Here is a 144,179-nt window from a genome sequence, read left to right as displayed (position 1 = left end):
ACCCCTACCCTCTTGGTGTTAGCCAGTGCAGTCAGGAACACTGTCTTCATTGACAGGATTTTAAGCTCAGTTGACTGCAGGGGTTTAAAGGGGGCTCTCTGCAATGCGGTAAGCACCAATGAGAGATCCCAAGAGGGAACGGGGTTAGCACCCCTCAGGAACTTAACAATCAGGTCGTGCTTCCCCACGGATTTACCGACTACTGCATCATGATATGCGGCAATAGCGGCAACATACACTTTCAGGGTGGAGAGAGACAGCCTTCGCTCCAACCCTTCTTGCAGGAAGGACAGCATAGCTCTTATCTGTAATGCTGCCTGAATCATAATCATACACTGTTCACTCGCTGGCCAGAGGAGAACTGACCCCGACTGAGCCTGGGTTCTCCCAAGGTTTTTTTCTCCATTCTGTCACTGATGGAGTTTTGGTTCCTTGCCACTGTTGACTGGGCTTTTGGCTTGCTTAGTTGGGGACATTTAATATTCAACAATATTATTGATCTGTCTTAAGGTGGACGATGATGCAATTTTCTTCTAGAAACAAAGTTTGTTGTATTATTTTCATGTTATCACTGTGAAGCTGCTTTGATACAATCTGTATTGTAAGAAACGTTATATAAATAAAGGTTACTTGACTTGACTTATCGGGGGTCTTCTGGGGTCTTCCCGGTGAGAAGAACAGCACTCAGTGCCATGTTATATCAATGAAACATTCAAATAAATCAATTTGTGTCAATGCATATTAAAACATTAAAAAAAAAGTTATTTGTGTGAATGGATATTGCACATTATTGCCTTTCATTCACTCAGTTAATGTTAATGGTATTTGTGGTCACAGTTTCATTCGCGGATCCTTTATGTCGGATATGACTGACCACCAATATTGAGTAGTTTACATCTTGAATAAGATTCCTAAAATGTTTGCACCTACAGCACACATTACAGATATACATTAACTCAGATATGTTCTACATGTCTAAAGTATATATAGCCTAGAATGAATAAACCAGTCTTTTAAACTCCTTGATTTTGCTTAACAACTCAAAATATAATCTGAATATAGTAAAATGTATTTACATCTCTCAACAGAAAGGTTTTTGCAGGTTTTAATAAAATGTTATTTAATAACAATAGCCATAATAAGCATATTTCCAGTATGTTCCTCAGGATTGCATAGTATAGGCTAGTCACTCACTCATCAGACTCCTCGGTAATCCTCTGCAAACTTCGACAGTTGGTTGAACCGGCTCATTCGAACATCACTAATAAAGTTGCCTCAATTGTGTATTTATTTTTATGTTTTTTTTGTTTTGTACATTATGTAGACTGCACCTTTTGAAATGCAGCTTGTAAAATAAATCATATCTGGCATTCGGAAAACTTCTCCATTATACTTCCTTCCTAACGCTTCTCTGTATTTGCATAATAATTAGCAAGCTGTTTAGTTTACAATAAATATCAGTTATAGACTTGAACACTTGTCTTTATTCAGATGCTGCAGTTATTACAATATCAACCAAAAATCACAATATTTCACAAGTTCAGTGTTCACAGCTGGAGAGGAGAGAGAAAAAGGCTTTAGAAATTTCCTTACAAAATAACATGTAGAAACTCTGGAAAGTTTGAAAATTCAGTATATTATGTAGAATTTCACTTTATAACATTAAATCATATTATGTAATATGTCATAGTAGATTTAAAAAGCAAAGTAAAAATTAAAGTTAAAAGCAAACAAATCTTTCTGTTAATTAGAAAATATAGACTTGTGGTAAATTGGCCATTCAAATGTAACCGTTGTTATTTGGTAAAACTTTAGTTTAGGGTCCAATTCTCACTATTATAGTTTCTTATTACCGGGATATTGGCTGTGTATTATATAAAGCACATATTAATGCCTTAATAAACAGTAATTAGGAGTTTATTGAGGCAAAAATTCTTAATAGTAAGAATTGAACCTTAATCTAACGTGTGAACATATTTTTTTCACACAACATAACTCACAAATATTTAAGGACCTGCAAATAGTTTTTTTTTTTTTTTTTTTTGCACTTGTACATATTTTGTCTATCACATTTTCATTTACATAATCTAAAAACAGCAATCTTTTCTGTTTTTTTTGTTTTTTTTGTTTTTTTTGTTTTTTAACTGACAGGAGTGATGATCAGTGGGTTTGAGTTTTTACATTTATCATTATCACATGGGCTGAAAATTGGATAGAGTTTGTCAGTGAAAGTCTGACCAGTGAAAGAGTAGATATGAGATCTGGACTCCACGTCATAAAAAGAGACCAGACCCTCCTCATAATCCACAAACACACCAACCTTCTCAGGTGTCAGAGGGAACAAAACAGATGGATTATCAAGAACTACATTTTGATCCTCAATAATCTGCATCATAATCCAGTATCCATCCTCAGGTCTCGGGAAACTGTCAGTCTCCTCCTTCCTGTTAATGGATTCTCTGGCGACTCCTAAAATCCACCCAATATTTCCCTTCACCTGCACCTCATAGTAAAATCTCCCTGAACTGAATCCCTGCTTTGCCAGAACAAAACTGTTTTCAAATCTCTTTGGGTTTTCTGGGATGTTCTGCTCAATGTCTCCATCACTGACTTGTTTTCCATCATCAGACAGGATGAAATATGGATTCGCTGTATCAGGATCCAGAGTCACATCCACTGAGAGAGATCAGACATTATCAATCAACTTGAACAGTATATAATATAGATTAACACAGTATTGTGAGTGTATTTAAGAAAATGGTGTCAGTCACACTGTACCTGCAAACTTCTGCACAAACTTCAACCCTGTGGACACAGATGAAAATATAATGATGAATTAATCATAGGACTAATTTCAGTGAGTTTCTCTCCACTGGCAGCATCAGTGGCATGTAAGTGTTGTTTGTAAAACAATGCAGAATGTGTTTGCAGTAAATATACTTACAATGGAGGTCTATGGGACAAATGTAACGAGGATTTAACCCTCATACTGTGTTTGTCTCCTGTTTCCTGTCTTGGTGTTTGGGGGTCAATATGGCAAACATTTATAATGATTGTATAAAAACAAAAAATTACAGGCCTATTTAATTTGTATTATTAAAATGTTTGTTTACTTCTCATCTATACATATATGCTTTGTTTTTGGGGAATTTTTTTTTTATGAATTCAAAATTAAATACTCGTCATTACTAGTCGTACTAGTCGTTTCTTGTTATTGATCTAGGTGTTAGAGGCAGAATTCTGCTTTCTGCTGGTTAGAGAAAATATGCAGTGAATATAGTTTTAGAAAAAAGTGTAATGACCATATACATCCAGCAGAGGCCCATAGAGATCTATTCATTTTCTGGAGGTGGCTAACTGCTCTTATTACAGCTTTTGTGGTGTATATTTTGTGAATATATATATTTACAAAAGTTTAAAATACATTAACCCAGTATATTTTTTTTATTATCAAAGTTGAGATTTTTTGTTGCTGTTGTTGTTTGAGGTCTGTTGTTGTGTTTTTGCAATGCCACATACATTTGCAATAATGCCACAAAAGTTGCCACTAAAAGTCAAGACTTGATTGTAATCACATATTATTTATTTCAATAATCCAAATGTATACAAATAATTAACTTTAGAACAAGAAATTAATCAGCATAAGCTGATATGAAAAGGAGTGAAGAGTGAACACTGTGTGTGTGTGTGTGTGTGTGTGTGTGTGTGTGTGTATGAGATCATGTGTGTTCGACATTGCATTTGTGCTCTAGTACTAGGCCTTCATTTTTATGTGTGAACATTTTCAGATTTATGCTTGATAACTGAAGTTTGATAAATTAACTAATTTGTGTGTTTTTGAATAAGATTTTTTATTTTTCCATTAATGTTATATTTTTGGGTTAGGATTATTATGTTTTTGCAAGTTTGAATAAATATTCATTTCTATTTTAAACTTTTTTGTATTCACTCTGCCTGTTTAATTCAGCCACACATTTTTTTGTGCCCATTACTGGGTTTCCATTAAACATGTACACAGATAGTTACATCCTTCCCGTCGTTAAAGTAAAACTTCTTTAACACGAGTTTACACGTAAAGAACTTTACAGGGTTAGTTGTTTTATTACATTTTTGAAACAGTGCGGTCCTTTACAAACTGAATTTAAATTGGATTTAACCCATAATATTCCTTCAAAACATTATTTTCTTAGTTAATGAAAAAAAATCTACTGTATTTGATATTCACATACCAGTCTGACTGAGTTTTTCATTTACTGTCTCCTGAGTGTTCTTCAGTTCAGTCAGAGCACTTTTCAGAGAGTTCACATTCACATCAGAGTCAATCCTGATCTCAGTCCAGTTCTTGGTGTGTGGACCACTGTTCAGGGATGAGCTCATCTACAGCAGGAGAGAGAGAAGACTGTTAAATATGTTAATTTTTATGTTTATAGTTGGGTTCGTACAGATTCTATAAAGTGAAATCCCCTCCTTGAACTGCCACCTTACCGTGGTGGAGGGGTTTGAGTACCCGAATGACCCTAGGAGCTATGTTGTCTGGGGCTTTATGCCCCTGGTAGGGTCTCCCAAGGCAAACAGGTCCTAGGTGACGGGTCAGACTAAGAGCGGTTAAAAAACCCTTATGACGACTATAAATTCGAGGACCGTGACGTCGCCCGGCATGGCGCAGCCGGGGCCCCACCCTGGAGCCAGGCCCGGGGTTGGGGCTCGTATGCGAGCGCCTGGTGGTCGGGCCTCCCCCCATGGGGTCCGGCCGGGCTCAGCCCGAAGGAGCGACATGGGGCCACCCTCCCGTGGAGCCACCACCTGCAGGAGGGACCGGTGCTAAGTGGATCGGGCGGCAGTCGAAGGCGGGGGCCTAGACAACCCGATCCCTGGACGCGGAATCTAGCTCTAGGGACATGGAACGTCACCTCTCTGGCGGGGAAGGAGCCTGAGGTTGTGCGTGAGGTTCAGAGATTCCGACTAGAGATAGTTGGGATCACCTCTACGCACGGCTTGGGCTCTGGAACCACACTCCTCGAGAGAGGATGGACTCTTCACCACTCTGGAGTTGCCCATGGTGAGAGGCGGCGGGCTGGTGTGGGTTTGCTTATAGCCCCCCAGCTCAGCCGCCATGTGTTGGAGTTCGCCCCGGTGAACGAGAGGGTCGCTTCCCTGCGCCTTCGGGTCGGGGATAGGTCTCTCACTGTCGTTTGTGCCTACGGGCCGAATGGCAGTGCAGAGTACCCGGCCTTCTTGGAGTCTCTGGGAGGGGTGCTGGAAAGTGCTCCGACTGGGGACTCCATCGTTCTACTGGGGGACTTCAATGCCCACGTGGGCAGCGACAGTGACACCTGGAGGGGCGTGATTGGGAGGAACGGCCCCCCTGATCTGAACCCGAGCGGTGTTCTGTTATTGGACTTCTGTGCTAGTTACAGCTTGTCCATAACGAACACCATGTTCAAGCATAAGGGTGTCCATCAGTGCACATGGCACCAGGACACCCTAGGCTGGAGGTCAATGATCGACTTTGTGGTCGTTTCATCCGACCTCCGACCGTATGTCTTGGACACTCGGGTGAAGAGAGGGGCGGAGCTGTCAACTGATCACCACCTGGTGGTGAGTTGGATCCGATGGCAGGGGAGGAAGCTGGACAGACTTGGCAGACCCAAACGTACTGTGAGGGTCTGTTGGGAACGTTTGGCCGAATCTCCTGTCAGAGAGATCTTCAACTCCCACCTCCGGCAGAGCTTCGACCAGATCCCGAGGGAGTCTGGAGATATTGAGTCCGAGTGGACCATGTTCTCCACCTCCATTGTCAACGCGGCCACTCGGAGCTGCGGCTGTAAGGTCTCCGGTGCCTGTCGAGGCGGCAATCCCCGATCCCGGTGGTGGACACCGGAAGTAAGGGATGCCGTCAAGCTGAAGAAGGAGTCCTATCGGGCTTGGCTGGCTTGTGGGACTCCTGAGGCAGCTGATGGGTACCAATGGGCCAAGCGGACTGCAGCCCGGGTGGTTGTGGAGGCAAAAACTCTGGCCTGGGAGGAGTTCGGTGAGGCCATGGAGAAGGACTATCGGTCGGCCTCGAAGAGATTCTAGCAAACCGTCCGGCGCCTCAGGAGGGGGAAGCAGTGCCCTACCAACGCTGTTTACAGTGGAGGTGGGCAGCTGTTGACCTCGACTGGGGATATCACCGGACGGTGGAAGGAATACTTCGAGGATCTCCTCAATCCCGCCGTCACGTCTTCCATTGAGGAAGCAGAGGCTGAGGGCTCAGAGGCGGACTCGTCCATCACCCAAGCTGAAGTCACCGAGGTAGTCAAGAAACTCCTCGGTGGCAAGGCACCGGGGGTGGATGAGATCCGCCCTGAGTACCTCAAGTCTCTGGATGTTGTGGGGCTGTCTTGGCTGACACGCCTCTGCAGCATCGCGTGGCAGTTGGGGACAGTGCCTTTGGACTGGCAGACCGGGGTGGTGGTCCCTCTTTTCAAGAAGGGGGACCGGAGGGTGTGCTCCAACTATAGGGGGATCACACTTCTCAGCCTCCCTGGGAAAGTCTATGTCAGGGTACTGGAGAGGAGAATCCGGCCGATAGTAGAACCTTGGATTCAGGAGGAACAGTGTGGTTTTCGTCCCGGTCGTGGAACACTGGACCAGCTCTATACCCTCTACAGGGTGCTGGAGGGCTCATGGGAGTTTGCCCAACCAATCCACATGTGTTTTGTGGATTTGGAGAAGGCATTCGACTGTGTCCCTCGTGGCATCTTGTGGAGGGTGCTCTGGGAGTATGGGGTTCGGGGTCCTTTGCTAAGGGCTATCTGGTCCCTGTACGACCGGAGCAGGAGCTTGGTTCGCATTGCCGGCAGTAAGTCAGACTTGTTCCCGGTGCATGTTGGACTCCGGCAGGGCTGCCCTTTGTCGCCGGTTCTGTTCATAATTTTTATGGACAGAATTTCTAGGCGCAGCCAGGGGCCGGAGGGGGTCAGGTTTGGGGACCACACGATTTCATCTCTGCTCTTTGCGTATGATGTTGTCGTGCTGGCCTCATCAAACCAGGACCTCCAGCATGCACTGGGACGGTTTGCAGCCGAGTGTGAAGCGGCTGGGATGAGAATCAGCACCTCCAAATCCGAGGCCATGGTTCTCAGTCGGAAAAGGGTGGTTTGCCCGCTTCAGGTTGGTGGAGAGCTCCTGCCTCAAGTGGAGGAGTTCAAGTATCTTGGGGTCTTGTTCACGAGTGAGGGAAGGATGGAACGGGAGATTGACAGGCGGATCGGTGCAGCTTCTGCAGTAATGCGGTCCCTGTACCGGTCTGTCGTGGTGAAGAAGGAGCTGAGCCGCAAGGCGAAGCTCTCGATTTACTGGTCAATCTACGTTCCTACTCTCACCTATGGTCATGAGCTGTGGGTCATGACCGAAAGGACAAGATCCCGGATACAAGCGGCCGAAATGAGCTTTCTCCGCAGGGTGGCTGGGCGATCCCTTAGAGATAGGGTGAGAAGCTCGGTCACTCGGGAGGAGCTCAGAGTAGAGCCGCTGCTCCTCCACATCGAGAGGGGTCAGTTGAGGTGGCTCGGGCATCTTTTCCGGATGCCTCCTGGACGCCTTCCCGGGAAGGTGTTCCGGGCATGTCCCACCGGGAGGAGACCCCGGGGAAGACCTAGGACACGCTGGAGAGACTATGTCTCCCGGCTGGCCTGGGAACGCCTCGGTGTCCCCCCGGAAGAGCTGGAGGAAGTGTCTAGGGAGAGGGAAGTCTGGGCATCCCTGTTTAGACTGCTGCCCCCGCGACCCGGTCCCGGATAAGCGGTAGAAGATGGATGGATGGATGGATGGATGGAGGACTTCAATCAGCACTTATCAAACAATATCTTTATTATTTTTTATAAATTACATATAATTTATAAAAGGCAGCGCGTGGATTAAAGGTCTGCATTGCAATACAGAATCTATAGTGGCTCGGATCTCGTGTTTGCCGAGGCAGCACGTAGATTACGAGTCTACTCTGCAATAAAGATTCTGTGTGGGTGCGAGGCATGCACAGTCAGCTCCTGAGGGTGCTGTCTGTGTTCATTGAGAAATATCTCGACGCACACAGCCGTGCGTTTTCGGGTGTTTCAGCCTCGCGCCCGTTGACTTTTTTCTCGAGAGATGAAAGCCAAATATATTGTGAACGACTCGAATCTCGCGTTTGCCGAGGCAGCGCGTAGATTACGAGTCTGCAATAATAGGGACACACGCGATCTGTGAACTAATACTGTTTGGGTGCGAGGCATTCACAGTCAGCTCCTGAGGGTGCTGGCAGTGTTCATTGAGAAATATCTCGGCGCGCGTGCAAGAAATCCGTGCGCTGTCGGATGTTTCAACCTCGCACCTGTTGACTTTCTTCTCGAGGGATGAAAGCCAAATATATTGTGACGGCTCGAATCTCGCGTTTGCCGAGGCAGCGTGTAGATTACGAGACCGTATAAATAAATATTAAAACAGTATTGTCTGGTGATTATGGCTGCATTTAATTCTATGGAATTAAAATGATGGAATATTATCTGACTTTGAGAAGTTAGATATTTTAATTCAGCCAAACATTTAATTCTGAGGAATTAAAATGATGAGCAGCAAACGTCGAAAATCGTTTTTGATTTTTCCCTGCCGGTCCTCCGCTTCAGGGTATCAAAAATGAGATGAAAATGGCTGTCCCCCCCATGGAGGGACAAGCGAGAATTGCTCCTCCATGGAGCCCTCAGGAAATGCACGCTGTAGTGCCCGCCCAAAAAGCTTGCGGCCAGGCAGTGTTCGCCTAGCGGAAACTGTTTTTGATTATTCCCTGCCGGTCCTCCGCTTCAGGGTGTCGAGAACGAAACCGAAAGAGCCTCCCCTCTGGGGAGCCCTGAGAAAATAGATGTCTGGTTCCCGCCGTAAAATGCGCTTCGGGACACATCGGTTTCCAGCGAATGCACGCTGCTTTATCTGCCCCATAGGCTTGCGGCCAGGCAGCGCTCGCGTCCGCACATCGGAAACTGTTTTCGATTATTTCCTGCTGGTCCTCCGCTTCAGGGTGTTGAGAACGAAACCGAAAGAGCCTCCCCTCTGGGGAGCCCTCAGGAAATCGATGTTTGTATCCCGCCGTAAAGTGCGCTTCGGGACACATCGGTTTCCAACGAATGCACGCTGCTCTGTCTGCCCCACAGGCTTGCGGCCAGGCAGCACTCGCGTCCGCACATCGAGAATCGTTTCGACCAAACCCTGCCAGAGAGCTGCTTCAGGGGATCGAGAACAAATCTCGAATGATACACGAAGCCAGTGTAATGGAAAAATTTGATTTCCATTGATCTTCAACATATATTGCAACATAATGTGTCACATGTCTATATTGCGGAATGTGAACAGGATACATGTATGTTTGTGCACCTGGCGTAAGCAAGACACACACAGTAAGACAAATGGTTAAGAACCTTTAACTCTTTGGGTATGGAAGATAATTTAGCTAAGGGGGGTTAACCCTCTGGGGTCTGAGCTGTTTTCTGGGCCCTGGAGGTGTTCTGACATGCTCTGACATTTGTGCTTATTTCTGTTACTTGTGACATTTTCATGGCTAAAGTCTGATTACACTGTATTCAGCACAAACTCTGCTACAATAATATATCAGCAGCAAGTATATAAAAGTTTGTAGTTTTGAGATAATAACATTTATGCGTGGTTTGTGAAAATACAAAAAAAAATTCTCACTGAAATAAGGTCATGAAACCCATACTGATTATTTCTTCACAAGACTTTTGAAAATTGTATGACGTAGCCTAGAATATTTGCTCCAAAACTATGTGAAAATCACCCTGACTGCTCATTCAGATAAGACAATATATTGATTTAAAAATTTTACGACGTGTTTTGTGTGAAAAAGCCTTATGCGGGAGCTCATTAATATGTAAGCTTTTCTCACCTGAGAAAGAAACCGATATGGGAGAGGTTTGGCCCAGTGGAAGTGGATCGTTTGCGTCACGAGGGACGTCCCACTGTCCACTGTGGTTTTCTCTCACCCATCCAGCCCTATTGGGTTTGGATGCCATGGGACAGACGTGGCCGAGGCTACGCCTGTACGCTTTTTCCCCCGATTGCTCTGCTCCCGGGAGTTGTGGAGAGGGTCCATCGAGACGGGATCAGCTTACTTCTAGTTGCCCCGTACTGGCCGGCCCGGGTTTGGTTTTCATCACAGCACTCCTGGCAGGCCAGCCTTGGCAGATCCCTCTGAGGAGGGACCTGCTTCCACAGGCCGGGGGCTCAATATTCACCCTCGACCAGACCTATGGAAACTTTGGGCCTGGCCCCTGAGGGGGCTCAGTACCTAGAGGTTGGCCTATTGGCTGGAGTGGTTTAAACCATACTCAGTTCCAGAGCTCCTTCCATGAGGAGATTGTACGGCCTAAAGTGGAATGTGTTTCCACTTGGTGTAGAGAGCGTGAGGTGGACCCAGTTAACTGCCCGGTTGGCTTCAGTGCTGGAGCTCCTCCAAGATCCCCTCTTGGCTCGTCTTACCCCGTCTACACTCAAGGTGTACGTGGCTGACATTGCGGCTTTCCACTCTCCTCTGGGTGATAGGCCTCTGGGGAGACATCAGCTGGTCGTACGTTTCCTCCGTGGGGCTCGGAGGATGAGACCTGCGGCTCGTACCGGAGTTCCCACATGGGACCTGGCAGTGATTCTCGAAGGGCTGGTCGAGGCCCTCTTTGAACCTCTGGAGTCGGCTGAGGCCAAGAACCTTCCCTCAAGGTAGCTTTTTTATTAGCCTTTACTTCTCTAAGGAGAGTAGGAGATCTTCAGGTGCTTTATATCTCATGGGTGCCTGGAGTTTTCTCCAGGCGACATTAAGGCTATCTTGCATCCCAGGCCGGGCAATGTGCCTAAGTGCCATTTAATGTCAAGTCAAGTGAAGTCAAGTATATTTGTATAGCGCTTTTCACAATACAGATTGTATCAAAGCAGCTTCACAGTATTAAATTAAAATAATACAACAAGGTTTGTTTCTAGTGGAATTTATTGATTGATAAAAATTAAATATCCCCAAAATATCCCCAACTGAGCAAGCCAAAGGCAACAGTGGCAAGGAACCGAAAAACTCCATCAAGTGACCTAATGGTCACCTGAAACTCCATCAGGTGACCTAATGGAGAAAAAAAAAAAAAACCTTGGGAGAACCCAGGCTCAGTCGGGGGCCAGTTCTCCTCTGGCGTTTATGAACTAGAGACCAGATTTAACTGTAAGATTAAAAATATTATATGAATGCCTGGCTGAAGAGATGCGTCTTTAATCTAGATTTAAACTGGGAGAGCGAGTCTGAGCAACGAACAGTATCAGGAAGGCTATTCCAGAGTTTTGGAGCTAAATGTGAAAATGCTCTCCCTCCTTTGGTGGACCTGGATATTCTAGGTATGACCAAAAGCCTCGAATTTAGTGATCTTAAAGAGCGCGATGGATTAAAGGGCGATAGAAGATCCGTTAAATAGACTGGAGCTAAGCCGTTTAGGGCTTTATAAGTCAGTAGCAATACCTTGTAGTTAATACGGGACTTTATAGGTAACCAATGTAGTGATGTTAAAATCGGTGTTATATGATCATATTTTCTTGATCTAGTAAGAACTCTAGCGGCTGCATTTCGGACTAACTGTAGCTTGTTTATTGAGGATGCAGGACAACCAGCTAATAAATCATTACAGTAATCTAGTTCGAGGTCATGAATGCATGAACTAACTTTTCTGCATCAGAAACTGATAGCATATTACGTAGCTTAGCAATGTTTCTAAGGTGGAAAAAGGCTGTTTTTGTAACATATGAAATATGATTTTCAAAAGACAGGTTGAAATCTAGTATAACACCCAGGTCTTTTACTGTAGAGGATAAAGTAACAGGACATCCTACTATGTTAAAGTTGTGATGTGCCGATTGTGGCGTTTTTTTGAACCGATAAGTAGTACCTCTGTCTTGTCTGGATTTAATAAAAGAAAATTACGCGTCATCCAGTCTTTTATATCTTTAACACACTCTGTCAATTTGGATAATTTAGCGTTTTCATCCGGCCGTGATGAAATATATATTTGAGTGTCATCAGCATAACAATGGAAACTAATTCCATGTTTCCTTATAATATGTCCAAGTGGCAGCATATATATTGAGAATAATAGAGGGCCTAACATAGATCCTTGCGGCACTCCATAGTTTACTGGAGTTATGATTGATTTTTCTCCATTTAAATAGACAAAATGGTAGCGGTCAGATAAGTATGATCTGAACCAGCTTAATGCTTGTCCTTGAACACCAGTATAATTTTGTAGTCGATCTAAGAGTATTGTGTGATCTATAGTATCTAACGCAGCACTAAGATCAAGTAAAACTAATATTGAGATACAGCCTTGGTCAGAAGCTAAAAGTAAATCATTTGTGATTTTAACGAGCGCAGTTTCAGTGCTATGGTGCGGTCTGAATCCTGACTGAAACTTTTCATAGATGTCATTTTCTTGCAAGAAAGAGCCCAGTTGAGCGGACACAACTTTTTCTAATATTTTAGACATAAATGGAAGATTTGAAATGGGTCTATAATTTGCTAGGTTATTATGATCTAATTGTGGTTTCTTAATGAGTGGTTTTATAACTGCCAGTTTAAATGTTCTTGGAACATGACCTAAAGATAAAGATGAGTTAATAATGTTGAGGAGAGGCTCTTCCACTATAGGTAACACTTCTTTCAGTAGTTTAGTTGGTATAGGATCTAATAAACATGTTGTTGTTTTAGATGAAGTGATAAGTTTATTTAACTCTTTTTGTTCTATAGTTGTAAAGCACTGTAATTGTTCTTGCGGGGTGATAATTGAGGCTGAATTATAAGGCGCGATTGAAGATTGAACGTTTACAATTGTGGTTCTGATGCTTTCTATTTTCTCAGTGACGAAGTTCATGAAATCATTACTACTAAACTGTAACGGGATATTTTGTTCAGGTGACGCTTGTTTATTTGTTAGTCTAGCCACGGTGTTAAATAAAGACCTTGGATTGTTTTGGTTGTTTTCTATTAGTTTGCGGAGGTGCTCAGCCCTGGCCGCTTTTAGGGCCTTTTTATAACGTGACATACTGTCTTTCCATGCGATTCTAAAGACCTCTAAATTAGTTTGTTTCCATTTACACTCTAAATTACGGGTTTCTCTCTTTAGAACATGCGTAGTATTGTTGTACCATGGTGCTTTAATTTTGACCTTTTTTAATTTAATGGGTGCAACAATATCCAATGTTCTGGAGAGAATGGTGCTCATAGTGCTAGTTAGTTCTTCTAGTTCATCTGTTTGTTTGGGTTCAGGCAGCAGCTGAGACAGATGAGATAAGCAATTTGAGAAATTATCTATGGTGGATGGAAGGATTGTTCTGCCTGGTCGAAAACGCAGCGCAGCATGACATATTGCAGCAGTACGTAATATGCAAGTTACCATGTAATGGTCAGTAACATCATCACTTTGTGGAATGATATCTATATCGGTTGGATCGGTTCCATATGATATAATTAAATCGAGTGTATGATTAAGACGATGAGTGGGACCAGTGACGTTTTGCTTGACCCCAAAGGAGTTTAATAAATCTGTAAACGCAGCCCCTAACGCATCATTTGAATTATCTACGTGTATGTTAAAATCTCCAACAATTAATGCTTTATCGACGTTGACCAATAGATCTGAGAGAAAATCTGCAAACTCTTTTAGAAAATGTGGCAAGGCTTACAGTTCTGCAGGTTTTTCATCCTCCGCCTCACGTGACGGCGGATGAAGAAAGACTTCATTTACTCTGCCCTGTCAGAGCTCAAGATTTATTTCCAGAGGTCTTCTTCATGATGGAAGTCAGACCAGTTGCTGGTGTGCTTCGGGTTGCCCAAGAAGGGGCTTCCCGCATCCAAACAGACCATCAGTAACTGGGTCGTTCAGGCTATCTCTATGGCCTATCAAGTGCGCAGCTTGCCTTCACCTTTGGCTGTGAGGGTTCATTCAACCAGAGGCATGGCGTCCTCTAATATTTTGAAACCAATCAAATGAAAAAAGTTTGCCACTAAGCAAACCTGCAAGCTATGAGCCCAGCTGTCAGTACTATTGGAGGAGGCCTAAACGTCTCGTAGATGAGACTGCCTGGGTTATTTTGTTTCGATATTAGCAAGCCTATATCTTAAAAAAGCCAGTCATTGGAGCCTACCACTCGTGGAGTAGACATTTAAAAGAGAGGCAGATTATGGAGTGATATGACTCAGAAATTACATCGGGCAATGTTCAGATGTCATTCAATGAGATGTTCAGAAGAACGCAAGAGCTAAACTTCTACAAGCTCAATAACATCCACATAAAAAAAAAAGGTAAGGTAAGAAAAAAAGTCGGAAAACTTTGCCCATTAATTAGATGTGCAAGGCAAGCAGGCAAGTTTTCGGGTTGTTATGGACAATCAAAAATGTGAATATTCACGTTGCACTAGCGGTGGACTTTCAGCGAGTTTATTTAAACATTTATTTTGTAAAGAGCCATTTGTGAGTCAAAAGAGCCGGCTCTTTTCAGTGAGCTGAGTCAAACGAGCTGGCTCATGAAAAAAAGCTGAAATGCCCATCGCTAGTTGGCCAGTGTTTCACTTTCCCTCCAATATTATTATGTTGCGGCAACATATGCGTGCTTACTGGGAACATAATAAAGACACCTGGACTCGGTCGAGACCAAAAGCCATATTTGGCAAGATCAGGCAGTGGCTGAGACCGAGACAAGTCCGAATACCAGCGAGTCCGAGATCATAGAAAAACGGTCTCGAGTCCGGATTCGAGTCCAAGACCGGACTCGAGTACTACAGCCCTGACCGATACTGTAACCGATCCCTGAATTTTCACTGCATTTGTAATTTTTGAAGGTGTTTTTTAAACAAAATGCGTTTAAAGACTCCATTTGTCCATTATTTATTTCTAAAGAAACACGAAAATGTATTAAATGCTCCATTACCTTGTATCTTACGTTACGGCCCCGTAGAAGCAATTTTTGTAAAAATAGGCTAACGATTGCGTCATAACCACGCGACTCTCTGTCGCACAGTAGAGAGATTACCGTATGGACAGGAGGAGAAGCTCGCCGGCAATTGGGGGGACGTGGAGGCAAAATGACAAAATGATTAATCAGAATACTTAGCAAAAGTTTCTCCTGCTCCTAGCTCATGGACACCTCCTACTCACGATCTCCGTCTCTGCAAGTTTCGGAAGGGAATGATTCAGATTTCTCTTGGCACAGCTACTAGAAGACAGACGGGTTGCTCACGTCACATCTACGTCGTCAAGCTCAGTGTGAGTCTGCACAGTCGCTAGGCCATCAGGAAGTGAGTGCTTCTAATTGACTTCACTTGTCTCCGTTGAATCCAGTGGGGTCGCTGTGTCCAGTTTATATACTGTCTATGGTGAGCTCACCCGTTCTATTGAATCAATAGGAAATTTTATGATTTGACTGAAAAACATTGCCTAACGAGACACAGTTTTTAAATCTAAAGTCTCCCTGAACATTCTCACAACGCAAACATCCTAAGCATTTAAATGGGTATTTGTTTAAAGTCGGAAATTTTTCCTGCTTATTAAAAAATGCCAATTTCTTTGCAAAAGGAATAAAAAGCTGTAGCCTACGAGAACACTAGTCGGCCCTCACTGAAGAGCTATCTTCACAGGTAAGAAAAACAGTTTGATACTATTAATTAAATAGTGAATGCTAAAAACCTTTTTGTGAATTGGTTAATATTCAGGTGAATATTGTTTCATGGCCACGAATTAATAATACCTCAGCACGTTATACTAATTTGTTCCCTCGTTTTACTATATTGTGGCCACGTTGTAATTCGTTAAATCAAAATGAGGGAGGGAATTAGTTCAACGTGTCCACGATTTAATAAAACGAGGGAACAAATAAGTCGTCGTAACAACAAATTATTTAGATCAGTGGACAGGGCGCATAAGAACAAGCAGAGAGAGAGAGAGAGAGAGAGAGAGAGAGAGAGAGAGAGAGAGAGAGAGAGAGAGAGAGAGAGCCCCAGCCCTGCGCGCGTGCACTCTCACCGCCTTCAAACAACACAAGCCCTGTATTGCTCTCTCTCCCTCACTCATATCAACATCAAATCAACACAATAGTAAAAGGTCGGAAGACCGATTGTGTTTTATAGATTAGTAGTTTGTTCATATAAAGTGTTTGATTAGCAAGTATGTTCAGGAAATGCATAATACAAATTGTATGGGTTAAGGTAACGGTAAACGGACTCTGCACGAAGCTCTTTTGAAGCTGTCAAATGGTGTCGCTATTGGACACTTAATTGTGATTATTGCTGCTCTGAGGTTTCTTATAGGCTACTGTTGACTGTTTTATCGTTGTTTTTTGAAGCAGCAGCAGAATTACTCTTGCCTCGGAGAAAACAACACGGGCATAGCGACAATTTTGCATATAAATTACTACTTATAGGGCTTGAATTACAACCTGTGGGCAGTTTTTCTACATCCTTTTGTGAACGTCGTTTTACACTTGTATGCTGCACAGCGTGCCATCTTAAAAGTGGCGTCGGAGCTACCAATCTCTGTATAATGGGCGTTGGAGCCCTCTGCTGGTAGGGAATCGTAAGATGGCCACTCGAACACTTCCGGTGGCTTCACTGCCTTCTGGCAGTTTAGAACGTCTTGAGCTATACAGTCATTATATAGATCAGTGTATGTGTTACTATATTGCATTTAATATTCCACTAATAAGATACATTTACTTCATAGACAACCTTCTTTTTTATCCCCATTATACTCTCTGTCATGAGTTTTTCTTTTGTCTGGACACACACACTGTACACACACTGCCTGGTAGGCCTATTTGGTTGTTGGTATCGGATCATTTTTACGAGTACATGAGCTCAGTATCGGTGCATCCCTAATTTTTATAATTCAAGCACTTTAAGTACCTCTTCAAAAATATGGCTGTTTTCAAGGGTTTTCCAGGACTTAAATTTCAAAAAGTCAAATTCAAGTACTTCAAGCACTTTAAGCATCTTGTACGAACCCTATGTTTTACACAGTAGCTACCTTTCACACACATTTAACTCATTTTTCAAATTTGACTTTATTACCTTTTGTACAATTTCTAACAGACTGTTACAAATAAAATGTTCAAGCAGCTAATCATGTTTGTGAACAGAGGGTTTGTCCTGAATTATTGTACATGATGACTTGATGGGACAGATGTTGACAGACCTGTATGAGATGGAGATGATCGTCAGTGTGTGAGAGCTGCTCCAGCTCAGTGTTTCTCCTCTTCAGCTCAGTGATTTCCTGATGCAGCTCTTTAATGAGATCTTCAGCCTGTTTCTCTGCTGCTTTCTGCTGTTCCTCCATCATCTTAAGCAGATCAGACTGACATCTCTCAATGGAGCGGATCAGATCAGTGAAGATCTCAGCACTGGTGGATCTCTCTTCCTCTGTGTTTCTCTGATAAATCAGATCAAATAGAAGATCTGTCTATTACGTTTTATCTGTTTAATTAAGAACCTTTATTAAGCAGATTGAAATATTATAATGCATTATAAATTTTACAATGTTTTAACTTCCACTCACCTTTCTCAGATCTACTGAATGCTGGATCTCTTTAATCTTCTTTATTCTGTTCTGGATCATCTGCTGCACATCAGTTTGTCTTTTTGCCAGATGATTCTACATACAGAGAAAAACAGATCCTCTGAAAAAAATAACTTATTAAAAGTGGCTGGAAATGTCTTTGAGGATAACATTCTTAAAATGTTGAAAAATCAGCTTTATAGCAGATTTATAATTAAAAAAGACTATTGGCAGTTTAAAGATAGGGTAGGAAATTTCAAGAGGGGGTAAAATCTCTGCGTGGCAGGGGGAGCTGCCACTCGACCTGTCACTCAAGCCGTCACTGCTAGGGGCAGGCGCATTTAACGGTGACAGGTCGGTGTCATTTAACGGTCACCGTTAAATGCGCCTGCCTCGGGACCAGTCACGGATATATGCGCCTACCTCGGGACCCGTCATGGATATGCGCCTGCCTCGGGACCTTACACAATATATAAGGTGTTTTTTAAACAAAATGCACAGCGCGGATCCCCTGTAGCCAGCGGGAGCCAGAACGGTACGCACAGCACAATAGGTCAATATTCACCCAATATTCAACATTAACTAAACGGTTTTCACCTGCCTTACAGCTATAACAGGCACTCCGACTGATGCATATGATCAAATAGACAGTTAGACATGCATCCCGCGTTTACTTCTACTTTTATTTAGCCTACCCATTTGCCACCTTACTTTATATTTTTTCTGCCGTTTAATCCGGCGTTTAATCCTGTCGCGCCTGCCTCAAGATCTCTCACTTTTTAAATCTACCAGATCTCAATTTGATGCACATGTGCAAACAGACAGTGCAATCCTGCTCTTATATGCCATCTTGTCTTACATTGTATTTGCTCTTTTTGTTCATAATGGAGCGCGCATGTCAGCTCCAAGCGTCTCGCCTGCCTCAAGACCTCTCACTGTTTATGTACCAGAGACACTCCGATTTATGCACATGTGCAAACAGACAGTGCAATCTTGTTCTTATTTATCTATTTGTCATTTTATCTTATATTGTATTTGGTATTTTTGTCCATAATGGAGCGCGCGTCACGTCATCTATCAGCGTCGCGCCAGCCACAACTTAGCGTTGCGCCTGCCTCAAGATCTCTCGCTGTTTACATGTACCAGACACTCCGATTGATGCACATGTGCAAACAGACAGTGCAATCCTGTTCTTTATCTATTTGTCATCTTATCTTATATTTTATTCCCTCTTTTTGTCCATAATGGAGCGCGCGTCACGTCACCTATAGCGTCGCGCCTGCCTCAAGATCTCTCACTGTTTAAATCTACCAGACACTATGATTGATGCATGTGTGCAAACAGACAGTAAAATACTGTTCCAACTTATCTTATATTTTATTCGCTCTTTTTGTCCATAATGGAGCGCGCGTCACATCACTTTAGTGTCGCGCCTGCCTCAAGATCTCTCACGTACTAGACACTCTTAATGCACATGTATAAACACACAGCAAAATACTGCTCATTTGCAATCTTATCTTATATTTATTCCTCTTTTTGTTCATTAAAAAACGTCGCGCCAGCCACAACTTAGCGTCGCTCAAAATCTGTCACTTTTACTGCCTGATACTTTACTTTTATGAAGGGAAAAGCATACGAAGATTCCTCACTACATCAGTTAGTTTTATAGCTCAGGCCTATCTATTTGAATTTATTTTATTTTATTTACTTTTTTTTGTGCAAATTATTGTTTTTAGTGTAGATCACAATTATTAGGCTACTTGTGATCGATATTCTGATAAAGGTCTATGTAGAAATTACGGTTGTATCAACCAAGTAATTAATGTCCTAGCTCCCACCTTTCGCATTAGATGTTTGTGTGAAAAACTGTCAAAATAACAACTGGCTTGTGCAAAATATTGCCGTGTCCTCTCTTTTATTTTAATATTTTAGATTAATCAATAAAATGCTGTCAATTTCACACTCTAAATTCACTATAGGCATATGAGTCCATTTGTGTTGGATTTGCCATACCGGTGTTGATTTTTTAACATCACCGATTGGAAAAAACCCATGCATGCACTAATTTCTATTTATTTTAATTATTAAAATAAAATTTTGTTCTTTGTCTGATCAAGTGTTTTTGTTTGTTTTGCAGTTCTCACTGATGCAAATTCAAAGACCTCATCCTTAAATGTTGATATTCTGCAATATTCAGAAAATAAAATGAAATAAAATAGCCTATAAAACAAACAATTCGATCTAGTGAAAACTCTTCGTCTTCTTTTCGCTTCAGCATGTCAATCGGAGTATCAGGCAGTAACAGTGGGAGATCTTGAGGCTGGCGCGACGCTTATAGGAGCCAACAAGCACGCTCAATTATTAATAAAAAGAGCGAATAAAATGGCAAATAAGATCAGTATTTTAATGTCTGTTTGCACATGTGCATCAATCGGAGTGTCTGGTAGACTTAAACAGAGAGAGATCTTGAGGCAGGCGCGACGCTAAGTTGTGGCTGGCGCGACGCTGATAGGTGACGTGCGCTCCATTATGGACAAAAAGGGCGAATAAACTATATAAGATGACAAAAAGGTAAATAAGAGCAGGATTGGACTGTCTGTGTGCTCTCGTGTCGGAGTATCTGGTAGATGAAAACAGTGAGAGATCTTGTGGCAGGTGCGACGCTTGTGGCTGGCGCGGCGCTTAGGAAGAGCCACGAGACGCGCTCATAAAATATAAGAAGATGACAAATAGGTAAATAACAGCAGCAGGATTGCACTGTCTGTGTGCTCTCGTGCATCAATCGGAGTGTCTGGTAGATGAAAACAGTGAGAGATCTTGTGGCAGGTGCGACGCTATAGGGCTTGCTAATGTGTCGTCATCATGACGTATTCCCAGTGGTGAACGCAAAGCATTTTGGGAATCCGCGGCACAAACATAAGGCGCCAGGCTGCGTTCCAGTCCACTTTTAGACACGCACTTGCGAACTTCTCTAAGCACTTCCCCTCGGGGGAATCCCCGCCGCCATTTTGAAGTGAATGAGGGAAGTTTATATGGACAGACCCTCGTTCCCTCGATTTTGACCGAGGGAGCGAGTCTACTTCAAATGTACACTTCAGGCACCTATATGTCCCACAATGCAGTACGTGTGACATCACCACATATCTCGTCTAATCACCACCACAACAGACAACTCTATGATATATTAATTATATATTTTTTAATTTAAAACAACCCAAACACACCTATAAACATTTGGATGCTGCATTAAACAAATTCTTAAAGGACTCTTTAGCTGATTCGAAGTGATCAAGGGCTTAGGACGTTCCAGTTCAGCCCATTGCAGTTTCCGCCAGTAGTGGGCACTCGTGCAACGTAAGCATTGACGTACATCCGAATGAACGAGACGGAGGGAAGTTAGCGAGTGAAGGGCATGACAATTTTGGACTGGAACGCAGCACCAGACGTCATTGCATGGAGGGAAGAACGTATGTGTTCAAAATGCCGTCTACCTGCTGTGTTATAAACTGCAATAGTCGTTCTCACGATAGAAATGGCATAAAGCTTAAGAACGGAATATCCTTTTATCGTTAGAGAGAGAGAGAGATTTTGGTTTGGTTGGGTGACAGTTGTAGGTTACATTTTGACAAGAGTTTATAGTTTGACAAAAGCACAATGTTGTGTTTTATTGCGAGTGTACACAAATATAAGTAAACACTTTGCAGTTTGAATGATGTCCTGTATGAGCAAAATGACGGAGTACATTTTTATGTTTCCACTGTTCGATCGCGCCCGCGCCTCTCTCTCACACGCACGCACGCACGCACGCACACACACACGTTGGTTTGTTGAATTCTGACTGCATGCAGATAGATGAGAGAGAGTGAGGAGTGTGGACGACAGTTCTCTGCCCCACTTTTACAATCTCCAGCTCCATTATTTTCATGCCAGAACACTAGCCTACTATGCCAGCCCATGGAAATGGGCCAAACATACCCATAATTCTATGCGTTCTGATGACGTTGCCGCCCAGTTGGTCACATGTCTTAGCGATCTCTATAGTGGCTGGCGCGACGCTTAGCTAGAGTCATGAGAGACGCGCTCAATTACGAGCAAAACAAGCGAATAAAATATAAGAAAAGATGGGAAAAAGGTAAATAAGAGCAGGATTGCACTGTCTGTTTGCTCTCGTGTATCAATCGGAGTGTCTGGTAGATGAAAACAGTGAGAGATCTTGTGGCTGGCATGACTCTTGTTGAAGAATTTCCCTTGTCTCATGTGATAGTCTGAATGCTGAAATGCCCAGCAGAAAATAGGTCACAAGGATAAGGAATGGAAAAGTACCCAAAAAGTCTGTAAATACAGGTGCTGGGATGCAGTGGCAGAAAAACATGTTTTTCGAGATGTTCCACCAATAGAAGAAGGTTTAGGGAGAGATGTATCTAATGGTGGCAAGGCCACAAGGGTGACAAAGAAGAAGAGATAGATATGAGGGTGCCCATTGGGCACCTAGCGATAAGAAAAAGTATAAGACATGAACACTGGCCATTGTAACCTCAGATGTCCAGATGGCCAGCTGGCTTCTCACTTTGTTGCTTGTCAATAAAGTTAATTCTTCTGACCTGGAACCTCGACTCTGAGAAACTTCTTTGTGACCTGAACTAAGGACTTCGAATTTGCTATAACTTAATAACTACTTTGAGACCTGAACCAAAAAGAATTTGCCACAACACTCTTAGGTGCCGAGACTGGTTATATCCGTGACTGGTCGAGTGTATACATAGCATATACAGTATATATATGTATACATTGCATAGTCTTGTTTTGTGTTACACTGCTATTCTGAGTGCCTGTATCCTGGTTTATCTTCTCTTGTCTTGGTCTTGTTCTTCTGCCCATTGTCCTCGATATACTTATTTGCCTGTGTTTTTGGACTATCATTTGGATTGTTTGCTCTATGGTTTTGACCCTATGCCTGTTATATGGATTACGATTCAGGATTGTCCCAATAAAGCTGCATTTGGATCTTCAACCCAAGTCTCTGAGTAGTTTGTGACACACCATGGCGTGAACGCAGCATAGCTAATTGTTTTGGGTAAAGAGGAACTGTAAAAGACGGCTGCTGTTTGTTTGCGGTGCTCAGTGACTGTGTCCGAAATCGCCCCCTTTACCCTTAAATAGGGTAATATTTGATGGGATAGCCATTCGTAGTGCTGTCCGAAACGATAGTGGACGTTATTGAGTGCACTCATTCAATCCCACAATGCACCGCAATAATGAGTGTACAACCGTTGTACGCTCAATGGCTAGAGAATACCCATAATGCACTGATTGATCATATAATTTTTTTACAGTGTGCTTCAGGGAATTTCATTTTGTAACACCAGCCAATGTGTCATCCTTATAAGTTTATAAAGCTTATAAAGGTTTAAGTGTTTTGTTTGTGACTCTTTACCTTCTTCTCTCGACTCTCCTCCTCTAAAGGAACAGTGTTGTGAGTCCTGTGTTCTCCTTCAGTGCAGGACAGACAAACACACGTCTGGTCATCTCTGCAGAACAGCTCCAGAGGTCTCTCGTGTTTCTGGCATATATAATCCTCCAGATTTTCCACAGCATTGATGAGTTTGTGTTTCTTTAGACGTGGGACTCTGCTATGAGGCTCCAGATGAGTCTCACAGTAAGAGCTTGGACACGTCAGGCAGGTCTTCACTGCTTTCTGCTTTCTTTCATCACAGAAGTCACAGAACACCTCAGATTCTCCTAGATTGAGCTTCTCCTTAAAGTGTTGCACAACCTCTCTGAGTGTTGTATTAATCTTGAGATCAGGTCTTTTGCTGAATTTTTCTTTACAGAGTGGACAGAAGCAGGTCTGTGTGTTCGTCCAGCACTTGATCAGGCAGGTTCTGCAGAAGTTGTGTCCACATGGAGTGGTGACTGGATCAGTGAACGCTCCCAGACAGATGGAGCACTGGAGCTTCTCATTTAGTGCTAGACCACTGGAGGATGCCATGACTGAAAAGATAAGTAATGATGACAATATATCATCTGCATTGCTGAAGAGAGCAACTTTCATAATACAAGTAATGTTCACTGAGTAAATTAGTTTGTGCAAAATTGTATGTTACATGGTTAAAAATTATTATAACTAAAAATCTGTACTATGAACCACTGTCAAGCAGTCAAAGCAGCCATACGTGCCATAAACTGGCATATGAGTCAGCAGTTTCTGACAGGAAGTTCCTCCACCACTAACTCTAACCTCATTGAGCCTATAAGCTCCGCCTCTGACTGCCAGTCTGAGACTGCTGGCCTTATACTTAAGATGGCTGTAGTTAGATCTATTTATTGTAATTTTTCAAACAAATAACCCACTAAGCAAACATCTGTACACACCAGGTGTCAGTTGTTTTAATGGACTTTTACTAGAAAAATCGGTAACACTTTATAATAACGGCATGCTATTAATCATTAGTTAAGCATTACTAAACAGTTAATTCATCATTTATAAAGCATTAATAGATATTAAGCGGTTTATAAATACAGCTATAAATGGTTTATTCTTGATTTATAAGCATATCTATAATGTGTTTAATAATTGTATTTTCATACTTTACTAATGATCAATTTATAATTTCTAAATGAAGTATAGCATTATTTACAAACCAGTTACATTATTTACCATTATTTACAAACTAGGTGTTGTCATTGATTAATAAGATCACTTAGAAAGTGTAAATAAACGTAGTAGATTCAGGCAGTTATAAAGCATTTAGTAGTGGTCAGTTAACTATTTTGTGAGCTCATCTAAAGTGAGGACTATTTATGCCTTGTAAAGCATTTACAAAGGAGATTTAAAGGCTCATTGATCTTCTAAACAGAAAAAGGAAACAAACACAACACAGTGATACAGAACATAAAAATATTTAACAGCCTTTAAATCTCCTTTATTACTGCTTTACAAGGCATAACTAGTCCTCACTTTAGATGAGCTCACAGACATAGTTAACTGACCACTACTAAATACTTTATAACTACCAGAATTAACCATGAATTACAGTAGAAATACATGTTAATAAAGCATTTATTAACACACTAAGTAACTATTAATATATGTCTGAATAATAATATGTATTTAAACAGTTTATTAATCATTTACTTACACTTTCTAAGTGATCTTATGAACCACTGACAACTCCTAAATAACCGGTTTGTAAATAATGCTATACTTCATTTAGAAATGATAAATTGATCATTAATAAAGTATGAAAATACAATTATTAAACATATTATAGATATGCATTAAACTCAAGAACAAAGCATTTATAACTGTATTTATAAACTGCTTAATGTCTATTAATGCTTTATAAATGACAAATTAACTGTTTACTAATGCTTAATTAATGATTAATAGTGTGCAGTTATTATAAAGTGTTACCGAAAAATCATTTAGATTTTTCATTCGTTCATTCTGTCACTAGTTCAAGTACTTCCTGTTTCTAAAGTCTCTAAAGTGTTACGTGACCACAAATAATCAAACTTTGATTTATAGTCACACAAAAAAAAAAAAAAAAAAAAGAGACAATTTTTACCAACAATCTGATGCTGCTTCATGCTACCAAACTACAGAACTAGCTCTAACATTTCCATCGCTTACCTGTGAGTGAATATGAGATCTGGTCATTAATTTCAGAGTTTCTGAAATGAAATGCTGTTGTTTGATGAAGCCTCCAGTTCATCTGTTTAGTTTCACTTCCACGGAAATCTTTTACATACTTGCAGTGATGCTATAGCTCCGCCCATAATCATAAATATGGAACAGTTCATAATTCATCTCTGCTGAGTGTGTAAACAGTGTAAGAAACTTTTATCAAGTTATCAGTTATCACAATTGCAGCTTGATAGAAACGACACACGCTAAACATGTTTCACAGTGAATGAAAGCATGTTAAAAAAGTCCAGACTCCTGCCCGTAGAAACGCAAGGCCCTACAAAGGGCTGAAGGTTTGGTGACAGGCCGTGGTGATTGTCCCCCAGTTAGTGCTGCGTTGCCACGCCTATCTCGGGACTCGGCCGTGAATCCAGTGCTTAAGCGGCCTCATATGAAGCAAACCAAGCGGCGTTACTGCGGCTGTGGATGCCATATACCCCAAGAGGTTTTGAAAATGTTTCAGTGGGGCCGCTGTCCTGTGCTTGAGTGAATTCAAGCAATTCAACACCGACTGAGCATGTTGCTCTGTGAGTCGTGCTGTTAGGTTGACCGAGTCCATCTCCATACCGAGAAAAGAGATCCTCTGCACGGGGGAGAGTTTGCTCTTTTCCCAGTTGACCCAAAGCCCTAAAGCTGACTGAGGTGAACAGCACCCTGTGTTCACACAACTGCTCTCGCAACTGGGCCAGTTGTCAAGGTAGTTGAGGATGCAAACGCTGTGTTCTCTCATAGGAACATGACCTCCGTGAAGACAAGAGGCTTCAGGGACAGCCCGAAGGGGAGGACTTTGTATTGAAATGACTGACCCTCGAACGCAAAGCAAAGGAACCGTCTGTGTTGATGGAGAATAAAGACATGAAAGTATGAATCCTTCAGGCCGATCGCTGCAAAAGCAGTGGGGGAGCGAGGTGGAGCGCAGGGACCCGACTCGGAAGGCGATAGGAGAGGGGTATGAGACTGTCATCCGCACCCTCCTGTGACCCCGAGATAAAGGAAGCTGCTCTTCAATTGATAAGCAATAGACAAAAATATGAAAATACAGAGAATTTTTTTTTGTACAATCTACATATTAGCCACGATGCAGCAAAAAGTACACAACAATGAAGGGGTGACACACTAGTAGATATCAAGAATGCAAAATAGACACAATTTTGCATTTTGGTTGCATCTGTAAAGTGCCATAATAGCATAACTATCTTAGATCTCAAATCTCAAGATCACATTCCAGAACCTGCTGTCAAGAACGTTTTGTTCCATATAGAGGGATTGAGAATAGTGTAAGAAAGATCTAATAAGGGTAAGACTTTCAGTGTTTAACTGCAGTTTAATTTCAGCTGTGACGTGTTCATGCATTTTAGATATGCTTAAAAACATAAATTGTACTTCATTAAATATGATATTAAAAGTGTAAAAAGATTCCAGAGAGTTGATATTGTCTTTGTGTCTGTCAGTGATGTGGAGAAGCTTGCGACGGTTACACTGATGGAGAAGTTTGTTCCCACCGTCTCCGGCTCTCAGAAGCTCCTGGCATCGATGGACTGCCGTCTGCTCACTCAGGTGCACGGATTCACTGATATTGTGCTCAAACCAAAGTCAAAAACACTGTCATTGTGAAGTCTTCTAATGCTCTCGCTTATCTTGAAGAATATGTACTGGATATAAGGATCATCTGCATTGAATAATAATTCTGTATTTTTATTCACAACTGATCCTCCATGTTTTATTCATATCCTGTCTGTCTGCTGTAAAATTCATCTAGATATTCATGTGTATTTGCATAACAATTAGAAAGCTGTATAGATTGTACTCAATATCAGTAATAGAATTGAACGTTTGTCTTTATTCAGATGCTGCAGTTATTACAACATAAACCAAAAATCACAATATTTCACAAGTAATTCAATGTTTACAGCTGGAGAGGAGAGAGAGAAAATGGCTTCAGAGATTTCCTTACAAAATAACATGTACCATGTTTGTAAATTTAGTTCATTATGTAGATTTTCACAATATAATATTAAATCGTATTATGTAAAATGTTATAAGGTTGAAAATAATCAAAGATATTTGAAAATGAACAAAGACATTTGCTTTTACTGTTTCAATCCCCCTCTTTCTTCCTCAAGGACCGTTTGTAATTCCTAAAGGCACAGAGGTGCATATAGTGATCAAGGCCTGTAGGCCAAAATATATGAACAACCAGTGTCCTCTGATTGTCACACCTTTAGTACGATGGGAGAAGTTGTAATTATCTGATTGGACAGTTTGAATGTCTCACTTTTGGGTTACAGTCACATGGTCAAGGAAGGGATAAAAGAAGATTGTAACAGTTGCTCTGGCTTTTTTTCTCTTCTCTTTTCTAAAGCCTCTCTCTCTCTCTCTCTCTCTCTCTCTCTCTCTCCCCCCATCTATCTATCCCTCAGGTAACATTTTACATATATGCTGGGTATGATTAATGGTATAAGTTATCATCATCTAATACATACATTTTGTTACTGTTTTAAGTGTAACCATAACCATATTGTCATTAAACCTTTTCAATTACAACTAATGTGTAAACTTGATTTGGTATTGACTTTGAAGTGCTACCTATTGCAATACAATATCATTACCCTCTAGCAACGCTCTCCCACATATTAAGCTATTGTAACTGTGCTTATTTCTGTCATTGGTATAAGTAGCAGTGGATGGTAATAGACAAAAAATGTACCGTTTTTTACCATCTTGCTGATTATGTTTCTTTAGTCATTCGGCAGTCCTGCAGCCTAAACCCCTGTAGGAAAACCACCCTTACAATTTCATAGATTTGAAAAGCAAAAGCAAACAAATAATTGAGTTGATTCGAAAATATAGACTCCTTATAAGCTGACCATTTAAATGTAGCTTAAAAAAATAAAATAAAATAATCACAAAAAATAACTCACAAATATAATATTTCATAGAAGTGGACGTTTCGTCAGTGACTGATTTTAAGGGCCTGAATATAGTTTTATTTTTTTGCACTTGTACACATTTTGCCTATTATATATTGTAAGTAAGAACTTCTTGATTGTGGTTTATGCAAATTATTTTTTTATATAAAAACTGCAATCTCTTCAGATTTGTTTTTTTGTTTTTCATTTTAACGGTGTGATAATCAGTGGTCTTGAGTTTTTACCTTTATCATTACGGCCTGGGTTAAACACTGGATAGAGTTTGTCAGTGAAAGTCTGACCAGTGAAAGAGTAGATATGAGATCTGGACTTCACGTCATAAAAAGAGACCAGACCCTCCTCATAATCCACAAACACACCAACCTTCTCAGGTCTCACTCTCAGAGGGAACATAACCGATGGATTATCAAGAACTGAATATTGATTCTCATCAGTCAGAACCAGAATCCAGACTCCATCTTCAGGTCTCAGTGCGATCCTCCCCTTCCTGTTAATGGATTCTCTGGCGACTCCTAAATCCCACTGAGTCTTTCCCTTCACCTGCACCTCATAGTAAAATCTCCCTGAACTGAATCCCTCCTTTGCCAGAACACGAAAACCCACATTAAATCTCTTTGGGTTTTCTGGGACGTCCCGCTTAACGTCTCCACGACTGACTTGTTTTCCATCATCAGACAGGATGAGAGATGGATTCGCTGTATCAGGATCCAGAGTCAAATCCACTGAGAGAGATCAGACATTATCAATCAACTTCAGAACAAACATTTTCAGATGTACAGTATATAATACAGATTAACACAGTATTTTCAGTGTATTGAAGAAAATGGTGTCAATCACACTGTACCTGCAAACTTCTGCACAAACTTCAACCCTGTGGACACATGTAATGACAAATTATTTATAGCAATAATTTCAGGTTAACAGTGAGTTTCTCTCTACTGGCAGCATCTATAGCATGTAAATGATGCTCGTCCCATAGTTTGTAAAATAAAATGCAGAATGTGGTTACAGTAAATATACTTTAATGGAAGTCTAAAAACATTGAGGATTTAAAGTGCCCGTATTATGCTATTTTTAAGTCTCCTAATAATGTTTTGGAGTCTCCTACAACAGGTTTACATGCATCAAAGGTCAAAAAAGGGTTTCATTTTCTCATAGGGCGTAATGCCGAGTCAACTGATATCCAATTTTTCCATTTTGGAAATTTTGAATTTTGTACTAAAATACTGTATTTAATGAACGCATGAACGTATCTTTACAAAACTTGGTATGGGTCATGCTCTTTGAAAGAGTCTGAGAAGTTTCGAACCAGCGCCACCTAGTGGTGAAAAAAATGATTTACATGCCTATAACTTTGGATTTAGTTGACTTATTTTCATGGGAGTCATCTCCTATAATCCTGAATCCTTGCCGAGTGTAACGATACCAAACATTCTAGGTTTTGCCTTATGGTTAGAGCAAAGTTGTAAATTTGCGCTTAAAAAACATTTGCCAATATCTACGAAGCCTTTAGACTGGTCGAGACGAAACCACCATAGGAAGTTTGGAAACATAGGTCGTTGACTGTACGCTGATGCCCAAATGTCAAAATTTTTATAGTAATTGGCAAAAAAATATAATCATAGTCACCCATGGGTCATTTCTTATACTCTCGTACATATAAATGTCTATTACTCCAAAACAAAATGAGATATTTTCACCAAATTTCAGACACAAATGTATGGGCTCACTCTGAGAACACATAAAAAAAGAGGTGGAACTGTGCCTTGGTGGCGCTATAATAGAACAAAACAAGGACATTGCCATTAATTACAATATAATATCATGATATTAAATGCAACGCTTTACGAATGCATTGGTGTACCGTTACAAAACTCGATTTGTCTCTTGATAATCCATTAAATCATATCTTTAGTTACTGTATATGATTTTTCAGCCATTTTGCCTAAAATCATCTTTAAATGTCTTTAATTTCTCATTGTTGCAGTTGGTCTGACACTCCCAGCCATGTTGGCATGTCTCATTGTCTTCTTTGTGCTTGGCCCCGATAATTGCTGCTTGCAGCTATATTTTATATTTATTGTTTTGTGTGTGTGACTCAGGGAGGGAAGCGCCCTAGTGACCTTTATTGACCAGCCGCCACTTAACTAATAATATTCCATGAAAAAAAAATTCTTACTTAAAATAACCTACTAATATTATATAACTAACTAATATTTTCTTACTAAAACTGTACTGTATTTGATATTCACATACCAGTTTGATTGAGTTTTTCATATAATTTCTGATTAGTTTTCTTCAGTTCAGCCAGAGGTCTATACAGAGAATTCACATTCACATCAGAGTCAATCCTGATCTCAGTCCAGTTCTGAGTGTGTGGACGACTGTCCAGGGATGAGCACTTCTACAGCAGGAGAGAGAAGACTGTTAAATATGTTATTAATTTATATTTAAAGTTAGTATATTTTACACAGTACCTTTCTAGGTAACACTTTAGTATACTGTTTCTTACTTACTGCATAACTAATAAGGAATTGCTGAAGAACTAATAGGTAATTCTTCATCAACTACTTCTTCACTACTGTAACTGTTAACTACTAAGGAAGATGTGTTAACTAATAAGTATGTAATATAATTTTATGATTGTGTTAAGTAACAGTTAGTTAATCAATAACTAATGAATTCTGTCATACCTCCTGCAGAACTACTATTAATTATCTGATAATTAAGGTTCAAGAAAAATAACTTGGAAGTAACTACTGAACAGTCATTTAAAACTACATTGGGTTGTGGCCCTTTCTTATTTACTAATGTTATTAATAGTAGTAGTATTATGAAAATACAATTTTAAAGGAACACTCCACCGTTTTTTGCAATAGGGCTTGTTCACCGTCTTTCCTACATTTAGGTGGGCAAATGCATTTTTGTCTCAGTGCATGCATTGTTTTAGTTTGGCAGCACCACAGATAGCTTAGCTTAATGAATGGAATCCTTTGTTGCCAGCTAGCATGTCGTGAGTAAAAGTGAAAAGTAATAAGTGATAGAGTGACATTTACTCATGTCGTGAGTAAAAGTGATTATATATACACACACACACACACACACACACATATATATATATATATATATATTTCACAAACACTGAACAAAATTATAAATGCAACTCTTTTGTTTTTGCTAAACTCAAAGATCTAAGACTTTTTCTATGTAGATAAAAAGGCCTATTCCTCTCAAATATTGTTCACAAATCTGTCTAAATCTGTGTTAGTGAGCACTTCTCCTTTGCCGAGATAATCCATCCACCTCACAGGTGTGGCATATCAAGATGCTGATTAGACAGCATGATTATTGCACAGGTGTCCCTTAGGCTGGCCAACATAAAAGGCCACTCTAAAATGTGCAGTTTTACTGTACTGATGGTAAACCAGTCAGTATCTGGGGACAGATTTTTAACAAACTATCGGCAGATATCATTCTGAATAATCGGCTATTGGTATCGGCTGCGAAATTTCATATCCGTGCTTCTCTAATATATTTGGGGGTTTTAACTTTTCTTCTCATTTATTACATAAAGCTCACTTGAAGTTCTTCAATACATTAAAAACTACTAGTCTAACTGATCTTTTTTTTTAGGAATACTCAGCGCCGCCGCTCCCACCACGCGCATCACGCACTATGCGTAGGGCACCAAGTGCTGAGGGGGCACCAAAAATAGCCAGATGAAAAAACGAATGGATGGTCCGTGCCGGTTGTTCGCGCGGGCGCATATACTTTCGCCTGGCTCCGCATCGCGAGTCTCCGCAGACTGCGCGCGCACCTCCCCAAACGGACGAGGCGTTTATACCTATACTGTCTATGGTTTATACTTGATGCACTCGCCACGTTGTACTATTCTTTGAAACGACAGGGGGCGACTCGAGTAATTGTCCTCTAAACCATCAGGAATCAGTGGTGAGAAGAAGAAAGCTAAGCTATACACACGCCGTGACAATGTTTATTTTAGTACACCACCACCAATACGACACTACAAAAAGAATCGTGTAAAACCCAGTAAACCCTGAGATTAATACTCGTGACAATAAAACAAAATATATGGATATGAGAATGAGAATGTGTATACAATATAACTAAATTAACGATCTCTTACATATTTTCTAATTTCACTAAACATTCCATTAAGTTTCGTGAACATTTTATTAAACATGGACCTTTATGTTCATTAAAAATACTTTTCATGCTATTGTACGCTCATTTTTTTAATGTAAGCAACTAATTTAGATGTGCAACTGGGCGCCGGTGTGGTGAGAAGTTCGAGCTCGGCCAGATTTGGCTCGAAGTCGTTCATCTTCGGATGCGGAGCCACGTGCGCTGTTACAAAATCTGCCATGCACACCGCCAAGCGAAATGGGCCCTTGCGCACCTTCGCGCTCGTGCGGACGCGTCGAGTATACTAGCTACGAACGTTTTTTTTTTTCTCGGGGTCGGGGTGGGGGGGCATCATAAAGGAGTTATGCTTAGGGCACCAAAATGGCTAGCAGCGGCACTGGGAATACTAAATAACAAATTTACAAAGTCTAACAGTAGTATTCAGGTACAGAAATTAATAATTAAGCCTAAATGTAAAATAACAGTATTAGTTCACTGTAGAAATTAAATATAGTTTTATCTTTGCTAAAGCTGTATATGTGTGACACAGAGACAACATAGGAATATTAGGTGTCTGCAAGACCAAATGCACGGATTGAAAAAACTGACAAACATCCGGTTTCTTTCTCAACTGTTCACTTATGGCAAACGAAAACTAGAAAAATACTTGCCAAGATGGGAGTTTTGACATAATTTTGTATTTATCTGTCCGTTCAAGGGCAAGGAAGAGGGGCCTGGTCCGTACGGATCACGGATCAATTGCGATCTGTTCCACCCCTAATACAATGTGATTTATGATACAACATATAATTTTCTAAGTAACCCTGAAGACTTTAGTTAGACTTTTCAGGTGTGTTTGATCAGGGTAGGAGCTAAACTCTGCAGAGCTAAATCCCTCCAGGAGCAGGATTGGACACCCCTGTTCTACCATAAAATGAGCTGTGTCAAACTCTGCAAGAAAATATCTAGTTACAAATACAAAGCTGTAGTCAACAATGTAATAATATCAGTTTTACATGTGAATTGAATATTACCCATTTCCACAATTTTTTAACTCAAAATAAATAGATTGAGAAGGGGGGCTGTGTACAGGGGGATATATAAGGATCGTCTCTAAGGGCCCCAGCCCTGGAACGAGATTTCTACTGGCCCCCCCACAACCCACCCTTTACCCCGGAATCCACAATAATGCAGTGACCAGTACAGGGGGACCAGTTTACCGTAGCCCCTTTCACACAGAGATTCCGGAAAATACACGAATAAAGTGACCTGGATTTGACCCGGGTTTGTTTGATTTTGGTTCATTCACACTGCCAGTGATTTTCCGGAATCAGCGAGTGCGTTCACACACAACCCATAAAAATCCTGTAAAGACACGTGACATCGATGTGACTTGTAATGTCTCAGCAGCGTCTTAAGTTTGCTCGAGAAACCACGCTTGTGCATTTTTTTCTCTGATTCGATCATAAACTAGCGCATTACGTAGGCTACCTTCGTGCATTACGTGCATTTCACTAGCTGGCGAACGATCCCGGCTTCAGCGTCATCACTACGGCACGGCATTATTACGGCTTTTGTTCACACAGCGCATGTTCTGGGACTGAACATGGCAATGTTACTAGGTCCCCAACCCAGCATCGATGCCGGCATCAATCCCAGGTCGTGTTTGCGTTCACACAGAAGGCGTTCTGGCAATTTGCCGGGATCATTGCGCTGTGTGAAAGGGGCTCTAACAGCATGATCAACATGTCTACAAGCTTTCTACAAGCCAGCCATACTTTCTACAAGCCAACATGTCCAACACTATGGGTGGACATGTTGGCTCTAGGTCAAACTGACAAAACGAGCACAGAAAATTTTAACCAAGTCATGTGACCCACATACTCCAAAGAGACTCAACTATGATATTGACACCAGGACTGGATGAAAAATTGTTTCTTATGCCTCCTACAAGAGACTAAAGAATATGTTTCCTGTGGTGCACATTGTCCGTTAAAGGGTTAAAGGGGTCATATAATGCCATTTTTGTACAAGCTAATATGATTCTTTAGGGTCTAAATTAAAAGTTTGTAATATACTTTAATTAAAAATTCTCATTAGTATTGTAAGAAAACACTCATTTTACCTGGTCAAAATCAGCTCTGTTTTCAGCACGCCGTTTAAGTGCATGTGTCTTTAAATGATAATGAGCTTTGCTCACCCCGCCCCTCTGTTCTGTGTGTACACCGTTGGTAACACAATAACACAATAACCATAACGTGTTGTTCATTATAAACGTGGGATTAGGAATTATATTGAGAACGTCGTACATAGAAAACATGCCGTAATGTACCCTGAGTGTAAAAATAGTTGCATTCATCGTGAAGCGTGCAAGCGATTTGCAAAGATTAATATAAAGATTAATATAAAGGTCAATAAAACGTTACACTCACTTCAGTTATTCTGGAGGTGCAGCAGGAACACGAAGTTGGTACAAATCCTTTTTTCAGGAACAGCTTTTAGCAAAACCAGCTTTATACTGACCTCGTTGGTAAAGCAGTCTGGTGAAATGATTCGCGCAAACATGAAAGCATTGACGTTGATCGTGGGGAATATTCCCTTTGAAAACAAACTTAGCCACTGCGTCTTCAGCGGTTCGGATTTAGGAACATCAATATGACTGCTGTGTTCCTTATAACACCCAAGAACAGAACACCACAATCGCTTAGACGCCATTCTGCTCATAGACAGTGCTCCAACGTATCAACAATGACACGCCGGTCTGCGCGGGCTATGATTGACAGCTCGCTCACGAAGGAGGGCGGGGCTGTGTTGAAACGCTACTGTCAATCAACAATTGTGGGAGGGGCGTCGATTTTGTGACTTCACAAAATCGAACAGCTTGATTTGAGTTGGGGGGAAACATAAAAGAAGATTTAAAAAAAATCACTGGATGAATTTTTATCATTTTATGATGGTTGTGTACAGGCACTGCCAACACACATTTCAGTACAATCAACTTGTAAAAGTGCATATATGACCCCTTTAACTAATTTTTCAAATTGAACTTTATTACTGTGGTAACTTGGTATAAAAAAAAAACACAAGAGAGAGGAATGCAGGAGGGTCGGTTTACTAATAACTGTGCTTATTTTACAGGATTACACCAGCATGACCTTACTATCCAACAGGACTGAACATTCTACTGTAACAGGTAATTCCCAAACAACACAAGCATATACACCCCCTAGCAGTAACAACTGGAACGGCCAGAACTGTTCTCAGTCTACTACAATTACTGTTTCAGTTTCTTTTGTACAATTTCTAAAAGACTGGTACAAATAAAATGGTCAAGCAGCTTAGCAGGTATGTAAACAGATAGTTTGTCCTATATTATTGTACATAATGAGTGAGAGATGTTGACAGACCTGTATGATATGGAGATGATCTTCAGTGTGTGAGAGCTGCTTCAGCTCAGTGATTTCCTGCTGCTGGTCTTTAATGAGATCTTCAGCCCGTTTCGCTGCTGCTTTCTGCTGTTCCTCCATCATCTTCAGCTGCTCAGACCGAGATCTCTCAATGGAGCTGATCAGATCAGTGAAGATTTCAACATTGGAGGATTCATCTTTCTCTATGTTTTTCTAATAAATGAGAACGATTAGAAGGTTTATCTATTAATGTTTTATCCATTTAATTGAGAACCTTATGAAATTACAAATTACCCAGTGTCAAAGTTAAAAAACACTCACCTTTCTCAGCTCTACTGAGTGCTGGATGTCTTGAATCTTCTTTATTCTGTCCTGGATCATCTGACGAACGTCAGTCTACATACAGCGAAACAGATAACTTCATCCTCTGAAAAGATTCGTATTAAAAGACCAAATGAATTCTGTGGCTTTTAGTAAATGTCTTAGAGTTAGGGCTGGGAATCGATTAAAAAATTAACTAATTAATTGCACAATTTGGTGTAATTAATTGCAATTAATTGCATTTCCCCCAAGCTTGTAAGCATCAATACTTATATTTATAATTTATAATTAAATTAAACAACACAGGGAAAAAAAAGGAACAGAAAATAGCCCTATATTAAAATAATATTGAACATCAATATATCAATATATTATTATTATTTTATTTGACCGGACTTTGCTTTTCCTGTGCGTGATCGGTACATGATTGGAGCGTTTGGGCCGTTAAGGACAGAGCAGAACGCGCAGTGCAAACACGGAGCGGAAGAGCGCAGCAGCGCGCCGATACACACACATGGAACGGAGAACGCGACGCACACACGGAGCAGAAAAGACCCGCTCATGAAAGCTGCGCGAGAATGAAACCTGATCGCCGAACACGAAGGGGCGGGACAGCATATTTTCAACCTTTTCAATAGCAGCCGCAACAGGAAATCATTAAAACAAGGCAAAAAAAAAAAAAAAAAAAAAAAAAAAAAAAGTGATGCGTTAATTGCGTTATTTTTTTTAACCGTTAAACATCTCAAATTAATCTCAAAGATTAACGCGTTAATTCCCCCAGCCCTACTTAGAGTCTAATATTTTTATTCTTAAAAGTCATTTTTTTTTTTTTGGGCAATTTAAAGGGGTCATATAATGTCCTTTTTGTACAAGCTAATATGATTCTTATATGACCCCTTTAAAGGTAGGGTTGGCCATTTCAGAGAGGCTAGCAATAACAAGATAGCTTTGAAAGCATGAGATCGCACTATCCCTTCAGAGTGTCTCCAAGGCATCAGAACAGACAGTGCGTTAAATTACACAATGTCTTAAAACAGATAACATTACAATATTAATGAACAAACAACTAACAGAGCTCTTTTTTGTACTACCTGACTGCCAAAGATTAATTTCAGCATTGATACTGTTGACATAGAAACGCATAACTCCGAGTCAGAGGACATGAACAGCTCCCGGTAGAACGTCATGGCTTGCCATCTCTTAATTACGCGTTATGACTGTCACATCCGCCAGCTGGAGTGCCCTTAAAGGGTTAGTTCACCCAAAAATGAAAATTCTGTCAGTAATTACTCACCCTCATGTTGCTCCAACCCCGTAAGACTTTCGTTCATCTTCGGAACACAAATTAAGATATTTTTGATTAAATCTGAGAGTTGTCTCACTCCTCCATAGGCTTCTAAGGGACCGAAACTTGCTGGCCCAGAAAAGTTATTAAAGACATCGTTAATATAGTCCAAGTGACTCCAGTGGCTCAATCTTAAGTTTATCAAGCGACGAGAATACTTTTTGTGCGCAAAAATAAACAAAAATAACGACTTTATTCCACTATTAATTTCCTTCTCTCTGGGCCTCCAGTGAGTTCGCGTAGTGTTTTAGCGCAGCGCGTCTGTGTTGTGCGTCACACGCATCACACACATGATCAGCGTCGGCCAATAGTGAGCCTACGTGGTGACGTGCAACACAGACACGCTGCGCTAAAACACTACGCGAACTTACTGGAGGCCCAGAGAGAAGGAAATGAATAGTGGAATAAAGTCGTTATTTTTGTTTATTTTTGCGCACAAAAAGTATTCTCATCGCTTGATAAACTTAAGATTGAGCCACTGTAGTCACTTGGACTATATTAACGATCTCTTTAATAACTTTTCTGGGCCAGCAAGTTTCGGTCCCTTAGAAGCCTATGGAGGAGTGATCAAGCTAGTGATGATCACACAAGTGATTAAGCCCTGTGTTTTCATTCTCACTTTGCATAGTCTTGTTTTGTGTTACACTGCTATTTTGAGCGCCTGTATATGAGGCGCCACGTAGGATTTAAATCAAACTTCGCTTATCAATAGATACATAACACATGTGCATATACACCTATAAATTATAACACATGTGCATATACACCTATAAATTACTATAGGTGTATAGGATGTTCAAAATACATATATGAAATACACGTGCACACTAATATGAAATCCATGCCAATACATATTATGTTAGTCATGAATGCATATACACTTGTAAATAACTTGCATATACATATAAACTTGACGCACGCATACACCTATAAATACTCGCATATACATATAAACTTTCATGCATATACACCTATAAACACTCGCACATACATATAAACCTCCATGCATATACACCTATAAACACTCGCACATACATAGCCTATAAACTTCCATGCATATACACCTATAAACACTCGCACATACATATAAACTTCCATGCATATACACCTATAAACACTCGCACATACACATAAACTCGATGCGCGCATACACATCCATAAAACACTCGCGCATACATACAAAATAAAATGAGGATGCATGCTTTAGTTGTGTATATGTATATGCGAGTGATTAGTTGTGTATATGTATATGCAAGTGATTTCTTATGTGGATGTGCGTGAACTTTTCAGTGCAAACGGAAGGCATTTCAGTGTAAAAGGAAGGCATTTCAGTGTAAAAGGAAGTCATTTGTGCGTACACGGAATTAACCTGCCTTTTTGATAGTTTGTTTTCCAATTTGAAATGAAATAAGCATAAACGAGAAAATGGCCCCTTATTCGTTTTTTCAAAAAAACCCCGAAAAAAATAGATTTCGGCTTGATTTTTCGTTTTTTAGTTCACAGGCAAAAAACGAATAAATGACTTCAAAATTCGTTTTCCACATGTGGGCGGCCTGACACTCCCCCTTCCGCCGATTGGTCAATCAAGTCTGAGCATGTGACGTCATCAGTTGTCGCTCGAGTTTGATCAACAAAATAATAGTCCTCTATGGCTACAGATTCTTAAACTGTACAGGGCAGGTCCTATTGGGCTTTCTTCTGTGCAACTTTACGCGTTTCACAGAAATCTTTACATCAGAAATATTAATTATTAGTCTGCCATCAGTCTGTTTTATTTAGCTGTGCGGAGTTAAATCTGTGTGGTGAAGCTGCGCTTGACAGCGCCGAGCGGGAGAGGCTCACTGACCAACAGTCAGCAGTCAGAACTTTTCTTTTAGACGCTCCGTTTTGACACGGGATGGTGATTGCAAATACTGTAATGCCAATCGGCTGAGGGTGGGTACCGATGATGGTGAAATACAGTTTTACTGAAACTGTAATCATAGCCGCGACCCGCGAGAATGAGACAGATGATTGACAGGACTATAGCAAAGGCAATTAAAGGCGCAAGATAACTTCTGTTAACAAAAAAATAAATAAAAAAGTGTTTAATATAAGTGACTTTGTCTTTGTTTTATTGTTTTTGTTGTTTTTAATCAAATAATTGTGAACCACAAACTGAGCCTTCGTTTTAAAGGGCAATTTCCAAATATATTTTATTTATTTGTTATAATATGGGTATTTTATAATACAGCATAAATAAAAACAAACACACGTAATATGTATGCCTATAGGCTAAACACCACAGTTTTTTGGTTTTGTTTGTGTGAACTTTTATCCCCAACCATATTTCTTCATGGGCTCCACCTCCAGGGGTCACGCTCAGCACCCCTATACTTCCCATGGTACTAACTGTAATTAACAGTACGCTGACCCAGTTTATATGTAAAATCTTTGGTATATGTAATCTATATGTAGGCTAATATCTAAAAACACTTTACAGTGTGATGGAAATAAACTTTTCTTAAAGCGTGTTGTATATCACCACAGATTTATTGGCACCCTTCTATCTGCGTTGTATACTGTAATAGACAATTGTCCTGCAAAATGATGAAGTTTTTTGTAAGAAAGACATTGCGAGCAAATGTCGAATTCTTGTTTGAAATATAAATCAACAACGTAAGAGGCTTTAAGGCCTTTGCACACCGAGTCCGAAATTATCGCATGCGTTTTTTCTAGAGGTGGGCATAGATTAATTTTTTTAATCTAGATTAATCTAGATTAATTTTGAAATTAATCTAGATTAATCTAGATTAAAATGGCTCATTTGAATTCTGCCGAAGGCATTCAGAGTATGTGTGCTACCCAAATAATGACTATAAAAGTAAGTCTTTGAGAACGGGTTTCTCAAGCCAGGTGGCGCATTAGACCAGGGGCTCATCTCCTGTTTCCAAAATGCATCACAAACTGCTTGAGAAAGCTGTTCTACTCATAGACTGTAAAAGGTTACTACTGTACTGTTACCGTCCGTAGGCAACATTAGGTAGGCCTATGTTATTATCAACTACTATAGGCTATCAATTAGGGATGGGCGATATGGCCTAAAATCCATATTGTGATATACATTGCAGCCTCTTGCGATAACGATATTATAATAAAACCATTTCAGAACAGGTTACACAGACCCTGCTAAACAACTGCTAAATGTTTTTTTTTTTTTTTTTTTTTTTTGAAAGGGTGTATGTAGTTTTGAGAACATATATTGTGCAAAACTGTAAGTATACAACATAATTTTGCAGATAAATAAAATTTAAGTACACTAGCTGCAGAGACTTAAGTAGGTCTAATGTTTATTATGGCTTGGAGCTTATGAAACCCCACATTTAAAATTAGAATATTGTCTAACTGATGTCTTTTCAGTTAAAAAGAAACACAACAACGATTCTTAAAATCGGGCGCTTTTAATAAAAAGAGATTAAGTGCTACACCACTCACTAAGATATATTGGGAATAATACGCGCGCGCTGGTATTCAGTGATATGTTTCGTTTTGAATTTGAGGTGGTAGAACGGATTAGTCGTGTGTTAACTTACCGAACTGTTACACCACACAGTCTACGTCGGACGGCTTAAATACAAACCAAGTCCAAATAATGGATGTTGCACGGATCTTTTACACCAGCTTTCACTTTCAGCCGTGTTTACTTAAGATGACGACGAATATGATGCGTTGCAGCCGGGTGTTCCTCGCGGCCGCGGGTAGATTGCGTCATCATAGCTTGTGTAGCTTGAGCCAGCTCCCAACGCTCCCAACCCAACTTGGAGAATAGATTAACGGCGATATTTTTTTTATCGCGCGATAAGAGTCTCGCGTTAACGCAGCGCGTTAACGCCGATAACGGCCCACCACTAGTTTTTTCGCATTCGTGATTCGGTGGCTCTGAATTGTCAAAACACCATTCAAAATGCTTGCTACGGATGCGAAAAACGCAGAAAATCGAACCTGATTCGATTTTTTTTTGACGGACGAAAGTTTCGGAGGGAGTGTGCAAGCGTGACTGACATAACGTGAGGTCGTATTTATTTTTTAACGTGCGAAAATTTCGGACGCGAATTTCGGACTCAGTGTGCAAGGGCCTTAAATTGTCAAAACACCATTCAAAATGCTTGCTACGGATGCGAAAAACGCAGAAAATCGAACCTGATCCAAATTTTTTTTTGACGGACGAAAGTTTCGGAGGCAGTGTGCAAGCGTGATTGACATAACGTGGGGTCGTATTTATTTTTTAACGTGCGAAAATTTCGGATGCGAATTTCGGACTCAGTGTGCAAGGGCCTTTAGGCTTTTTTTTTTAAACGAAAAAACGAATAAAGGGGCCATTTTCTCGTTTATGCTTATTTCATTTCAAATTGGAAAACAAACTATCAAAAAGGCAGGTTAATTCCGTGTACGCACAAATGACTTCCTTTTACACTGAAATGCCTTCCGTTTGCACTGAAAAGTTCACGCACATCCACATATGAAATCACTCGCATATACATATATACACAAAGCATGCATCCACGTTTTATTTTGTATGTATACGCGAGTGTTTTATGGATGTGTATGCGCGCATCGAGTTTATATGTATGTGCGAGTGTTTATAGGTGTATATGCATGGAAGTTTATATGTATGTGCGAGGGTTTATAGGTGTATATGCATGGAAGTTTATATGTATATGCGAGCGTTTATGTGTATATGCATGGAAGTTTATATGTATATGCGAGTGTTTATAGGTGTATGCGTGCGTCAAGTTTATATGTATATGCAAGTTATTCACAAGTGTATATGCATTCATGACTAACATAATATGTATTGGTATGGATTTCATATTAGTGTGCACGTGTATTTCATATATGTATTTTGAACATCCAATAGTATACATGTATATGCGAGTAATTTATACTGTAGGTGTATATGCACATGTGTTATGTATGTATTGATAAGCGAAGTTTGATTTAAATCCTACGTGGCGCCTCATACCTGTAACCTGATTTCACTTGTCTTGGTCTTGTTTTTCTGCCCATTGTCCTGGATATCCTTGTCTGCCTGTGTTTTTGGACTCTATCGTACAAATTTAGATTGTTTGCTCTGTGGTTTTAACCCCATGCCTGTTATATGGATTATGATTTTGGATTGTCCCAATAAAGCTGAATTTGGTTCTTCAACCCAAGTCTCAGAGCAGTTTGTGACAGAAGACTACGTCACTAAATGGATCCAGCAGTGAGAATTATGCATCTCCGACACAGAGAGCGCAGGGCTATGTACTGGACTTTGAGTTGGCTCACTTAATCAACAAGGACAAGATTCCACTAATGATCTTTTTGGGGGGTGGGTTTAATTGGCCCCTCAGTTTAATTATGCCGCTACATGACCCAGACTGGACTTTGGCACATTATATTTGGACCTACCGTTGATGTCGATGCGAGCAGCTGGCATTCTCAGTGGTCCTGACATCATCTTTGTGTCCAGTGCATCCGAATCCGGTGGTATCGAGTCGAATCCGGTGGTATCGAGTCTGGAGGTCTCAGAGGTTCTCCTACCGCTGATTGCACTCCCAGTTACGGCGATGGTCATTCTATATGTCTGGGCCATGTACGTTTCTTCCGTTTCTCCAGAGGCTGTGACACCTGACCTAGTTTTATCTGAGGCAGACTACTGTTCTTGGTATGCCCTGCTATTGTCAAGGAGATCACTGATGAAGTCTGTGCTTCACCATCTGTTTGTGAACTGTCTGCCTGTGCTGTTATGACCACAGGGGTCGCCTGTGAACACCCTGTCTGCCTAGAAACAACAACCACGGAGATCATCTCTGAACTCCCTGCTTGGCTGGATACAACCACCGTGGCTGTCTCTTAGCTCTCTGTCTGTCCTTTCCAGACCATGGAGGTCGCCTATGAACTCCCTTGCCTGTCTCGTCTTGGCCAAGGAGGCCACATTCAAAGTCTCTGCTTGCTTTATCACAGACATTACTCCTGAATGTCCTGTCTGTTATGGCCACGGAGGCAATTACTTACAATAACTTTCTGCCTGTTTTGACATGCCCCCAGAGGCCAACCCTAACCAACGTTCTGACTGATCCACTGTGGGGATCATCAGACCAGTCTGATCTGCCCTGGTGGTCTTCTGCTCCGCCGTTGTGGTCACCAGCTCTGCCAGCTCTACCGTGGTGGTCCGCAGCTATGACTTGGTGCTAATCTGTTCCGCTGTGGTAGTCTCCAGCTCCAAAGAGATTGTCTTTTGTCCCAACAGCTCCGCCCTGGCCACCTGCTCTGCACTGACTCTCCGATCCGTCAGTCTCCAGTCCTGCTTCCACTTCACGAACGAACCTCCATCCCTCCCTTGGCTCCGCCTACACACCACCTCCCTCCTGGATTTATGTATCTGTTTGAGGATCTGGAATCCACTCCTTAAGGGGCGAGGCTATGTCTCATCCGCCAGCTGGAGTGCCCTTAATCTCCACCAGAGGGCACTTCTCCTGACTCCTGGGCTTTTCCATTATGAACTTAATCTTCTAGTATCCATTGTCTGTTCTCATGATTGTGTGATTTTGTTCAGCTGTGTGTGATTAAGTTTGCCTATTTAAGCCCTGTGTTTTCATTTGCATTCTTTGCATAGTCTTGTTTTGTTTTGCACTTCTATTTTGAGCGCCTGTATCCATGTTCTTCTGCCCATTGTCCTTGATATCCTTGTTTGCCTGTGTTTTTGGACTCTATTGTATGTTTGCTCTATGGTTTGACCCTAAGCCTATTAAATGGATTACGATTCCGGATTGTACCAATAAATCTGCATCAACCCAAGTCTAGGAGCAGTTAGTGACAATGACATGGCGTTAACGCAGTATAGCTCATTGTTTTGGTTCAGGAGGAACTGAAAAAAGCGACTGCTGTTTGTTTGCAGTGCTCGGTGGCTGTGTCCGAAATCGCCCCCTATACCCATAAATTGGGCGCTATTTGAGGGGACACCCATTTGTAGTGGTGTCCGAAACCATAGTGGACGTTATCAAGTGCATTCATTCAATCCCAAAATGCACCGCAATAATGAGTGTACGAGCGATGTACGCTCAACGGCTAGAGAATACCCATTATGCACTGTGACTATTGCGTTGAATGAATTCCTGTGTATCTCTTCAGAAGATGGCGCCCACAGCTGAAACATCCATCCATTTTCCAAACCGCTGGTCCAATGTGGCTACTGCATAATATTAAACAGGTATACATTCCTTTTTAGTTGATTAATAAACTGTTTAATTAAGGTTTATACATGCTAGTGTCCATGACAGAGTTCAAGATAAATCTTTTCATCTTACTGGAGCTGCCAGTTTGCGAAGTTTTAAATTATTATCAAACAGCAAGCTCAAACTATGCAAAAGCACAGCCCTTCACTCTACTAATAATAGTTCCCTTCAGCTCTGTGTCCAAATTCACTCACTTGTTTTGATTCACTCCTTCAAGTGGACTTTATGAAAGGACCAAAGTAGGAAATAGTGAATGAGGGTATTGGGGGGCGATTTCGAACACAGACTGAGTGTGGAGACAACTCTGGAAAGTCTTACAGAATGTGCTGACGAAGTGTGATGTCTGCATGAGCAGGGTGTGGGGAGGTATGGAAATACATATGTCGAAAGGCAGGTAGGACATCGTATTAGACCGAATGCAATGATTAGAAAAACATTTTTTGGTCCAGAGACTTTCACAGAAGATATTTGTCGGTTTGACAAATAATAGTTAGATAAAGACCAAAACGATTCAAACCGCTGTATAAGTCACTTCAAATTAAATTATATTAAACTGACTTAAAAAAATCAAGTTGAATCGTATTACTTAAAAAAAGTTGAGATTGCTAAATTTTTTAATGAGTTAATGTTATGTAAAAAACAGAACTAAGTGTTTCGTTTTTAACTCTTTACCTTCTTCTTTCGACTCTCCTCCTCTAAAGGAACAGTGTTGTGAGTCCTGTGTTCTCCTTCAGTGCAGAACAGACAAACACACGTCTGGTCATTTCTGCAGAACCACTCCAGAGGTCTCTCGTGTTTCTGGCATATATAATCCTCCAGATTTTCCACAGCATTGATGAGTTTGTGTTTCTCTAGACGTGGGACTCTGTGATGAGGCTCCAGATGAGTCTCACAGTAAGAGCTTTGACACGTCAGGCAGGTCTTCACAGCTTTCTCCTTTCTTTCATCACAGATGTCACAGAACACTGGATGATCACTCGAGGACGCCATGGCTAACAAAACAATGACAATATAACATATACATTGCTGAATAGAACAACTTTCATAATAATAGTTCCCTTTCGATATGGTTCACTCTCATTGCTTCAGTTTCTGATGTATATGGAGAAACTCCGTTTTCTCAGAATATTGAAGCCTGATTGGTTCACGTCTGTGCTTTGCACAGACAAATGGCTTTTCAGCCCACCGAAAGAGGTTGGCCAACTGCATTTAAAGGGATAGTTCACTTTAAAATGAAAATTCTGTCATCATTTACTCACCCTCAAGTTGTTTCAAACCTGTATGAATTTCTTTCTTCTGCTGAACACAAAGGAAGATATTTTGTAGAATGTCAGTAACCAAACAGTTAACTGGAACCAGTGACTTCCATAGTAGGATAAAAAAATACTATGGAAGTCAATGGTTCCAGTTAACTGTTTGGTTACTGACATTCTTCAAAATATCTTCCTTTGTGTTCAGCAGAAGAAATTTGTGGGGCGGCAGTGGCTCAGTGGTTCATGTAGATTGTCTACAAACCGGAAGGTTGGTGGTTCAATCCCCGGTTCCACCTGACCAAGTGTCGAGGTGTCCTTGAGCAAGACACCTAACCCCAGCTGCTCCCGACGAGCTGGATCGCCTTGCATGGCTGACACCGCCGTCGGTGTATGAATGAGTGAGTGAATGGGTGAATGTGAGGCAATATTGTAAAGCGCTTTGGTGGCCATTGGGTCTGTGAAAGCGCTATATAAATGCAGTCCATTTTACCAAACTGGACACAGCGACCCCATAGGTTTCAACGGAGAAAAGTAAAGCAAATTAGAAGCACTCACTTCCTGATGGCTGAGCGTACTGCGCAGACTCAAACTAAGCTTGACGACATGGATGTGACGTGAGCAGCCTGTCTGACAGTTGTAAGTCTTCTAGTAGCTGTGCCAAGCGAAATCTGAATCATTCCCTTCCGAATCTTGCAGAGACGGAGAGTGTGAGTAGGAGCTGTCCATGAGCTAGGAGCAGGAGCAACTTTATGACTCTCTATGGGCTTCTCCCTTGACTTTATCGGACTTTATGCCTCCACGTCCTCCCGATTGACTACGAGCTATACGGTATACGGTAATTTCTATACGGTAATTTCCAGAGAGTCGCGTGGTTATGACGCAGTCGTTAGCCTACTTTTACAAAAACTGCTTCTACGGGGCCATAACGTAAGATAAAAGGTAATGGAGCCTTTTATACATTGTCATCTTTCTTTTGAAATAAACAATGGACAAATGTAGTCTTTAAACGCCTCAGATGTAAAGTTATTCGCTGTCAAAGTGACGCCAAAATGAATGGGAGTCAATGGAAAGCTAACAGCAGGTGGTGGCTTGTTAGCCAATGGCGGCCCCCGGGGGTGGTACGCTATTCGAGAGCTTGGTTTTACCCCCCTGGGCCCAACGACAGCAAAGTTGTCCTTAAACCCAAACGAGGCTATGTGCCTAAAGGCAGGCATACACTGTGCAATTTCAGCAAGGTTATCAACTAACACTGTATGAGTAGATTGCATGCAATGGACACAAAGCTCAAGATTTATGTGCTCACACTATGTGGTCTGATCGTTGAGCAGCTACTTGACTGCTCAAACTATATGTGAACGACGCTACTGCTACTTAGTCAAGAAATTCTGACTGAAATGGCTTTTTAGCGCGACTTAAATAGGCAGTTGATCCCGCCTATTTCGCCGGGCTGAAAAGCCATGTCTGCGCCAAGCATAACAATCAGGCTTCAGTATTTAGAGAAAACGGAGTTTTGCCATACATGTCAGAAACATTCCCGTTATCTCAGGGAACCAAGGTTACATTAGTAACCAGAACGTTATGTGCACTACATAATTTACATTTAGTTATTTAACAGATGCCTTTATCCAAAGTTTGTGTTCTAAAATGGATGTTGCATGGTTAAAGTATTAGCCTATAACTGAAAACTATTATAACAACTTGTGAACCACTGTCAAGTAGTCAAATCAGCCTTACATGCCTTAAGCAGGCATACTTGACAGGAATTTCTGAGAGGAAGTTCCTCCATCACTAAACCTAACCTCACTGAGCCTTTAAGTTATAAGCTGTTGCTTACAATGTCTGCCTGGCATGTTTTTACCCTTCTACGGTTTTTAATTGTAACAGTACTAGCAAACCTACAAGAGTGGTCAGGTGTTAGTTTGCACTTTAATATTAAAAGTCTTACGCCCGTTTCACACATACTCTATTTGCAGTGCGTATGCGCTTTCACATATGTTGCGGCTGTATACTACAAAATTTGGTATTTTTTTCCATTTCAAATCCACAAGTTGTTACTAAAAAGTTGTCAGAATTGTGATTCTCTTTGTACACAGTAGTTTTACAACCTTTCACAGACTTGTTCAAATTTAAACATTCAATTTAAATGTTTTATTCAAAGCTTCACTTCTATATAGATTTATATATTAAGTTGCTAAGGCAAGTGGCAAAATATTTAAATATGTACTTTTTTATATTAAAATCACAAACATTAAAACGTGCAATTGACAAAAACAGATGACTCTCATACCTTTTCTTAAGCATTTAAATCTTTATATAAAAAGTCCTGCATGTCGTACAGAAATGTATGTTTTTATATTTTACCAATTAACCAAGTGTCCTCCATTGTGCAGCCTTGTCCAGTAGTTCTCGGACCAGTAAGATAATTATTTAACTTTGACCGCGTTTATTAGTTATTTTTGCTACTCATTGTAAGTGTTTTGCTTTTCTTTGCTTTGCTTTACCCCAGACTTAAAGTAAAAAGATGACTTATAGTAAGATGAATACATTTTAATGTCAATCTGTTAATTCAGCGCGTGCAGCAGCACAGCAAAAATAGACTCATGCAGAAGCGATCGCTGCACTGCTGCAGACGCACCACTCCCGGAACACACGGCCGGATTGGCGAGGGCACCCACCTTTGTCTGCCCGACTCCCGCGTCGCAGCAGCAGACTCCATCCAAACAGAGCAGAGGAGCCGGTCGCAGACAGGGCGCCCCGTCCATCCAGCCACCCGCCAAACTTCGTGGCAAGTGTAAGGGTAAGAGGCCCTAGGAAAGGCGACCGAGTGATGGAGGAAATTGCTATTTTGGAGATGGTAAATTGCACCACTCCCTCCCCTGGATGAGGGCCGGTTGGAGATTCTTGTTTCATTCTGTTTTTGTTCCGCCGCTGGCCTCACAGTCAGTGGCACCCAAATTTTCAGTAATTTCTTCTCACGCACCTCGAGGAACTAGGTAAGTGTTGCACAGCATACTCAGGAGGAGCGAGTGGAGAGCGCAGGGCTGCCCCACTATTGGTATGCCTGTGGGCCCTTTGGCCCTGCTTGCGCGCTCTCTGACAGCCTGACTAGCGCTCCTCAGTCCGTCTCACTGGTTAATTCGGACCATCAGGCTCGGCTATGCGATTCAGTTCGTCTGGCGTCTCCCCAAGTTCAGAGGTGACCAGTACACTACAGTGAAAACTGTCGATGCTCATGTCCTGCAGGCGGAAATCGCAGTCCTACTGGTGAAGAACGCGATAGAGCCAGTCCCCCCAGCTGATATGAAGACAGGGTTTTACAGCCCCTACTTCATAGTACCCAAGTTTTGAATAGGAGCCTTCACAAGCTACCGTTCAAGATACTAACGCAGAAACGCATTTTTGATTGCATCCTACCCCTAGATTGGTTTGCAGCGAAGGTCATGCATTTCAGTACAAACTCCTACTCTTCGGGCCGTCCCTGTCTCCTCAGATCTTCACGAAAGTTGCAGAGAAAGTTGCATCTTCCCTTGTTCCCATGGAAGAACATGGCGTTTGGATTCTTAACTATCTCAATGACTGGCTGATACGAACACTGTCTTGAGATCAGTTATGCAAACAGGGTCCTGGTGCTCGCACACCTCAGCCAGTTGGGGCTTCAGGTCAACTGGGAAAGGAGCAAACTCTCCCCATGTGCAGAGGATCTCTTTTTTTGGTATGGAGTTGGATTCGTTCAAACAGAAAGCACTAAAACAAGTGTACAGGCATGCTGTGAATTTCATGGATGCATCTGCCACCGGCTGGGGGGGCCACATACAACGGGCATGGAGTTGCTGGGGTTTGCACGGGTCCCCAGCAGCATTGGACTATCAATTGCCTTGAGTTGCTTGGGCACGCCTTGCACTGAGCTGCCTGAATAAGCCCCAATGGGGCAAAGTCGTATTGGTCCGTACGGACAACACTGCGACTGTTGCGTACATCAACCGACAAAGTGGTCTACGCTCTTGTCGCATGTTGCCCGCCATCTCCTCCTCTTGAGTCAGAGGCATCTGAGGTTGCTTCTGGTCATTCATATCCGCGGGTTGCTCAACCGTGTAGAGTGCTCAAACAAGCTCTCACAAGTTTTACTCCCGGGGGAGTGGCAACTCCACCCCCAGGTGGTCCAGCTGATTTGGAGTAGTTTCAGAGCCTCTCAGGTAGACCTGTATGCCTCTCCAGAAACCGCTCACTGCCAGTTGTTTTATTCCCTGACCAAGGGGACACTCTGCATGGATGCACTGGCACATAGCTGGCCCCATGGCCTTCACAAATATGCGTTTCCCCCAGTGAACCTACTTGCACAGACCCTGTGTAAAGTCAGGGAGAACGAGGAGCAGGTGTTGCTAGTTGCACCCTATTGGCTCAACTGGAGCTGGTTCCCAGAACTCATGCTACTCACGACAGCCCAGTCCTGGCGCATTCCACTGAGGAGGAATGTACTTTCTCAGAAACGGGCACCCTATGGCACCCACGTCCAGACCTCTGGAAACTCCATGTCTGGTCCCTGGACGGGACGCTGAGGTTCTAGGTGACTTACACCAGAGGTACTTAACACCATCCCTTTGGCCCAAGCACCGTCTACAAGACATACTTATGCCTTGAAGTGGAACCTGTTCATCGAGGTGTGTTCCCCTCACCGAGGGAAGCCCCGAAGATGTTCGATCAGTGCCGTGCTTTCCTTTCTGCAGCATGGGTTGGAGAGAAGGCTGTCTCCCTCCACCCTCAAAGTATATGCTGCACCATATCTGCTTATCACGACCCCATAGGAGGCAAGTCAGCTCGGAAGCACGACCTGGTCATCAGGTTCCTTGGGGGGCGAGACTTTGGTGCTTTGAGCACTTCAGAATGCTCCCTTCGAGCCTTTGCAGTCAGCAGACTTCAAGATTATGTTTATGAAGACTTTACTGCTGGTTGCAATAGCTTCCATCATGAGGGTAGGGGACCTGAAGGCATTTTCGGTTGACATATCGTGCTTGGAGTTTGGGCCGGGTGACGCCTACGTGGTACTGAGACCCCGGCCTGGCTATGTGTCCAAGTTTCCAACCACTCAATTTAAGGAGCCGGGTGGTGAACCAGCAAACGCTGCCACCGGAGGAGGCACACCCAACCCTGGCTTTGCTCTGTCCCCTCCGTGCTCTGTGATTGTACGTGGACAGAACCCAGAAGCCTTAGGACCTCAGACCAGCTCTTTGTCTGTTACAGAGGCTAGCAGAAGGGTTTGTCTCCAAACAGAAGATGGCCCACTGTATAGTGGATGCTATCGCCTTGGCTTACCAACCAAAGCGTACATTGCTTGTTCAAGGTTGTGAGCTTACTCTACAAGAGGTGTTGCATCCTCCTAGGCGCCGGCACGTGGCACCTCGCTGACATATTTGTAGAGCTGCGGACTGGGCGACACCTAACAAATTTGCTAGATTCTATTGCCTAGGTGTAGAGCCAGTATCCTCCTGTGTTTTCACCTCAAACAGGTAGAAGCACAGAGAGGCCAGGCCCGCCTCTTGTCGGCTTGCTGTGCCTTAACATTTGAGCTTATATTCTCCAGAGTTTAAACCTGTTGAGTCCTCCATCACCCTTGGTACCGGACGTGGCGGGGAGTCCAGCACCAGCCCTATATTCCGCTGTATCCTTGAGAACCAGATCCAGGCTGGGTGACATGTGTTACCCGGAGGGGATCCCATATGTCTATTTTTCCACGGTTGATCCTGAATGGAAGCCTGTGTTTTTCCCTTGGGAGAACCCATCTCTTATGAGGTTGGAGTCACCCCAGTATCTTCCATATGTAGTACAACCCTACGTGTTTATTAGGGGTGGGGGAAAAAATCGATTATTCGATGCATCGCGATGCGGACGTGGATGATTCTGAATCGATTCACAAATGTCAAAAAAATCGATTTTCTAAAAATATATATATATTTTTTTTTTCTAATAACGTAATATTGACGGAACGCAAAAGGCGGAACTATAAGCGGACGTGCAGTGCGCGGACAGTCTGTGGCGTGCACATAACAGAGACGCGCACATAATAGAGTCGCGCACATACATAACAGACTCATGATGGCTGAGCGCCAAATTCGAACGGCACCTTCTTCGTTAAAAGCTAATGTATGTAAAATTGGCAATTTCATTGTTACCTATTTAGTATTTTTGTATGAGAGCTGCTTTCTGTATTGTTTAGTTTTCACATCAGTACACTGTGTAAACCGATCTGTTATACGTACGTTATACTGCAATATGTGCAATTTCAGTCACAAAAAGTTACATTTTGATTGTGCTCTCTGCAGATGTTCATTCACTTTTTTTGTATAAGCTGTTTTTGATTGTAGTATACAGCAAACATTTCAAGTCATAACTCTTTATTATTTAGTTGTGTATAAGAGTGGCTTTGTATGTTACTAATTGAAGCTACAGTAAGTTGTTCAAAAATGTTCATTTTGTCTTCTTAATGATTAAATTGGACAATTCTCTTCTAGAAAGACAAGGTGTTCAGGTGGAGAAAAAACTTTTTCTTTACCTTGACATGTTTCGACTGCAACCTGCAGTCTTCCTCCACCTGAACACCTTGTCTTTCTAGAAGTAAATTGTCCAATTTCTACAGTATGTTGGTTCTGATCTACTTCCTAAAGGAAATAAGCCTTTCATTTATTTGTTATTGTTTAGTTCAACTTGATGAGTCACAACACAATGTGATGTATTCATTTCTGTGTTCTACAGAACATAAGCTACATACAAATAATTCTGAAGTTATAACTACATGACACAGAAAGTGCTTTGAGTTGTTGTTACTCAATAAAAGAGTTAAGTAATTCAGCAGCTGACTTTTTTTAATACTGCAATCACTTTGTAGTGTATTTTCGTTTACTGTTGTGAAATGGAAAATCAATAATCCCTAATCGAGAATCGTTAATAATCGAAAATCGACTGTAATCGAATCGGGACTTCAATAATCGTAATCGAATCGAATCGGGAAATCAGACAGATTAACCACCCCTAGTGTTTAGTCCCTATAAACAACTCCATGTAAGTCCTTAGGGGAAAGGATGTGGCTTCTGCAGCGTTTCTTTTCCAGTGGAAAAGGCACGCTTTGCCAATGTTATCCAATAGTCTCACTGAGTGGGTTATGCGGAACAGCAGAGATGGACCTTATCTGTGTATTTTGTATTATTAGCCCTGTCCCATCTGGTAAGAGGGTGTAGGAGGCTTAAACAAGGCACTGGATGGGGGGAGGAGCTTTGGTAGGGATTCCTATTCGTCGTTCATCCGACTTGATGTGAGAGTGACTGACTGATAGGTAACGTCTTGGCTACCTATGTAACCTTCATTCCCTGAAGGAAGGAACAGAGATGTCACGTAACCACATCTGCAGTACCCCGCTAGACGGCCAGGTCATCGGCTCAGCTACTCAGCGAAAACCTGAAAAATGTGATGCACCTGCTGCTCATTATGTACCTGCGCTGCGAGGCAGAGCAGCTGCTGCAATCATCGCATGCCAATGTGCAATGGCTCATTTTAGTTAAACTTGAAGTAGATTGGCCTCTCTAGCGAGAAACCTATTTGTCGGTCATCCGACGTGACGTCTCTGTTTCCTCCAGGGAACGAGGGTTACATACGTAACCGAGATGTTTTATGTCTGGTCACAAATGTGACCTGTAGTAGAACACAGGGAGTCTAGGTCTACGTTGTAAATGCATTTACAAACTGACAAACCTCCATAAATTAGTTTAACCTGTTAGCCAGCAACCCCACTTTTGAAAAATGCCAGAAATGGCATACCCAAACTATAACAGATACAGTTCATGAACCCTTTGCAGTATGATCTCATTTGAAAGCAGACACTTGGCAATTTATTGTAAATTTAGAAAAAATTATTGTCATAATTAATTGTTTTTATATAAATAAAGTTTTGTAAAGTTATTAGAAATGTATTTTTATTAAAGATCTTAATGAAAATAAAATTGAAGTTGGCATTGTATCAATCTAGAAATGCACTGCAGCTGAACCCACATGTCTGACCATGTTATATTTAAAATCTGAGGATGATAAATCTAAAACTGTATTTAGCTAAATGTTTTTCATGATCATGTCTGTGACTTTATTTTGATTAGACTCTAAAATGCAAACTGATGTTTATTGTCATCTTCTAAGCATCCATTCAGTGTTTTGTCTCTATTGTTTTGTGGTGCAAACGAGTCCCATTCAGACTCAGTATCCCCTGCACACATTCACACCTCTCTGGCCTGCTTATGGCTCTAAATATTATTTTCTTTTGTTTTCATTATAATTACTAACGACTTCACATTTGAAACTGTATCAAATGCCCTTCTTGAAAAAATAAACATTTCAGTTAGCATTCCTATTTAAAATATTTCATAAAAATAACAGCTAGGTGGCAAGGGCATCTTAGTGCTCGCTAGCATGTTAGCTTAGCACACCATAAATACACGACAATTTATGAGACTAAAACCATGTTTTTGCTACAAACTTACTTTGCTACAAACGCATGTCGAGTGTTTTAAATAACCTTCTGTGATCTGATTTGGCTTCGGATAAATATTAATCAGACAGAAAATATTATTTTATAGAATTCTGCACGATGATAATCAATTAGTGATTAGCATCACATCATAAATATAATCTATTATTAAGAAAATACCTGACATGGCTCGAAGAACACAGATAAATCATATATCGTTGCAATCATGTTTGTTGTCTCCAAAACATCTTTATCTGCATGTTACAGCCATAGATATACATAATAAAGGCCTTACAGCGACCTCTTTGTTTATGTCAGGGAGTTCCTGGAATGCCACATGATATGGCTCTTCTTCATGTGTTTCTAAATGTGCATAGGGCTCCCTCAGGTTGCCAGTGTGTATTGAAAACACAGTACATCAGAGTATAGAGGGTTTTCACTACACGTCATCAATCCGGAAGTCCGCCATTTTGGAGGCACTGAACGTAAACAATGCCACTGAACTCACAAATTTGTCTGATTATTGCTGCTGAAAAATGGTCGAGTTTTGGTCTGTATTATTCGGTCGCATCGGGAAAAAATATTTCGAGTTCTATAGACTGTCAAAAGTTAAAGAGAAGAGTGCCAAAAACTGATGAAAGGAGGCGTTTGTGGTTGACAAAGGTAACGTACAGCATCAGCCACGTGTAAATGAAGCGTTGACTATGGCTAAAATGTTGACGTAAGTTAGTTAACTATGGCTACATTCACACTGTCAGTCCAAATCCGATTATCTTTGTATCCGATTGGAATCTGATCTAAAATTATGTCCACACTGTGTATCACAACTGTTCAGATCCGATTTGTGTGTTCATGTAGCTCTTTGGCAATATGGCAATGACGTTGCATTGATGGAGGGGTTTGCATTTGCAGTCTTATTTAAATTTTACAACATGGAAATGTGTAGCCGCCGCGCTGGACTACCGAGCCTCTTGAGCCTACTGCAGAACTGTAGGAGGCTGGTATGTAAGTTAGCAGCTTTTTTTTCCGCGCTCTTGTCTGCGCAGGTTTCAAAATAGGTTTCAGAAATAATTTTCTGCTCGTCCGGCACTTTGCAACAACACAGCTTTGTTTTCGGCAGCGACTTTCAGCATGTTTCCTCTAACAACGTCTGACGTTTACATTTTACGTGGCGTGAGAAAGTCACATACCACGCGAAATTCGATCAGAGCGTTCAGACTGAAGCTGATGTTCTGATATGTGATTTGAATAGGATTTCAAACCACATATGGATGTAGCTTGAAACGGATTTCATGTGCTTTTTTGGACTGACAATCTGAACGTAGCATATGTCGGGATAAGAAATAGAAGGAAGAATTGCAGTAAGGGCTAGAAAAGCTAGCTCGTTCGGATCTTTACCACATATTAACTTTAGTTTGTCAAAATTTTGCGCTCTCTCCTGCTTTCTAAGTCCTTCTCTATATGATTTCGCACCTACCACGTGTTTTTTCCGTGGTTGATTAGTGTAACAATGTGTTCAGTAGTACATAAACAGTGCAATCCATACTGTTGTTTGCATCCGAGTGCCTCCATAATGGCCGCGCATCCGGGTTACCGCCCAGAACGTGACGTTGGTGAAAACCCTCTATCTGTCAAGATTTGTTCATGTTGTGTGTGTTTGCAAACACATGGCCTGTGTTTTGGGCATGTGATTGCGTTGTCTTGTGTTGTTTACCATGCCCCCTTGTTCTCCTCGTTAGTCTTGATTGTTCATCGGTGTCACCTGTGCCCTGGTGATAATGTCTCTTATTTAAGGTCCTTGTGTTTGTTACTCGGTGCTTGTTCGTTTTGTATCTTGTCCTCCTGTTCGGTGAGCTGTTTATTCCTGTGATCAGAGTTTGTATCCTGCCTGTTAGTTCTAGTCTTATGTTATTGTCAAGTTTATTAGTCTAGTCCTGTCAATGTTCATTCGCCCCCTCGAGGGTCGTTGTTTTCTGTCTGTTTAATAAATCCATGTTTCATTTATTACTGTCTGCATTTGGGTTCATATCCGTTTAACGTGACAGAACGAACAAGACATTTTTTGAACCCAGCAGACAATATGTCTTTTCCTGCAAGAGGTCAGTCGGAGGACCACGAAGAATGGTGGCTGACGCTAACCACTGATATGAAGGGAGGTAGGGCTCCGTTTCCTCCCCAAGGAGAGGAGTTCCTGGAGAGATATGTCCAGAGGGTGGATGAGAAGAGGGGATTCATGCCAGAGATCCTCTTAAACTCCTTTTTCATCGCGGGTCTCAATGCACCTCCTCCTATGTGTGAACGAGAGGGGCTGATCCGACGCCCGTTCAGTGAATTGGTGAACTGTGTGTGTCGGGGAGAGCGACAGGATCCTACTAGGACATCTTCATCATTGCCGGTGGTCCCGGAAGGTCGCGTCCTGGCCGTCGCAGCGCTTGGGGACCATGTTTCCTTCATCTCGACTCCCAAAGCACCCGCTGTAGCTGGAAACCTTCGCGGAAAGCAAGGAGGAGGGGTGTCGAGGGAGTCTGCATCGGAAGCCGCATCTACTGAGTCAGCATTGCCTGTGGTGGTCTCTCCACTTGTTGTAACGGTCCCAGTACCGATTACAAATCCGGATATGGTTTCTGCTCCGCGGTCAAGGAGGAGAAGGAGGAAAGCTTCATGTCCTCCATCCCAGTTTTTTCCGGGACCCATATCGACTCTCCCGGTCGCTGCGGCCAGTCCTGTCTACGCTGAGTTAGATGGGAGAAGGACCGAGTCCAGCACTGTCCCAGCCAAGGAGTCCAGGCTTGTCCACGCTGAGGTAGATGGGAAGGTGAACATGTCCAGCCCTGTCCCAGCTAAGGAGCCCAGTCCGGTCCCAGCTTCAGAACCTTCAGCTACACCGTTTGTCTCAGGGTCACAGTCATCTGTTTTGTTCCCTGTGGTTCCCCTGGTTAACCCTGCTACTGTGTTACCCCGATCTGTTCTCCCCAAGACTGTACCTTATGTGTCTCCACCCAGACCTGTTCGGTTTTCTTGCCCTCAACCCTCGGCCATGTCCAGTGAGTCTAGGACCGTTGCTTCACCGATCCATTCTGGACCTCTGCCGATGAACTCTTTTGTTCCCCCACCCCCCCTCCCTTGTGTGTTATTTTTATTGAGTCACCCCAATCCTGTTATTATGTACTCTTGTTTGCCATTGTTGTTGTTATGTTTTGTTGGTTTGTGTTTGAGTTACAGTCTGTTATGTCTCATGTGGAGCGTCTGGTAGCCGCTCCGTGAGACGGGGGTTATGTCAAGATTTGTTCATGTTGTGTGTGTTTGCAAACACATGGCCTGTGTTTTGGGCATGTGATTGCGTTGTCTTGTGTTGTTTACCATGCCCCCTTGTTCTCCTCGTTAGTCTTGATTGTTCATCGGTGTCACCTGTGCCCTGGTGATAATGTCTCTTATTTAAGGTCCTTGTGTTTGTTACTCGGTGCTTGTTCGTTTTGTATCTTGTCCTCCTGTTCGGTGAGCTGTTTATTCCTGTGATCAGAGTTTGTATCCTGCCTGTTAGTTCTAGTCTTATGTTATTGTCAAGTTTATTAGTCTAGTCCTGTCAATGTTCATTTGCCCCCTCGAGGGTCGTTGTTTTCTGTCTGTTTAATAAATCCATGTTTCATTTATTACTGTCTGCATTTGGGTTCATATCCGTTTAACGTGACACTATCTAGCGCTAATGATTACATCGGCCCATTTTGGGTATAAATTCAGTAAATATTATTCCTCTCTATAGAAATCTGATGTAAACCTATGAGAATCTATCAATATTTCTCTAAATGTGACATTTTTTTAGGCAAAAGCCCTGAGGGACGTTGTTTTGTCAAGCGCTGTCATGACGACAGCACAGGAGTTTCTTTCTGAATGGGAGCGGCTGACGCTCATAATTCATATTAAAGGTATCGACTCCTGACACAAATTAATACATAACTGTCACTATAAGTTTCTCTGAATAAAATAGTGGTCAAATCCTTATACCTTTTTAATGATGTATAGTTTGTCAAGGAAATAACATTAAATCTGATAGGAACTTTGAACTATTTAAACAAAGAATGATTCAGTGCGTCTGCATCCTCGTGAAGGCTAACAGGTTAAATAAATAACAATAAATAAGAAAGACAGACAGACAGACAGACAGATAGAACTAGACAGACAGGCCCTGGATCACCAAGGTCAAGTAAATCAATCCATATCTAGACTTAAAGGAGAACTTGGTAACTTTTTTAACTTAATAAAACTGTCTAGAAATCATTTGGATGGTTAAACAACCTGTTCTAGTGATATTGGTGACTTTCCCCGCTCCCCCCAGCGTTCCCAGGCGGAAAACCAACCTTGCAACTTGGGGACTACCGTCCCGGCAAGATAGAAATTGGAAGTCTCGTGAGAAGCGAGAATGAGAACGAGAACGAGCGCGAAACGCGAATTGCTTTACGGCAATTCGACATAAACACACACGCATGTATGATGTATTACCAGATTACCCACCTCGGTAGACATACTAGGACATCTTCATCATTGCCGGTGGTCCCGGAAGGTCGCGTCCTGGCCGTCGCAGCGCTTGGGGACCATGTTTCCTTCATCTCGACTCCCAAAGCACCCGCTGTAGCTGGAAACCTTCGCGGAAAGCAAGGAGGAGGGGTGTCGAGGGAGTCTGCATCGGAAGCCGCATCTACTGAGTCAGCATTGCCTGTGGTGGTCTCTCCACTTGTTGTAACGGTCCCAGTACCGATTACAAATCCGGATATGGTTTCTGCTCCGCGGTCAAGGAGGAGAAGGAGGAAAGCTTCATGTCCTCCATCCCAGTTTTTTCCGGGACCCATATCGACTCTCCCGGTCGCTGCGGCCAGTCCTGTCTACGCTGAGTTAGATGGGAGAAGGACCGAGTCCAGCACTGTCCCAGCCAAGGAGTCCAGGCTTGTCCACGCTGAGGTAGATGGGAAGGTGAACATGTCCAGCCCTGTCCCAGCTAAGGAGCCCAGTCCGGTCCCAGCTTCAGAACCTTCAGCTACACCGTTTGTCTCAGGGTCACAGTCATCTGTTTTGTTCCCTGTGGTTCCCCTGGTTAACCCTGCTACTGTGTTACCCCGATCTGTTCTCCCCAAGACTGTACCTTATGTGTCTCCACCCAGACCTGTTCGGTTTTCTTGCCCTCAACCCTCGGCCATGTCCAGTGAGTCTAGGACCGTTGCTTCACCGATCCATTCTGGACCTCTGCCGATGAACTCTTTTGTTCCCCCACCCCCCCTCCCTTGTGTGTTATTTTTATTGAGTCACCCCAATCCTGTTATTATGTACTCTTGTTTGCCATTGTTGTTGTTATGTTTTGTTGGTTTGTGTTTGAGTTACAGTCTGTTATGTCTCATGTGGAGCGTCTGGTAGCCGCTCCGTGAGACGGGGGTTATGTCAAGATTTGTTCATGTTGTGTGTGTTTGCAAACACATGGCCTGTGTTTTGGGCATGTGATTGCGTTGTCTTGTGTTGTTTACCATGCCCCCTTGTTCTCCTCGTTAGTCTTGATTGTTCATCGGTGTCACCTGTGCCCTGGTGATAATGTCTCTTATTTAAGGTCCTTGTGTTTGTTACTCGGTGCTTGTTCGTTTTGTATCTTGTCCTCCTGTTCGGTGAGCTGTTTATTCCTGTGATCAGAGTTTGTATCCTGCCTGTTAGTTCTAGTCTTATGTTATTGTCAAGTTTATTAGTCTAGTCCTGTCAATGTTCATTTGCCCCCTCGAGGGTCGTTGTTTTCTGTCTGTTTAATAAATCCATGTTTCATTTATTACTGTCTGCATTTGGGTTCATATCCGTTTAACGTGACACTATCTAGCGCTAATGATTACATCGGCCCATTTTGGGTATAAATTCAGTAAATATTATTCCTCTCTATAGAAATCTGATGTAAACCTATGAGAATCTATCAATATTTCTCTAAATGTGACATTTTTTTAGGCAAAAGCCCTGAGGGACGTTGTTTTGTCAAGCGCTGTCATGACGACAGCACAGGAGTTTCTTTCTGAATGGGAGCGGCTGACGCTCATAATTCATATTAAAGGTATCGCCTCCTGACACAAATTAATACATAACTGTCACTATAAGTTTCTCTGAATAAAATAGTGGTCAAATCCTTATACCTTTTTAATGATGTATAGTTTGTCAAGGAAATAACATTAAATCTGATAGGAACTTTGAACTATTTAAACAAAGAATGATTCAGTGCGTCTGCATCCTCGTGAAGGCTAACAGGTTAAATAAATAACAATAAATAAGATAGACAGACAGACAGACAGATAGAACTAGACAGACAGGCCCTGGATCACCAAGGTCAAGTAAATCAATCCATATCTAGACTTAAAGGAGAACTTGGTAACTTTTTTAACTTAATAAAACTGTCTAGAAATCATTTGGATGGTTAAACAACCTGTTCTAGTGATATTGGTGACTTTCCCCGCTCCCCCCAGCGTTCCCAGGCGGAAAACCAACCTTGCAACTTGGGGACTACCGTCCCGGCAAGATAGAAATTGGAAGTCTCGTGAGAAGCGAGAATGAGAACGAGAACGAGCGCGAAACGCGAATTGCTTTACGGCAATTCGACATAAACACACACGCATGTATGATGTATTACCAGATTACCCACCTCGGTAGACATAGCTCCACACGATACAGTTGGCTTGCTCCGATCAAAACAAGCGCACATGAGCAGCGGTAGAGAGGGGGAGGAGGCCGCCGCAAGTGAGGTTTTTAAGACCGTGTTGTGACATATACACCCCCCACAGCTGTAGGGGGAGCTCGTGGGGAAAACATGCGACAACAAAACGGAAAATCAGCAAAGAAGTGACTAGAGTTCGCTAGAGTTGCCGAGTTCTCCCAGAGCCCGTCTACGGAGAGCCTGCCCACTCCCTATTAAGCCCTGTTGTACCGAATTTTGGTTGTAGTTCCACCAGAGTTCCACTGGGGGCGATCGCCATGAGTGCAAAATGAATGGGAGTCAATGGGGCTAGACGGCTAAATTTGTCTCTTTCACTCGATTGCCGTTGAGAAATCTGAGATCTGATTGTAGATTTTGCAAGTTCAACATGGGTTATGGGTTGAAAGTTGAATGAACGAGTACTTATGTCCTTTTGATTTCTTACAGGTTGAGTTGTTGTTGTCCATAACACGCTAGCATTCTGCTAATGAACGCTGATTGGTCATTGAAGGACTGATTACGACCAGAGATCCCGCTTGATGGCATCGTGTCATCCGAAGCGGGACCAGAAACAAACAAAACAAAAACTCTTCTAGCACGTGTATTTACCTGTGTCAGCTGTGCTGTCGATGTCTCGAGAGAAAAGAAAGTGCAGAGCGCGAAAGCATCAGTGTGACTGAAGGATTGCCGTAAAGCCGTATCTCTGGTCGTACATGTGTATGACGTCATTGACACTTTAAAAGACTTTTTAAAGCAAACAAGTGACTCTAAAAAATCTAACACCCAGCAATGTGTAATTTATTTGCATTTCCTTTCGAATACAACATTCAAATTACTAAACAAAAAATTATATCCTGAGAAAAGTGGATCTTTATTGGTATAGCGCCATAGACCTCCATTCATTCTGCACTCGTCCTGTGAGCGCCCTCATATGGAATCAGAGAGGAACTGCAACCAGTTCAGAAGCCGGAAGTGTACTGAGAGTGAAACTTCTCGCCATATTAGACATTCTCTGGTTCTCCTTTAAGGTCAGTCTGAGAGAGTTCATAAGAATAACTTAGAATGACATATAGGGGACAAAGACTCCCTGTGTTATACCACTGGTCACAACTGTAACCGTCTTCATTTATCTGCAGTCTTTTATGATGATGTGTGCAAAAAATGTATGATCTATTAAAAAATGTACTCAGAAAACATGCGTGTCATTTCTGAGCTTTGACGTCATCACTGTGTTAAGATGTAAATATCATGCAGGAAATAAATATGTGGTCACATGACCAAATTACCTAATCATGTTAGACCTGTCCTGAACTCATGTAGACATCTTAAATTTGCATGATAAATGAACACGTAGGCTACTTCATAAGAGTTGCTTTTTATACCACACTAAAATATGTGAGAAAAAATGAAAAGTTTAACCGGCAAGGTTTTAAAGCACATTCAAATAATGAACTTTTGTGATTGCAAATAAGTACAGTGTTCCGTGAGTGAAACGCTACAGCTTACTTGTGATGTGAATGTACATCGAGTTGTCCAGTACTGGGACAGAGGCGCCAGAACTGCAACTGATAGAATGTGCGCTGAAGCACAATACAATATTTCTTCAAAAGCTGATATTTTAATAGTCCACGAGCAAAAATCATGATATCGCACACACCCCTTCTGTCCCTAAATGAACTTTCCTTAAACAATAAGATATGCTACCTATGTTAATTAACTAGCCAACTAAAGATAGATCGCAACATAACCTATTTTAGTTAATATTAATTTTCTTATCATAGCCTACCTTTATCTTGCTTTTTTTTCTCTTCCTCAGGTTTATTCTTTTTTCCTTTCTCTTCACCAGTGGTGGGATGTGGCCTTTTTTGTGGCATGACAGTTTTGCTGCTGCCTCAATCAGTCGCAGTCCTCTTCTGAAATGAAATGCTGCCGTTTGATGAAGCTCCTGTTCACCAGTTTAGTTTTACTTTACTCACCTGCAGTGATGTCATATAGTAACTCCGCCCATAATCATAAATATGGAACAGTTCGTAATTAATCTCTGCTGAGTGAGTAACCACAGTTTACACAAATGCAGCTGGATAAAAACGACACACTAAACATGTTTCACAGTGAAATCTCCTGTGATTTCCTGGGTCTTGTACAAAGGTAAAACAACCAATATATAATGTCATGTAAGACTGGAAAAACTGGAAGACAGAGCTACTCTCTAAGAGAACAAAGGAAATTAACATTTGAACTCACTCTTGTGAAGTTAGCTTCACCATTTGAGACGCAAAGTCTCACCTCAGAATACATCTCTTCCCCTCTTCCCCCACTCCCCCTCTCTCATGCTGAGATCACATGAAAATCACCCAAAAATCCATATGGTTTATGGTTTAATGTGAATAATTATCATCAGTATGGACCTTGGACCTTGCTAGAAATTAACATTTGAACTCCCCCTTGTGCACTATCGAGACAAAAGTCTCACCCCGAGTCATCCTAATCTACATTTCATTCCCTCTTCCCTCACCCCCTCTCTCTCATGCTCAGATCACCTGAATTCACCCAAGAAAATATAGTTTAATGTGAATGATTATCATCGAGTATTATACATGTTTGGTATCATTTGAAATGTCTCACACTGTGATTTCACTGTGAACTGGCATACAAACTAGACAACATGTCTCTAGACAAATGGTCTCCTACACCCAAAAGGTGTAACCTCTGAATTTCAATTGTTAGCAGATGTTTCCATGTGAAAGAGGTTTCTGTCTATAATGGAATGCAGCAAAGTGCTCTTGGCCTTTTGTTACTCAAGTTGGCCCATGATGCTAAAAGTGACTCATACTTAAGAGTAAACTCTTAGCATCATGTATTTTAATGTTGGGTTTGCATCTCTTCTCTTTAATGCAGAGCATTTGATGTTTTGTATCGATTATCTTTGAATTGATTATGAAATTGCCATGATACATTTACCTGACATAATAAATTGTTACATTTGATTATTCTAACTGACTTTGGCATTATTTTCATTAAAGAGTTAAAAGGAATAGTCAAACATTCGCTCACATTTAATGATGCACAGATATCATTAAAACCTTTTCATTTATGGAGTCATTTATGAAATAACGAGAAAATATTTAATTTAATCAAAATTACTTTGCCATGAGAAAAGACAGTAACGCGCAGAGACCTTCCCCGCTGGTCGGATGCCTACATTTGGGCCAATTGAGCGCAGACTTACAGTCATTTGAAAAATGTGTCAAAAAATAAATGAAGGCATGCTATAAAAAAAGGTGAGCACACAAAGTCAAATATTTCATAAGTTTACATGGCAGCTATTATTATAGTTATCAGAACATTCAAAATTCTTTAATGTTATATCCTTAATGACATTTGTCTGCTATGAAAAATATAGTTTGAGGGTTCTTCAAGTTAATAAAAAGATTGCACTCCCTATAGCTAGAGAGAACTGCGGTGGGTGAGTCATTTCTGTTGTAGCTACACGCTAAAAGTTAATAAAAATATGTATTTTCAAATCAAATGTTAGACACTGTGAAAAGGATTGCTCACAGTAGACACAAATTGATTTGTAGAGAATGTTTTCTGTTAATATAGAGGGTATTTCGATTTTTTTATTTATTTCTGTTTTGATGTACCCTACAGGGTTTTTCCTGGGTCAAAATTGGATTTAAAGCTGTGATTTTACCACTGGATTTCATTGCTTTGTAAGATAAAATCCTTCTTTGCTAGACCTAATAATTATTTTGGTATAATCATATCAATATCAAAAAGTAAAATAAAAAAAGTAGCATTAAAAAGTTTGTTTTAACTAATCGTCTAATTTTCTACCATATACAATTGAAACCAATTAGCAGCTAGCTAACAACAACTTGCTTTGCACTTTTTTTTTCTGGTTTCACCTCACTCCAGTCTAAACTACAAGTTTTCTTTGGTAATTGTACTACACATTGTCATATAAATAACCTGAAAATACTGTAGTTTATTAAGGTTAAATCCCACTCTTACACTTACATTCTCATTTTAAAGGTATTTAGCAGTGATAATGCTAGACTTTTCTATTTACAGCGAAGTACGTTAATTGCCTGCACAGAATATGATATTATAATATAACAATATAATTTGTAACAAAGTTTACAGTGTCTTCAATAAATTAATTAAAAACATACAAAACTAAAACACACCTGATGCACATTACTTGTTCTTTATTTTCTGGAAGTATATTTTAGGAACCTTGCTGTATTTTTGTGTAATTAATTAAGAGAAAGTACTCCACCATCTTACTCCGACGAAAATGACTTGAACGCACATGACGTCGTAAACACGACTTCCCACCTCGTAAATACGATCTTCCCAGGAGGACTTGAATGCTTTACTGGGAGCCTGGGTTACAGAGAGCCAGCAATCTAGCATACTGCCTAGCTGAGCTATGAGGACGAAGACCTTACCACCTTACCTTACCAGACGACTCCTAAAGTGTCCTGAGTCCTAAGCTCAGGACCGCTTACCAAGGAGGCTAACAGAAAGCCTCAGTATTCACAGGAGAGGGGCAGTTATGACAACTATCTGAACCTTTTCTTCAGGTGTACTAAGTGTTTGAAAGCTGATTCTGTGACTGTAACAATTACGTCTCATTTGTTAACATTAGTTAATTCATTAACTACCCAGCAAACACAGCAAACCAACTATCGTAGCAAGCCTACTGCATAGCAGCCTTATTAAAACAGGCGGAGCTCAGGGGAGCGGATAGCCAAAAACGGCTAAAAAAAGATTCTCTCAACTCGGGCATGTAGGGAGGTAATGGTATGAAAATTTCATATCACGATTTTAGAGACCAAAATTATCACGATTATCAATATTATCACAGTTTTGTTCAAATGAGATGAAAATGTTCAAAAAGAACTGATGAAGAACACTGAAAACATTTCAACAATTTTTTTATTTGGAAATCAACAAACAACAAATAAAATTAGCAGCTCTTTTTTTTTTAAGCATACACATTAAATTATATGACCGTAGTCAATAGCAAACGCATTATAACACAGCGCACATCTCTTCCATCACCGCGAACGCTCTCTTTCATGTCATTCAAATGCTATTATAAATGAGGTTAGTGGATAATTCCGCAGCAAAAAAATATATATAGTGAAACATTTTTTTTTAGTTTGGAACAAATAAACGGTAAAATGTTCCACATTGCTTTTTGTATTCTTGTAAAATACATTGATGAAAACAAATGTATTTACATAAGGTGGGTGCCAGTAAGTCTGGGCTACCCTGTGAGCAAATAAAAGGTAAAATGTTCCACATTGCTCCTTGTATTCATGTAAAACACATTAATGAAAACAAATAAATGTATTTACATAAGGCGGGTGCCAGTAAGTCTGGGCTACCCTGCGAGCAAATAAAAGGTAAAATGTTCACACATTGCTCTTTGTATTCTTGTAAAATACATTGTATTCTTGTAAAATACATTGATGAAAACAAATAAATGTCTTTACATAACGCGGGTGCCAGTAAGTCTGGGCTACCCTGCAAGCAAATAAAAGGAAAAATGTTCCACATTGCTCTTTGTATTCATGTAAAACACATTGATGAAAACAAATAAATGTATGTGGAAATCGCAGTAATTTGCAAGAGACAATTTCTCACGTTGAGCACACGAATGCGTGTCATTTATTTAAAAGAAAACACAGAGAGTAACCATGGCGCTGTGAAGCGCCCCACGTCATCACGCATTCAGAACATTTAAAGGGACCGCGATCCCTGAACGGTGATGCAGAAACCCGCTAAGAGCACACTAAAGTGCCCGCATTTATAATCAACAGTGTATAGAACTACGCTTAACAACAAAGGTGAATTATGTATGTCACATTCACTACACACGTCCCCCCAGAATTCACCATATCACAAGAAGAACCAGTCAACGGGGAGGTGGGCGTATCAACCGGCCACAACGGCTGCGCTGTACCGGAGGTCGAGGAGACCCCACCGCAGCCGGTGTCCCGTCATGACCCGGGCATGGGGCATGGAGTGTGGGAGGAAGGGGAGCAAGGGGTGGGTGCAGAGCAGGGGGCCGTCCGCGTCGTGGGGGCTGGGCCAGGTCAATGGGCCTGGCCATGTCCAAGTGAGGCGGTTTGAGGCGGTCAATGGAGAGTCGCTCCGGTTTACCGCCCCCTGTCCACCACAAAATGTTTGTCCCCCATCTCCAGAACCCGGAATGGGCCCTCGTAGGGCGGGCGTAGCGGTCCCCTGTGGGCATCGTGGCGAATGAAAACATAGTCAGCCATCTGAAGTCCAGTGGGGATGTGTGACTGAGGGAGGATGAGGCTCTGCGGATGAGGACTGAAGGTCCTCCTTTGGCGCAGTCCTGATGCCCAGCATCACCCACGGGAGCTTGTCAACCCAGTTGTTGTCTTTGAGGCTGGCACGCAGGGCAGCCTTCATCGACTTATGAAAACGTTCACAGAGTCCGTTAGCCTGCGGGTGATATGCGGTTGTGTGGTGGAGTTTCACTCCGAGGCTCTGTGCGACAGCGTCCCACAGCTCAGACGTGATCTGCACGCCTCGGTCAGATGATATGTCCGAAGGAGTGCCAAAACGGGATACCCAGGTGACAATAAATGCCCGTGTCATCTCAACAGACGCCACTGGCGTCGATGGTACAGCCTCAGGCCAGCGGGTGGTCCTGTCAACCATGGTTAACAGATATGTGAAACCGTGAGAGGAGGACAATGGACTGATCAGGTCCACGTTTACATGGTCAAAACGTCTCTCTGGAACTGGGAATGACTCTAACGGGGCTTTAGTGTGGCAGTGTACTTTGGCCCGTTGGCACTCAACACAGGTGTTAGCCCAGTCCCTAACGTCCTTCTTGAGGCCGTGCCAAACAAACTTTCATGCAATCAGTCTCTGTGACGCTTTCGAACCTGGGTGGGAGAGACCATGAATGACATCAAAAACTTGTCGTCTCCATCCCGAGGGAACGACCGGCCGAGGACTACCTGTGGAGATGTCACCCAGGAGCGTGGTGCCGGCGTCGCCAAAAACCACTTCCTTGATCTGAAGCCCTGTAGTCGAGGTCTTCAGGAGTTGCACGTCCGGGTCTGTGGTCTGAGTCGCCGCCATGCGGTTGTAATCCAAACCAAGATGGACTGCCCCTGCCACAGCCCGTGATAGGCAGTCCACCACGCGGTTGTTCTTACCAGCAACATGCTGCAAGTCCGTGGTGAACTCTGAAATGTAGGACAGATGCCGTTGCTGGCGGGCGGACCAAGGCCCAGACACCTTGGCCATGGCAAATGTCAGTGGCTTGTGGTCCACAAAAGAAGTGAAGTGTCGGCCTTTCAGTAGGGAACGAAAGTGTCTGATGGCGAGGTAGAGACCCAGCAGCTCCTAGTTAAAAGTGCTGCACTTCCGCTCACAGGGGCGCAGCTGACGGCTAAAGAAAGCCAGCAGCTGCCCGCCCCGCCTACCCACTGCTCGTAGACAGCACCGACAGCATAGTCAGAGGCGTCCAAGGTGATGGCTATGGGGGCTGTAGGAGAAGGATGTCACTACTGAGCGCCGGCCCTGCCGTTTCCCAAACCGCCGAAACTGCATGGTGAACAGCATTTGTTAGCCTTAGTTCCAAACTTTGCATGGTAGAAACACAAACCTGAAGGCTGTTGGGGGTCAGAAGACTGCTGCCGACGAGAAGTGGTTGCAGTGATGAGTGTGGAGTTGTCCCGCGTCACCGAAGCAATGTGTGCGGGAAAAAGCGTGGCCGCGCAATTTCCCTGACTCGCCAGGAAAAAATTATCAGCCTCTTCAGCCAGTCTCTGACAGTCAGTGATTGTGGTGTTGGCAATTGCAGCTCTCACTTGGGAAGGCAGCTGACGCAGGAAAAGCTGGATGAAAAGAAAATCGGGTCTGTGACCACCCAAAAGATCCAGCATACGGTCCATGAGCTCAGACGGTTTGCTGTCACCCAGTCCTTGAAGTGAGAAAAGCCTGCTGGCTCTCTCAGCGTCTGACTGTTCAAACGTTTTCAACAGGTGGGCTTTGAGTGCTGTATACTTCTCAGTTGCCGGAGGATTTGTAAGAAGGCTCACCACTCTGGATGCCGTTGAATTTCCGAGAGCCGACACAACGTAGTAGTATTTTGTTGTATCCACGGTAATCTCACGCAACGCAAACTGCGCTTCAGTCAGGGTGAACCATGCCGATGCCGACGATTCCCAGAATTCGGGGAGTTTGAGGGTGACAGCGTTCAGGGTCATGGTCGTGTCGTGTCTCTGGATACGTCCAGAAGACTAATGTCGGGGTCACCAGTGTGGAAATTGCAGTAATTTGCAAGAGACAATTTCTCACGTTGAGCACACAAATGTGTGTGTCATTTATTTTAAAGAAAACACAGAGAGAAACCAAGGCGCTGTGAAGCGCCCCACGTCATCACACATTCAGAACATTTAAAGGGGCCGCAATCCCTGAACGGTTATGCAGGCTCTCCTGAGAACTAAAAACCTATGCAATGTTAAATGAGTACAATAAGTAATTATACATGTTTGGTATCATTTGAAATGTCTCAATGTGACTGGTACAAATGTCTCATTCCCAAAGAAGTAAAACAAAAGGTAATAGTTTTTTAAGAGTTTAGAGATAACTTGCACACAGAGGAGGGTGCGTCTTTCAGGCAAATGGCCTCCTGCTCTCAAAAGGTGTAAACTCTGAATTCAAATTCCCATTGGGCCTCATTCACCAATATCTTCCTAAGAATCTTCTTAACTTTGTACTTAATAATCTTCCTAAGAAAAGTCTACCTCGGATTCATGACATGTTCTTGAACAACAGAATTGTTCACACCTGTGTTCTTAGGATTGATGAATCCCACGTCTTCGTAACTGAAAGTGCGTGCCAGTTTTTCCTAATTAGCATAAGAAAACGTCCCATATAAGGACATGACACTTCAGGGCCGTGTGCAAGAAATGTTGGAGAATGTCGAAAAGACGCACAGATGGTGGTGGTCCACCGATCACCAAACGAGAAAAGAACTTCAGTAATTCTGAATTAGAAATTCTACTGCAACTGGTAAATGCCAAACGAGGCATAATATTTGATTTAATCAGCTTAATTGCTGATGTAAATTGCAGTGTTAGTGTTTCTTTGCATACTATGATTTTTTTTTATTTAACAAATGATCAGAAATACATTACAGTAAAATAATATCATTGTAAATTACTTTAGAATGAAATAAAATGCAGTCACCAATTATTTGGAGCAAACTGTCATCACTCAAATGTGCGCAAGAGTGCTCTTGAGTTTGCGTAGAATTTGTTCATAGCTAAGAACAAATCTAAGATAAGAAAACATTAGTGAATATCAGAATCTTCATAAAAATTGCCTAAGTGGGATTTAAGAACACATTTCTTCGTAAGAACAGTTGGTGAATGAGGCCCATTGTTAGCAAATGTTTCCATGTGAAAGAAGTTTCTGTCTTGGTCTGGGTATATAATGAATTGCAACAAGAGGCTCGGGGCGATTTGTGACTCAAATTAGCCCATGATACTGAGTGTATGCAAAACACTTCGCATCATGTATTTTATAATGTCAGGTTCGCATCTTCTCTCTTTATTCCAGAGCATTTGATGTTTTGTATTTATTATCTTTGAACCGATTATGAAATTGGCATGATACATTTACCTGACATAATAAATTGTTGCATTTGATTTTATTCTGACTGACTGCAATTGTTTTCCCAAGTAAACAGATTTGTATGTTTCCTTAAGTTTTGCATCAGATTAGTGACGACTAATATATGGCATCAACTCAAGTGTACTTGGTTTGCAAAGACAAGAAGTGAATTTCTGGGGGGAGGGGGGGGTTGTCAGTCTCTCTACAGAAGCAAAAAGAGTGCGTGTGTTGTTTAAGTTGCTGTTTATAATATTCGAGAAGAAAGTCTATCTAGCTTTGCCTAGTTCCATATTAAAAGCATGGATGCTGTCTTTGTAGATGTTTTAATGGACGACAAGTTTTGTCTTCCGCCAAATGTGCTCTGCTTTTCTGCATTGTCTTAAAGTAAAGTAAACTGTGATCAGTAGAACATTATTTTGGCATCAAAACAACACTAAAGAATCCATGCAAATGAGAAGCCACTGTTGAGGAAGAACGTCTAGGTTACGTATATAACCCTCACTCCCTGAATAAGGGAATGGAGTTGTTACGTCAAATGTGAACTGACGAATAGGCTTGTCTGAGAGCCCAATCACCTTTGAGTGTAAATGAAACGAGCCAGTGCACAGCATGCAAGATTTGCATCACGCTCCGCCCTGCAGCGCGGGTATAAACAGTGAAGGGGGTGTGCTCGCATTTCAGGTTTTTGCTGAGGAGCCGAGCCGGTGACACAGTTGCTCAGCGGTGGTACGGCAATTGTGGCAACGGGACGTAACGTCTCAGTTCCCTCCTTCAGGGAACAGGGGGTTACATACTGTTATAGAATATGCAGTTATTCTATTATAATTATGCCTTTTTGTGTATGAAGCACTTATGTATTGTACCATACCATACCATACCATACCATACTTCAACCATAATTGTAACCTTATATAATGAAAGTGTTTTAATGAAGCAAGGCACCAGAAGAAGTTGTTGTAAAGCGATTTATTAAGAAAATAGTTTATAAAGAAAAACACTGCAATTGTTTTTGTAAAATGGTTTATTGAGAAAGTGTGTTTTAAGCATTTATTAAAAAGCATAGTGAGGAACAAAACATGTATTAGAAAGAGCTTTGCTAAAGAAAGAAGAAAAATGCAAGCATTACCGTCGTATGTGTTGCGGACGAGATACAGAATGTGACGAAGAAAAGGTCAGAAGGAAGATAGACGAAGAGGCGAAAGGCTTTATATAGACAGGTCCGAAAGGAATGTCCAGAACTTATGACAGTTCAAGACTTCGGATTGGAAAAAGACTAATGAATTATGAGGGGATTTCCAAAGATGACGACCTCAAGAATTCAGATGGTCTATATAAGGCTGAAAGGAGAAGATGAAGGCAGACGCTGATTCGTAAAGGATGTCTCCGGTGTTGGATGTCTTGCCATTGTGCCTCCTGCAGTTGAAGCTTGTAAATGATTTGGTTTACAGATTTGACTTACTTGTCCTAACCTGAGAATAATTAAAATAAGGTAAAAGGCGTTTAAAATTACGCACCATAAAACAATATGTAACCTAGAAGTTCCCTTTCAGTCAGTCACATTCAACATTACGTCAGACGTGAACTGACGAATGAATTGGGATCCCTACCAAAGCGGCACTATTGGTGACCCTTCCAGCGCTCCGCAGAGAAGGTCAATCACTGCTGTTCCGCTACAGCCTAGTTAGGGGGAGTCAACACCGGCAGGGACGGCAGGGCGGACTCTCCCAAGGGAAAGACACATGACCTCTTACAGAGCATCATGGAGAAAAAGCACAGCATCCACAGTGGAAGGTTTTAATCCAGTCCTCCTTTCTTCTATAACTCTTCCAGCTGCGCTGAAGACACGCTCGCTACTACTGCTGCTGGCGGGGACACTATACACAGAGGGAGCCAGTCTTGACAGTTGTAGTAGCAGGGTCTCGGGTTGTTTCCACCAGTGCAGCACATCTCGTCATATGATATATGTCAGTGTGATAGGTTATAAAATATCTTTATATGTTTGTTTTTCCATCGTCAACTTCTCATTTTCTTTTAAGTAATGTCTAAAACATAAAAAGAAGGATAAGCTAAAACAGGCCTGAGGTCTGGCCCGCGTGTGAACTATGACATGAAAATTGGCCCGAAGCCCGGCCCTAGGGGCGTAAATAAGTCTAGGCCCGTCGGGCTCGGGCTGAAATGCAGGGCTTTACACCTATGGGTTTGGGCCACAGACAGTAATGCTTTTTCTGGCAGAGTAAAAAACATTTGTGGAACTGATGTTGGCTACTTCATTCTTGGTGATTCTGCTGACCCATTGCAGAAATGGTTGCAAAAACTATATCCTGACACTGGCAGGCTAACAGAGGGCCAAGAATTATACAACGTGCGAACAAGTCAAGCACATTGTGTGGTTGAACATGCATTTGGGAGGTTGAAAGGAAGGTGGAAGTGTCTCAGAAAAAGAAATGACTGCAATGTAAATGTTGTTGTTGATATGGTTGAGACATGCTGTACACTGCACAACTTGTGTGAATTGTACATGGACAGATTTGTGCCAGAGGGGAGTGGTGATTGTGATGAAGATGCTGAACATCCACCTTGCAATGTTGGTGAGGACTGTTTAGATGCAAGTGCAAGTGCTCTGCAACAGTTGTTCATGCAGCAGCAATAATTGTAAGTTGTTGTTATATTGTGTTTGTTACAAATATAACATTTGAAATGAACATTTGGCGTAACCCTGTTTCGTGACTTAAATACAAATATTTTATCCTATATGGTACATCACATCAATATGCCCAGTTGTTTAAGCATACAGAGTGAATACCACAACAAAAGTGTTAAAAATACTCAGTTCTACTGGTATGTATTTTTAATTGCAGTTGCATGTATATGTCTGTTAACATGTTTTTAGATATGGTCAGTTCTGTTAATGGTACTTTTGAATGTGAAACTGCTTTACATAAGATATTTCTGATATTTGAATAGGACATTATTTGCATCTCTCCTCTGGAAAACGGCTGCGGTCAACAAATGTGCACACACACACACACAAACAAAACAGCAGGTACTTTTAAGAAGTACTATTTACAAAAAAACTTTGCATTAAAGGAAACAGAAAGATAGATGTTTTGTCCATCTACTTCCTCTTGGGAAGGGCTGTGGTCAACAAATGTGCACACACACACACACAAACAAAACAGCAGGTACTTTTAAAGGGGGGGGTGAAATGCTATTTCATGCATACTGAGTTTTATACACTGTTAAAGAGTTGGATTCCCATGCTAAACATGGACAAAGTTTCAAAAATTAAATTGTACGTTTGAAGGAGTATTTCTGTGCCAAAAATTGTCCTTCCGGTTTGTCACAAGTTTCGGAAAGTTTTTTTCGAGTATGGGCCTGTGTGACGTCAGATGGGGCGGAATTTCCTTATATGGGTCCTTAGGGCACTTCTCCCGGAAAGGCGCGGGCGCAACCGTAGACCAGAGCAAGAGACGAGAGCGAAAGCAGTTCGCCATCAAAGCGCTCTGCTCGGCTTTAGGGAAGTCAGTGTCACCAAAGAAGTGTGTTTTTGGTTGCCAGGGCAAGACAACCCTGCACAGATTCCCAAAGAACCCAGCGTTAAGGGACCAGTGGATGGAGTTTGTTTTTCCAGAGCATCAACGGAGTTGTGTAAAGACTGTTTGTTCCCTGCATTTCGACGATGATTGTTTTATAAACAAAGCCCAGATCGATGGATTTGCAGATCGTCTAATGCTTAAGGATCGAGCAGTCACAATGATAAAGGTTCGCGGTCGTGCGTCGGAACCGCAGGCGGTGAGTAAAACTGCTTCAAATGTCTCTGTGTGTTGTTAGCTCGGCGCGTTACCACACAGCTTTAGCACCGCCTGCACGGCACGCCTCCAGCCGCTCGTTTTTTTTCCGGAAAGACTCGGTACAGCCTATCTTTCTTTTATAAATATAATAAAACTAAAGACTTTTTGAAGATATGAAGGATGCAATACTACTCTATAGATACTCAAGATTAACATGAGATTGACTGAAAATGAGTGTTTCACCCCCCCTTTAAGAAGTACTATTTACAAAAAAAAACTTTGCATTAAGGGAAACAGAAAGATAGATGTTTTGTCCATCTACTTCCTCTGGGGAAGGGCTGTGGTCAATTTGGCTAAGTCTGAAGCAAAAGACTCAGCTCATTTCTGTCTTTGTGACATCTCCTCTCCTCATAATCCATCTCATTAGCATTTATTTTTGGATTTCTTCTCTTCTCAGCTTCTGCTCTTCTTCCATCTGTTGCTGTAAAATGTCAGAGTCCCACCAAACCCTTACTTTTCAGGCTAGACGAGCCAATGCGCATGTGCTGTCCTAAGCGCGAGTCTCAGGTTCCTATGGGAACCAGAGCTTCAACAGATCGATGCAGTGACACTAGAGGCTTGTTCGACTTCATGCAGCTCTGCGCAGACCGATCGGCGGCTGACTTAAAGCAGTGCATGCTGGTTAGAAATTTTGTCCGACTTGATACAGCGCCGACACCACGTGACTGTGACGTATGCCATCAAAGTACCGCGAGAGCGATTCGAGAGTAGCCGGAGAACTCAGCCAGCGCAGCTTCTCAAGAGCGGCTGCACGAGGGCTGATGACGACACAGCTGTTCCACGATTGGACGGATTCACTGCATGACAACGATCACGTGTGTTTCGTGTTTATTCGAACACCTTTAGTTCCTCTAAAGCTCTCAAATCAGTTTTTTATAACAGTAAACACTCTTTTCATGTCGTTGCAATGTTATATTGTGTCATGTTTATCAAATTAAAACAGATTTAAAAACGTAGACTCGAGTCCACTTGGGATTTTACGGATGCAAGTTACACACTTTTCTTGTTGTTAAAGTAATTCTGCTTTAACATGAGATTACATGGATAGAACTTTACATAGAAAGGGTTAGTTGTGTTATGATTACATTTTTGAAACCTTTTGATCCTTTACAAACTGAGCTTAAGTTGGATTTAATCAACCCTCTCCGCGCGGGATTCGTACCGAAATGTCGGGAAAGGAGCCATGCGCGCTAATAATGACGCTAAAGACTGTAGTGAGGTTCACACACACAGCGCCTTCTGGCCTACGTTACACATACACTGCTTGTTTACGCATTAATAATAACAGACTCGCGAGTGCCTATATGTATGACATTTAAATCGTCTTTACCTTGATTACAATCGTCATCCATCAAAACACTACTGGTGTACTAGTTTGCTTTATTCATCCCATACAGACTAGTCCTGACTTTAGCAGTGGCTCGTTTGGGGCAATAGAGAAAATCGCCCATTTTGGACAAGATTTGATTTTGCTAAATGTCATTATCTTTAAATGTTCACAGTAATTGGCTAAACTGCTACATAAACATGCCTCCTGAACTTGAGACATGCGGACCGGAGCATATAGGAAAAGTGAATATTTTGCACAGATGATTTTCTATCATATCATACACATCAATTTACATAATTTTATTATTATTATTATTATTGTTTTGTTTTGTGTGTGTGGCTCAGGGAGGGCGGCGCCCTTTATTGACCAGCTGCCACTTAACCCGTAATATTCCTTGAAAAAAATATTTTCTTAAGTTACTGACAAAAAAAATCTACTGTATTTGATAATCACATACCAGGTGGTTTTAGTTGTTTAAGCAGTGTCTCTTGAGTTTTCTTCAGTTAAGTCAGTGGCAGAGAGTTCATATTCACATCAGAGTCAATCCTGATCCGAGTCCAGTTCTGAGTGTGTGGACAAGTGTACAGGGATGAGCTCATCTATAGCAGGAGAGAGAGAAGACTGTTAAATGTGTTTTTAATTTATATTTAAAGTTAGTATATTTTACACAGTACCTTTCTAACACAGAAAGTTATTATTACTGTGGTAACTTGGTATAAAAAGACAACACAAGAGAGAGGAATGCAGGAGGGTGGGTTTACTAATAACTGTGCTTATTGTACAGGATTACACCAGCATGACCTGACTCCAACAGGACTGAACATTCTACTGTAACAGGTAATTCCCACACAACACAAGCATATACACCCCCTAGCAGTAACAACTGGAACGGCCAGAACTGTTCTCAGTCTACTACAATTACTGTTTCAGTTTCTTTTGTACACTTTCTAAAAGACTAAATGGTGTGTGGCCCCTTTAAGACTTGTTGCACTTTTAATTGATGCCGCATAATCAAAGCAGAAGTGAAAAAGAAGTGGCAGGAGGAGTGGAATATGGAAACAAAAGTGAGAATGTTCTACAGTAAGGTAGGAGGAATGAGAGAAAATAGCAGAAATAAAAAGGAAGAGGACATTATTTCGAGAATGAGATTCGGGCACACTGGATTAAATAATACGCTTAAAATAATAGGGAAACATGAAACTGGGTTGTGTGAGGAGTGTAATAGTAGTGAAACATTAGAACATGGAATTATTAATTGTCGTTGGTATAAGCAGGAAAGGATGATTCTGAAAGATAGGCTAAGTAAAGTAAAACTTTGATTTGAAATGAAGGAAATATTCCAACTGAATTCAGGGCATGTGTGGTATAGAGCAATATTTAGTTTTTTGGGCAAAAACTAGGTTCATTAGAAGGATATGAGTTTAGTTGTTATTAAAATTGTATTAATAATGATGTGAATGATATTGTATTAATATTATTTATTTATTTATTTATTTATTCATTAATTCATTCAATTAATAGTGAGTAAAGTAGGCTATTTTGATCCACACCCCGTTTCAGAACAAGGTGGCGGTAATGCACATGAAAAAGTTGTTTTTTCCGCCATTAAAAATCAGAAGAAGAAATTATGTTTTGGTCCACGTACAGGCGTAAAGCGCGGATGGGACAGAGAAAAGCTTGGGCTGGGTCTGCCTCCTCCGGCAGTGCTTGAAGGTTCACCACCTGGTTCCTGAAAGGAGTGGTGGAAACCTTGAGCACGTATCCGGGCCAGGGTATCAGGATAACCTAAGAGTTGTTCGGTCCGTATTCCAGGCAGGCCCCCTTCCCTCTTGATGTTAGCCAGTGCAGTCAGGAACACTGTCTTCATTGACAGGATTTTAAGCTCAGTTGACTGCAGGGGTTTAAAGGGGGCTCTCTGCAATGCGGTAAACACCAATGAGAGATCCCAAGAGGGAACGGGGTTAGCACCCCTCAGGAACTTAACAATCAGGTCGTGCTTCCCCACGGATTTACCGACTACTGCATCGTGATATGCGGCAATAGCGGCAACATACACTTTCAGGGTGGAGAGAGACAGCCTTCGCTCCAACCCTTCTTGCAGGAAGGACAGCATAGCTCTTATCTGTAATGCTGCCTGAATCATAATCCTACACTGTTCACTCGCTGGCCAGAGGAGAACTGGCCCCGACTGAGCCGGGTTTCTACCAAGGTTTTTTTCTCCATTCTGTCACTGATGGAGTTTTGGTTCCTTGCCACTGTTGACTGGGCTTTTGGCTTGCTTAGTTGGGGACATTTAATATTCAACAATATTATTGATCTGTCTTAAGGTGGACGATGATGCAATTTTCTTCTAGAAACAAAGTTTGTTGTATTATTTTCATGTTATCACTGTGAAGCTGCTTTGATACAGTCTGTATTGTAAGAAACGTTATATAAATAAAGGTTACTTGACTTGACTTATCGGGGGTCTTCTGGGGTCTTCCCGGTGAGAAGAACAGCACTCAGTGCCATGTTATATCAATGAAACATTCAAATAAATCAATTTGTGTCAATGCATATTAAAACATAAAAAAAGTTATTTGTGTGAACGCATATTGCACATTATTGCCTTTCATTCACTCAGTTAATGTTAATGGTATTTGTGGTCACAGTTTCATTCGCGGATCCTTTATGTCGGATATGACTGACCACCAATATTGAGTAGTTTACATCTTGAATAAGATTCCTAAAATGTTTGCACCTACAGCACACATTACAGATATACATTAACTCAGATATGTTCTACATGTCTAAAGTATATATAGCCTAGAATGAATAAACCAGTCTTTTAAACTCCTTGATTTTGCTTAACAACTCAAAATATAATCTGAATATAGTAAAATGTATTTACATCTCTCAACAGAAAGGTTTTTGCAGGTTTTAATAAAATGTTATTTAATAACAATAGCCGTAATAAGCATATTTCCAGTATGTTCCTCAGGCTTGCATAGTATATTCTAGTCACTCACTCATCAGACTCCTCGGTAATCCTCTGCAAACTTCGACAGTTGGTTGAACCGGCTCATTCGAACATCACTAATAAAGTTGCCTCAATTGTGTATTTATTTTTATGTTTTTTTTGTTTTGTACATTATGTAGACTGCACCTTTTGAAATGCAGCTTGTAAAATAAATCATATCTGGCATTCGGAAAACTTCTCCATTATACTTCCTTCCTAACGCTTCTCTGTATTTGCATAATAATTAGCAAGCTGTTTAGTTTACAATAAATATCAGTTATAGACTTGAACACTTGTCTTTATTCAGATGCTGCAGTTATTACAATATCAACCAAAAATCACAATATTTCACAAGTTCAGTGTTCACAGCTGGAGAGGAGAGAGAAAAAGGCTTTAGAAATTTCCTTACAAAATAACATGTAGAAACTCTGGAAAGTTTGAAAATTCAGTATATTATGTAGAATTTCACTTTATAACATTAAATCATATTATGTAATATGTCATAGTAGATTTAAAAAGCAAAGTAAAAATTAAAGTTAAAAGCAAACAAATCTTTCTGTTAATTAGAAAATATAGACTTGTGGTAAATTGGCCATTCAAATGTAACCGTTGTTATTTGGTAAAACTTTAGTTTAGGGTCCAATTCTCACTATTATAGTTTCTTATTACCGGGATATTGGCTGTGTATTATATAAAGCACATATTAATGCCTTAATAAACAGTAATTAGGAGTTTATTGAGGCAAAAATTCTTAATAGTAAGAATTGAACCTTAATCTAACGTGTGAACATATTTTTTTCACACAACATAACTCACAAATATTTAAGGACCTGCAAATAGTTTTTTTTTTTTTTTTTTTGCACTTGTACATATTTTGTCTATCACATTTTCATTTACATAATCTAAAAACAGCAATCTTTTCTGTTTTTTTTGTTTTTTTTGTTTTTTAACTGACAGGAGTGATGATCAGTGGGTTTGAGTTTTTACATTTATCATTATCACATGGGCTGAAAATTGGATAGAGTTTGTCAGTGAAAGTCTGACCAGTGAAAGAGTAGATATGAGATCTGGACTCCACGTCATAAAAAGAGACCAGACCCTCCTCATAATCCACAAACACACCAACCTTCTCAGGTGTCAGAGGGAACAAAACAGATGGATTATCAAGAACTACATTTTGATCCTCAATAATCTGCATCATAATCCAGTATCCATCCTCAGGTCTCGGGAAACTGTCAGTCTCCTCCTTCCTGTTAATGGATTCTCTGGCGACTCCTAAAATCCACCCAATATTTCCCTTCACCTGCACCTCATAGTAAAATCTCCCTGAACTGAATCCCTGCTTTGCCAGAACAAAACTGTTTTCAAATCTCTTTGGGTTTTCTGGGATGTTCTGCTCAATGTCTCCATCACTGACTTGTTTTCCATCATCAGACAGGATGAAATATGGATTCGCTGTATCAGGATCCAGAGTCACATCCACTGAGAGAGATCAGACATTATCAATCAACTTGAACAGTATATAATATAGATTAACACAGTATTGTGAGTGTATTTAAGAAAATGGTGTCAGTCACACTGTACCTGCAAACTTCTGCACAAACTTCAACCCTGTGGACACAGATGAAAATATAATGATGAATTAATCATAGGACTAATTTCAGTGAGTTTCTCTCCACTGGCAGCATCAGTGGCATGTAAGTGTTGTTTGTAAAACAATGCAGAATGTGTTTGCAGTAAATATACTTACAATGGAGGTCTATGGGACAAATGTAACGAGGATTTAACCCTCATACTGTGTTTGTCTCCTGTTTCCTGTCTTGGTGTTTGGGGGTCAATATGGCAAACATTTATAATGATTGTATAAAAACAAAAAATTACAGGCCTATTTAATTTGTATTATTAAAATGTTTGTTTACTTCTCATCTATACATATATGCTTTGTTTTTGGGGAATTTTTTTTTTATGAATTCAAAATTAAATACTCGTCATTACTAGTCGTACTAGTCGTTTCTTGTTATTGATCTAGGTGTTAGAGGCAGAATTCTGCTTTCTGCTGGTTAGAGAAAATATGCAGTGAATATAGTTTTAGAAAAAAGTGTAATGACCATATACATCCAGCAGAGGCCCATAGAGATCTATTCATTTTCTGGAGGTGGCTAACTGCTCTTATTACAGCTTTTGTGGTGTATATTTTGTGAATATATATATTTACAAAAGTTTAAAATACATTAACCCAGTATATTTTTTTTATTATCAAAGTTGAGATTTTTTGTTGCTGTTGTTGTTTGAGGTCTGTTGTTGTGTTTTTGCAATGCCACATACATTTGCAATAATGCCACAAAAGTTGCCACTAAAAGTCAAGACTTGATTGTAATCACATATTATTTATTTCAATAATCCAAATGTATACAAATAATTAACTTTAGAACAAGAAATTAATCAGCATAAGCTGATATGAAAAGGAGTGAAGAGTGAACACTGTGTGTGTGTGTGTGTGTGTGTGTGTGTGTGTGTGTGTGTGTGTGTATGAGATCATGTGTGTTCGACATTGCATTTGTGCTCTAGTACTAGGCCTTCATTTTTATGTGTGAACATTTTCAGATTTATGCTTGATAACTGAAGTTTGATAAATTAACTAATTTGTGTGTTTTTGAATAAGATTTTTTATTTTTCCATTAATGTTATATTTTTGGGTTAGGATTATTATGTTTTTGCAAGTTTGAATAAATATTCATTTCTATTTTAAACTTTTTTGTATTCACTCTGCCTGTTTAATTCAGCCACACATTTTTTTGTGCCCATTACTGGGTTTCCATTAAACATGTACACAGATAGTTACATCCTTCCCGTCGTTAAAGTAAAACTTCTTTAACACGAGTTTACACGTAAAGAACTTTACAGGGTTAGTTGTTTTATTACATTTTTGAAACAGTGCGGTCCTTTACAAACTGAATTTAAATTGGATTTAACCCATAATATTCCTTCAAAACATTATTTTCTTAGTTAATGAAAAAAAATCTACTGTATTTGATATTCACATACCAGTCTGACTGAGTTTTTCATTTACTGTCTCCTGAGTTTTCTTCAGTTCAGTCAGAGCACTTTTCAGAGAGTTCACATTCACATCAGAGTCAATCCTGATCTCAGTCCAGTTCTTGGTGTGTGGACCACTGTTCAGGGATGAGCTCATCTACAGCAGGAGAGAGAGAAGACTGTTAAATATGTTAATTTTTATGTTTATAGTTGGGTTCGTACAGATTCTATAAAGTGAAATCCCCTCCTTGAACTGCCACCTTACCGTGGTGGAGGGGTTTGAGTACCCGAATGACCCTAGGAGCTATGTTGTCTGGGGCTTTATGCCCCTGGTAGGGTCTCCCAAGGCAAACAGGTCCTAGGTGACGGGTCAGACTAAGAGCGGTTAAAAAACCCTTATGACGACTATAAATTCGAGGACCGTGACGTCGCCCGGCATGGCGCAGCCGGGGCCCCACCCTGGAGCCAGGCCCGGGGTTGGGGCTCGTATGCGAGCGCCTGGTGGTCGGGCCTCCCCCCATGGGGTCCGGCCGGGCTCAGCCCGAAGGAGCGACATGGGGCCACCCTCCCGTGGAGCCACCACCTGCAGGAGGGACCGGTGCTAAGTGGATCGGGCGGCAGTCGAAGGCGGGGGCCTAGACAACCCGATCCCTGGACGTGGAATCTAGCTCTAGGGACATGGAACGTCACCTCTCTGGCGGGGAAGGAGCCTGAGGTTGTGCGTGAGGTTCAGAGATTCCGACTAGAGATAGTTGGGATCACCTCTACGCACGGCTTGGGCTCTGGAACCACACTCCTCGAGAGAGGATGGACTCTTCACCACTCTGGAGTTGCCCATGGTGAGAGGCGGCGGGCTGGTGTGGGTTTGCTTATAGCCCCCCAGCTCAGCCGCCATGTGTTGGAGTTCGCCCCGGTGAACGAGAGGGTCGCTTCCCTGCGCCTTCGGGTCGGGGATAGGTCTCTCACTGTCGTTTGTGCCTACGGGCCGAATGGCAGTGCAGAGTACCCGGCCTTCTTGGAGTCTCTGGGAGGGGTGCTGGAAAGTGCTCCGACTGGGGACTCCATCGTTCTACTGGGGGACTTCAATGCCCACGTGGGCAGCGACAGTGACACCTGGAGGGGCGTGATTGGGAGGAACGGCCCCCCTGATCTGAACCCGAGCGGTGTTCTGTTATTGGACTTCTGTGCTAGTTACAGCTTGTCCATAACGAACACCATGTTCAAGCATAAGGGTGTCCATCAGTGCACATGGCACCAGGACACCCTAGGCTGGAGGTCAATGATCGACTTTGTGGTCGTTTCATCCGACCTCCGACCGTATGTCTTGGACACTCGGGTGAAGAGAGGGGCGGAGCTGTCAACTGATCACCACCTGGTGGTGAGTTGGATCCGATGGCAGGGGAGGAAGCTGGACAGACTTGGCAGACCCAAACGTACTGTGAGGGTCTGTTGGGAACGTTTGGCCGAATCTCCTGTCAGAGAGATCTTCAACTCCCACCTCCGGCAGAGCTTCGACCAGATCCCGAGGGAGTCTGGAGATATTGAGTCCGAGTGGACCATGTTCTCCACCTCCATTGTCAACGCGGCCACTCGGAGCTGCGGCTGTAAGGTCTCCGGTGCCTGTCGAGGCGGCAATCCCCGATCCCGGTGGTGGACACCGGAAGTAAGGGATGCCGTCAAGCTGAAGAAGGAGTCCTATCGGGCTTGGCTGGCTTGTGGGACTCCTGAGGCAGCTGATGGGTACCAATGGGCCAAGCGGACTGCAGCCCGGGTGGTTGTGGAGGCAAAAACTCTGGCCTGGGAGGAGTTCGGTGAGGCCATGGAGAAGGACTATCGGTCGGCCTCGAAGAGATTCTAGCAAACCGTCCGGCGCCTCAGGAGGGGGAAGCAGTGCCCTACCAACGCTGTTTACAGTGGAGGTGGGCAGCTGTTGACCTCGACTGGGGATATCACCGGACGGTGGAAGGAATACTTCGAGGATCTCCTCAATCCCGCCGTCACGTCTTCCATTGAGGAAGCAGAGGCTGAGGGCTCAGAGGCGGACTCGTCCATCACCCAAGCTGAAGTCACCGAGGTAGTCAAGAAACTCCTCGGTGGCAAGGCACCGGGGGTGGATGAGATCCGCCCTGAGTACCTCAAGTCTCTGGATGTTGTGGGGCTGTCTTGGCTGACACGCCTCTGCAGCATCGCGTGGCAGTTGGGGACAGTGCCTTTGGACTGGCAGACCGGGGTGGTGGTCCCTCTTTTCAAGAAGGGGGACCGGAGGGTGTGCTCCAACTATAGGGGGATCACACTTCTCAGCCTCCCTGGGAAAGTCTATGTCAGGGTACTGGAGAGGAGAATCCGGCCGATAGTAGAACCTCGGATTCAGGAGGAACAGTGTGGTTTTCGTCCCGGTCGTGGAACACTGGACCAGCTCTATACCCTCTACAGGGTGCTGGAGGGCTCATGGGAGTTTGCCCAACCAATCCACATGTGTTTTGTGGATTTGGAGAAGGCATTCGACTGTGTCCCTCGTGGCATCTTGTGGAGGGTGCTCTGGGAGTATGGGGTTCGGGGTCCTTTGCTAAGGGCTATCTGGTCCCTGTACGACCGGAGCAGGAGCTTGGTTCGCATTGCCGGCAGTAAGTCAGACTTGTTCCCGGTGCATGTTGGACTCCGGCAGGGCTGCCCTTTGTCGCCGGTTCTGTTCATAATTTTTATGGACAGAATTTCTAGGCGCAGCCAGGGGCCGGAGGGGGTCAGGTTTGGGGACCACACGATTTCATCTCTGCTCTTTGCGTATGATGTTGTCGTGCTGGCCTCATCAAACCAGGACCTCCAGCATGCACTGGGACGGTTTGCAGCCGAGTGTGAAGCGGCTGGGATGAGAATCAGCACCTCCAAATCCGAGGCCATGGTTCTCAGTCGGAAAAGGGTGGTTTGCCCGCTTCAGGTTGGTGGAGAGCTCCTGCCTCAAGTGGAGGAGTTCAAGTATCTTGGGGTCTTGTTCACGAGTGAGGGAAGGATGGAACGGGAGATTGACAGGCGGATCGGTGCAGCTTCTGCAGTAATGCGGTCCCTGTACCGGTCTGTCGTGGTGAAGAAGGAGCTGAGCCGCAAGGCGAAGCTCTCGATTTACCGGTCAATCTACGTTCCTACTCTCACCTATGGTCATGAGCTGTGGGTCATGACCGAAAGGACAAGATCCCGGATACAAGCGGCCGAAATGAGCTTTCTCCGCAGGGTGGCTGGGCGATCCCTTAGAGATAGGGTGAGAAGCTCGGTCACTCGGGAGGAGCTCAGAGTAGAGCCGCTGCTCCTCCACATCGAGAGGGGTCAGTTGAGGTGGCTCGGGCATCTTTTCCGGATGCCTCCTGGACGCCTTCCCGGGAAGGTGTTCCGGGCATGTCCCACCGGGAGGAGACCCCGGGGAAGACCTAGGACACGCTGGAGAGACTATGTCTCCCGGCTGGCCTGGGAACGCCTCGGTGTCCCCCCGGAAGAGCTGGAGGAAGTGTCTAGGGAGAGGGAAGTCTGGGCATCCCTGTTTAGACTGCTGCCCCCGCGACCCGGTCCCGGATAAGCGGTAGAAGATGGATGGATGGATGGATGGATGGATGGAGGACTTCAATCAGCACTTATCAAACAATATCTTTATTATTTTTTATAAATTACATATAATTTATAAAAGGCAGCGCGTGGATTAAAGGTCTGCATTGCAATACAGAATCTATAGTGGCTCGGATCTCGTGTTTGCCGAGGCAGCACGTAGATTACGAGTCTACTCTGCAATAAAGATTCTGTGTGGGTGCGAGGCATGCACAGTCAGCTCCTGAGGGTGCTGTCTGTGTTCATTGAGAAATATCTCGACGCACACAGCCGTGCGTTTTCGGGTGTTTCAGCCTCGCGCCCGTTGACTTTTTTCTCGAGAGATGAAAGCCAAATATATTGTGAACGACTCGAATCTCGCGTTTGCCGAGGCAGCGCGTAGATTACGAGTCTGCAATAATAGGGACACACGCGATCTGTGAACTAATACTGTTTGGGTGCGAGGCATTCACAGTCAGCTCCTGAGGGTGCTGGCAGTGTTCATTGAGAAATATCTCGGCGCGCGTGCAAGAAATCCGTGCGCTGTCGGATGTTTCAACCTCGCACCTGTTGACTTTCTTCTCGAGGGATGAAAGCCAAATATATTGTGACGGCTCGAATCTCGCGTTTGCCGAGGCAGCGTGTAGATTACGAGACCGTATAAATAAATATTAAAACAGTATTGTCTGGTGATTATGGCTGCATTTAATTCTATGGAATTAAAATGATGGAATATTATCTGACTTTGAGAAGTTAGATATTTTAATTCAGCCAAACATTTAATTCTGAGGAATTAAAATGATGAGCAGCAAACGTCGAAAATCGTTTTTGATTTTTCCCTGCCGGTCCTCCGCTTCAGGGTATCAAAAATTTCAGGGTATGAAAATGGCTGTCCCCCCCATGGAGGGACAAGCGAGAATTGCTCCTCCATGGAGCCCTCAGGAAATGCACGCTGTAGTGCCCGCCCAAAAAGCTTGCGGCCAGGCAGTGTTCGCCTAGCGGAAACTGTTTTTGATTATTCCCTGCCGGTCCTCCGCTTCAGGGTGTCGAGAACGAAACCGAAAGAGCCTCCCCTCTGGGGAGCCCTGAGAAAATAGATGTCTGGTTCCCGCCGTAAAATGCGCTTCGGGACACATCGGTTTCCAGCGAATGCACGCTGCTTTATCTGCCCCATAGGCTTGCGGCCAGGCAGCGCTCGCGTCCGCACATCGGAAACTGTTTTCGATTATTTCCTGCTGGTCCTCCGCTTCAGGGTGTTGAGAACGAAACCGAAAGAGCCTCCCCTCTGGGGAGCCCTCAGGAAATCGATGTTTGTATCCCGCCGTAAAGTGCGCTTCGGGACACATCGGTTTCCAACGAATGCACGCTGCTCTGTCTGCCCCACAGGCTTGCGGCCAGGCAGCACTCGCGTCCGCACATCGAGAATCGTTTCGACCAAACCCTGCCAGAGAGCTGCTTCAGGGGATCGAGAACAAATCTCGAATGATACACGAAGCCAGTGTAATGGAAAAATTTGATTTCCATTGATCTTCAACATATATTGCAACATAATGTGTCACATGTCTATATTGCGGAATGTGAACAGGATACATGTATGTTTGTGCACCTGGCGTAAGCAAGACACACACAGTAAGATAAATGGTTAAGAACCTTTAACTCTTTGGGTATGGAAGATAATTTAGCTAAGGGGGGTTAACCCTCTGGGGTCTGAGCTGTTTTCTGGGCCCTGGAGGTGTTCTGACATGCTCTGACATTTGTGCTTATTTCTGTTACTTGTGACATTTTCATGGCTAAAGTCTGATTACACTGTATTCAGCACAAACTCTGCTACAATAATATATCAGCAGCAAGTATATAAAAGTTTGTAGTTTTGAGATAATAACATTTATGCGTGGTTTGTGAAAATACAAAAAAAAATTCTCACTGAAATAAGGTCATGAAACCCATACTGATTATTTCTTCACAAGACTTTTGAAAATTGTATGACGTAGCCTAGAATATTTGCTCCAAAACTATGTGAAAATCACCCTGACTGCTCATTCAGATAAGACAATATATTGATTTAAAAATTTTACGACGTGTTTTGTGTGAAAAAGCCTTATGCGGGAGCTCATTAATATGTAAGCTTTTCTCACCTGAGAAAGAAACCGATATGGGAGAGGTTTGGCCCAGTGGAAGTGGATCGTTTGCGTCACGAGGGACGTCCCACTGTCCACTGTGGTTTTCTCTCACCCATCCAGCCCTATTGGGTTTGGATGCCATGGGACAGACGTGGCCGAGGCTACGCCTGTACGCTTTTTCCCCCGATTGCTCTGCTCCCGGGAGTTGTGGAGAGGGTCCATCGAGACGGGATCAGCTTACTTCTAGTTGCCCCGTACTGGCCGGCCCGGGTTTGGTTTTCATCACAGCACTCCTGGCAGGCCAGCCTTGGCAGATCCCTCTGAGGAGGGACCTGCTTCCACAGGCCGGGGGCTCAATATTCACCCTCGACCAGACCTATGGAAACTTTGGGCCTGGCCCCTGAGGGGGCTCAGTACCTAGAGGTTGGCCTATTGGCTGGAGTGGTTTAAACCATACTCAGTTCCAGAGCTCCTTCCATGAGGAGATTGTACGGCCTAAAGTGGAATGTGTTTCCACTTGGTGTAGAGAGCGTGAGGTGGACCCAGTTAACTGCCCGGTTGGCTTCAGTGCTGGAGCTCCTCCAAGATCCCCTCTTGGCTCGTCTTACCCCGTCTACACTCAAGGTGTACGTGGCTGACATTGCGGCTTTCCACTCTCCTCTGGGTGATAGGCCTCTGGGGAGACATCAGCTGGTCGTACGTTTCCTCCGTGGGGCTCGGAGGATGAGACCTGCGGCTCGTACCGGAGTTCCCACATGGGACCTGGCAGTGATTCTCGAAGGGCTGGTCGAGGCCCTCTTTGAACCTCTGGAGTCGGCTGAGGCCAAGAACCTTCCCTCAAGGTAGCTTTTTTATTAGCCTTTACTTCTCTAAGGAGAGTAGGAGATCTTCAGGTGCTTTATATCTCATGGGTGCCTGGAGTTTTCTCCAGGCGACATTAAGGCTATCTTGCATCCCAGGCCGGGCAATGTGCCTAAGTGCCATTTAATGTCAAGTCAAGTGAAGTCAAGTATATTTGTATAGCGCTTTTCACAATACAGATTGTATCAAAGCAGCTTCACAGTATTAAATTAAAATAATACAACAAGGTTTGTTTCTAGTGGAATTTATTGATTGATAAAAATTAAATATCCCCAAAATATCCCCAACTGAGCAAGCCAAAGGCAACAGTGGCAAGGAACCGAAAAACTCCATCAAGTGACCTAATGGTCACCTGAAACTCCATCAGGTGACCTAATGGAGAAAAAAAAAAAAAACCTTGGGAGAACCCAGGCTCAGTCGGGGGCCAGTTCTCCTCTGGCGTTTATGAACTAGAGACCAGATTTAACTGTAAGATTAAAAATATTATATGAATGCCTGGCTGAAGAGATGCGTCTTTAATCTAGATTTAAACTGGGAGAGCGAGTCTGAGCAACGAACAGTATCAGGAAGGCTATTCCAGAGTTTTGGAGCTAAATGTGAAAATGCTCTCCCTCCTTTGGTGGACCTGGATATTCTAGGTATGACCAAAAGCCTCGAATTTAGTGATCTTAAAGAGCGCGATGGATTAAAGGGCGATAGAAGATCCGTTAAATAGACTGGAGCTAAGCCGTTTAGGGCTTTATAAGTCAGTAGCAATACCTTGTAGTTAATACGGGACTTTATAGGTAACCAATGTAGTGATGTTAAAATCGGTGTTATATGATCATATTTTCTTGATCTAGTAAGAACTCTAGCGGCTGCATTTCGGACTAACTGTAGCTTGTTTATTGAGGATGCAGGACAACCAGCTAATAAATCATTACAGTAATCTAGTTCGAGGTCATGAATGCATGAACTAACTTTTCTGCATCAGAAACTGATAGCATATTACGTAGCTTAGCAATGTTTCTAAGGTGGAAAAAGGCTGTTTTTGTAACATATGAAATATGATTTTCAAAAGACAGGTTGAAATCTAGTATAACACCCAGGTCTTTTACTGTAGAGGATAAAGTAACAGGACATCCTACTATGTTAAAGTTGTGATGTGCCGATTGTGGCGTTTTTTTGAACCGATAAGTAGTACCTCTGTCTTGTCTGGATTTAATAAAAGAAAATTACGCGTCATCCAGTCTTTTATATCTTTAACACACTCTGTCAATTTGGATAATTTAGCGTTTTCATCCGGCCGTGATGAAATATATATTTGAGTGTCATCAGCATAACAATGGAAACTAATTCCATGTTTCCTTATAATATGTCCAAGTGGCAGCATATATATTGAGAATAATAGAGGGCCTAACATAGATCCTTGCGGCACTCCATAGTTTACTGGAGTTATGATTGATTTTTCTCCATTTAAATAGACAAAATGGTAGCGGTCAGATAAGTATGATCTGAACCAGCTTAATGCTTGTCCTTGAACACCAGTATAATTTTGTAGTCGATCTAAGAGTATTGTGTGATCTATAGTATCTAACGCAGCACTAAGATCAAGTAAAACTAATATTGAGATACAGCCTTGGTCAGAAGCTAAAAGTAAATCATTTGTGATTTTAACGAGCGCAGTTTCAGTGCTATGGTGCGGTCTGAATCCTGACTGAAACTTTTCATAGATGTCATTTTCTTGCAAGAAAGAGCCCAGTTGAGCGGACACAACTTTTTCTAATATTTTAGACATAAATGGAAGATTTGAAATGGGTCTATAATTTGCTAGGTTATTATGATCTAATTGTGGTTTCTTAATGAGTGGTTTTATAACTGCCAGTTTAAATGTTCTTGGAACATGACCTAAAGATAAAGATGAGTTAATAATGTTGAGGAGAGGCTCTTCCACTATAGGTAACACTTCTTTCAGTAGTTTAGTTGGTATAGGATCTAATAAACATGTTGTTGTTTTAGATGAAGTGATAAGTTTATTTAACTCTTTTTGTTCTATAGTTGTAAAGCACTGTAATTGTTCTTGCGGGGTGATAATTGAGGCTGAATTATAAGGCGCGATTGAAGATTGAACGTTTACAATTGTGGTTCTGATGCTTTCTATTTTCTCAGTGACGAAGTTCATGAAATCATTACTACTAAACTGTAACGGGATATTTTGTTCAGGTGACGCTTGTTTATTTGTTAGTCTAGCCACGGTGTTAAATAAAGACCTTGGATTGTTTTGGTTGTTTTCTATTAGTTTGCGGAGGTGCTCAGCCCTGGCCGCTTTTAGGGCCTTTTTATAACGTGACATACTGTCTTTCCATGCGATTCTAAAGACCTCTAAATTAGTTTGTTTCCATTTACACTCTAAATTACGGGTTTCTCTCTTTAGAACATGCGTAGTATTGTTGTACCATGGTGCTTTAATTTTGACCTTTTTTAATTTAATGGGTGCAACAATATCCAATGTTCTGGAGAGAATGGTGCTCATAGTGCTAGTTAGTTCTTCTAGTTCATCTGTTTGTTTGGGTTCAGGCAGCAGCTGAGACAGATGAGATAAGCAATTTGAGAAATTATCTATGGTGGATGGAAGGATTGTTCTGCCTGGTCGAAAACGCAGCGCAGCATGACATATTGCAGCAGTACGTAATATGCAAGTTACCATGTAATGGTCAGTAACATCATCACTTTGTGGAATGATATCTATATCGGTTGGATCGGTTCCATATGATATAATTAAATCGAGTGTATAATTAAGATGATGAGTGGGACCAGTGACGTTTTGCTTGACCCCAAAGGAGTTTAATAAATCTGTAAACGCAGCCCCTAACGCATCATTTTAATTATCTACGTGTATGTTAAAATCTCCAACAATTAATGCTTTATCGACGTTGACCAATAGATCTGAGAGAAAATCTGCAAACTCTTTTAGAAAATGTGGCAAGGCTTACAGTTCTGCAGGTTTTTCATCCTCCGCCTCACGTGACGGCGGATGAAGAAAGACTTCATTTACTCTGCCCTGTCAGAGCTCAAGATTTATTTCCAGAGGTCTTCTTCATGATGGAAGTCAGACCAGTTGCTGGTGTGCTTCGGGTTGCCCAAGAAGGGGCTTCCCGCATCCAAACAGACCATCAGTAACTGGGTCGTTCAGGCTATCTCTATGGCCTATCAAGTGCGCAGCTTGCCTTCACCTTTGGCCGTGAGGGTTCATTCAACCAGAGGCATGGCGTCCTCTAATATTTTGAAACCAATCAAATGAAAAAAGTTTGCCACTAAGCAAACCTGCAAGCTATGAGCCCAGCTGTCAGTACTATTGGAGGAGGCCTAAACGTCTCGTAGATGAGACTGCCTGGGTTATTTTGTTTCGATATTAGCAAGCCTATATCTTAAAAAAGCCAGTCATTGGAGCCTACCACTCGTGGAATAGGCATTTAAAAGAGAGGCAGATTATGGAGTGATATGACTCAGAAATTACATCGGGCAATGTTCAGATGTCATTCAATGAGATGTTCAGAAGAACGCAAGAGCTAAACTTCTACAAGCTCAATAACATCCACGTAAAAAAAAAAAGGTAAGGTAAGAAAAAAAGTCGGAAAACTTTGCCCATTAATTAGATGTGCAAGGCAAGCAGGCAAGTTTTCGGGTTGTTATGGACAATCAAAAATGTGAATATTCACGTTGCACTAGCGGTGGACTTTCAGCGAGTTTATTTAAACATTTATTTTGTAAAGAGCCATTTGTGAGTCAAAAGAGCCGGCTCTTTTCAGTGAGCTGAGTCAAACGAGCTGGCTCATGAAAAAAAGCTGAAATGCCTTTCGCTAGTTGGCCAGTGTTTCACTTTCCCTCCAATATTATTATGTTGCGGCAACATATGCGTGCTTACTGGGAACATAATAAAGACACCTGGACTCGGTCGAGACCAAAAGCCATATTTGGCAAGATCAGGCAGTGGCTGAGACCGAGACAAGTCCGAATACCAGCGAGTCCGAGATCATAGAAAAACGGTCTCGAGTCCGGATTCGAGTCCAAGACCGGACTCGAGTACTACAGCCCTGACCGATACTGTAACCGATCCCTGAATTTTCACTGCATTTGTAATTTTTGAAGGTGTTTTTTAAACAAAATGCGTTTAAATACTCCATTTGTCCATTATTTATTTCTAAAGAAACACGAAAATGTATTAAATGCTCCATTACCTTGTATCTTATGTTATGGCCCCGTAGAAGCAATTTTTGTAAAAATAGGCTAACGATTGCGTCATAACCACGCGACTCTCTGTCGCACAGTAGAGAGATTACCGTATGGACAGGAGGAGAAGCTCGCCGGCAATTGGGGGGACGTGGAGGCAAAATGACAAAATGATTAATCAGAATACTTAGCAAAAGTTTCTCCTGCTCCTAGCTCATGGACACCTCCTACTCACGATCTCCGTCTCTGCAAGTTTCGGAAGGGAATGATTCAGATTTCTCTTGGCACAGCTACTAGAAGACAGACGGGTTGCTCACGTCACATCTACGTCGTCAAGCTCAGTGTGAGTCTGCACAGTCGCTCGGCCATCAGGAAGTGAGTGCTTCTAATTGACTTCACTTGTCTCCGTTGAATCCAGTGGGGTCGCTGTGTCCAGTTTATATACTGTCTATGGTGAGCTCACCCGTTCTATTGAATCAATAGGAAATTTTATGATTTGACTGAAAAACATTGCCTAACGAGACACAGTTTTTAAATCTAAAGTCTCCCTGAACATTCTCACAACGCAAACATCCTAAGCATTTAAATGGGTATTTGTTTAAAGTCGGAAATTTTTCCTGCTTATTAAAAAATGCCAATTTCTTTGCAAAAGGAATAAAAAGCTGTAGCCTACGAGAACACTAGTCGGCCCTCACTGAAGAGCTATCTTCACAGGTAAGAAAAACAGTTTGATACTATTAATTAAATAGTGAATGCTAAAAACCTTTTTGTGAATTGGTTAATATTCAGGTGAATATTGTTTCATGGCCACGAATTAATAATACCTCAGCACGTTATACTAATTTGTTCCCTCGTTTTACTATATTGTGGCCACGTTGTAATTCGTTAAATCAAAATGAGGGAGGGAATTAGTTCAACGTGTCCACGATTTAATAAAACGAGGGAACAAATAAGTCGTCGTAACAACAAATTATTTAGATCAGTGGACAGGGCGCATAAGAACAAGCAGAGAGAGAGAGAGAGAGAGAGAGAGAGAGAGAGAGAGAGAGAGAGAGAGAGCCCCAGCCCTGCGCGCGTGCACTCTCACCGCCTTCAAACAACACAAGCCCTGTATTGCTCTCTCTCCCTCACTCATATCAACATCAAATCAACACAATAGTAAAAGGTCGGAAGACCGATTGTGTTTTATAGATTAGTAGTTTGTTCATATAAAGTGTTTGATTAGCAAGTATGTTCAGGAAATGCATAATACAAATTGTATGGGTTAAGGTAACGGTAAACGGACTCTGCACGAAGCTCTTTTGAAGCTGTCAAATGGTGTCGCTATTGGACACTTAATTGTGATTATTGCTGCTCTGAGGTTTCTTATAGGCTACTGTTGACTGTTTTATCGTTGTTTTTTGAAGCAGCAGCAGAATTACTCTTGCCTCGGAGAAAACAACACGGGCATAGCGACAATTTTGCATATAAATTACTACTTATAGGGCTTGAATTACAACCTGTGGGCAGTTTTTCTACATCCTTTTGTGAACGTCGTTTTACACTTGTATGCTGCACAGCGTGCCATCTTAAAAGTGGCGTCGGAGCTACCAATCTCTGTATAATGGGCGTTGGAGCCCTCTGCTGGTAGGGAATCGTAAGATGGCCACTCGAACACTTCCGGTGGCTTCACTGCCTTCTGGCAGTTTAGAACGTCTTGAGCTATACAGTCATTATATAGATCAGTGTATGTGTTACTATATTGCATTTAATATTCCACTAATAAGATACATTTACTTCATAGACAACCTTCTTTTTTATCCCCATTATACTCTCTGTCATGAGTTTTTCTTTTGTCTGGACACACACACTGTACACACACTGCCTGGTAGGCCTATTTGGTTGTTGGTATCGGATCATTTTTACGAGTACATGAGCTCAGTATCGGTGCATCCCTAATTTTTATAATTCAAGCACTTTAAGTACCTCTTCAAAAATATGGCTGTTTTCAAGGGTTTTCCAGGACTTAAATTTCAAAAAGTCAAATTCAAGTACTTCAAGCACTTTAAGCATCTTGTACGAACCCTATGTTTTACACAGTAGCTACCTTTCACACACATTTAACTCATTTTTCAAATTTGACTTTATTACCTTTTGTACAATTTCTAACAGACTGTTACAAATAAAATGTTCAAGCAGCTAATCATGTTTGTGAACAGAGGGTTTGTCCTGAATTATTGTACATGATGACTTGATGGGACAGATGTTGACAGACCTGTATGAGATGGAGATGATCGTCAGTGTGTGAGAGCTGCTCCAGCTCAGTGTTTCTCCTCTTCAGCTCAGTGATTTCCTGATGCAGCTCTTTAATGAGATCTTCAGCCTGTTTCTCTGCTGCTTTCTGCTGTTCCTCCATCATCTTAAGCAGATCAGACTGACATCTCTCAATGGAGCGGATCAGATCAGTGAAGATCTCAGCACTGGTGGATCTCTCTTCCTCTGTGTTTCTCTGATAAATCAGATCAAATAGAAGATCTGTCTATTAAGTTTTATCTGTTTAATTAAGAACCTTTATTAAGCAGATTGAAATATTATAATGCATTATAAATTTTACAATGTTTTAACTTCCACTCACCTTTCTCAGATCTACTGAATGCTGGATCTCTTTAATCTTCTTTATTCTGTTCTGGATCATCTGCTGCACATCAGTTTGTCTTTTTGCCAGATGATTCTACATACAGAGAAAAACAGATCCTCTGAAAAAAATATCTTATTAAAAGTGGCTGGAAATGTCTTTGAGGATAACATTCTTAAAATGTTGAAAAATCAGCTTTATAGCAGATTTATAATTAAAAAAGACTATTGGCAGTTTAAAGATAGGGTAGGAAATTTCAAGAGGGGGTAAAATCTCTGCGTGGCAGGGGGAGCTGCCACTCGACCTGTCACTCAAGCCGTCACTGCTAGGGGCAGGCGCATTTAACGGTGACAGGTCGGTGTCATTTAACGGTCACCGTTAAATGCGCCTGCCTCGGGACCAGTCACGGATATATGCGCCTACCTCGGGACCCGTCATGGATATGCGCCTGCCTCGGGACCTTACACAATATATAAGGTGTTTTTTAAACAAAATGCACAGCGCGGATCCCCTGTAGCCAGCGGGAGCCAGAACGGTACGCACAGCACAATAGGTCAATATTCACCCAATATTCAACATTAACTAAACGGTTTTCACCTGCCTTACAGCTATAACAGGCACTCCGACTGATGCATATGATCAAATAGACAGTTAGACATGCATCCCGCGTTTACTTCTACTTTTATTTAGCCTACCCATTTGCCACCTTACTTTATATTTTTTCTGCCGTTTAATCCGGCGTTTAATCCTGTCGCGCCTGCCTCAAGATCTCTCACTTTTTAAATCTACCAGATCTCAATTTGATGCACATGTGCAAACAGACAGTGCAATCCTGCTCTTATATGCCATCTTGTCTTACATTGTATTTGCTCTTTTTGTTCATAATGGAGCGCGCATGTCAGCTCCAAGCGTCTCGCCTGCCTCAAGACCTCTCACTGTTTATGTACCAGAGACACTCCGATTTATGCACATGTGCAAACAGACAGTGCAATCCTGTTCTTATTTATCTATTTGTCATTTTATCTTATATTGTATTTGGTATTTTTGTCCATAATGGAGCGCGCGTCACGTCATCTATCAGCGTCGCGCCAGCCACAACTTAGCGTTGCGCCTGCCTCAAGATCTCTCGCTGTTTACATGTACCAGACACTCCGATTGATGCACATGTGCAAACAGACAGTGCAATCCTGTTCTTTATCTATTTGTCATCTTATCTTATATTTTATTCCCTCTTTTTGTCCATAATGGAGCGCGCGTCACGTCACCTATAGCGTCGCGCCTGCCTCAAGATCTCTCACTGTTTAAATCTACCAGACACTATGATTGATGCATGTGTGCAAACAGACAGTAAAATACTGTTCCAACTTATCTTATATTTTATTCGCTCTTTTTGTCCATAATGGAGCGCGCGTCACATCACTTTAGTGTCGCGCCTGCCTCAAGATCTCTCACGTACTAGACACTCTTAATGCACATGTATAAACACACAGCAAAATACTGCTCATTTGCAATCTTATCTTATATTTATTCCTCTTTTTGTTCATTAAAAAACGTCGCGCCAGCCACAACTTAGCGTCACTCAAAATCTGTCAAAATCTGTCTTTTACTGCCTGATACTTTACTTTTATGAAGGGAAAAGCATACGAAGATTCCTCACTACATCAGTTAGTTTTATAGCTCAGGCCTATCTATTTGAATTTATTTTATTTTATTTACTTTTTTTTGTGCAAATTATTGTTTTTAGTGTAGATCACAATTATTAGGCTACTTGTGATCGATATTCTGATAAAGGTCTATGTAGAAATTACGGTTGTATCAACCAAGTAATTAATGTCCTAGCTCCCACCTTTCGCATTAGATGTTTGTGTGAAAAACTGTCAAAATAACAACTGGCTTGTGCAAAATATTGCCGTGTCCTCTCTTTTATTTTAATATTTTAGATTAATCAATAAAATGCTGTCAATTTCACACTCTAAATTCACTATAGGCATATGAGTCCATTTGTGTTGGATTTGCCATACCGGTGTTGATTTTTTAACATCACCGATTGGAAAAAACCCATGCATGCACTAATTTCTATTTATTTTAATTATTAAAATAAAATTTTGTTCTTTGTCTGATCAAGTGTTTTTGTTTGTTTTGCAGTTCTCACTGATGCAAATTCAAAGACCTCATCCTTAAATGTTGATATTCTGCAATATTCAGAAAATAAAATGAAATAAAATAGCCTATACAACAAACAATTCGATCTAGTGAAAACTCTTCGTCTTCTTTTCGCTTCAGCATGTCAATCGGAGTATCAGGCAGTAACAGTGGGAGATCTTGAGGCTGGCGCGACGCTTATAGGAGCCAACAAGCACGCTCAATTATTAATAAAAAGAGCAAATAAAATGGCAAATAAGATCAGTATTTTAATGTCTGTTTGCACATGTGCATCAATCGGAGTGTCTGGTAGACTTAAACAGAGAGAGATCTTGAGGCAGGCGCGACGCTAAGTTGTGGCTGGCGCGACGCTGATAGGTGACGTGCGCTCCATTATGGACAAAAAGGGCGAATAAACTATATAAGATGACAAAAAGGTAAATAAGAGCAGGATTGGACTGTCTGTGTGCTCTCGTGTCGGAGTATCTGGTAGATAAAAACAGTGAGAGATCTTGTGGCAGGTGCGACGCTTGTGGCTGGCGCGGCGCTTAGGAAGAGCCACGAGACGCGCTCATAAAATATAAGAAGATGACAAATAGGTAAATAACAGCAGCAGGATTGCACTGTCTGTGTGCTCTCGTGCATCAATCGGAGTGTCTGGTAGATGAAAACAGTGAGAGATCTTGTGGCAGGTGCGACGCTATAGGGCTTGCTAATGTGTCGTCATCATGACGTATTCCCAGTGGTGAACGCAAAGCATTTTGGGAATCCGCGGCACAAACATAAGGCGCCAGGCTGCGTTCCAGTCCACTTTTAGACACGCACTTGCGAACTTCTCTAAGCACTTCCCCTCGGGGGAATCCCCGCCGCCATTTTGAAGTGAATGAGGGAAGTTTATATGGACAGACCCTCGTTCCCTCGATTTTGACCGAGGGAGCGAGTCTACTTCAAATGTACACTTCAGGCACCTATATGTCCCACAATGCAGTACGTGTGACATCACCACATATCTCGTCTAATCACCACCACAACAGACAACTCTATGATATATTAATTATATATTTTTTAATTTAAAACAACCCAAACACACCTATAAACATTTGGATGCTGCATTAAACAAATTCTTAAAGGAATTTTTTAAATAATAAATCAACTCTTTAGCTGATTCGAAGTGATCAAGGGCTTAGGACGTTCCAGTTCAGCACATTGCAGTTTCCGCCAGTAGTGGGCACTCGTGCAACGTAAGCATTGACGTACATCCGAATGAACGAGACGGAGGGAAGTTAGCGAGTGAAGGGCATGACAATTTTGGACTGGAACGCAGCACCAGACGTCATTGCATGGAGGGAAGAACGTATGTGTTCAAAATGCCGTCTACCTGCTGTGTTATAAACTGCAATAGTCGTTCTCACGATAGAAATGGCATAAAGCTTAAGAACGGAATATCCTTTTATCGTTAGAGAGAGAGAGAGATTTTGGTTTGGTTGGGTGACAGTTGTAGGTTACATTTTGACAAGAGTTTATAGTTTGACAAAAGCACAATGTTGTGTTTTATTGCGAGTGTACACAAATATAAGTAAACACTTTGCAGTTTGAATGATGTCCTGTATGAGCAAAATGACGGAGTACATTTTTATGTTTCCACTGTTCGATCGCGCCCGCGCCTCTCTCTCACACGCACGCACGCACGCACACACACACGTTGGTTTGTTGAATTCTGACTGCATGCAGATAGATGAGAGAGAGTGAGGAGTGTGGACGACAGTTCTCTGCCCCACTTTTACAATCTCCAGCTCCATTATTTTCATGCCAGAACACTAGCCTACTATGCCAGCCCATGGAAATGGGCCAAACATACCCATAATTCTATGCGTTCTGATGACGTTGCCGCCCAGTTGGTCACATGTCTTAGCGATCTCTATAGTGGCTGGCGCGACGCTTAGTTAGAGCCATGAGAGACGCGCTCAATTACGAGCAAAACAAGCGAATAAAATATAAGAAAAGATGGGAAAAAGGTAAATAAGAGCAGGATTGCACTGTCTGTTTGCTCTCGTGTATCAATCTGGTAGATGAAAACAGTGAGAGATCTTGTGGCTGGCATGACTCTTGTTGAAGAATTTCCCTTGTCTCATGTGATAGTCTGAATGCTGAAATGCCCAGCAGAAAATAGGTCACAAGGATAAGGAATGGAAAAGTACCCAAAAAGTCTGTAAATACAGGTGCTGGGATGCAGTGGCAGAAAAACATGTTTTTCGAGATGTTCCACCAATAGAAGAAGGTTTAGGGAGAGATGTATCTAATGGTGGCAAGGCCACAAGGGTGACAAAGAAGAAGAGATAGATATGAGGGTGCCCATTGGGCACCTAGCGATAAGAAAAAGTATAAGACATGAACACTGGCCATTGTAACCTCAGATGTCCAGATGGCCAGCTGGCTTCTCACTTTGTTGCTTGTCAATAAAGTTAATTCTTCTGACCTGGAACCTCGACTCTGAGAAACTTCTTTGTGACCTGAACTAAGGACTTCGAATTTGCTATAACTTAATAACTACTTTGAGACCTGAACCAAAAAGAATTTGCCACAACACTCTTAGGTGCCGAGACTGGTTATATCCGTGACTGGTCGAGTGTATACATAGCATATACAGTATATATATGTATACATTGCATAGTCTTGTTTTGTGTTACACTGCTATTCTGAGTGCCTGTATCCTGGTTTATCTTCTCTTGTCTTGGTCTTGTTCTTCTGCCCATTGTCCTCGATATACTTATTTGCCTGTGTTTTTGGACTATCATTTGGATTGTTTGCTCTATGGTTTTGACCCTATGCCTGTTATATGGATTACGATTCAGGATTGTCCCAATAAAGCTGCATTTGGATCTTCAACCCAAGTCTCTGAGTAGTTTGTGACACACCATGGCGTGAACGCAGCATAGCTAATTGTTTTGGGTAAAGAGGAACTGTAAAAGACGGCTGCTGTTTGTTTGCGGTGCTCAGTGACTGTGTCCGAAATCGCCCCCTTTACCCTTAAATAGGGTAATATTTGATGGGATAGCCATTCGTAGTGCTGTCCGAAACGATAGTGGACGTTATTGAGTGCACTCATTCAATCCCACAATGCACCGCAATAATGAGTGTACAACCGTTGTACGCTCAATGGCTAGAGAATACCCATAATGCACTGATTGATCATATATTTTTTTTACAGTGTGCTTCAGGGAATTTCATTTTGTAACACCAGCCAATGTGTCATCCTTATAAGTTTATAAAGCTTATAAAGGTTTAAGTGTTTTGTTTGTGACTCTTTACCTTCTTCTCTCGACTCTCCTCCTCTATAGGAACAGTGCTGTGAGTCCTGTGTTCTCCTTCAGTGCAGGACAGACAAACACACGTCTGGTCATCTCTGCAGAACAGCTCCAGAGGTCTCTCGTGTTTCTGGCATATATAATCCTCCAGATTTTCCACAGCATTGATGAGTTTGTGTTTCTTTAGACGTGGGACTCTGCTATGAGGCTCCAGATGAGAGTCACAGTAAGAGCTTTGACACGTCAGGCAGGTCTTCACTGCTTTCTGCTTTCTTTCATCACAGAAGTCACAGAACACCTCAGATTCTCCTGGATTGAGCTTCTCCTTAAAGTGTTGCACAACCTCTCTGAGTGTTGTATTAATCTTGAGATCAGGTCTTCTGCTGAATTTTTCTTCACAGAGTGGACAGAAGCAGGTCTGTGTGTTCGTCCAGCACTTGCTCAGGCAGGTTCTGCAGAAGTTGTGTCCACATGGAGTGGTGACTGGATCAGTAAACACTTCCAGACAGATGGAGCACTGGAGCTCCTCATTTAGTGCTAGACCACTGGAGGATGCCATGACTGAAAAGATAAGTAATGACGACAATATATCATCTGCATTGCTGAAGAGAGCAACTTTCATAATACAAGTAATGTTCAGTGAGTAAATTAGTTTGTGCAAAATTGTATGTTACATGGTTAAAAATTATTATAACTAAAAATCTGTACTATGAACCACTGTCAAGCAGTCAAAGCAGCCATACGTGCCATAAACTGGCATATGAGTCAGCAGTTTCTGACAGGAAGTTCCTCCACCACTAACTCTAACCTCATTGAGCCTATAAGCTCCGCCTCTGACTGCCAGTCTGAGACTGCTGGCCTTATACTTAAGATGGCTGTAGTTAGATCTATTTGTTGTAATTTTTCAAACAAATAACCCACTAAGCAAACATCTGTACACACCAGGTGTCAGTTGTTTTAATGGACTTTTACTAGAAAAATCGGTAACACTTTATAATAACGGCATGCTATTAATCATTAGTTAAGCATTACTAAACAGTTAATTCATCATTTATAAAGCATTAATAGATATTAAGCGGTTTATAAATACAGCTATAAATGGTTTATTCTTGATTTATAAGCATATCTATAATGTGTTTAATAATTGTATTTTCATACTTTATTAATGATCAATTTATAATTTCTAAATGAAGTATAGCATTATTTACAAACCAGTTACATTATTTACCATTATTTACAAACTAGGTGTTGTCATTGATTAATAAGATCACTTAGAAAGTGTAAATAAACGTAGTAGATTCAGGTAGTTATAAAGCATTTAGTAGTGGTCAGTTAACTATTTTGTGAGCTCATCTAAAGTGAGGACTATTTATGCTTTGTAAAGCATTTACAAAGGAGATTTAAAGGCTCATTGATCTTCTAAACAGAAAAAGGAAACAAACACAACACAGTGATACAGAACATAAAAATATTTAACAGCCTTTAAATCTCCTTTATTACTGCTTTACAAGGCATAACTAGTCCTCACTTTAGATGAGCTCACAGACATAGTTAACTGACCACTACTAAATACTTTATAACTACCTGAATTAACCATGAATTACAGTAGAAATACATGTTAATAAAGCATTTATTAACACACTAAGTAACTATTAGTATATGTCTGAATAATAATATGTATTTAAACAGTTTATTAATCATTTACTTACACTTTCTAAGTGATCTTATGAACCACTGACAACTCCTAAATAACCGGTTTGTAAATAATGCAATACTTCATTTAGAAATGATAAATTGATCATTAATAAAGTATGAAAATACAATTATTAAACATATTATAGATATGCATTAAAATCAAGAACAAAGCATTTATAACTGTATTTATAAACTGCTTAATGTCTATTAATGCTTTATAAATGACAAATTAACTGTTTACTAATGCTTAATTAATGATTAATAGTGTGCAGTTATTATAAAGTGTTACCGAAAAATCATTTAGATTTTTCATTCGTTCATTCTGTCACTAGTTCAAGTACTTCCTGTTTCTAAAGTCTCTAAAGTGTTACGTGACCACAAATAATCAAACTTTGATTTATAGTCACACAAAAAAAAAAAAAAAAAAAAGAGACAATTTTTACCAACAATCTGATGCTGCTTCATGCTACCAAACTACAGAACTAGCTCTAACATTTCCATCGCTTACCTGTGAGTGAATATGAGATCTGGTCATTAATTTCAGAGTTTCTGAAATGAAATGCTGTTGTTTGATGAAGCCTCCAGTTCATCTGTTTAGTTTCACTTCCACGGAAATCTTTTACATACTTGCAGTGATGCTATAGCTCCGCCCATAATCATAAATATGGAACAGTTCATAATTCATCCCTGCTGAGTGTGTAAACAGTGTAAGAAACTTTTATCAAGTTATCAGTTATCACAATTGCAGCTTGATAGAAACGACACACGCTAAACATGTTTCACAGTGAATGAAAGCATGTTAAAAAAGTCCAGACTCCTGCCCGTAGAAACGCAAGGCCCTACAAAGGGCTGAAGGTTTGGTGACAGGCCGTGGTGATTGTCCCCCAGTTAGTGCTGCGTTGCCACGCCTATCTCGGGACTCGGCCGTGAATCCAGTGCTTAAACGGCCTCATATGAAGCAAACCAAGCGGCGTTACTGCGGCTGTGGATGCCATATACCCCAAGAGGTTTTGAAAATGTTTCAGTGGGGCCGCTGTCCTGTGCTTGAGTGAATTCAAGCAATTCAACACCGACTGAGCATGTTGCTCTGTGAGTCGTGCTGTTAGGTTGACCGAGTCCATCTCCATACCGAGAAAAGAGATCCTCTGCACGGGGGAGAGTTTGCTCTTTTCCCAGTTGACCCAAAGCCCTAAAGCTGACTGAGGTGAACAGCACCCTGTGTTCACACAACTGCTCTCGCAACTGGGCCAGTTGTCAAGGTAGTTGAGGATGCAAACGCTGTGTTCTCTCATAGGAACATGACCTCCGTGAAGACAAGAGGCTTCAGGGACAGCCCGAAGGGGAGGACTTTGTATTGAAATGACTGACCCTCGAACGCAAAGCAAAGGAACCGTCTGTGTTGATGGAGAATAAAGACATGAAAGTATGAATCCTTCAGGCCGATCGCTGCAAAAGCAGTGGGGGAGCGAGGTGGAGCGCAGGGACCCGACTCGGAAGGCGATAGGAGAGGGGTATGAGACTGTCATCCGCACCCTCCTGTGACCCCGAGATAAAGGAAGCTGCTCTTCAATTGATAAGCAATAGACAAAAATATGAAAATACAGAGAATTTTTTTTTTGTACAATCTACATATTAGCCACGATGCAGCAAAAAGTACACAACAATGAAGGGGTGACACACTAGTAGATATCAAGATTGCAAAATAGACACAATTTTGCATTTTGGTTGCATCTGTAAAGTGCCATAATAGCATAACTATCTTAGATCTCAAATCTCAAGATCACATTCCAGAACCTGCTGTCAAGAACGTTTTGTTCCATATAGAGGGATTGAGAATAGTGTAAGAAAGATCTAATAAGGGTAAGACTTTCAGTGTTTAACTGCAGTTTAATTTCAGCTGTGACGCGTTCATGCACTGTAGATATGCTTAAAAACATAAATTGTACTTCATTAAATATGATATTAAAAGTGTAAAACGATTCCAGAGAGTTGATATTGTCTTTGTGTCTGTCAGTGATGTGGAGAAGCTTGCGACGGTTACACTGATGGAGAAGTTTGTTCCCACCGTCTCCGGCTCTCAGAAGCTCCTGGCATCGATGGACTGCCGTCAGCTCACTCAGGTGCACGGATTTGCTGATATCGTGGTCAAAGCAAAGTGAAAAACACTGTCATTGTGAAGCTTTCTAATGCTCTCGCTTCTCTTGAAGAATATGTACTGGATATAAGGATCATCTGCATTGAATAATAATTCTGTACTTTTATTCACAACTGATCCTCCATGTTTTATTCATATCCTGTCTGTCTGCTGTAAAATTCATCTATATATTCATGTGTATTTGCATAACAATTAGAAAGCTGTATAGATTATACTCAATATCAGTAATAGAATTGAACGCTTGTCTTTATTAAGATGCTGCAGTTATTACAACATAAACCAAAAATCACAATATTTCACAAGTAATTCAATGTTTACAGCTGGAGAGGAGAGAGAGAAAATGGCTTCAGAGATTTCCTTACAAAATAACATGTACCATGTTTGGAAATTTAGTTCATTATGTAGATTTTCACAATATAATATTAAATCGTATTATGTAAAATGTTATAAGGTTGAAAATAATCAAAGATATTTGAAAATGAACAAAGACATTTGCTTTTACTGTTTCAATCCCCCTCTTTCTTCCTCAAGGACCGTTTGTAATTCCTAAAGGCACAGAGGTGCTGATAGTGATCAAGGCCTGTAGGCCAAAATATATGAACAACCAGTGTCCTCTGATTGTCACACCTTTAGTACGATGGGAGAAGTTGTAATTATCTGATTGGACAGTTTGAATGTCTCACTTTTGGGTTACAGTCACATGGTCAAGGAAGGGATAAAAGAAGATTGTAACAGTTGCTCTGGCTTTTTTTCTCTTCTCTTTTCTAAAGCCTCTCTCTCTCTCTCTCTCTCTCTCTCTCTCTCCCCATCTATCTATCCCTCAGGTAACATTTTACATATATGCTGGGTATGATTAATGGTATAAGTTATCATCATCTAATACATACATTTTGTTACTGTTTTAAGTGTAACCATAACCATATTGTCATTAAACCTTTTCAATTACAACTAATGTGTAAACTTGATTTGGTATTGACTTTGAAGTGCTACCTATTGCAATACAATATCATTACCCTCTAGCAACGCTCTCCCACATATTAAGCTATTGTAACTGTGCTTATTTCTGTCATTGGTATAAGTAGCAGTGGATGGTAATAGACAAAAAATGTACCGTTTTTTACCATCTTGCTGATTATGTTTCTTTAGTCATTCGGCAGTCCTGCAGCCTAAACCCCTGTAGGAAAACCACCCTTACAATTTCATAGATTTGAAAAGCAAAAGCAAACAAATAATTGAGTTGATTCGAAAATATAGACTCCTTATAAGCTGACCATTTAAATGTAGCTTAAAAAAATAAAATAAAATAATCACAAAAAATAACTCACAAATATAATATTTCATAGAAGTGGACGTTTCGTCAGTGACTGATTTTAAGGGCCTGAATATAGTTTTATTTTTTTGCACTTGTACACATTTTGCCTATTATATATTGTAAGTAAGAACTTCTTGATTGTGGTTTATGCAAATTATTTTTTTATATAAAAACTGCAATCTCTTCAGATTTGTTTTTTTGTTTTTCATTTTAACGGTGTGATAATCAGTGGTCTTGAGTTTTTACCTTTATCATTACGGCCTGGGTTAAACACTGGATAGAGTTTGTCAGTGAAAGTCTGACCAGTGAAAGAGTAGATATGAGATCTGGACTTCACGTCATAAAAAGAGACCAGACCCTCCTCATAATCCACAAACACACCAACCTTCTCAGGTCTCACTCTCAGAGGGAACATAACCGATGGATTATCAAGAACTGAATATTGATTCTCATCAGTCAGAACCAGAATCCAGACTCCATCTTCAGGTCTCAGTGCGATCCTCCCCTTCCTGTTAATGGATTCTCTGGCGACTCCTAAATCCCACTGAGTCTTTCCCTTCACCTGCACCTCATAGTAAAATCTCCCTGAACTAAATCCCTCCTTTGCCAGAACACGAAAACCCACATTAAATCTCTTTGGGTTTTCTGGGACGTCCCGCTTAACGTCTCCACGACTGACTTGTTTTCCATCATCAGACAGGATGAGAGATGGATTCGCTGTATCAGGATCCAGAGTCACATCCACTGAGAGAGATCAGACATTATCAATCAACTTCAGAACAAACATTTTCAGATGTACAGTATATAATACAGATTAACACAGTATTTTCAGTGTATTGAAGAAAATGGTGTCAATCACACTGTACCTGCAAACTTCTGCACAAACTTCAACCCTGTGGACACATGTAATGACAAATTATTTATAGCAATAATTTCAGGTTAACAGTGAGTTTCTCTCTACTGGCAGCATCTATAGCATGTAAATGATGCTCGTCCCATAGTTTGTAAAATAAAATGCAGAATGTGGTTACAGTAAATATACTTTAATGGAAGTCTAAAAACATTGAGGATTTAAAGTGCCCGTATTATGCTATTTTTAAGTCTCCTAATAATGTTTTGGAGTCTCCTACAACAGGTTTACATGCATCAAAGGTCAAAAAAGGGTTTCATTTTCTCATAGGGCGTAATGCCGAGTCGACTGATATCCAATTTTTCCATTTTGGAAATTTTGAATTTTGTACTAAAATACTGTATTTAATGAACGCATGAACGTATCTTTACAAAACTTGGTATGGGTCATGCTCTTTGAAAGAGTCTGAGAAGTTTCGAACCAGCGCCACCTAGTGGTGAAAAAAATGATTTACATGCCTATAACTTTAGATTTAGTTGACTTATTTTCATGGGAGTCATCTCCTATAATCCTGAATCCTTGCCGAGTGTAACGATACCAAACATTCTAGGTTTTGCCTTATGGTTAGAGCAAAGTTGTAAATTTGCGCTTAAAAAACATTTGCCAATATCTACGAAGCCTTTAGACTGGTCGAGACGAAACCACCATAGGAAGTTTGGAAACATAGGTCGTTGACTGTACGCTGATGCCCAAATGTCAAAATTTTTATAGTAATTGGCAAAAAAATATAATCATAGTCACCCATGGGTCATTTCTTATACTCTCGTACATATAAATGTCTATTACTCCAAAACAAAATGAGATATTTTCACCAAATTTCAGACACAAATGTATGGGCTCACTCTGAGAACACATAAAAAAAGAGGTGGAACTGTGCCTTGGTGGCGCTATAATAGAACAAAACAAGGACATTGCCATTAATTACAATATAATATCATGATATTAAATGCAACGCTTTACGAATGCATTGGTGTACCGTTACAAAACTCGATTTGTCTCTTGATAATCCATTAAATCATATCTTTAGTTACTGTATATGATTTTTCAGCCATTTTGCCTAAAATCATCTTTAAATGTCTTTAATTTCTCATTGTTGCAGTTGGTCTGACACTCCCAGCCATGTTGGCATGTCTCATTGTCTTCTTTGTGCTTGGCCCCGATAATTGCTGCTTGCAGCTATATTTTATATTTATTGTTTTGTGTGTGTGACTCAGGGAGGGAAGCGCCCTAGTGACCTTTATTGACCAGCCGCCACTTAACTAATAATATTCCATGAAAAAAAAATTCTTACTTAAAATAACCTACTAATATTATATAACTAACTAATATTTTCTTACTAAAACTGTACTGTATTTGATATTCACATACCAGTTTGATTGAGTTTTTCATATAATTTCTGATTAGTTTTCTTCAGTTCAGCCAGAGGTCTATACAGAGAATTCACATTCACATCAGAGTCAATCCTGATCTCAGTCCAGTTCTGAGTGTGTGGACGACTGTCCAGGGATGAGCACTTCTACAGCAGGAGAGAGAAGACTGTTAAATATGTTATTAATTTATATTTAAAGTTAGTATATTTTACACAGTACCTTTCTAGGTAACACTTTAGTATACTGTTTCTTACTTACTGCATAACTAATAAGGAATTACTGAAGAACTAATAGGTAATTCTTCATCAACTACTTCTTCACTACTGTAACTGTTAACTACTAAGGAAGATGTGTTAACTAATAAGTATGTAATATAATTTTATGATTGTGTTAAGTAACAGTTAGTTAATCAATAACTAATGAATTCTGTCATACCTCCTGCAGAACTACTATTAATTATCTGATAATTAAGGTTCAAGAAAAATAACTTGGAAGTAACTACTGAACAGTCATTTAAAACTACATTGGGTTGTGGCCCTTTCTTATTTACTAATGTTATTAATAGTAGTAGTATTATGAAAATACAATTTTAAAGGAACACTCCACCGTTTTTTGCAATAGGGCTTGTTCACCGTCTTTCCTACATTTAGGTGGGCAAATGCATTTTTGTCTCAGTGCATGCATTGTTTTAGTTTGGCAGCACCACAGATAGCTTAGCTTAATGAATGGAATCCTTTGTTGCCAGCTAGCATGTCGTGAGTAAAAGTGAAAAGTAATAAGTGATAGAGTGACATTTACTCATGTCGTGAGTAAAAGTGATTATATATATACACACACACACACACACACACACACATATATATATATATATATATATTTCACAAACACTGAACAAAATTATAAATGCAACTCTTTTGTTTTTGCTAAACTCAAAGATCTAAGACTTTTTCTATGTAGATAAAAAGGCCTATTCCTCTCAAATATTGTTCACAAATCTGTCTAAATCTGTGTTAGTGAGCACTTCTCCTTTGCCGAGATAATCCATCCACCTCACAGGTGTGGCATATCAAGATGCTGATTAGACAGCATGATTATTGCACAGGTGTCCCTTAGGCTGGCCAACATAAAAGGGCACTCTAAAATGTGCAGTTTTACTGTACTGATGGTAAACCAGTCAGTATCTGGGGACAGATTTTTAACAAACTATCGGCAGATATCATTCTGAATAATCGGCTATTGGTATCGGCTGCGAAATTTCATATCCGTGCTTCTCTAATATATTTGGGGGTTTTAACTTTTCTTCTCATTTATTACATAAAGCTCACTTGAAGTTCTTCAATACATTAAAAACTACTAGTCTAACTGATCTTTTTTTTTAGGAATACTCAGCGCCGCCGCTCCCACCACGCGCATCACGCACTATGCGTAGGGCACCAAGTGCTGAGGGGGCACCAAAAATAGCCAGATGAAAAAACGAATGGATGGTCCGTGCCGGTTGTTCGCGCGGGCGCATATACTTTCGCCTGGCTCCGCATCGCGAGTCTCCGCAGACTGCGCGCGCACCTCCCCAAACGGACGAGGCGTTTATACCTATACTGTCTATGGTTTATACTTGATGCACTCGCCGCGTTGTACTATTCTTTGAAACGACAGGGGGCGACTCGAGTAATTGTCCTCTAAACCATCAGGAATCAGTGGTGAGAAGAAGAAAGCTAAGCTATACACACGCCGTGACAATGTTTATTTTAGTACACCACCACCAATACGACACTACAAAAAGAATCGTGTAAAACCCAGTAAACCCTGAGATTAATACTCGTGACAATAAAACAAAATATATGGATATGAGAATGAGAATGTGTATACAATATAACTAAATTAACGATCTCTTACATATTTTCTAATTTCACTAAACATTCCATTAAGTTTCGTGAACATTTTATTAAACATGGACCTTTATGTTCATTAAAAATACTTTTCATGCTATTGTACGCTCATTTTTTTAATGTAAGCAACTAATTTAGATGTGCAACTGGGCGCCGGTGTGGTGAGAAGTTCGAGCTCGGCCAGATTTGGCTCGAAGTCGTTCATCTTCGGATGCGGAGCCACGTGCGCTGTTACAAAATCTGCCGTGCACACCGCCAAGCGAAATGGGCCCTTGCGCACCTTCGCGCTCGTGCGGACGCGTCGAGTATACTAGCTACGAACGTTTTTTTTTTTCTCGGGGTCGGGGTGGGGGGGCATCATAAAGGAGTTATGCTTAGGGCACCAAAATGGCTAGCAGCGGCACTGGGAATACTAAATAACAAATTTACAAAGTCTAACAGTAGTATTCAGGTACAGAAATTAATAATTAAGCCTAAATGTAAAATAACAGTATTAGTTCACTGTAGAAATTAAATATAGTTTTATCTTTGCTAAAGCTGTATATGTGTGACACAGAGACAACAGTAGGAATATTAGGTGTCTGCAAGACCAAATGCACGGATTGAAAAAACTGACAAACATCCGGTTTCTTTCTCAACTGTTCACTTATGGCAAATGAAAACTAGAAAAATACTTGCCAAGATGGGAGTTTTGACATAATTTTGTATTTATCTGTCCGTTCAAGGGCAAGGAAGAGGGGCCTGGTCCGTACGGATCACGGATCAATTGCGATCTGTTCCACCCCTAATACAATGTGATTTATGATACAACATATAATTTTCTAAGTAACCCTGAAGACTTTAGTTAGACTTTTCAGGTGTGTTTGATCAGGGTAGGAGCTAAACTCTGCAGAGCTAAATCCCTCCAGGAGCAGGATTGGACACCCCTGTTCTACCATAAAATGAGCTGTGTCAAACTCTGCAAGAAAATATCTAGTTACAAATACAAAGCTGTAGTCAACAATGTAATAATATCAGTTTTACATGTGAATTGAATATTACCCATTTCCACAATTTTTTAACTCAAAATAAATAGATTGAGAAGGGGGGCTGTGTACAGGGGGATATATAAGGATCGTCTCTAAGGGCCCCAGCCCTGGAACGAGATTTCTACTGGCCCCCCCACAACCCACCCTTTACCCCGGAATCCACAATAATGCAGTGACCAGTACAGGGGGACCAGTTTACCGTAGCCCCTTTCACACAGAGATTCCGGAAAATACACGAATAAAGTGACCTGGATTTGACCCGGGTTTGTTTGATTTTGGTTCATTCACACTGCCAGTGATTTTCCGGAATCAGCGAGTGCGTTCACACACAACCCATAAAAATCCTGTAAAGACACGTGACATCGATGTGACTTGTAATGTCTCAGCAGCGTCTTAAGTTTGCTCGAGAAACCACGCTTGTGCATTTTTTTCTCTGATTCGATCATAAACTAGCGCATTACGTAGGCTACCTTCGTGCATTACGTGCATTTCACTAGCTGGCGAACGATCCCGGCTTCAGCGTCATCACTACGGCACGGCATTATTACGGCTTTTGTTCACACAGCGCATGTTCTGGGACTGAACATGGCAATGTTACTAGGTCCCCAACCCAGCATCGATGCCGGCATCAATCCCAGGTCGTGTTTGCGTTCACACAGAAGGCGTTCTGGCAATTTGCCGGGATCATTGCGCTGTGTGAAAGGGGCTCTAACAGCATGATCAACATGTCTACAAGCTTTCTACAAGCCAGCCATACTTTCTACAAGCCAACATGTCCAACACTATGGGTGGACATGTTGGCTCTAGGTCAAACTGACAAAACGAGCACAGAAAATTTTAACCAAGTCATGTGACCCACATACTCCAAAGAGACTCAACTATGATATTGACACCAGGACTGGATGAAAAATTGTTTCTTATGCCTCCTACAAGAGACTAAAGAATATGTTTCCTGTGGTGCACATTGTCCGTTAAAGGGTTAAAGGGGTCATATAATGCCATTTTTGTACAAGCTAATATGATTCTTTAGGGTCTAAATTAAAAGTTTGTAATATACTTTAATTAAAAATTCTCATTAGTATTGTAAGAAAACACTCATTTTACCTGGTCAAAATCAGCTCTGTTTTCAGCACTCCGTTTAAGTGCATGTGTCTTTAAATGATAATGAGCTTTGCTCACCCCGCCCCTCTGTTCTGTGTGTACACCGTTGGTAACACAATAACACAATAACCATAACGTGTTGTTCATTATAAACGTGGGATTAGGAATTATATTGAGAACGTCGTACATAGAAAACATGCCGTAATGTACCCTGAGTGTAAAAATAGTTGCATTCATCGTGAAGCGTGCAAGCGATTTGCAAAGATTAATATAAAGATTAATATAAAGGTCAATAAAACGTTACACTCACTTCAGTTATTCTGGAGGTGCAGCAGGAACACGAAGTTGGTACAAATCCTTTTTTCAGGAACAGCTTTTAGCAAAACCAGCTTTATACTGACCTCATTGGTAAAGCAGTCTGGTGAAATGATTCGCGCAAACATGAAAGCATTGACGTTGATCGTGGGGAATATTCCCTTTGAAAACAAACTTAGCCACTGCGTCTTCAGCGGTTCGGATTTAGGAACATCAAAATGACTGCTGTGTTCCTTATAACACCCAAGAACAGAACACCACAATCGCTTAGACGCCATTCTGCTCATAGACAGTGCTCCAGCGTATCAACAATGACACGCCGGTCCGCGCGGGCTATGATTGACAGCTCGCTCACGAAGGAGGGCGGGGCTGTGTTGAAACGCTACTGTCAATCAACAATTGTGGGAGGGGCGTCGATTTTGTGACTTCACAAAATCGAACAGCTTGATTTGAGTTGGGGGGAAACATAAAAGAAGATTTAAAAAAAATCACTGGATGGATTTTTATCATTTTATGATGGTTGTGTACAGGCACTGCCAACACACATTTCAGTACAATCAACTTGTAAAAGTGCATATATGACCCCTTTAACTAATTTTTCAAATTGAACTTTATTACTGTGGTAACTTGGTATAAAAAAAAAACACAAGAGAGAGGAATGCAGGAGGGTCGGTTTACTAATAACTGTGCTTATTTTACAGGATTACACCAGCATGACCTGACTCCAACAGGACTGAACATTCTACTGTAACAGGTAATTCCCAAACAACACAAGCATATACACCCCCTAGCAGTAACAACTGGAACGGCCAGAACTGTTCTCAGTCTACTACAATTACTGTTTCAGTTTCTTTTGTACAATTTCTAAAAGACTGGTACAAATAAAATGGTCAAGCAGCTTAGCAGGTATGTAAACAGATAGTTTGTCCTATATTATTGTACATAATGAGTGAGAGATGTTGACAGACCTGTATGATATGGAGATGATCTTCAGTGTGTGAGAGCTGCTTCAGCTCAGTGATTTCCTGCTGCTGGTCTTTAATGAGATCTTCAGCCCGTTTCGCTGCTGCTTTCTGCTGTTCCTCCATCATCTTCAGCTGCTCAGACCGAGATCTCTCAATGGAGCTGATCAGATCAGTGAAGATTTCAACATTGGAGGATTCATCTTTCTCTATGTTTTTCTAATAAATGAGAACGATTAGAAGGTTTATCTATTAAGTTTTATCCATTTAATTGAGAACCTTATGAAATTACAAATTACCCAGTGTCAAAGTTAAAAAACACTCACCTTTCTCAGCTCTACTGAGTGCTGGATGTCTTGAATCTTCTTTATTCTGTCCTGGATCATCTGACGAACGTCAGTCTACATACAGCGAAACAGATAACTTCATCCTCTGAAAAGATTCGTATTAAAAGACCAAATGAATTCTGTGGCTTTTAGTAAATGTCTTAGAGTTAGGGCTGGGAATCGATTAAAAAATTAACTAATTAATTGCACAATTTGGTGTAATTAATTGCAATTAATTGCATTTCCCCCAAGCTTGTAAGCATCAATACTTATATTTATAATTTATAATTAAATTAAACAACACAGGGAAAAAAAAGGAACAGAAAATAGCCCTATATTAAAATAATATTGAACATCAATATATCAATATATTATTATTATTTTATTTGACCGGACTTTGCTTTTCCTGTGCGTGATCGGTACATGATTGGAGCGTTTGGGCCGTTAAGGACAGAGCAGAACGCGCAGTGCAAACACGGAGCGGAAGAGCGCAGCAGCGCGCCGATACACACACATGGAACGGAGAACGCGACGCACACACGGAGCAGAAAAGACCCGCTCATGAAAGCTGCGCGAGAATGAAACCTGATCGCCGAACACGAAGGGGCGGGACAGCATATTTTCAACCTTTTCAATAGCAGCCGCAACAGGAAATCATTAAAACAAGGCAAAAAAAAAAAAAAAAAAAAAAAAAAAAAAAAGTGATGCGTTAATTGCGTTATTTTTTTAACCGTTAAACATCTCAAATTAATCTCAAAGATTAACGCGTTAATTCCCCCAGCCCTACTTAGAGTCTAATATTTTTATTCTTAAAAGTCATTTTTTTTTTTTTTTGGCAATTTAAAGGGGTCATATAATGTCCTTTTTGTACAAGCTAATATGATTCTTATATGACCCCTTTAAAGGTAGGGTTGGCCATTTCAGAGAGGCTAGCAATAACAAGATAGCTTTGAAAGCATGAGATCGCACTATCCCTTCAGAGTGTCTCCAAGGCATCAGAACAGACAGTGCGTTAAATTACACAATGTCTTAAAACAGATAACATTACAATATTAATGAACAAACAACTAACAGAGCTCTTTTTTGTACTACCTGACTGCCAAAGATTAATTTCAGCATTGATACTGTTGACATAGAAACGCATAACTCCGAGTCAGAGGACATGAACAGCTCCCGGTAGAACGTCATGGCTTGCCATCTCTTAATTACGCGTTATGACTGTCACATCCGCCAGCTGGAGTGCCCTTAAAGGGTTAGTTCACCCAAAAATGAAAATTCTGTCAGTAATTACTCACCCTCATGTTGCTCCAACCCCGTAAGACTTTCGTTCATCTTCGGAACACAAATTAAGATATTTTTGATTAAATCTGAGAGTTGTCTCACTCCTCCATAGGCTTCTAAGGGACCGAAACTTGCTGGCCCAGAAAAGTTATTAAAGACATCGTTAATATAGTCCAAGTGACTCCAGTGGCTCAATCTTAAGTTTATCAAGCGACGAGAATACTTTTTGTGCGCAAAAATAAACAAAAATAACGACTTTATTCCACTATTAATTTCCTTCTCTCTGGGCCTCCAGTGAGTTCGCGTAGTGTTTTAGCGCAGCGCGTCTGTGTTGTGCGTCACACGCATCACACACATGATCAGCGTCGGCCAATAGTGAGCCTACGTGGTGACGTGCAACACAGACACGCTGCGCTAAAACACTACGCGAACTTACTGGAGGCCCAGAGAGAAGGAAATGAATAGTGGAATAAAGTCGTTATTTTTGTTTATTTTTGCGCACAAAAAGTATTCTCATCGCTTGATAAACTTAAGATTGAGCCACTGTAGTCACTTGGACTATATTAACGATCTCTTTAATAACTTTTCTGGGCCAGCAAGTTTCGGTCCCTAAGAAGCCTATGGAGGAGTGATCAAGCTAGTGATGATCACACAAGTGATTAAGCCCTGTGTTTTCATTCTCACTTTGCATAGTCTTGTTTTGTGTTACACTGCTATTTTGAGCGCCTGTATATGAGGCGCCACGTAGGATTTAAATCAAACTTCGCTTATCAATAGATACATAACACATGTGCATATACACCTATAAATTATAACACATGTGCATATACACCTATAAATTACTATAGGTGTATAGGATGTTCAAAATACATATATGAAATACACGTGCACACTAATATGAAATCCATGCCAATACATATTATGTTAGTCATGAATGCATATACACTTGTAAATAACTTGCATATACATATAAACTTGACGCACGCATACACCTATAAATACTCGCATATACATATAAACTTTCATGCATATACACCTATAAACACTCGCACATACATATAAACCTCCATGCATATACACCTATAAACACTCGCACATACATAGCCTATAAACTTCCATGCATATACACCTATAAACACTCGCACATACATATAAACTTCCATGCATATACACCTATAAACACTCGCACATACACATAAACTCGATGCGCGCATACACATCCATAAAACACTCGCGCATACATACAAAATAAAATGAGGATGCATGCTTTAGTTGTGTATATGTATATGCGAGTGATTAGTTGTGTATATGTATATGCGAGTGATTTCTTATGTGGATGTGCGTGAACTTTTCAGTGCAAACGGAAGGCATTTCAGTGTAAAAGGAAGGCATTTCAGTGTAAAAGGAAGTCATTTGTGCGTACACGGAATTAACCTGCCTTTTTGATAGTTTGTTTTCCAATTTGAAATGAAATAAGCATAAACGAGAAAATGGCCCCTTATTCGTTTTTTCAAAAAAAACCCGAAAAAAATAGATTTCGGCTTGATTTTTCGTTTTTTAGTTCACAGGCAAAAAACGAATAAATGACTTCAAAATTCGTTTTCCACATGTGGGCGGCCTGACACTCCCCCTTCCGCCGATTGGTCAATCAAGTCTGAGCATGTGACGTCATCAGTTGTCGCTCGAGTTTGATCAACAAAATAATAGTCCTCTATGGCTACAGATTCTTAAACTGTACAGGGCAGGTCCTATTGGGCTTTCTTCTGTGCAACTTTACGCGTTTCACAGAAATCTTTACATCAGAAATATTAATTATTAGTCTGCCATCAGTCTGTTTTATTTAGCTGTGCGGAGTTAAATCTGTGTGGTGAAGCTGCGCTTGACAGCGCCGAGCGGGAGAGGCTCACTGACCAACAGTCAGCAGTCAGAACTTTTCTTTTAGACGCTCCGTTTTGACACGGGATGGTGATTGCAAATACTGTAATGCCAATCGGCTGAGGGTGGTATACCGATGATGGTGAAATACAGTTTTACTGAAACTGTAATCATAGCCGCGACCCGCGAGAATGAGACAGATGATTGACAGGACTATAGCAAAGGCAATTAAAGGCGCAAGATAACTTCTGTTAACAAAAAAATAAATAAAAAAGTGTTTAATATAAGTGACTTTGTCTTTGTTTTATTGTTTTTGTTGTTTTTAATCAAATAATTGTGAACCACAAACTGAGCCTTCGTTTTAAAGGGCAATTTCCAAATATATTTTATTTATTTGTTATAATATGGGTATTTTATAATACAGCATAAATAAAAACAAACACACGTAATATGTATGCCTATAGGCTAAACACCACAGTTTTTTGGTTTTGTTTGTGTGAACTTTTATCCCCAACCATATTTCTTCATGGGCTCCACCTCCAGGGGTCACGCTCAGCACCCCTATACTTCCCATGGTACTAACTGTAATTAACAGTACGCTGACCCAGTTTATATGTAAAATCTTTGGTATATGTAATCTATATGTAGGCTAATATCTAAAAACACTTTACAGTGTGATGGAAATAAACTTTTCTTAAAGCGTGTTGTATATCACCACAGATTTATTGGCACCCTTCTATCTGCGTTGTATACTGTAATAGACAATTGTCCTGCAAAATGATGAAGTTTTTTGTAAGAAAGACATTGCGAGCAAATGTCGAATTCTTGTTTGAAATATAAATCAACAACGTAAGAGGCTTTAAGGCCTTTGCACACCGAGTCCGAAATTATCGCATGCGTTTTTTCGCATTCGTGATTCGGTGGCTCTGAATTGTCAAAACACCATTCAAAATGCTTGCTACGGATGCGAAAAACGCAGAAAATCGAACCTGATTCGATTTTTTTTTGACGGACGAAAGTTTCGGAGGGAGTGTGCAAGCGTGACTGACATAACGTGAGGTCGTATTTATTTTTTAACGTGCGAAAATTTCGGACGCGAATTTCGGACTCAGTGTGCAAGGGCCTTAAATTGTCAAAACACCATTCAAAATGCTTGCTACGGATGCGAAAAACGCAGAAAATCGAACCTGATCCAAATTTTTTTTTGACGGACGAAAGTTTCGGAGGCAGTGTGCAAGCGTGATTGACATAACGTGGGGTCGTATTTATTTTTTAACGTGCGAAAATTTCGGATGCGAATTTCGGACTCAGTGTGCAAGGGCCTTTAGGCTTTTTTTTTTAAACGAAAAAACGAATAAAGGGGCCATTTTCTCGTTTATGCTTATTTCATTTCAAATTGGAAAACAAACTATCAAAAAGGCAGGTTAATTCCGTGTACGCACAAATGACTTCCTTTTACACTGAAATGCCTTCCGTTTGCACTGAAAAGTTCACGCACATCCACATATGAAATCACTCGCATATACATATATACACAAAGCATGCATCCACGTTTTATTTTGTATGTATACGCGAGTGTTTTATGGATGTGTATGCGCGCATCGAGTTTATATGTATGTGCGAGTGTTTATAGGTGTATATGCATGGAAGTTTATATGTATGTGCGAGGGTTTATAGGTGTATATGCATGGAAGTTTATATGTATATGCGAGCGTTTATGTGTATATGCATGGAAGTTTATATGTATGTGCGAGTGTTTATAGGTGTATGCGTGCGTCAAGTTTATATGTATATGCAAGTTATTCACAAGTGTATATGCATTCATGACTAACATAATATGTATTGGTATGGATTTCATATTAGTGTGCACGTGTATTTCATATATGTATTTTGAACATCCAATAGTATACATGTATATGCGAGTAATTTATACTGTAGGTGTATATGCACATGTGTTATGTATGTATTGATAAGCGAAGTTTGATTTAAATCCTACGTGGCGCCTCATACCTGTAACCTGATTTCACTTGTCTTGGTCTTGTTTTTCTGCCCATTGTCCTGGATATCCTTGTCTGCCTGTGTTTTTGGACTCTATCGTACAAATTTAGATTGTTTGCTCTGTGGTTTTAACCCCATGCCTGTTATATGGATTATGATTTTGGATTGTCCCAATAAAGCTGAATTTGGTTCTTCAACCCAAGTCTCAGAGCAGTTTGTGACAGAAGACTACGTCACTAAATGGATCCAGCAGTGAGAATTATGCATCTCCGACACAGAGAGCGCAGGGCTATGTACTGGACTTTGAGTTGGCTCACTTAATCAACAAGGACAAGATTCCACTAATGATCTTTTTGGGGGGTGGGTTTAATTGGCCCCTCAGTTTAATTATGCCGCTACATGACCCAGACTGGACTTTGGCACATTATATTTGGACCTACCGTTGATGTCGATGCGAGCAGCTGGCATTCTCAGTGGTCCTGACATCATCTTTGTGTCCAGTGCATCCGAATCCGGTGGTATCGAGTCGAATCCGGTGGTATCGAGTCTGGAGGTCTCAGAGGTTCTCCTACCGCTGATTGCACTCCCAGTTACGGCGATGGTCATTCTATATGTCTGGGCCATGTACGTTTCTTCCGTTTCTCCAGAGGCTGTGACACCTGACCTAGTTTTATCTGAGGCAGACTACTGTTCTTGGTATGCCCTGCTATTGTCAAGGAGATCACTGATGAAGTCTGTGCTTCACCATCTGTTTGTGAACTGTCTGCCTGTGCTGTTATGACCACAGGGGTCGCCTGTGAACACCCTGTCTGCCTAGAAACAACAACCACGGAGATCATCTCTGAACTCCCTGCTTGGCTGGATACAACCACCGTGGCTGTCTCTTAGCTCTCTGTCTGTCCTTTCCAGACCATGGAGGTCGCCTATGAACTCCCTTGCCTGTCTCGTCTTGGCCAAGGAGGCCACATTCAAAGTCTCTGCTTGCTTTATCACAGACATTACTCCTGAATGTCCTGTCTGTTATGGCCACGGAGGCAATTACTTACAATAACTTTCTGCCTGTTTTGACATGCCCCCAGAGGCCAACCCTAACCAACGTTCTGACTGATCCACTGTGGGGATCATCAGACCAGTCTGATCTGCCCTGGTGGTCTTCTGCTCCGCCGTTGTGGTCACCAGCTCTGCCAGCTCTACCGTGGTGGTCCGCAGCTATGACTTGGTGCTAATCTGTTCCGCTGTGGTAGTCTCCAGCTCCAAAGAGATTGTCTTTTGTCCCAACAGCTCCGCCCTGGCCACCTGCTCTGCACTGACTCTCCGATCCGTCAGTCTCCAGTCCTGCTTCCACTTCACGAACGAACCTCCATCCCTCCCTTGGCTCCGCCTACACACCACCTCCCTCCTGGATTTATGTATCTGTTTGAGGATCTGGAATCCACTCCTTAAGGGGCGAGGCTATGTCTCATCCGCCAGCTGGAGTGCCCTTAATCTCCACCAGAGGGCACTTCTCCTGACTCCTGGGCTTTTCCATTATGAACTTAATCTTCTAGTATCCATTGTCTGTTCTCATGATTGTGTGATTTTGTTCAGCTGTGTGTGATTAAGTTTGCCTATTTAAGCCCTGTGTTTTCATTTGCATTCTTTGCATAGTCTTGTTTTGTTTTGCACTTCTATTTTGAGCGCCTGTATCCATGTTCTTCTGCCCATTGTCCTTGATATCCTTGTTTGCCTGTGTTTTTGGACTCTATTGTATGTTTGCTCTATGGTTTGACCCTAAGCCTATTAAATGGATTACGATTCCGGATTGTACCAATAAATCTGCATCAACCCAAGTCTAGGAGCAGTTAGTGACAATGACATGGCGTTAACGCAGTATAGCTCATTGTTTTGGTTCAGGAGGAACTGAAAAAAGCGACTGCTGTTTGTTTGCAGTGCTCGGTGGCTGTGTCCGAAATCGCCCCCTATACCCATAAATTGGGCGCTATTTGAGGGGACACCCATTTGTAGTGGTGTCCGAAACCATAGTGGACGTTATCAAGTGCATTCATTCAATCCCAAAATGCACCGCAATAATGAGTGTACGAGCGATGTACGCTCAACGGCTAGAGAATACCCATTATGCACTGTGACTATTGCGTTGAATGAATTCCTGTGTATCTCTTCAGAAGATGGCGCCCACAGCTGAAACATCCATCCATTTTCCAAACCGCTGGTCCAATGTGGCTACTGCATAATATTAAACAGGTATACATTCCTTTTTAGTTGATTAATAAACTGTTTAATTAAGGTTTATACATGCTAGTGTCCATGACAGAGTTCAAGATAAATCTTTTCATCTTACTGGAGCTGCCAGTTTGCGAAGTTTTAAATTATTATCAAACAGCAAGCTCAAACTATGCAAAAGCACAGCCCTTCACTCTACTAATAATAGTTCCCTTCAGCTCTGTGTCCAAATTCACTCACTTGTTTTGATTCACTCCTTCAAGTGGACTTTATGAAAGGACCAAAGTAGGAAATAGTGAATGAGGGTATTGGGGGGCGATTTCGAACACAGACTGAGTGTGGAGACAACTCTGGAAAGTCTTACAGAATGTGCTGACGAAGTGTGATGTCTGCATGAGCAGGGTGTGGGGAGGTATGGAAATACATATGTCGAAAGGCAGGTAGGACATCGTATTAGACCGAATGCAATGATTAGAAAAACATTTTTTGGTCCAGAGACTTTCACAGAAGATATTTGTCGGTTTGACAAATAATAGTTAGATAAAGACCAAAACGATTCAAACCGCTGTATAAGTCACTTCAAATTAAATTATATTAAACTGACTTAAAAAAATCAAGTTGAATCGTATTACTTAAAAAAAGTTGAGATTGCTAAATTTTTTAATGAGTTAATGTTATGTAAAAAACAGAACTAAGTGTTTCGTTTTTAACTCTTTACCTTCTTCTTTCGACTCTCCTCCTCTAAAGGAACAGTGTTGTGAGTCCTGTGTTCTCCTTCAGTGCAGAACAGACAAACACACGTCTGGTCATTTCTGCAGAACCACTCCAGAGGTCTCTCGTGTTTCTGGCATATATAATCCTCCAGATTTTCCACAGCATTGATGAGTTTGTGTTTCTCTAGACGTGGGACTCTGTGATGAGGCTCCAGATGAGTCTCACAGTAAGAGCTTTGACACGTCAGGCAGGTCTTCACAGCTTTCTCCTTTCTTTCATCACAGATGTCACAGAACACTGGATGATCACTCGAGGACGCCATGGCTAACAAAACAATGACAATATAACATATACATTGCTGAATAGAACAACTTTCATAATAATAGTTCCCTTTCGATATGGTTCACTCTCATTGCTTCAGTTTCTGATGTATATGGAGAAACTCCGTTTTCTCAGAATATTGAAGCCTGATTGGTTCACGTCTGTGCTTTGCACAGACAAATGGCTTTTCAGCCCACCGAAAGAGGTTGGCCAACTGCATTTAAAGGGATAGTTCACTTTAAAATGAAAATTCTGTCATCATTTACTCACCCTCAAGTTGTTTCAAACCTGTATGAATTTCTTTCTTCTGCTGAACACAAAGGAAGATATTTTGTAGAATGTCAGTAACCAAACAGTTAACTGGAACCAGTGACTTCCATAGTAGGATAAAAAAATACTATGGAAGTCAATGGTTCCAGTTAACTGTTTGGTTACTGACATTCTTCAAAATATCTTCCTTTGTGTTCAGCAGAAGAAATTTGTGGGGCGTCAGTGGCTCAGTGGTTCATGTAGATTGTCTACAAACCGGAAGGTTGGTGGTTCAATCCCCGGTTCCACCTGACCAAGTGTCGAGGTGTCCTTGAGCAAGACACCTAACCCCAGCTGCTCCCGACGAGCTGGATCGCCTTGCATGGCTGACACCGCCGTCGGTGTATGAGTGAGTGAATGGGTGAATGTGAGGCAATATTGTAAAGCGCTTTGGTGGCCATTGGGTCTGTGAAAGCGCTATATAAATGCAGTCCATTTTACCAAACTGGACACAGCGACCCCATAGGTTTCAACGGAGAAAAGTAAAGCAAATTAGAAGCACTCACTTCCTGATGGCTGAGCGTACTGCGCAGACTCAAACTAAGCTTGACGACATGGATGTGACGTGAGCAGCCTGTCTGACAGTTGTAAGTCTTCTAGTAGCTGTGCCAAGCGAAATCTGAATCATTCCCTTCCGAATCTTGCAGAGACGGAGAGTGTGAGTAGGAGCTGTCCATGAGCTAGGAGCAGGAGCAACTTTATGACTCTCTATGGGCTTCTCCCTTGACTTTATCGGACTTTATGCCTCCACGTCCTCCCGATTGACTACGAGCTATACGGTATACGGTAATTTCTATACGGTAATTTCCAGAGAGTCGCGTGGTTATGACGCAGTCGTTAGCCTACTTTTACAAAACTGCTTCTACGGGGCCATAACGTAAGATAAAAGGTAATGGAGCCTTTTATACATTGTCATCTTTCTTTTGAAATAAACAATGGACAAATGTAGTCTTTAAACGCCTCAGATGTAAAGTTATTCGCTGTCAAAGTGACGCCAAAATGAATGGGAGTCAATGGAAAGCTAACAGCAGGTGGTGGCTTGTTAGCCAATGGCGGCCCCCGGGGGTGGTACGCTATTCGAGAGCTTGGTTTTACCCCCCTGGGCCCAACGACAGCAAAGTTGTCCTTAAACCCAAACGAGGCTATGTGCCTAAAGGCAGGCATACACTGTGCAATTTCAGCAAGGTTATCAACTAACACTGTATGAGTAGATTGCATGCAATGGACACAAAGCTCAAGATTTATGTGCTCACACTATGTGGTCTGATCGTTGAGCAGCTACTTGACTGCTCAAACTATATGTGAACGACGCTACTGCTACTTAGTCAAGAAATTCTGACTGAAATGGCTTTTTAGCGCGACTTAAATAGGCAGTTGATCCCGCCTATTTCGCCGGGCTGAAAAGCCATGTCTGCGCCAAGCATAACAATCAGGCTTCAGTATTTAGAGAAAACGGAGTTTTGCCATACATGTCAGAAACATTCCCGTTATCTCAGGGAACCAAGGTTACATTAGTAACCAGAACGTTATGTGCACTACATAATTTACATTTAGTTATTTAACAGATGCCTTTATCCAAAGTTTGTGTTCTAAAATGGATGTTGCATGGTTAAAGTATTAGCCTATAACTGAAAACTATTATAACAACTTGTGAACCACTGTCAAGTAGTCAAATCAGCCTTACATGCCTTAAGCAGGCATACTTGACAGGAATTTCTGAGAGGAAGTTCCTCCATCACTAAACCTAACCTCACTGAGCCTTTAAGTTATAAGCTGTTGCTTACAATGTCTGCCTGGCATGTTTTTACCCTTCTACGGTTTTTAATTGTAACAGTACTAGCAAACCTACAAGAGTGGTCAGGTGTTAGTTTGCACTTTAATATTAAAAGTCTTACGCCCGTTTCACACATACTCTATTTGCAGTGCGTATGCGCTTTCACATATGTTGCGGCTGTATACTACAAAATTTGGTATTTTTTTCCATTTCAAATCCACAAGTTGTTACTAAAAAGTTGTCAGAATTGTGATTCTCTTTGTACACAGTAGTTTTACAACCTTTCACAGACTTGTTCAAATTTAAACATTCAATTTAAATGTTTTATTCAAAGCTTCACTTCTATATAGATTTATATATTAAGTTGCTAAGGCAAGTGGCAAAATATTTAAATATGTACTTTTTTATATTAAAATCACAAACATTAAAACGTGCAATTGACAAAAACAGATGACTCTCATACCTTTTCTTAAGCATTTAAATCTTTATATAAAAAGTCCTGCATGTCGTACAGAAATGTATGTTTTTATATTTTACCAATTAACCAAGTGTCCTCCATTGTGCAGCCTTGTCCAGTAGTTCTCGGACCAGTAAGATAATTATTTAACTTTGACCGCGTTTATTAGTTATTTTTGCTACTCATTGTAAGTGTTTTGCTTTTCTTTGCTTTGCTTTACCCCAGACTTAAAGTAAAAAGATGACTTATAGTAAGATGAATACATTTTAATGTCAATCTGTTAATTCAGCGCGTGCAGCAGCACAGCAAAAATAGACTCATGCAGAAGCGATCGCTGCACTGCTGCAGACGCACCACTCCCGGAACACACGGCCGGCTTGGCGAGGGCACCCACCTTTGTCTGCCCGACTCCCGCGTCGCAGCAGCAGACTCCATCCAAACAGAGCAGAGGAGCCGGTCGCAGACAGGGCGCCCCGTCCATCCAGCCACCCGCCAAACTTCGTGGCAAGTGTAAGGGTAAGAGGCCCTAGGAAAGGCGACCGAGTGATGGAGGAAATTGCTATTTTGGAGATGGTAAATTGCACCACTCCCTCCCCTGGATGAGGGCCGGTTGGAGATTCTTGTTTCATTCTGTTTTTGTTCCGCCGCTGGCCTCACAGTCAGTGGCACCCAAATTTTCAGTAATTTCTTCTCACGCACCTCGAGGAACTAGGTAAGTGTTGCACAGCATACTCAGGAGGAGCGAGTGGAGAGCGCAGGGCTGCCCCACTATTGGTATGCCTGTGGGCCCTTTGGCCCTGCTTGCGCGCTCTCTGACAGCCTGACTAGCGCTCCTCAGTCCGTCTCACTGGTTAATTCGGACCATCAGGCTCGGCTATGCGATTCAGTTCATCTGGCGTCTCCCCAAGTTCAGAGGTGACCAGTACACTACAGTGAAAACTGTCGATGCTCATGTCCTGCAGGCGGAAATCGCAGTCCTACTGGTGAAGAACGCGATAGAGCCAGTCCCCCCAGCTGATATGAAGACAGGGTTTTACAGCCCCTACTTCATAGTACCCAAGTTTTGAATAGGAGCCTTCACAAGCTACCGTTCAAGATACTAACGCAGAAACGCATTTTTGATTGCATCCTACCCCTAGATTGGTTTGCAGCGAAGGTCATGCATTTCAGTACAAACTCCTACTCTTCGGGCCGTCCCTGTCTCCTCAGATCTTCACGAAAGTTGCAGAGAAAGTTGCATCTTCCCTTGTTCCCATGGAAGAACATGGCGTTTGGATTCTTAACTATCTCAATGACTGGCTGATACGAACACTGTCTTGAGATCAGTTATGCAAACAGGGTCCTGGTGCTCGCACACCTCAGCCAGTTGGGGCTTCAGGTCAACTGGGAAAGGAGCAAACTCTCCCCATGTGCAGAGGATCTCTTTTTTTGGTATGGAGTTGGATTCGTTCAAACAGAAAGCACTAAAACAAGTGTACAGGCATGCTGTGAATTTCATGGATGCATCTGCCACCGGCTGGGGGGGCCACATACAACGGGCATGGAGTTGCTGGGGTTTGCACGGGTCCCCAGCAGCATTGGACTATCAATTGCCTTGAGTTGCTTGGGCACGCCTTGCACTGAGCTGCCTAAATAAGCCCCAATGGGGCAAAGTCGTATTGGTCCGTACGGACAACACTGCGACTGTTGCGTACATCAACCGACAAAGTGGTCTACGTTCTTGTCGCATGTTGCCCGCCATCTCCTCCTCTTGAGTCAGAGGCATCTGAGGTTGCTTCTGGCCATTCATATCCGCGGGTTGCTCAACCGTGTAGAGTGCTCAAACAAGCTCTCACAAGTTTTACTCCCGGGGGAGTGGCAACTCCACCCCCAGGTGGTCCAGCTGATTTGGAGTAGTTTCAGAGCCTCTCAGGTAGACCTGTATGCCTCTCCAGAAACCGCTCACTGCCAGTTGTTTTATTCCCTGACCAAGGGGACACTCTGCATGGATGCACTGGCACATAGCTGGCCCCATGGCCTTCACAAATATGCGTTTCCCCCAGTGAACCTACTTGCACAGACCCTGTGTAAAGTCAGGGAGAACGAGGAGCAGGTGTTGCTAGTTGCGCCCTATTGGCTCAACTGGAGCTGGTTCCCAGAACTCATGCTACTCACGACAGCCCATCCCTGGCGCATTCCACTGAGGAGGAATGTACTTTCTCAGAAACGGGCACCCTATGGCACCCACGTCCAGACCTCTGGAAACTCCATGTCTGGTCCCTGGACGGGACGCTGAGGTTCTAGGTGACTTACACCAGAGGTACTTAACACCATCCCTTTGGCCCAAGCACCGTCTACAAGACATACTTATGCCTTGAAGTGGAACCTGTTCATCGAGGTGTGTTCCCCTCACCGAGGGAAGCCCCGAAGATGTTCGATCAGTGCCGTGCTTTCCTTTCTGCAGCATGGGTTGGAGAGAAGGCTGTCTCCCTCCACCCTCAAAGTATATGCTGCACCATATCTGCTTATCACGACCCCATAGGAGGCAAGTCAGCTCGGAAGCACGACCTGGTCATCAGGTTCCTTAGGGGGGCGAGACTTTGATGCTTTGAGCACTTCAGAATGCTCCCTTCGAGCCTTTGCAGTCAGCAGACTTCAAGATTATGTTTATGAAGACTTTACTGCTGGTTGCAATAGCTTCCATCATGAGGGTAGGGGACCTGAAGGCATTTTCGGTTGACATATCGTGCTTGGAGTTTGGGCCGGGTGACGCCTACGTGGTACTGAGACCCCGGCCTGGCTATGTGTCCAAGTTTCCAACCACTCAATTTAAGGAGCCGGGTGGTGAACCAGCAAACGCTGCCACCGGAGGAGGCACACCCAACCCTGGCTTTGCTCTGTCCCCTCCGTGCTCTGTGATTGTACGTGGACAGAACCCAGAAGCCTTAGGACCTCAGACCAGCTCTTTGTCTGTTACAGAGGCTAGCAGAAGGGTTTGTCTCCAAACAGAAGATGGCCCACTGTATAGTGGATGCTATCGCCTTGGCTTACCAACCAAAGCGTACATTGCTTGTTCAAGGTTGTGAGCTTACTCTACAAGAGGTGTTGCATCCTCCTAGGCGCCGGCACGTGGCACCTCGCTGACATATTTGTAGAGCTGCGGACTGGGCGACACCTAACAAATTTGCTAGATTCTATTGCCTAGGTGTAGAGCCAGTATCCTCCTGTGTTTTCACCTCAAACAGGTAGAAGCACAGAGAGGCCAGGCCCGCCTCTTGTCGGCTTGCTGTGCCTTAACATTTGAGCTTATATTCTCCAGAGTTTAAACCTGTTGAGTCCTCCATCACCCTTGGTACCGGACGTGGCGGGGAGTCCAGCACCAGCCCTATATTCCGCTGTATCCTTGAGAACCAGATCCAGGCTGGGTGACATGTGTTACCCGGAGGGGATCCCATATGTCTATTTTTCCACGGTTGATCCTGAATGGAAGCCTGTGTTTTTCCCTTGGGAGAACCCATCTCTTATGAGGTTGGAGTCACCCCAGTATCTTCCATATGTAGTACAACCCTACGTGTTTATTAGGGGTGGGGGAAAAAATCGATTATTCGATGCATCGCGATGCGGACGTGGATGATTCTGAATCGATTCACAAATGTCAAAAAAATCGATTTTCTAAAAATATATATATATATTTTTTTTTCTAATAACGTAATATTGACGGAACGCAAAAGGCGGAACTATAAGCGGACGTGCAGTGCGCGGACAGTCTGTGGCGTGCACATAACAGAGACGCGCACATAATAGAGTTGCGCACATACATAACAGACTCATGATGGCTGAGCGCCAAATTCGAACGGCACCTTCTTCGTTAAAAGCTAATGTATGTAAAATTGGCAATTTCATTGTTACCTATTTAGTATTTTTGTATGAGAGCTGCTTTCTGTATTGTTTAGTTTTCACATCAGTACACTGTGTAAACCGATCTGTTATACGTACGTTATACTGCAATATGTGCAATTTCAGTCACAAAAAGTTACATTTTGATTGTGCTCTCTGCAGATGTTCATTCACTTTTTTTGTATAAGCTGTTTTTGATTGTAGTATACAGCAAACATTTCAAGTCATAACTCTTTATTATTTAGTTGTGTATAAGAGTGGCTTTGTATGTTACTAATTGAAGCTACAGTAAGTTGTTCAAAAATGTTCATTTTGTCTTCTTAATGATTAAATTGGACAATTCTCTTCTAGAAAGACAAGGTGTTCAGGTGGAGAAAAAACTTTTTCTTTACCTTGACATGTTTCGACTGCAACCTGCAGTCTTCCTCCACCTGAACACCTTGTCTTTCTAGAAGAAAATTGTCCAATTTCTACAGTATGTTGGTTCTGATCTACTTCCTAAAGGAAATAAGCCTTTCATTTATTTGTTATTGTTTAGTTCAACTTGATGAGTCACAACACAATGTGATGTATTCATTTCTGTGTTCTACAGAACATAAGCTACATACAAATAATTCTGAAGTTATAACTACATGACACAGAAAGTGCTTTGAGTTGTTGTTACTCAATAAAAGAGTTAAGTAATTCAGCAGCTGACTTTTTTTAATACTGCAATCACTTTGTAGTGTATTTTCGTTTACTGTTGTGAAATGGAAAATCAATAATCCCTAATCGAGAATCGTTAATAATCGAAAATCGACTGTAATCGAATCGGGACTTCAATAATCGTAATCGAATCGAATCGGGAAATCAGACAGATTAACCACCCCTAGTGTTTAGTCCCTATAAACAACTCCATGTAAGTCCTTAGGGGAAAGGATGTGGCTTCTGCAGCGTTTCTTTTCCAGTGGAAAAGGCACGCTTTGCCAATGTTATCCAATAGTCTCACTGAGTGGGTTATGCGGAACAGCAGAGATGGACCTTATCTGTGTATTTTGTATTATTAGCCCTGTCCCATCTGGTAAGAGGGTGTAGGAGGCTTAAACAAGGCACTGGATGGGGGGAGGAGCTTTGGTAGGGATTCCTATTCGTCGTTCATCCGACTTGATGTGAGAGTGACTGACTGATAGGTAACATCTTGGCTACCTATGTAACCTTCATTCCCTGAAGGAAGGAACGGAGATGTCACGTAACCACATCTGCAGTACCCCGCTAGACGGCCAGGTCATCGGCTCAGCTACTCAGCGAAAACCTGAAAAATGTGATGCACCTGCTGCTCATTATGTACCTGCGCTGCGAGGCAGAGCAGCTGCTGCAATCATCGCATGCCAATGTGCAATGGCTCATTTTAGTTAAACTTGAAGTAGATTGGCCTCTCTAGCAAGAAACCTATTTGTCGGTCATCCGACGTGACGTCTCTGTTTCCTCCAGGGAACGAGGGTTACATACGTAACCGAGATGTTTTATGTCTGGTCACACATGTGACCTGTAGTAGAACACAGGGAGTCTAGGTCTACGTTGTAAATGCATTTACAAACTGACAAACCTCCATAAATTAGTTTAACCTGTTAGCCAGCAACCCCACTTTTGAAAAATGCCAGAAATGGCATACCCAAACTATAACAGATACAGTTCATGAACCCTTTGCAGTATGATCTCATTTGAAAGCAGACACTTGGCAATTTATTGTAAATTTAGAAAAAATTATTGTCATAATTAATTGTTTTTATATAAATAAAGTTTTGTAAAGTTATTAGAAATGTATTTTTATTAAATATCTTAATGAAAATAAAATTGAAGTTGGCATTGTATCAATCTAGAAATGCACTGCAGCTGAACCCACATGTCTGACCATGTTATATTTAAAATCTGAGGATGATAAATCTAAAACTGTATTTAGCTAAATGTTTTTCATGATCATGTCTGTGACTTTATTTTAATTAGACTCTAAAATGCAAACTGATGTTTATTGTCATCTTCTAAGCATCCATTCAGTGTTTTGTCTCTATTGTTTTGTGGTGCAAACGAGCCCCATTCAGACTCAGTATCCCCTGCACACATTCACACCTCTCTGGCCTGCTTATGGCTCTAAATATTATTTTCTTTTGTTTTCATTATAATTACTAACGACTTCACATTTGAAACTGTATCAAATGCCCTTCTTGAAAAAATAAACATTTCAGTTAGCATTCCTATTTAAAATATTTCATAAAAATAACAGCTAGGTGGCAAGGGCATCTTAGTGCTCGCTAGCATGTTAGCTTAGCACACCATAAATACACGACAATTTATGAGACTAAAACCATGTTTTTGCTCCAAACTTATTTTGCTACAAACGCATGTCGAGTGTTTTAAATAACCTTCTGTGATCTGATTTGGCTTCGGATAAATATTAATCAGACAGAAAATATTATTTTATAGAATTCTGCACGATGATAATCAATTAGTGATTAGCATCACATCATAAATATAATCTATTATTAAGAAAATACCTGACATGGCTCGAAGAACACAGATAAATCATATATCGTTGCAATCATGTTTGTTGTCTCCAAAACATCTTTATCTGCATGTTACAGCCATAGATATACATAATAAAGGCCTTACAGCGATCTCTTTGTTTATGTCAGGGAGTTCCTGGAATGCCACATGATATGGCTCTTCTTCATGTGTTTCTAAATGTGCATAGGGCTCCCTCAGGTTGCCAGTGTGTATTGAAAACACAGTACATCAGAGTATAGAGGGTTTTCACTACACGTCATCAATCCGGAAGTCCGCCATTTTGGAGGCACTGAACGTAAACAATGCCACTGAACTCGCAAATTTGTCTGATTATTGCTGCTGAAAAATGGTCGAGTTTTGGTCTGTATTATTCGGTCGCATCGGGAAAAAATATTTCGAGTTCTATAGACTGTCAAAAGTTAAAGAGAAGAGTGCCAAAAACTGATGAAAGGAGGCGTTTGTGGTTGACAAAGGTAACGTACAGCATCAGCCACGTGTAAATGAAGCGTTGACTATGGCTAAAATGTTGACGTAAGTTAGTTAACTATGGCTACATTCACACTGTCAGTCCAAATCCGATTATCTTTGTATCCGATTGGAATCTGATCTAAAATTATGTCCACACTGTGTATCACAACTGTTCAGATCCGATTTGTGTGTTCATGTAGCTCTTTGGCAATATGGCAATGACGTTGCATTGATGGAGGGGTTTGCATTTGCAGTCTTATTTAAATTTTACAACATGGAAATGTGTAGCCGCCGCGCTGGACTACCGAGCCTCTTGAGCCTACTGCAGAACTGTAGGAGGCTGGTATGTAAGTTAGCAGCTTTTTTTTCCGCGCTCTTGTCTGCGCAGGTTTCAAAATAGGTTTCAGAAATAATTTTCTGCTCGTCCGGCACTTTGCAACAACACAGCTTTGTTTTCGGCAGCGACTTTCAGCATGTTTCCTCTAACAACGTCTGACGTTTACATTTTACGTGGCGTGAGAAAGTCACATACCACGCGAAATTCGATCAGAGCGTTCAGACTGAAGCTGATGTTCTGATATGTGATTTGAATAGGATTTCAAACCACATATGGATGTAGCTTGAAACGGATTTCATGTGCTTTTTTGGACTGACAATCTGAACGTAGCATATGTCGGGATAAGAAATAGAAGGAAGAATTGCAGTAAGGGCTATAAAAGCTAGCTCGTTCGGATCTTTACCACATATTAACTTTAGTTTGTCAAAATTTTGCGCTCTCTCCTGCTTTCTAAGTCCTTCTCTATATGATTTCGCACCTACCACGTGTTTTTTCCGTGGTTGATTAGTGTAACAATGTGTTCAGTAGTACATAAACAGTGCAATCCATACTGTTGTTTGCATCCGAGTGCCTCCATAATGGCCGCGCATCCGGGTTACCGCCCAGAACGTGACGTTGGTGAAAACCCTCTATCTGTCAAGATTTGTTCATGTTGTGTGTGTTTGCAAACACATGGCCTGTGTTTTGGGCATGTGATTGCGTTGTCTTGTGTTGTTTACCATGCCCCCTTGTTCTCCTCGTTAGTCTTGATTGTTCATCGGTGTCACCTGTGCCCTGGTGATAATGTCTCTTATTTAAGGTCCTTGTGTTTGTTACTCGGTGCTTGTTCGTTTTGTATCTTGTCCTCCTGTTCGGTGAGCTGTTTATTCCTGTGATCAGAGTTTGTATCCTGCCTGTTAGTTCTAGTCTTATGTTATTGTCAAGTTTATTAGTCTAGTCCTGTCAATGTTCATTTGCCCCCTCGAGGGTCGTTGTTTTCTGTCTGTTTAATAAATCCATGTTTCATTTATTACTGTCTGCATTTGGGTTCATATCCGTTTAACGTGACAGAACGAACAAGACATTTTTTGAACCCAGCAGACAATATGTCTTTTCCTGCAAGAGGTCAGTCGGAGGACCACGAAGAATGGTGGCTGACGCTAACCACTGATATGAAGGGAGGTAGGGCTCCGTTTCCTCCCCAAGGAGAGGAGTTCCTGGAGAGATATGTCCAGAGGGTGGATGAGAAGAGGGGATTCATGCCAGAGATCCTCTTAAACTCCTTTTTCATCGCGGGTCTCAATGCACCTCCTCCTATGTGTGAACGAGAGGGGCTGATCCGACGCCCGTTCAGTGAAGTGGTGAACTGTGTGTGTCGGGGAGAGCGACAGGATCCTACTAGGACATCTTCATCATTGCCGGTGGTCCCGGAAGGTCGCGTCCTGGCCGTCGCAGCGCTTGGGGACCATGTTTCCTTCATCTCGACTCCCAAAGCACCCGCTGTAGCTGGAAACCTTCGCGGAAAGCAAGGAGGAGGGGTGTCGAGGGAGTCTGCATCGGAAGCCGCATCTACTGAGTCAGCATTGCCTGTGGTGGTCTCTCCACTTGTTGTAACGGTCCCAGTACCGATTACAAATCCGGATATGGTTTCTGCTCCGCGGTCAAGGAGGAGAAGGAGGAAAGCTTCATGTCCTCCATCCCAGTTTTTTCCGGGACCCATATCGACTCTCCCGGTCGCTGCGGCCAGTCCTGTCTACGCTGAGTTAGATGGGAGAAGGACCGAGTCCAGCACTGTCCCAGCCAATGAGTCCAGGCTTGTCCACGCTGAGGTAGATGGGAAGGTGAACATGTCCAGCCCTGTCCCAGCTAAGGAGCCCAGTCCGGTCCCAGCTTCAGAACCTTCAGCTACACCGTTTGTCTCAGGGTCACAGTCATCTGTTTTGTTCCCTGTGGTTCCCCTGGTTAACCCTGCTACTGTGTTACCCCGATCTGTTCTCCCCAAGACTGTACCTTATGTGTCTCCACCCAGACCTGTTCGGTTTTCTTGCCCTCAACCCTCGGCCATGTCCAGTGAGTCTAGGACCGTTGCTTCACCGATCCATTCTGGACCTCTGCCGATGAACTCTTTTGTTCCCCCACCCCCCCTCCCTTGTGTGTTATTTTTATTGAGTCACCCCAATCCTGTTATTATGTACTCTTGTTTGCCATTGTTGTTGTTATGTTTTGTTGGTTTGTGTTTGAGTTACAGTCTGTTATGTCTCATGTGGAGCGTCTGGTAGCCGCTCCGTGAGACGGGGGTTATGTCAAGATTTGTTCATGTTGTGTGTGTTTGCAAACACATGGCCTGTGTTTTGGGCATGTGATTGCGTTGTCTTGTGTTGTTTACCATGCCCCCTTGTTCTCCTCGTTAGTCTTGATTGTTCATCGGTGTCACCTGTGCCCTGGTGATAATGTCTCTTATTTAAGGTCCTTGTGTTTGTTACTCGGTGCTTGTTCGTTTTGTATCTTGTCCTCCTGTTCGGTGAGCTGTTTATTCCTGTGATCAGAGTTTGTATCCTGCCTGTTAGTTCTAGTCTTATGTTATTGTCAAGTTTATTAGTCTAGTCCTGTCAATGTTCATTTGCCCCCTCGAGGGTCGTTGTTTTCTGTCTGTTTAATAAATCCATGTTTCATTTATTACTGTCTGCATTTGGGTTCATATCCGTTTAACGTGACACTATCTAGCGCTAATGATTACATCGGCCCATTTTGGGTATAAATTCAGTAAATATTATTCCTCTCTATAGAAATCTGATGTAAACCTATGAGAATCTATCAATATTTCTCTAAATGTGCAATTTTTTTAGGCAAAAGCCCTGAGGGACGTTGTTTTGTCAAGCGCTGTCATGACGACAGCACAGGAGTTTCTTTCTGAATGGGAGCGGCTGACGCTCATAATTCATATTAAAGGTATCGACTCCTGACACAAATTAATACATAACTGTCACTATAAGTTTCTCTGAATAAAATAGTGGTCAAATCCTTATACCTTTTTAATGATGTATAGTTTGTCAAGGAAATAACATTAAATCTGATAGGAACTTTGAACTATTTAAACAAAGAATGATTCAGTGCGTCTGCATCCTCGTGAAGGCTAACAGGTTAAATAAATAACAATAAATAAGATAGACAGACAGACAGACAGACAGATAGAACTAGACAGACAGGCCCTGGATCACCAAGGTCAAGTAAATCAATCCATATCTAGACTTAAAGGAGAACTTGGTAACTTTTTTAACTTAATAAAACTGTCTAGAAATCATTTGGATGGTTAAACAACCTGTTCTAGTGATATTGGTGACTTTCCCCGCTCCCCCCAGCGTTCCCAGGCGGAAAACCAACCTTGCAACTTGTTCACTACCGTCCCGGCAAGATAGAAATTGGAAGTCTCGTGAGAAGCGAGAATGAGAACGAGCGCGAAACGCGAATTGCTTTACGGCAATTCGACATAAACACACACGCATGTATGATGTATTACCAGATTACCCACCTCGGTAGACATAGCTCCACACGATACAGTTGGCTTGCTCCGATCAAAACAAGCGCACATGAGCAGCGGTAGAGAGGGGGAGGAGGCCGCCGCAAGTGAGGTTTTTAAGACCGTGTTGTGACATATACACCCCCCACAGCTGTAGGGGGAGCTCGTGGGGAAAACATGCGACAACAAAACGGAAAATCAGCAAAGAAGTGACTAGAGTTCGCTAGAGTTGCCGAGTTCTCCTTTAAGGTCAGTCTGAGAGAGTTCATAAGAATAACTTAGAATGACATATAGGGGACAAAGACTCCCTGTGTTATACCACTGGTCACAACTGTAACCGTCTTCATTTATCTGCAGTCTTTTATGATGATGTGTGCAAAAAATGTATGATCTATTAAAAAATGTACTCAGAAAACATGCGTGTCATTTCTGAGCTTTGACGTCATCACTGTGTTAAGATGTAAATATCATGCAGGAAATAAATATGTGGTCACATGACCAAATTACCTAATCATGTTAGACCTGTCCTGAACTCATGTAGACATCTTAAATTTGCATGATAAATGAACACGTAGGCTACTTCATAAGAGTTGCTTTTTATACCACACTAAAATATGTGAGAAAAAATGAAAAGTTTAACCGGCAAGGTTTTAAAGCACATTCAAATAATGAACTTTTGTGATTGCAAGTAAGTACAGTGTTCCGTGAGTGTAACGCTACAGCTGTGTTGTGATGTGTTACTTGTGATGTGAATGTACATCGAGTTGTCCAGTACTGGGACAGAGGCGCCAGAACTGCAACTGATAGAATGTGCGCTGAAGCACAATACAATATTTCTTCAAAAGCTGATATTTTAATAGTCCACGAGCAAAAATCATGATATCGCACACACCCCTTCTGTCCCTAAATGAACTTTCCTTAAACAATAAGATATGCTACCTATGTTAATTAACTAGCCAACTAAAGATAGATCGCAACATAACCTATTTTAGTTAATATTAATTTTCTTATCATAGCCTACCTTTATCTTGCTTTTTTTTCTCTTCCTCAGGTTTATTCTTTTTTCCTTTCTCTTCACCAGTGGTGGGATGTGGCCTTTTTTGTGGCATGACAGTTTTGCTGCTGCCTCAATCAGTCGCAGTCCTCTTCTGAAATGAAATGCTGCCGTTTGATGAAGCTCCTGTTCACCAGTTTAGTTTTACTTTACTCACCTGCAGTGATGTCATATAGTAACTCCGCCCATAATCATAAATATGGAACAGTTCGTAATTAATCTCTGCTGAGTGAGTAACCACAGTTTACACAAATGCAGCTGGATAAAAACGACACACTAAACATGTTTCACAGTGAAATCTCCTGTGATTTCCTGGGTCTTGTACAAAGGTAAAACAACCAATATATAATGTCATGTAAGACTGGAAAAACTGGAAGACAGAGCTACTCTCTAAGAGAACAAAGGAAATTAACATTTGAACTCACTCTTGTGAAGTTAGCTTCACCATTTGAGACGCAAAGTCTCACCTCAGAATACATCTCTTCCCCTCTTCCCCCACTCCCCCTTTCTCATGCTGAGATCACATGAAAATCACCCAAAAATCCATATGGTTTATGGTTTAATGTGAATAATTATCATCAGTATGGACCTTGGACCTTGCTAGAAATTAACATTTGAACTCCCCCTTGTGCACTATCGAGACAAAAGTCTCACCCCGAGTCATCCTAATCTACATTTCATTCCCTCTTCCCTCACCCCCTCTCTCTCATGCTCAGATCACCTGAATTCACCCAAGAAAATATAGTTTAATGTGAATGATTATCATCGAGTATTATACATGTTTGGTATCATTTGAAATGTCTCACACTGTGATTTCACTGTGAACTGGCATACAAACTAGACAACATGTCTCTAGACAAATGGTCTCCTACACCCAAAAGGTGTAACCTCTGAATTTCGATTGTTAGCAGATGTTTCCATGTGAAAGAGGTTTCTGTCTATAATGGAATGCAGCAAAGTGCTCTTGGCCTTTTGTTACTCAAGTTGGCCCATGATGCTAAAAGTGACTCATACTTAAGAGTAAACTCTTAGCATCATGTATTTTAATGTTGGGTTTGCATCTCTTCTCTTTAATGCAGAGCATTTGATGTTTTGTATCGATTATCTTTGAATTGATTATGAAATTGCCATGATACATTTACCTGACATAATAAATTGTTACATTTGATTATTCTAACTGACTTTGGCATTATTTTCATTAAAGAGTTAAAAGGAATAGTCAAACATTCGCTCACATTTAATGATGCACAGATATCATTAAAACCTTTTCATTTATGGAGTCATTTATGAAATAACGAGAAAATATTTAATTTAATCAAAATTACTTTGCCATGAGAAAAGACAGTAACGCGCAGAGACCTTCCCCGCTGGTCGGATGCCTACATTTGGGCCGATTGAGCGCAGACTTACAGTCATTTGAAAAATGTGTCAAAAAATAAATGAAGGCATGCTATAAAAAAAGGTGAGCACACAAAGTCAAATATTTCATAAGTTTACATGGCAGCTATTATTATAGTTATCAGAACATTCAAAATTCTTTAATGTTATATCCTTAATGACATTTGTCTGCTATGAAAAATATAGTTTGAGGGTTCTTCAAGTTAATAAAAAGATTGCACTCCCTATAGCTAGAGAGAACTGCGGTGGGTGAGTCATTTCTGTTGTAGCTACACGCTAAAAGTTAATAAAAATATGTATTTTCAAATCAAATGTTAGACACTGTGAAAAGGATTGCTCACAGTAGACACAAATTGATTTGTAGAGAATGTTTTCTGTTAATATAGAGGGTATTTCGATTTTTTTATTTATTTCTGTTTTGATGTACCCTACAGGGTTTTTCCTGGGTCAAAATTGGATTTAAAGCTGTGATTTTACCACTGGATTTCATTGCTTTGTAAGATAAAATCCTTCTTTGCTAGACCTAATAATTATTTTGGTATAATCATATCAATATCAAAAAGTAAAATAAAAAAAGTAGCATTAAAAAGTTTGTTTTAACTAATCGTCTAATTTTCTACCATATACAATTGAAACCAATTAGCAGCTAGCTAACAACAACTTGCTTTGCACTTTTTTTTTTCTGGTTTCACCTCACTCCAGTCTAAACTACAAGTTTTCTTTGGTAATTGTACTACACATTGTCATATAAATAACCTGAAAATACTGTAGTTTATTAAGGTTAAATCCCACTCTTACACTTACATTCTCATTTTAAAGGTATTTAGCAGTGATAATGCTAGACTTTTCTATTTACAGCGAAGTACGTTAATTGCCTGCACAGAATATGATATTATAATATAACAATATAATTTGTAACAAAGTTTACAGTGTCTTCAATAAATTAATTAAAAACATACAAAACTAAAACACACCTGATGCACATTACTTGTTCTTTATTTTCTGGAAGTATATTTTAGGAACCTTGCTGTATTTTTGTGTAATTAATTAAGAGAAAGTACTCCACCATCTTACTCCGACGAAAATGACTTGAACGCACATGACGTCGTAAACACGACTTCCCACCTCGTAAATACGATCTTCCCAGGAGGACTTGAATGCTTTACTGGGAGCCTGGGTTACAGAGAGCCAGCAATCTAGCATACTGCCTAGCTGAGCTATGAGGGCGAAGACCTTACCAAGACGACTCCTAAAGTGTCCTGAGTCCTAAGCTCAGGACCGCTTACCAAGGAGGCTAACAGAAAGCCTCAGTATTCACAGGAGAGGGGCAGTTATGACAACTATCTGAACCTTTTCTTCAGGTGTACTAAGTGTTTGAAAGCTGATTCTGTGACTGTAACAATTACGTCTCATTTGTTAACATTAGTTAATTCATTAACTACCCAGCAAACACAGCAAACCAACTATCGTAGCAAGCCTACTGCATAGCAGCCTTATTAAAACAGGCGGAGCTCAGGGGAGCGGATAGCCAAAAACGGCTAAAAAAGATTCTCTCAACTCGGGCATGTAGGGAGGTAATGGTATGAAAATTTCATATCACGATTTTAGAGACCAAAATTATCACGATTATCAATATTATCACAGTTTTGTTCAAATGAGATGAAAATGTTCAAAAAGAACTGATGAAGAACACTGAAAACATTTCAACAATTTTTTTATTTGGAAATCAACAAACAACAAATAAAATTAGCAGCTCTTTTTTTTTTAAGCATACACATTAAATTATATGACCGTAGTCAATAGCAAACGCATTATAACACAGCGCACATCTCTTCCATCACCGCGAACGCTCTCTTTCATGTCATTCAAATGCTATTATAAATGAGGTTAGTGGATAATTCCGCAGCAAAAAAATATATATAGTGAAACATTTTTTTTTAGTTTGGAACAAATAAACGGTAAAATGTTCCACATTGCTTTTTGTATTCTTGTAAAATACATTGATGAAAACAAATGTATTTACATAAGGTGGGTGCCAGTAAGTCTGGGCTACCCTGTGAGCAAATAAAAGGTAAAATGTTCCACATTGCTCTTTGTATTCATGTAAAACACATTGATGAAAACAAATAAATGTATTTACATAAGGCGGGTGCCAGTAAGTCTGGGCTACCCTGCGAGCAAATAAAAGGTAAAATGTTCACACATTGCTCTTTGTATTCTTGTAAAATACATTGTATTCTTGTAAAATACATTGATGAAAACAAATAAATGTCTTTACATAACGCGGGTGCCAGTAAGTCTGGGCTACCTTGCAAGCAAATAAAAGGAAAAATGTTCCACATTGCTCTTTGTATTCATGTAAAACACATTGATGAAAACAAATAAATGTATGTGGAAATCGCAGTAATTTGCAAGAGACAATTTCTCACGTTGAGCACACGAATGCGTGTCATTTATTTAAAAGAAAACACAGAGAGTAACCATGGCGCTGTGAAGCGCCCCACGTCATCACGCATTCAGAACATTTAAAGGGACCGCGATCCCTGAACGGTAATGCAGAAACCCGCTAAGAGCACACTAAAGTGCCCGCATTTATAATCAACAGTGTATAGAACTACGCTTAACAACAAAGGTGAATTATGTATGTCACATTCACTACACACGTCCCCCCAGAATTCACCATATCACAAGAAGAACCAGTCAACGGGGAGGTGGGCGTATCAACCGGCCACAACGGCTGCTCTGTACCGGAGGTCGAGGAGACCCCACCGCAGCCGGTGTCCCGTCATGACCCGGGCATGGGGCATGGAGTGTGGGAGGAAGGGGAGCAAGGGGTGGGTGCAGAGCAGGGGGCCGTCCGCGTCGTGGGGGCTGGGCCAGGTCAATGGGCCTGGCCATGTCCAAGTGAGGCGGTTTGAGGCGGTCAATGGAGAGTCGCTCCGGTTTACCGCCCCCTGTCCACCACAAAATGTTTGTCCCCCATCTCCAGAACCCGGAATGGGCCCTCGTAGGGCGGGCGTAGCGGTCCCCTGTGGGCATCGTGGCGAATGAAAACATAGTCAGCCATCTGAAGTCCAGTGGGGATGTGTGACTGAGGGAGGATGAGGCTCTGCGGATGAGGACTGAAGGTCCTCCTTTGGCGCAGTCCTGATGCCCAGCATCACCCACGGGAGCTTGTCAACCCAGTTGTTGTCTTTGAGGCTGGCACGCAGGGCAGCCTTCATCGACTTATGAAAACGTTCACAGAGTCCGTTAGCCTGCGGGTGATATGCGGTTGTGTGGTGGAGTTTCACTCCGAGGCTCTGTGCGACAGCGTCCCACAGCTCAGACGTGATCTGCACGCCTCGGTCAGATGATATGTCCGAAGGAGTGCCAAAACGGGATACCCAGGTGACAATAAATGCCCGTGTCATCTCAACAGACGCCACTGGCGTCAATGGCACAGCCTCAGGCCAGCGGGTGGTCCTGTCAACCATGGTTAACAGATATGTGAAACCGTGAGAGGAGGACAATGGACTGATCAGGTCCACGTTTACATGGTCAAAACGTCTCTCTGGAACTGGGAATGACTCTAACGGGGCTTTAGTGTGGCAGTGTACTTTGGCCCGTTGGCACTCAACACAGGTGTTAGCCCAGTCCCTAACGTCCTTCTTGAGGCCGTGCCAAACAAACTTTCATGCAATCAGTCTCTGTGACGCTTTCGAACCTGGGTGGGAGAGACCATGAATGACATCAAAAACTTGTCGTCTCCATCCCGAGGGAACGACCGGCCGAGGACTACCTGTGGAGATGTCACCCAGGAGCGTGGTGCCGGCGTCGCCAAAAACCACTTCCTTGATCTGAAGCCCTGTAGTCGAGGTCTTCAGGAGTTGCACGTCCGGGTCTGTGGTCTGAGTCGCCGCCATGCGGTTGTAATCCAAACCAAGATGGACTGCCCCTGCCACAGCCCGTGATAGGCAGTCCACCACGCGGTTGTTCTTACCAGCAACATGCTGCAAGTCCGTGGTGAACTCTGAAATGTAGGACAGATGCCGTTGCTGGCGGGCGGACCAAGGCCCAGACACCTTGGCCATGGCAAATGTCAGTGGCTTGTGGTCCACAAAAGAAGTGAAGTGTCGGCCTTTCAGTAGGGAACGAAAGTGTCTGATGGCGAGGTAGAGACCCAGCAGCTCCTAGTTGAAAGTGCTGCACTTCCGCTCACAGGGGCGCAGCTGACGGCTAAAGAAAGCCAGCAGCTGCCCTCCCCGCCTACCCACTGCTCGTAGACAGCACCGACAGCATAGTCAGAGGCGTCCAAGGTGATGGCTATGGGGGCTGTAGGAGAAGGATGTCACTACTGAGCGCCGGCCCTGCCGTTTCCCAAACCGCCGAAACTGCATGGTGAACAGCATTTGTTAGCCTTAGTTCCAAACTTTGCATGGTAGAAACACAAACCTGAAGGCTGTTGGGGGTCAGAAGACTGCTGCCGACGAGAAGTGGTTGCAGTGATGAGTGTGGAGTTGTCCCGCGTCACCGAAGCAATGTGTGCGGGAAAAAGCGTGGCCGCGCAATTTCCCTGACTCGCCAGGAAAAATTTATCAGCCTCTTCAGCCAGTCTCTGACAGTCAGTGATTGTGGTGTTGGCAATTGCAGCTCTCACTTGGGAAGGCAGCTGACGCAGGAAAAGCTGGATGAAAAGAAAATCGGGTCTGTGACCACCCAAAAGATCCAGCATACGGTCCATGAGCTCAGACGGTTTGCTGTCACCCAGTCCTTGAAGTGAGAAAAGCCTGCTGGCTCTCTCAGCGTCTGACTGTTCAAACGTTTTCAACAGGTGGGCTTTGAGTGCTGTATACTTCTCAGTTGCCGGAGGATTTGTAAGAAGGCTCACCACTCTGGATGCCGTTGAATTTCCGAGAGCCGACACAACGTAGTAGTATTTTGTTGTATCCACGGTAATCTCACGCAACGCAAACTGCGCTTCAGTCAGGGTGAACCATGCCGATGCCGACGATTCCCAGAATTCGGGGAGTTTGAGGGTGACAGCGTTCAGGGTCATGGTCGTGTCGTGTCTCTGGATACGTCCAGAAGACTAATGTCGGGGTCACCAGTGTGGAAATTGCAGTAATTTGCAAGAGACAATTTCTCACGTTGAGCACACAAATGTGTGTGTCATTTATTTTAAAGAAAACACAGAGAGAAACCAAGGCGCTGTGAAGCGCCCCACGTCATCACACATTCAGAACATTTAAAGGGGCCGCAATCCCTGAACGGTTATGCAGGCTCTCCTGAGAACTAAAAACCTATGCAATGTTAAATGAGTACAATAAGTAATTATACATGTTTGGTATCATTTGAAATGTCTCAATGTGACTGGTACAAATGTCTCATTCCCAAAGAAGTAAAACAAAAGGTAATAGTTTTTTAAGAGTTTAGAGATAACTTGCACACAGAGGAGGGTGCGTCTTTCAGGCAAATGGCCTCCTGCTCTCAAAAGGTGTAAACTCTGAATTCAAATTCCCATTGGGCCTCATTCACCAATATCTTCCTAAGAATCTTCTTAACTTTGTACTTAATAATCTTCCTAAGAAAAGTCTACCTCGGATTCATGACATGTTCTTGAACAACAGAATTGTTCACACCTGTGTTCTTAGGATTGATGAATCCCACGTCTTCGTAACTGAAAGTGCGTGCCAGTTTTTCCTAATTAGCATAAGAAAACGTCCCATATAAGGACATGACACTTCAGGGCCGTGTGCAAGAAATGTTGGAGAATGTCGAAAAGACGCACAGATGGTGGTGGTCCACCGATCACCAAACGAGAAAAGAACTTCAGTAATTCTGAATTAGAAATTCTACTGCAACTGGTAAATGCCAAACGAGGCATAATATTTGATTTAATCAGCTTAATTGCTGATGTAAATTGCAGTGTTAGTGTTTCTTTGCATACTATGATTTTTTTTTATTTAACAAATGATCAGAAATACATTACAGTAAAATAATATCATTGTAAATTACTTTAGAATGAAATAAAATGCAGTAACCAATTATTTGGAGCAAACTGTCATCACTCAAATGTGCGCAAGAGTGCTCTTGAGTTTGCGTAGAATTTGTTCATAGCTAAGAACAAATCTAAGATAAGAAAACATTAGTG

At 41.7% G+C, this 144,179-nt stretch overlaps 4 protein-coding genes across 4 annotated transcripts; all 4 read right to left on the bottom strand.

Annotated features, from left to right (window-relative positions):
* Positions 1-2,044: 2,044 nt before the first annotated feature.
* On the bottom strand, positions 2,045-25,307 carry LOC307146167 (E3 ubiquitin-protein ligase TRIM39-like). Its single transcript, XM_079850041.1, has 7 exons — positions 25,230-25,307; positions 23,031-23,587; positions 17,597-17,692; positions 17,237-17,470; positions 4,230-4,377; positions 2,779-2,805; positions 2,045-2,676 (listed from the first exon to the last, which is right to left on the bottom strand). The coding sequence occupies exons 2-7, from the start codon at positions 23,583-23,585 to the stop codon at positions 2,141-2,143; spliced, it is 1,596 nt and encodes a 531-aa protein (XP_079706167.1). The 5' UTR covers positions 23,586-23,587; positions 25,230-25,307; the 3' UTR covers positions 2,045-2,140.
* Positions 25,308-27,104: 1,797 nt separating this feature from the next.
* On the bottom strand, positions 27,105-63,091 carry LOC307146169 (E3 ubiquitin-protein ligase TRIM21-like). Its single transcript, XM_079850043.1, has 7 exons — positions 62,940-63,091; positions 45,361-45,680; positions 36,088-36,162; positions 35,767-35,979; positions 30,470-30,617; positions 29,058-29,084; positions 27,105-28,935 (listed from the first exon to the last, which is right to left on the bottom strand). The coding sequence occupies exons 1-7, from the start codon at positions 63,025-63,027 to the stop codon at positions 28,397-28,399; spliced, it is 1,410 nt and encodes a 469-aa protein (XP_079706169.1). The 5' UTR covers positions 63,028-63,091; the 3' UTR covers positions 27,105-28,396.
* A 16,778-nt stretch (positions 63,092-79,869) lies between these two features.
* On the bottom strand, positions 79,870-101,426 carry LOC307146166 (E3 ubiquitin-protein ligase TRIM39-like; the record flags this gene model as incomplete). Its single annotated transcript, XM_079850040.1, has 6 exons — positions 79,870-80,492; positions 80,595-80,621; positions 82,056-82,203; positions 95,061-95,294; positions 95,421-95,516; positions 100,872-101,426. The coding sequence occupies 6 exons, from the start codon at positions 101,424-101,426 to the stop codon at positions 79,957-79,959; spliced, it is 1,596 nt and encodes a 531-aa protein (XP_079706166.1). The 3' UTR covers positions 79,870-79,956.
* A 4,808-nt stretch (positions 101,427-106,234) lies between these two features.
* On the bottom strand, positions 106,235-122,337 carry LOC307146298 (E3 ubiquitin-protein ligase TRIM39-like; the record flags this gene model as incomplete). Its single annotated transcript, XM_079850196.1, has 6 exons — positions 106,235-106,773; positions 106,896-106,922; positions 108,308-108,455; positions 113,608-113,820; positions 113,928-114,002; positions 122,020-122,337. 6 exons carry the CDS (start codon positions 122,335-122,337, stop codon positions 106,235-106,237), a joined length of 1,320 nt encoding a protein of 439 aa, XP_079706322.1.
* Positions 122,338-144,179: the final 21,842 nt, after the last annotated feature.

This window comes from Squalius cephalus, assembly GCF_949319135.1.
Source record: "Squalius cephalus genome assembly, chromosome: 18".
Classification (NCBI taxonomy): Eukaryota; Metazoa; Chordata; class Actinopteri; order Cypriniformes; family Leuciscidae; genus Squalius; species Squalius cephalus.
Note: the sequence above shows the minus strand (reverse complement) of the source record. Positions and strands in the feature narration are given on the sequence as shown.

Coding starts and splice junctions, on each gene's coding strand:
- LOC307146167 (XM_079850041.1), bottom strand. CDS start 23,585: ATGGCATCCTCCAGTGGTCTAGCACTAAATGAGAAGCTCCAGTGCTCC. Junction 17,471..17,596: donor ATTCAGTAGATCTGAGAAAG/GTGAGTGGAAGT, acceptor CTGATTTATCAG/AGAAACACAGAGGAAGAGAG. Junction 2,677..2,778: donor GTTTGTGCAGAAGTTTGCAG/GTACAGTGTGAC, acceptor GATCTCTCTCAG/TGGATGTGACTCTGGATCCT.
- LOC307146169 (XM_079850043.1), bottom strand. CDS start 63,027: ATGCCACAAAAAAGGCCACATCCCACCACTGGTGAAGAGAAAGGAAAA. Junction 29,085..30,469: donor TGAAAAACTCAATCAAACTG/GTATGTGAATAT, acceptor ATGTGTCCACAG/GGTTGAAGTTTGTGCAGAAG. Junction 28,936..29,057: donor GTTTGTGCAGAAGTTTGCAG/GTACAGTGTGAT, acceptor GATCTCTCTCAG/TGGATTTGACTCTGGATCCT.